At 39.9% G+C, this 144,179-nt stretch overlaps 1 protein-coding gene across 1 annotated transcript; it reads right to left on the reverse strand.

Annotated features, from left to right (window-relative positions):
* Positions 1-18,478: 18,478 nt before the first annotated feature.
* On the reverse strand, positions 18,479-89,639 carry cdon (cell adhesion associated, oncogene regulated). The gene is made up of 19 exons (XM_061877852.1): positions 89,179-89,639; positions 60,724-60,862; positions 58,062-58,340; positions 57,697-57,843; positions 55,787-55,930; positions 55,427-55,714; positions 55,087-55,356; positions 47,824-48,074; positions 45,674-45,848; positions 41,508-41,624; positions 41,068-41,271; positions 36,006-36,187; positions 35,819-35,924; positions 32,113-32,235; positions 30,947-31,138; positions 28,627-28,916; positions 28,483-28,559; positions 23,380-23,632; positions 18,479-18,960 (listed from the first exon to the last, which is right to left on the reverse strand). Exons 2-19 carry the CDS (start codon positions 60,794-60,796, stop codon positions 18,850-18,852), a joined length of 3,282 nt encoding a protein of 1,093 aa, XP_061733836.1. The 5' UTR covers positions 60,797-60,862; positions 89,179-89,639; the 3' UTR covers positions 18,479-18,849.
* Between the last annotated feature and the right edge of the window lie 54,540 nt (positions 89,640-144,179).

Here is a 144,179-nt window from a genome sequence, read left to right on the forward strand (position 1 = left end):
TCTGTTTAACTTGCTTTGCCTCTTATTTACCTTATTTCATCTTATTGTTACTTTCTTTTACATTCTATTTAACTTCCCTTACCTCTTATTTACCCTGTTTTATCTTTTTTTTAACTAATTTTAGCTTTTATTTTACTCGCTTTACCTGCTTTTACCTTATATTTACCACTCTTTACAGTATTTTACCGTTTCGTCCCCCTTCTTTTACCTTTTATTTACCTTTCGTTTACCTTCAGTCTTTACAGTTTGTACATTTAGCTATATCTAACCTACTATTTCATTTGGTTTACTTTTGCTGAACTTTTTTATGCAGAATATCATTCAAAGTTATTTCTAATTGAATTAGGACGCGTGCATCATGTCCAGGTGGTCATGTGACGCTCAAGGCCAGCCAGGAGAGCGTCTTAAAGGAAGGCTACAAGGTGGGCAGGGGGCGTGGCTTAGTCCTCATCAGCAAACACTGTCCTCGTTAGGGTGGTTAAGGGAGTGGGAGCCCACTATTAGTGAGATGGAGGAAGGAGACGTTTCAAACCACCTTGTCTTTTTCCCGCTGCTCCCACAATGCACTGCAGCGAGGCTGGCCGGCAGATGTTTCCACATGAAGGGTGACTTGCGGCCTGGGGCGAGGGAGGGGGAGGGGCTTGTAAAGAGCTGGAAATTAGACTTGGCACCAAACCATGAAGGTGTGACATTAAAGCCTGCACTGATCCAGCCTGGTCACATGACCCAGCAGCACATCTGGAGACGCCACAAGCCAGCTCGTTAAATGTGCGGCGAGGAGGGGGCGGACCCTTTATGAGGATACCCCTCTACATAATAAATATAGAGTCTCTCTCTCTCTCTCTCTCTCTCTCTCTCTCTCTCTCTCTATATATATATATATATATATATATATATATATATATATATATATATATATGTACATATGCATGTAGATCATAGATACAGATTATATATACAGGTATGTGTGTAGATAATAGATATAGATTATCTTTATATACGTGTAGATAATATAAAGACTATATGCGTATAGATAATACATATAGACTCTATATGCATGTAGATAATAGATAAAGACTCTCTATTTGCGTGTAAATAATAAATATAGACCCTATATGCGTGTAGATAATAGATAAAGACTCTATATGCGTGTAGATAATAGATAAAGAATCTCTCTATATACGTGTAGATAATAGATAAAGACTCTCTATATACTTGGATATAATAGATGAAGATTACCTCTATATGCATGTAGATAATAGATACAGACTCTCTCTGTATCATGTAGATAATAGATACAGACTTTCTCTATATCATGTAGATAATAGATAAAGACTCTCTATATGCGTGTAGATAATAGATAAATACTCTATATGTGTGTAGATAATGTAGACTCTCTCTATATGCGTGTAGATAATAGATAAAGAATCTCTCTATATGCATGTAGATAATAGACTCTATTTGCGTGTAGATAATAGATATAGAATCTCTCAATATGCGTGTAGATAATAGATACTCTATATGTGAGTAGATAATAAAGACTCTATATGCATATAGATAATAGATATAGACTCTCTATATGCGTGTAGATAATAGATATAGACTCTCTATATGCATGTAGATAATAGATATAGACTCTATATGCGTGTAGATAATAGATATAGACTCTCTATATGCGTGTAGATAATAGGTAAAGACTCTCCCTATATGCATGTTGATAATAGTTTCGACTCTCTCTATATGCGTGTAGATAATAAAGACTCTATATGCATATAGATAATAGATATAGACTCTCTATATGCGTGTAGATAATAGATATAGACTCTCTATATGCATGTAGATAATAGATATAGACTATATGCGTGTAGATAATAGATATAGACTCCCTCTGTATGTATGTAGATAATATAGACTCTCTATATGCGTGTAGATAATAGATATAGACTCTCTATATGCATGTAGATAATAGATATAGACTCTATATGCGTGTAGATAATAGATATAGACTCCCTCTGTATGTATGTAGATAATATAGACTCTATATGCGTGTAGATAATAGATAAATAATCTCTATGCGTGTAGATAATAGATAAACTCTATATGCATGTAGGTAATAGATAAATACTCTATATGCGTGTAGATAATATAGACTCTATATGCGTGTAGATAATAGATATAGACTCTCTATGTGCGTTTAGATAATAGATAAAGACTCTATATGCGTGTAGATAATAGATACAGACTCTATATGCGTGTAGATAATAGATATAGACTCTGTATATGCGTGTAGATAATAGATAAACACTCTATATGCGTGTAGATAATAGATAAAGACCCTCCCTTTATGCGTGTTGATAATAGTTTCGACTCTCTCTATATGCGTGTAAATAATAAAGACTCTATATGCATATAAATAATAGATATAGACTCTCTATATGCGTCTAGATAATAGATATAGACTCTTTATATGCATGTAGATAATAGATATAAACTCTCTATATGCGTGTAGATAATAGTTATACTCTCTATATGCGTGTAGATAATAAATATAGACTCTCTCTAGATGCGTGTAGATAATAGATATAGACTCTCTCTATATGCGTGTGGATAATAGATATAGACTCTCTCTATATGCGTGTAGATAATAGATATAGACTCTCTCTATATGCGTGTGGATAATAGATATAGACTCTCTCTATATGCGTGTAGATAATAGATATAGACTCTCTCTATATGCATGTGGATAATAGATATAGACTCTCTCTATATGCGTGTAGATAATAGATATAGACTCTCTCTCTTCTCCTTTGAATTGGTCCCAGACTGGACTTTGGACTTGCCCTGAGTCTCATATTGTATCTTCTCGACTTGATCTTCCACACCTGCACTCCTGCCAAATGCTGACAGAGCAAAGACAACTCTTTAACTCACTTTTGTTTGACAGAAAATTGCAAAATGTTTTTAAGTCCAAAACACTGGCAGCGGAAAAAAAACAACGACATTACACGACCGCAAGTGTGTTCAACTCCACGATATCACAGCAAACTACTGCAGCCATCTTAGAATCATGGACTATATTACACTCCACTTTTCGATCCAGAGTAGTCTGGAAATTGGACACAGTGTATGCTAATATTAGAATATATTTTTAGAATGTGACGTGAGCTGTGAAAAGGATTCACTGCGGGCCACAAATGGCCCCCGGGCTGCACTTTGGACTAGAAGTGACAGTTAAGGACGTTAAGGAGTGTCTAAACCACACCATGAAGCTGAAATGATGGCCACAGTTTGACCCTGGAACGGATGAATGATATAATCGGGTGTTCTGGTGTTTGAGAGGCCGTAAAGGTTGGTATGTTTGGGATGTTCCCACGGTGGGAGGGACCCTTGAAGGCACCACGACTAATACGGCAGATAGAGGTGAAGAAAGTGAAAAGGTGAGCGAATGGCAGAGAGCTGAGGGAAGATGAAGAGCAGAGTGATGCATGCTGGGTAACATTCCAATTCTGCACCGCCATCTTGCTGTCATTCTGATCTCTCCTGGGCTGTCAGGAGCACAGAACCCTCTCCTGGGACCACATGGACCACCTGGAAGATCTTACAGACCCCCCAAACACAACCCTTCTCTTTTCTGGAGAAGTCCATCTGGAGATTTCAATTAGTTTTTGATTCACTTACACAAATAGAGTGGAACACAAACTTTTCCACTTTGGAAGAAACATCAAATAGTCTGTTCCAATGTCAAAGTGTGCACATCATAAACACCTTTTTAAGTCTTATTGTAACGTTTCTGAGTCACACCAGGAGGAGGTCCCGATCCAATACAGATATCACATATCGCTACCGTATCAGAGAAAGTATCGACTTGCGTCTAAATGTTCCCATTTCATGTGCGATACAAGCGGTCCTACAGCGTGTGTACTTGTGTGTGATATGTGCAAAGCAAGCTGTCCTGCAGCGATTATACTTGTGTGCGATATCATGTGTGATAAAAGCGGGCCTAAAGCATGTTTACTTGTGTGCGATATCATGTGCGATATCATGTGCGATATCATGTGCGATACAAGCGCTCCTGCAACATGTTTACTTGTGTGTGATACAAGTGGTCCTAAAGCATGTTTACTTGTGTGCAATATCATGTGCGATGTCATGTGCGATACAAGTGGTCCCGCAGCGTGTTTACTTATGTGAGATATCATGTGCGATACAAGCGTTCCTGCAGCATGTTTACTTGTGTGCAATATCCTGTGCAATACAAGCGGTCCTGCAGCGTGTTTACTTGTATGTGAAATTATGTGCAATACAAGTCATCCTGCAGCGTATTTACTTGTGTGTGATGTCATGTGCAATACAAGCAGCCCAGCAGAGTCTTTACTTGTGTGCAATATCATGTGCGATGTCATGTGCGATACAAGTGGTCCCGCAACGTGTTTACTTATGTGAGATATCATGTGCGATACAAGCGTACCTGCAGCATGTTTACTTGTGTGCAATATCCTGTGCAATACAGGCGGTCCTGCAGCGTGTTTACTTGTGTGTGATATCATGTGCAATACAAGTGGTCCTGCAGCGTCTTTACTTGTGTGGGATGTCATGCCCAATACAAGCAGCCCAGTAGAGTTTTTACTTGTGTGTGATATTGAGTGCGATACTAGCAGTCCTGCAGCGTGTTTACTTGTATGTGATATCATGTGTGATACATGCGGTCCTGCAGCGTCTTTACTTGTGTGGGATGTCATGCCCAATACAAGCAGCCCAGTAGAGTTTTTACTTGTGTGTGATATTGAGTGCGATACTAGCAGTCCTGCAGCGTGTTTACTTGTATGTGATATCATGTGTGATACATGCGGTCCTGCAGCGTGTTTACTTGTATGTGATATAATGTGCGATACAAGCGGTCCTGCAGCATGTTTACTTGTGTGCGATATCATGTGCGATGCAAGCAGCCCTACAGCGTGTTTACTTGTGTGTGATATGTCTAATACAAGCAGTCCTGTGGCATGCTTACTCGAGTGCGATACAAGCGGTCCTGCAGATTATTTACGTATGTGCAATATCATGTGCGATACAAGCCGCCCTGCCGCATGTTTACTTCTGTGTGATATCATGTGCAATACAAGCAGTCCTGCAGTGTGTTTACTTGTGTGCATTTCCTTATGTGCGATACAAACAGCTCTGCGGTGTGTTTACTTCTGTGTAATATCATGTGCGGTGCAAACTGACCTGCGGCAAGTTTATTTGTGTGCGATAACATGTGCGATGCAAGGAATCCTGCAGCGGGTTTACTTGTGTGCGATATCATGTGCGATACAAGCGGTTCTGCACCGTGACTACTTGTGTGTGATATCATGTGGGATGCAAGCAATCCTGCAGCGTGTTTACTTGTGTGGGATATCATGTGTATCGCACATGAATTATATATATATATATATATATATATATATATATATATAAATACATACATACACACATATATATACATATACATATATATATACATATATACATATATATATATATATATATATATATATAAATACATACATACACACATATATATATACATATACATATATATATACATATATACATATATATATACATCCGATGACCATGGATGAAGTACTGACTGTCCAGAGTCGAGACCCAGGATGGACCGCTCGTCGGGACCCAGGATGGACCGCTCGCCTGTATCGGTTGGGGACATCTCTACGCTGCTGATCCGCTTGAGATGGTTTCCTGTGGACGGGACTCTCACTGCTGTCTTGGAGCCACTATGGATTGAACTTTCACAGTATCATGTTAGACCCGCTCGACATCCATTGCTTTCGGTCCCCTAGAGGGGGGGGGGGGGGGGTTGCCCACATCTGAGGTCCTCTCCAAGGTTTCTCATAGTCAGCATTGTCACTGGCGTCCCACTGAATGTGAATTCTCCCTGCCCACTGGGTGTGAGTTTTCCTTGCCCTTTTGTGGGTTCTTCCGAGGATGTTGTAGTCGTAATGATTTGTGCAGTCCTTTGAGACATTTGTGATTTGGGGCTATATAAATAAACATTGATTGATAAACATTGATTGATATATATATATATATATATATATATATATATATATATATATATATATATATATGTATATATATATATATATACATACATACATACATGCATATACAGTAATATATATATATGTAAATAAAAAAAATCTCCTTCTCACCCCGGCGGGGTGGTGTCTGTGTCATCCTCAAGCTCGGGTCCTCTAACAGAGGCCTGGGAGTTTGAGGGTTCTGCAAAGTATCTTGGCTGTTCTTTGGGCTGCGCTCTTCTGGATTGAGGTGTCAGATGTTGTTGCTGGGATCTGTTAGAACCACTTTCCAGGTTTGGGGGTTACTGCACCCCCACTACCATGGGGACCACACTAGCCTTGACCTTCCACATCCGTTCCAGCTGCTCTTTAAACCCTTGGTACTTCTCAAGTGTCTCGTGTTCCTTCTTCCTGATGTTGGCGTCAGCTGGGATTGCCACATCTATCACCACCACCACCCTTTTCTGCTCTTTGTCCACCACCACTATGTCAGGTTGGTTGGCCAGAAGCTGTTTGTCAGTCTAGTAGCTGAAGTCCCAGAGAACCTTGACCCTGTTGTTCTCAGCCACCTTCTGTGGTATGGCCCTTTGGGATTTGGGTACTTCATTTCCATACTGGTTGCAGATGTTACTGTATACTATCCCAGCCACTTGGTTGTACTTCTCCATGTACGCTGATCCAGCTAGCATCTTACAGCCTGCTACTTTGTGCCGGACTGTCTCAGAGGCTTCTTCGCACAGTCTGCATCTTGGGTCTGATCTACTCTGGTAGATACTGGCCTCTATGGCTCTTGTGCTGCCATGATTAGTGCCTCTGTGCTGCCTGCCAGTCCTGCAGTTTCCAGCCACTGGTAGGATTTCTTGATATCAGCCACTTCCTCGATCTGATTTTGGTACATGCCATGTAGGGGCTTGTCCGTCCAGGTTGTCTGCGCTTCCTCCTCTGCACTCTCATCCGGGTTCTGCTGCCTGAGACATCCACTTAGCAGTTTATCCTTCGGGGGCATTTTTTTGATGTATTCTCAAATTTTCAATGTTTCATCCTGGCCTGTGGCCTTGACGCTCACTAGCCCTCGGCCTCCCTCTTTCCACTTAGTGTTTAGCCTCAGGGTGCTGGACTTAGGCTGGAATCCTCCGTGCATGGTAAGGAGCTTTCTTGTCTTGATTTCTGTGGCTTCTATCTCATCCTTTGGCCAGCTTATGATACCAGAGGGGTATCTGATGACTGGTAGTGCGTACATGTTGATGGCTCAGACTTTGTTCTTACCATTCAGCTGACGTTTCTGGAACTGCCTTGCTCTCTGGAGGTATTTGGCTGTGGTTGACTTCCTTGTTGCCTCTTCATGGTTTCCATTAGCCTGTGGGATGCCAAGGTACTTGTAATTGTCCTGGATATCACCTGTTTCCCTCTGTTAGGTCAATCCCCTCAGTCCTGATCATCTTGCCTCTATGAGACCATCCGACCACACTTGTCCAAGCTGAATGACATCTCTATGTCATCGCTGTAGAGCCTGGGGGTGTGGATCAGTGAGTCTATTTCTCGCTCGCTCCTTGCATACAATTTGACGTCATCCATGTAGATCAGGTGGCTGATTGTTGCCCCACTACGGAATTAGTACCCGTAGCCGCTCTTCGTGACAATCTGACTGAGGGGGTTCAGGCCTATGCAGAACAGCAATGGTGATCCCGCATCTCCTTGGTGTATGCTACAATCGGCTTTGATTTGGCCTCTGGGGTTGTCTTCCACATTTCCATCGAGTTCTGGATGAAGGCCCTTAGGTTACTGTTGATCTTACACAGTTCCAGACATTCCAGTATCCATGTGTGCGGCATTGAGTCGTAGACTTTCTTCTAGTCAATCCAGGCAGTGCACAGTTTGGTCTGTCTCTTGTTACAGTCTCGGGCCACTGTTTTTTCAACCAGTAGCTGGTGCTTGGCTCCTCTGGTATTACTGCCAATTCCTTCCTGATCCTCACTCATGTATCGAGCCACATGCTTACTCATTTTTGCCGCAATGATGCCTGACAGGGCCTTCCATGTTGCGCAGAGACAGGTAATTGGCCGGTAGTTGGATGGGATTGGTGCCCTCTGGGGGTCCTTTAAGGTTAGGACTGTCTTGCCCTGGGTTAGCCATCCCTCAGCAGCTGGTTCATCTGTACTGCTTTACATCTGTGCTGCGTTCATGGAGTGCATTTAATTTCTTCAGCCAGTACGTATGGATCATATAGGGGCCTGGTGCTGTCCAGCTCTTCATCTTTGACACCCTCTCTTGGATGACTGCCATTGAGATGGTTACTGGCTCTTGTTCTGGGAGGATGCTCTGGTCAGCTCTCAGGGCCACAAACCATTGGGACTTGGTGTTGTGTGATACCTCTCTTTCCAGTATTTTCCCACCTCAGTTCTTTGTGAGTTTGTGCGTTTGTTGTTTCCCTGCCACTGACTGTACACCTTGGCTGGTTCAGTGGGGAACAGCTTGTTTATTCTCCTAACCTCTCCCTCTTTGTGGCCTACAGGTGGCCAGAGCTGTTAGTCGTTGCTTGGCAGTTTTGAGTGTCTCTGGTATGGAGAGTAATTTGTTCTTCCTTGGTTCCCCTTTATTCACCATCTTCCCTTTCTGTAGTTCTGCTAGCTGGCTAACTTCTCTCCGGGCTGCCTTTATTTTGGCCTCTAACCATCTCTTGTTATGTCCCGAGCCCACCTTGTACCCAAGCATCACCATGATTATCGTTTGTCTCCGTGATTGTTCCCGTGGAGATTGTCTTCAGAGTAGCATTCACATCCACGAGTAGATCGTCAGAAGGTACTTGGCAATTCAGCTTTGGTATTCGTCGAGGGCTCCAGATTTCTAGTTGGGTCACGATCTTCCTTCTCAGGTCAGCAGATCTTGTGTTGAGGCTGTTGGTATTTGTTGGGGCTTGGTACCCAATCTTTGGATGTGGGGATGATGATGATGACATCTCCCCACTGACCTGGCATCCTGACTCCTCCTTGCCGTAGCATCGTGGTTGTATTTCATTAATTTCTAGTAGTGACAGTAGAATTCGATTACGGATGTTGGAACACTGGGCGAACAACTGTTTCTTTGTTAACCTTGATTATGGGTTTCGAGATATCCAATGATCCCACATTCGCTGCATGTAGCCCCTTTCTCTAGGATTGCTTCTATTGTAGCATTCCAGCATCTCCGTATGTTTTGTCTTCATCCATCTGTGTTTTGTTCAGGTAGCCCATTTCTCATCAGTTTGGCCTGGTTCCCTAGCAACTGACGCAGACTTTGTTGACCCGGGCAACGTCTGAGGCGGTATGACCCTAATTTTTGGGTTTTCACTCATCCTGAAGTAGGCGGGTGTATCTTGAGGGGCCTTGCCTAAAGAAACATACTGGATGATGTTTTTGTCCCAACCAGGATTCGAACCCCAGTCTCGTGTGTTGAAGTCACTGGTTGAAGTCATCAAGACGATATAGATATATATATATATATATATATATATATATATATATATTGCCAAAAGTATTTGGCCACCCATCCAAATGATGAGAATCAGGTGTCCTAATCAAGCACATAGGCATGGAGACTGTTTCTACAAACATGTGTGAAAGAATGGGCCGCTCTCAGTGATTTCCAGCGTGGGACTGTCATAGGATGCCACCTTTGCAACAAATCCAGTCGTGAAATGTCCTTGCTCCTAAATATTCCAAAGTCAACGTTATTATAAGAAAACGGAAGAGTTTTGGAACAACAGCAACCAAGTGGTAGAGCACGTAAACTGACGGAGAGGGGTCAGCAGATGCTGAAGCGCATAGTGCAAAGATTTTCTGCACGGTCAGTCGCTACAGAGCTCCAAACTTCCTGTGACCTTCCAATTAGCCCACGTACAGTACGTAGAGAGCTTCATTGAATGGGTTTCCACGGCCGATCAGCTGCATCTAAGCCCTATGTCACCAAGTCCAATGCAAAGCTTGGGATGCAGTGGTGTAAAGCACGGTGCCACTGGACTCTAGAGCAGTGGAGACGCCTTCTCTGGAGTGATGACTCACGCTTTTCCATCTGGCAATCCGATGGACCAGTTAAAACCCTTCTGAAAACCCATTTTTATTCACTGGCTTTTAACCCAGCATGAGTCTTTAAACTGTTTTTAACTTTTTTACTGCTTTTTATCTAACACGTTGTTCTTAGGGTAATTTGTATTTGCTATTTCAATGGGTTTTTTACTTCTGTTTTAAATGTTTTTTTGTTTTTTTTTAGTCTGTCCTTTGCCTTTATTTCTTTGTGGTGTACAGCCCTTTGTTCTTCAACTGTGGTTGTTTTTAAAGGGCTTCATGAATAAAGTTGGTATGGTATGGTATGGTTTGGAGGTTGCCAGGAGAACGCTACCTTTCGGACTGCATTGTGCCGAGTGTGAAATTTGGTGTGGGGTTGTTCTTCAGGACTTGGGCTTGGCCCCTCAGTTCCAGGGAAAGGAACTTTGAATGCTCCAGGATACCAAAACCTTTTGGACAATTCCATAGGACGGCACTTCAAGTTCATACGTGAACATCGGTATCAATTTTTTGTTGTGTTTTGGGGGAGAAAAAAAGAAACATCTGACGTACTTGTGAAGTTGTTTCTGCTTTGAAGCGCAAACAAAAGTTCCAAATAAAAGCTGTTAATACACATTATTATTATTATTATTTAAAAAGGATTATAAAAATCTACCTTCCCTTATTTATTAATATAGACTAGACATCTACAAGTCAACATGAATTCATAGTTTAAAAAAAAAAAGTGGCGGTCCAAACAAAGTTTGTTTCCCAGCCTGTGAATAAAAGCAGGCGTGTGGACACCTGAGCCTACTAAATATTTCAGTGGGGACTTGGAGACGTCCTCCTGCTTCACTGCGAGAGTGGCAGGAAGAAAAGCGGAGGTTTCCAGCATGTTTCTTCACGCAGGTTGGATTGTCGTCTGCCTGCTGATTCCTCCTCTCCTCGGTAAGTCTCCTTCTGCTCACCTTGACCTTTTGCTGACCTTGACAAACCACCGCTAGGCATGCTGGGAAACATTACACCACATTGAACTGCTGTAAATGTATGTGCGAGTGCATGTTGCTCAACATCTCTGATGCCTGACAGTTCACGCTAGACATCGAGTAGACGGCTGGGGGCTTTTAGCTCTATGTCTAGCGAGACCTGGCCGTTTATAAGCCCAAGGTCTCTCAGCAAATATGTGAATTATTTGTATTTTACGCTAACAGCTTGTTTATATGAAACACATCCATCCATCCATTTTCTACCGCTTGTCCTTTTCGGGGTCACGGAAGGCGGCGTACACCTTGGACAAGTCGCCACCTCATTGCAGGGCCGACACAGATAGACCGACAACATTCACACTCACATTTCACATTAAAATATAATCTTAGGTAACAATACTGAAATCAACAGGAGTGAGGTTTTATCTTAGAATTAGAAAATTATATGAATGGTGGCCGCATGACGCTTTCGGGGTCGCCTATCTCAGCTGCATTTGGGCGAAAGGCGGGGTACACCCTGGACAAGTCACTACCTCATCGCAGGGCCGACACAGATAGACCGACAACATTCACACTCACATTTCACATTAAAACATAATTTTGGGTAACAATACTGAAAGCAACAGGAGTGAGGTTTTATCTTAGAATTAGAAAATTATATGAATGGTGGCCGCATGACGCTTTCGGGGTCGCCTATCTCAGCTGCATTTGGGCGAAAGGCGGGGTACACCCTGGACAAGTCACTACCTCATCGCAGGGCCGACACAGATAGACCGACAACATTCACACTCACATTTCACATTAAAATATAATTTTGGGTAACAATACTGAAAGCAACAGGAGTGAGGTTTTATCTTAGAATTAGAAAATTATATGAATGGTGGCCGCATGACGCTTTCGGGGTCGCCTATCTCAGCTGCATTCGGGCGAAAGGCGGGGTACACCCTGGACAAGTCGCCACCTCATCACAGTGAAAGTAACAGGACTGAGTTTTTAGCAAAGAATTAAAAATTATATAAATGATAGCCGCATGAGGATTATACTAACATGCAACACATTCAAATGTAATTTTAGGTAACAGCACTGAAAGTAGCAGGAGCGAGTTTTTAAGCATAGAATTAGCAATGACATAAAACACGACATTTATGCTAACAGCATGTTGATACCAAAAATGTTACCGTTGATCAACATATGAAATCAAAATATAATTTTAGGTAAGTAACAGGAGTGAGGTTTTTTTTTTTTGTTGCTTAGATTTAACAATTATATTATTATAGAATAGTTACATTTATGCTAACTTGTTGACACCAAACACATTACAATACCATATTAGGTAACAGGACTGAGTTTTTAGCAGAAAGTTAGCATGACATAAAACATGGCCACATGACATTTATGCTAACAGCATGTTGATATCAAAAACATTACCGTTGATCAACAAATGACATTAACACATGAGTTAAGGTAACCGAACTGAAAGTGAAAGTAACAGGAGTGACTTTTTAGCACAGAATTAGAAAATTATATGAATTATGGCCGCATGATGATTATGCTAACATGAAACACGTTAAAATGTAATTTTAGGTAACAACACTGAAAGTAACAGGAGTGAGTTTTAAAGCATATAATTAGCAATGACATAAAAACACGACATTTATGCTAAGAGCATGTTGATACCAAAATTGTTACCGTTGATCAACATATGACATCAAAATATAATTTTAGGTAAGTAACAGGAGTGAGGTGTTTTTTGTTTTTTTTTAGCTTAGATTTAACAATTATATTATTATAGAATAGTTACATTTATGCTAACATGTTGACATTAAACACATTACAATACCATTTTAGGTAACAGGAGTGAGTTTTTAGCATAAAATCAGCATGACAAAACACATGGCCACATGACATTTATGCTAACAGCATGTTGATATCAAAAACATTACCGTTGATCAACAAATGACATTAACATATGAGTTAAGGTAACAGAACTGAAAGTAACAGGAGTGAGTCTTTAGCATAGAATTCAGAAATGTATTAAATATAGCCACATGTATTTTACGCTAACAGCTTGTTGATATTAAACACATCCATCCATCCATTTCCTACCGCTTTTCCTTTACGGAAACATAGAAGGCGGGGTGCACTCTGGACAAGTCGCCACCTCATCACAGATAGACGGACAACATTCACACTCACATTTCACATTAAAATATCATTTTAGTTAATTATACTGAAAGTAACAGGAGTGAGTTTTTAGAATAGAATTTGAACATTATATGCATGATGGCCGCATGACGTTTATGCTAACAACATGTGGACACCAAACACATTGAAATGTAATTCTAGGTAATAGTACTGAAAGTAAAAGGAGTGAGTCTTTAGCATAGGATGAGCAAATGTATGAAATATAACCACATTGTATTTTACGCTAACTGCTTGTTGATGTTAAACTTCCATCCATCCATTTTCTACCGCTTGTCCTTTTTGGAGTCGAGGAAGGCGGTGCACACCTTGGACAAGTGGCCATCTCATCGCAGGGCCGACACAGATAGACAGAAAACATTAACACTCAAATTTTACATTAAAATATAATTTTAGGTAACAATACTGAAAGTAACAGGAGTGAGGTTTTAGCTTAGAATTAGAAAATTATATGAATGGTGGCCGCATGATGCTTTTGGGGTCGTCTATCTCAGCTGCATTCGGTGGAAGGCGGTGTACACCCTGGACAAGTCGCACCTCATCACAGTGAAAGTAACAGGAGTGAGTTTTTAGCATAGAATTAGAAAATTATATGAATGATGGCTGCATGACGTTTATGCTAACATCAAACACATTAAATTGTAATTTTAGGTAACAGCACGGAAAGTAACAGAAGTGAGTTTTTAGCATCAAATTAGAAATGACATTTATGCTAACAGCATGTTGATACAAAATTTTTTACCGTCAATCAACAAATCAAAACCTCACCAGCAGGTCAACTGTGGCGCCCTCTTGTGGTCACTCGGACATTCTTCTATTCTTGTCAAATTGACATGATTTCTTTTTAGCGCTACCGGACGTGGAGGAGGTGGAGGAGGTGGAGTACCGCGGCGCCAACGCCACGGCGAGCGTGGGAGACTCGGTCCGCCTGGACTGCGGCGCCACGCCGCCCTCGGTCTTCATCTGGGGCTTCACGCAGTCCGGCTCGGACAACAACGTGGCGCTGGTCTACGCGGACGCGCACGGCGCCAAACTGCAGGCCCAGCACTGGGGGCCCGGCCGCGTCCACGTGCCCGCCGACACGTGCGCGCTGGTCATAGAGGGCGTGTGCGAGGAGGCGGCGGGCACGTACACCTGCCAGGCCCTGTACCATGTGGGGGGAGGGGCCAGGGTGGTCTTCTACTCCACGCGGCTGGGTGTCCGCCAATCAGAACGCAGATAAAAACGCCGCGGTGACGTCAGCAGACGAGAAGCGGAAAATAAAATCGTTTCCTTCTGAAGTGTTTCAATATTGACTTTTTTTTTAACCGAGCGGATGCTAACGGCTAGCATGAGAATTAAGTAGTAAAGCTTGTCAAGAGACAAGCTTTACTACTTAAAGGCCTACTGAAATGAGATATTCTTATTTAAACAGGGATAGCAGGTCCATTCTATTTGATCATTTCGCGATATTTCCATATTTTTGCTGAAAGGATTTAGTAGAGAACATCCACGATAAAGTTTGCAACTTTTGCTTGCTAACAGAAAAGCCCTGCCTCTACCAGAAGTCGCAGACGATGACGTCACATGTTGATGGCTCCTCACATATTCACATTGTTTTTAATGGGAGCCTCCAACAAAAAGTGCTATTCGGACCGAGAAAACGACAATTTCCCCATTAATTTGAGCGAGGATGAAAGATTTGTGTTTGAGGGTATTGATAGCGGCGGACTAGAAAAAAAAGTTAAAAAAAAAAAGAACGCGATTGCATTGCGACGGATTCCGATGATTTTAGAGACATTTACTAGGTTAATTCTGGGAAATCCCTTATCTTTCTATTGTGTTGCTAGGGTTTTAGTGAGTGTAACAGTACCTGATAGTCGGAAGTGTACGTCCTTGGCCGGGTGTTGACGCGCAGTGTCTCAGGGAAGTCGACGGCAGCTGTATGGACGACACAAGCTCAGCTTTTCTCCGGTAAAAAGAGACTTTTTAACCACAATTTTCTCACCGAAACCTGCTGGGTGACATTCAGTCGGGATCCATGTCCGCTCTGATCCATAGGAAAGTTTCACCTCCGTGAATTTTAAACAAGGAATCACCGTGTGTTTGTGTGGCTAAAGCTTCTCACCTCCATCTTTCTACTGTGACTTCTCCAATATTAATTGAACAAATTGCAAAAGGTTCATCAACACAGATCTCCAAAATACTGTGTAATTATGCAGTTAAAGCAGACGACTTTTAGCTGTGTGTGTGTGCAGCGCTCATACTTCCTAAAAACCTGTGACGTCTTGCGTACACGTCATCATTACACAACGTTTCCAGGACGAAACTCCCAGGAAATTTAAAATTGTAATTTAGTAAACTAAAAAGGCCGTATAGGCATGTGTTGCAATGTTAATATTTCATCATTGATATATAAACTATCAGACTGCATGGTGGGTAGTAGTGGGTTTCAGTAGGCCTTTAATCAGGTACTGTCGCTTTAACACTTTGTGATGTTTATTATTATTATTATGGGAAATTTGTTTTGAAAGAACTCCCCAATCACTTCCACCTTTGAATGCACTGGTATGACAGCAGTGAAATATTGCAATACAAATATTTACCAGACTTTGAATCAGTGGTTCTCAACCTTTTTTCAGTGATGTACCCCCCGTGAATTTTTTTTTAAATTCAAGTACCTCCTAATCAGAGCAAAGCATTTTTGGTTGAAAAACAGAGATAAAGTAGTAAAATACAGCACTATGTCATCAGTTTCTGATTCATTAAATTGTATAACAGTGCAAAATATTGCTCATTTGTAGTGGTCTTTCTTGAACCATTTGGAAAAAAAGATATAAAAATAACTAAAAACTTGTTGAAAAATAAACAAGTGATTCACTCAAATATAAAGATTTCTACACATAGAAGTAATCATCAACTTAAAGTGCCCTCTTTGGGGATTGTAATAGAGATCCATCTGGATTCATCAACTTAATTCTAAACATTTCTTCACAAAAAAAGACATCGTTAACATCAATATTTATGGAACGTGTCCACCAAAAAATATTGCCGTCAACACTGAATATTGCATTGTTGTATTTCTTTTCACAGTTTATGAACTTACATTCATATTTTGTTTAGGTATTATTCAATAAATATATTTATAAAGGATTTTAGTATTGTTGCTATTTTTAGAATATTTTTTAAAAATCTCACGTACCCCTTGGCATACCTTCAAGTACCCCCAGGGGTACGCGTACCCCCATTTGAGAACCACTGCCTTAAATTATATTAGAAATATTTTAGTGAGGGGTGTTTCTGTATTATTTTTAAACGCTTTGCAGTGTTTTGTGGTGACTAATATTTGAATATGTTTGTTTTCTAAATTAAATAGGAAACTAATTGTAAACAAATTGTCATTTAATATTCATTCAATAAGTAAACATGTTTTTTGGCCTTACAAAGAACAAAAATGTCAAGCATCTTAATTAATACCTTGTAAAAGAAAATACTTCCTAACACTTATCTCTATAAAGAGACTTTTTTATGTGTATTATTTCATTTAGTGCAGTGAACATTAAGTCAAGTACAATTAAAGGCCTACCGACCACGCAGTCTGATAGTTTATACATCAATGATGAAATATTAACATTGCAACACATGCCAATACGGCCTTTTTAGTTTACTAAATTACAATTTTAAATTTCCCGCGAAGTATCCTGTTGAAAACGTCGCGGAATGATGACGCTTATGTTGACGCGGGCTTGTGACGTTATTGGTTGGAGTGGACATTTTATCCCAGTACCGCTCACGGCTAAAAGTTGTCCAATTTAATCGCATAATTACACAGTATTTTGGACATCTGTGTTGCTGAATCTTTTGCAATTTGTTCAATTAATAATGGAGACTATAAAGAAGAATGCTGTTGGTGGAAAGCGGTGTATTTCGGCCGGCTGTAGCAACACAAACACAACCGGTGCTTCTTTGTTTGTTGTGAAGCTTTACTATGGAACAGAGCGGTCAAGCGAACATGTTTCTTTACCACATGTCAACCGGCAGGTTTCGGTGAGAAAATTGTGGTAATAAGTTGGCTCTTACCGTAAACATGAGCAGAACTTGTCGTTCCTCCTGCAGCTGTCAAAGAGGCAGCTTTGATTTTCTTGGCTCCTCCATGGCTTCACTCAGAGACACTGGCGATCACCACACCCCTCCGACTTTCAGCTTTGACTATATAATCTCACTAAAACACTAGTAACACAATTATCAGATAAGGGATTTTCCAGAATGATCGTAGTAAATGTGTCTAATAACATCTGAATCGCTCCCACTGCCCTCGTCTTTTTTTTTTTTCTTCAAGTCCTTCACTCTCACTTTCCTCATCAAAGAAATTTCATCCTCGCTCCAATTAATGGGGAAATTTGCGCTTACTCGGTCAGAATCGCACATGCTGCTGGTGTAATCAATGTGCGGATGTGAGGAGCTCTACAACCAGTGACGTCACGCGCACATCGTCTGCTACTTCCGGTACAGGCAAGGCTTTTTTATCAACACCAAAAGTTGCAAACTTTATCGTCGATGTTCTCTACTAAATCCTTTCAGCAAAAATATGGCAATATCGCGAATTGATCAAGTATGACACATAGAATGGACCTGCTATCCCCGTTTAAATAAGAAAATCTCATTTCAGTAGGCCTTTAAACGTGTTTTGTGGTGACTAATATTTGAATATGTTTGTTTTCTAAATTAAATAGGAAATTGATTGTAACAAAATGTCATTTAATATTCATTCAATAAGTAAAAATGTTTTTGCCCTTACAAAGAAAAAAAATGTCAAGCATCATAATTAATACCTTGTAAAAAGAAAATACTTCCCAACACTTATCTCTATAAAGAGACTTTTTATGTGTATTATTTCATTTAGTGCAGTGAACATTAAGTCAAGTTCAATTAAATATTATCTTTGAATCCTTTAAAAATGTAAATGATTTGTTTTACATATCATTTCAAATTGAATGTAATACTTTATGAAATTAAATGTAATGAAAATTAACATTTTTATTCAATAAAATTATTAGAAAAAAATTGTTAATTGTAAAAAAAAAAAATACTTCGACTATACCGCACGCGCGCACACACACACACACACACACACACACACACACACACACACACACACACACACACACACACACACACACACACACAAACACACACACAAAATACACAAGACTTTCTATAAAAAGGAAAAAGCGTGTTTACTCTTCCATATCTTCTCTTTATATTATTACAAAACTTTACATCGCTAAAAGCCAGAAAGCCAAAAAAATAATAAAAATAAAAGCATAAATAATATAAAAGAGCAACTTTGTTCTCAGAAAGATACATTCATATGAAATAAGATTTGACTACCACCAAAAAAATAAATAAGTCATGTCAAGTCTTTTTTTCATGTCCAGCGTCAGACTTTCAGGTCCTCTTAGTTCCTGTTTGTGACGTCACCACGTTAGCTCCGCCCCTTCCTTCCAAAGAGTTTTTTTTTAAAAAAGGTGGCGTGCCATAGCATATGGCCCCGCCTTCACACCTCCTGGATCAGCTCCCCAGTCAGACCAGCAGAGATCCAGCCGGGTTTTTCGTCACAGTCCAAGTCTGGCAGAGCCAAAAAGTCCCAAACCAGAACCGAGTCATCCTGGTCTGTAAGATCCACGTGGTCACCTATCAAGGACATAACCACCCTGTTGTCACCTTTTTCTATTCATAAAATCAATATTGATCTGATCACATGGACAAATGCTTACATATAATAATCAATTAATCAGCCCGAAATCACTAATTCCATAAATAATAATACAGATAATAATTAGGTTATAATTACCTCCTCCAGGGACAAAAAACGTTTCTATTTTTTATATAAAGGAATATTTTCACGCATATTTTTCTATTCAAATATGTATCCTGTACTTTAATTAGTTTATTTCTGATGATATATTGATATTTCAATTCAAATTATTATATTTGATTTCATGTAGAGCACATTCAATTATATTCAATCACAAATTGTGATGTATCCTAACATAATTATACATAATTTATTTAAACTATATCATTGAGAAATATATGATTATTTAGAACTCTAATATCATAAAAAATAATTCATTTCATACCAAATACTATTTTATTACAAAATAGATTTAATGTTTATTCAAATATTTTTTTAAATTACATGTTTTAAATGTATTCATTGTAAAATATATTAAATTATTTTCAAATAATACATTTTTTAATTACATAATATCATTTTATATTCTATGTATCCATCCATCCATTTACTTCCGCTTATCCAAGGTCAGGTCCGGGGGCAGCAGCCTAAACAGATAAACCCAGACTTCTGTCTCCCCAGACACTTCCTCCAGCTCTTCCTGGGGGATCCCGAGGTGTTCCCAGGCCAGCTGGGAGCCATAGTGCCCCCAACGTGTCCTGGGTCTTCCCTGTGGCCTCCTACCAGTCGGATGGGCCATAAACACCTCCCCAGGGAGGCGTTCTGGTGGCATCCTGACCAGATGCCCGAACCACCTCATCTGGCTCCTCTCGATGTGGAGGAGCAGCGGCTTTACTTTGAGCTTCTCTCCTTATCTCTAAGGGAGAGAGCTCCACCACCCAACGGAGGAAACTCATTTCGACTGCTTATAACCCTGATCTTGTCCTTACGGTCATAACCCAAAGCTTGCGACCATAGGTGAGGATGGGAACCCCTCAACGCCCTGACTGCGCCGAGAAATTCTGTCCATAAAAGTTATGAACAGAATCGGTGACAAAGGGCAGCCTTGGCGGATTCCAACCCTCACTGGAAACGTGTCCGACTTACTGCTGGCAATGTGGACCAAGCTCTGACACTTGGTCCACATTGCCAGCGGGCCGCCACAATCAGGCGGTACGATACTCCATACTCTCTGAGCACTCCCCACAGGACTTCCCGAGGGACACGGTCGAATGCCTTCTCCAAGTCCACAAAGCACATGTAGACTGGTTGGGCAAACTCCCATGCACCCTCAAGGACCCTGCCGAGAGTATAGAGGCGGTCCACAGTTCCACGACCAGGACGAAACTCACACTGTTCCTGCTGAATCCGAGGTTCGACTAGCCGGCGTAGCCTCCTCTCCAGTACACCTGAATAGACCTTACCAGGAAGACTTAGGAGTCTGATCCCACAGTAGCTGGAACACACCCACTGGTTCCCCTTCTTACATAGCGGAACCACCACACCAGTCTGCTAATCCAAAAGGTACCGCCCCTGATGTCCACACAATGTTGCAGAGTCTTATCAACCAAGACAGCCCCACAGCATCCAGAGCCTTTCCACGGGGCCTTGCCACCGAGGAGCTTTTTAACTACCTCAGCAACCTCAGCCCCAGAAATAGGAGAGTCCACCACAAATTCCCCAGGCACTGCTTCCTCATAGGAAGACGTCTTGGTGGGATTGAGGAGATCTTCGAAGTATTCCTTACACAGATCCTTAACATCCGCTGTCGAGGTCAGCAGCACACACCATACACAGTGTTGATAGTGCACTGCTTTCTCTTCCTGAGGCGGCGGATGGTGGTCCAGAATCGATTAGAAGCCATCCGGAAGTCGTTTTCCATGGCTTCCCCGAACTCCTCCCATGTCCGAGTTTTTGCCTCCGCGACCGCTGAAGCTGCACACCGCTTGGCCTGTCGGTACATGTTTGCTGCCTCCGGAGTCCTATGAGCCAAAAGAACCCAATAGGACTTTTCTTCAGTTTGACGGCATCCCTCACCACCGGTGTCCACCAACGGGTTCTCGGATTACCGCCACGACAGGCCCCAACCACCTTCTGGCCACAGCCCCAATCGACCGGCTCGACAATAGAGGTGCGGAACATGGTTCACTCGGACTCAATGTCCAGCACCTCCCTCGTGACATGTTCGAAGTTCTTCCGGAGATGGGAATTGAAACTTTGTCTGACAGGAGACTCTGCCAGACGTTCCCAGCAGACCCTCACAATGCGTTTGGGCCTGCCAGGTCTGTCCGGCATCCTCCCCCACCATCGCAGCCAACTCACCACCAGGTGGTGATCGGTAGAAAGCTCCGCTCCTCTCTTCACCCGAGTGTCCAAAACATGAGGCCGCAAATCCGATGACACAACTACAAAGTCGATCATGGAACTGCGGCCTAGGGTGTCCTGGTGCCAAGTGCACATATGGACACCCTTATGTTTGAACATGGTGTTTGTTTTGGACAATCTGTGACGAGCACAAAAATCCAATAACAAAACACTACTCGGGTTCAGATCTGGGCTGCCATTCTTCCCAATCACGCCTCTCCAGGTTTCACTGTCGTTGTCAACATGAGCGTTGAAGTCTCCCAGTAGGACAAGGGAATCACCCGGGGGAGCACTTTCCAGTACTCCCTCGAGTGAATCCAAAAAGTGTGGGTACTCTGAACTGCTGTTTGGTGCGTAAGCACAAACAACAGTCAGGACCCGTCCCCCCACCCGAAGGTGGAGGGAAGCTACCATCTCATCCACTGGGTTGAACTCCAATGGGTAAGCTTTGAGCCGGGGGGGCAACAAGAATTGCTACGAGAGAACTGGTTCCAGAGCCCTTGCTGCGCGTCGAAGTGAGTCCGACTATATCCAGCCAGAACTTCTCCACCTCGTGCATCAATTAAGGCTCCTTTCCCTCCAACGAGGTGACTTTCCACGTCCCAAGAGCTAGCTTATGTAGCTGAGGATCAGACCGGCAAGTGCCCTGCCTTCGGCTGCCGCCCAGCTCACATCGCACGCCGACCTCTATGGCCCCTCCCATGAGTGGTGAGCTCAACGGAGGGGGGACCCACGTTGCCTGTCGGGCTGTGCCTGACCGGGCCCAATGGGGACAGGCCTGGCCACCAGGCACTCACCATTGTGCCCCACCTACGGGCCTGGCTCCAGACGGGGGCCCCGGTGACCCGCGTCCAGGCGAGGGAAATCTGGGTCCTCGTTTTGTCTTTTTCATCGAGGTCTTCCAGCTGCTCTTTGTCTGATTCCTCACCTACTATGTATTTATACATTATTATTTCATAATCATGACATACTATATTGTACTTATTTTAATACAATAAAAACATTTTTCATGATATTTTATTTGTAAAAATAATTTGGGATAATTTTATAAATTTTTTTAACATTATATGTAATTTTAAAAACAATTTCAAATATATTATTTACTATTCTATTTTTCTTAAAATCACAATTTCATTTTTTTAAAAAAATCTAAAATTGATTTCAAAATGTATTTATTTACATTTGATTTTCTAAATTAATTTGGAGTTCAAGTACCTAGGAGTCTTGTTCACGAGTGAGGGAAGAGTGGATCGTGAGATCGACGGGCGGATCGGTGCGGCGTCTTCAGTAATGCGGACGCTGTATCGATCCGTTGTGGTGAAGAAGGAGCTGAGCCGGAAGGCAAAGCTCTCAATTTACCGGTCGATCTACGTTCGCATCCTCACCTATGGTCATGAGCTTTGGGTCATAACCGAAAGGACAAGATCACGGGTACAAGCAGCCAAAATGAGTTTCCTCCGCCGGGTGGCGGGGCTCTCCCTTAGAGATAGGGTGAGAAGCTCTGCCATCCGGGAGGAACTCAAAGTAAAGCTGCTGCTCCTTCACATCGAGAGGAGCCAGATGAGGTGGTTCGGGCATCTGGTCAGGATGCCACCCGAACGCCTCCCTAGGGAGGTGTTTAGGGCACGTCCAACCGGTTGGAGGCCACGGGGAAGACCCAGGACACGTTGGGAAGACTATGTCTCCCGGCTGGCCTGGGAACGCCTCGGGATCCCCCGGGAAGAGCTGGACGAAGTTGCTGGGGAGAGGGAAGCCTGGGCTTCCCTGCTTAGGCTGCTGCCCCCGCGACCTGACCTCGGATAAGCGTAAGAAGATGGATGAATGGATGGAATATCATCTTTATTTAAATTTAATTTCATTTAAAAAAAAGTAATTCAATTGAAAATAAAATAAAATTTATATTTTTTTCGGCTGCTATTTTTCTTCTCTTCATATTTCAGTAAACGTTAGCATGTAGTTGCATTATTTCTCCACTAGAGGTCACATTATTCTGATGCATTGTTTTGTCCCACCTGTGTCATGACATTGTCTGTCGTCCCCCGACCAGACAACACGAATGTGGCGGAGGCGACGACTCTTTGTGCTCGTTGGGCGGGCGGCTGCGTGGCGTCGCCTTCACACTCGTCGGCGCGGCGCCGGGGGCAGTGGCGACGATGGCGTCCGTCCGAGAGGGACCATCTCCAGGCCGTCCTGCTGAGGGCAAGGCGCGTCGCTCGATGCGTGAGGGCGCCGCCACAGAGGGCGCCGTTGGTCTTGTTGTAACACCTGCACGGACACCAGGATGTCAGAAGTGTGTGTGTGTGTGTGTGTTGTGGTCGGACTTGTTTCAAAGATGCAATCTGGCATGTAAACACATAGATTCTAAAAGCTGCATCAGGTTTCTGTCGCTCTTCCCGCTATACACGACTCCCACGCCACCACCAGCTGGGACGTAAACAAACAGGAAGCTCGTTAGCAGGACTCGCACGACTGAGAGCATGCCGAGTAAACCGTGTCGCCGACCGCTCTTCAGCACACATACAGGATCCCGGTGACAAAGTGGTCACACAATGCACGACAACAACACAAGTGGACTCTTCTTTGTTGAACACCATCGTGCTGTTTGAAAGTGAGGTACGTCGCCGCCGCCATATTGGATAGGACGGCGTACATAAATATTAAAATCTGAATTTGTTGCATTAGTAAACATCTATGGCCATGTTTTCTTTAGAGGAAAATAGGTGTGTTGTTTTCTATGATAACAAATAGCACCAAGGTGTTCCTCAAGGCTCTATTCTAGAACTATTAGTCTCCGCCATTTTGGATAGGACATTGTTTGTACATAAACAAATTAAAAAAAGTCTAATTTTGTTGCATTAGCAAACATTCGCGGTCATGTTTTCTTCAAAATAAAAGAGGTTTGTTTTCTATAATAACAAATAGCACGAAGGTGTTCCTCAGGGCTCTATAATGGAACCGTTACTGTTTGCCAAATAGAATAGGACATTGTTTTTAAATAAACAAATAAAAAACTCCAAATTTGTTGCATTGGCAAACATTTGCGTTTGTTTTGTTAAAAAAAAAAAAAAAAGGTGTGTTTTCTATGGTAAAAAACAGCACCAAGGTGTTCCTCAAGGTGTTATTCTAGAACTATTAGTCTCCGCCATTTTGGATAGGACATTGCTTGTACATAAACAAATAAAAAAAGTCAAATTTTGTTGCATTAGCAAAATAATTCGCGGTCATGTTTTCTTTAAAATAAAAGAGGTTTGTTTTCTATAATAACAAATAGCACGAAGGTGTTCCTCAGGGCTCTATAATGGAACCGTTACTGTTTGCCAAATAGAATAGGACATTGTTTTTAAATAAACAACTAAAAAACTCCAAATTTGTTGCATTGGCAAACATTTGCGTTTGTTTTGCTTAAAAAAAAAAGGTGTGTTGTTTTCTATGGTAAAAAACAGCACCAAGGTGTTCCTCAAGGCAGTGTTTTTCAACCTTTTTTAAAGCAAGGCACATTTTTCTCATTAAAAAATACGGAGGCACACCACTCGCAGAAAACATTAAAAAATTCAACTCCACCAGGTTGTCGTGCCTTATTTTGAAGTTTGTTTTCCTGTGTGTAGTGCTTTAGTTCTTGTCTTGCGCTGGTATTTTGGTGGCCCTTCCCTGGTTTGTTGGTGTTTTCCTGCAGTAGTTTCATGTCTTCCTTTAAACGCTATTCCCCACACCTGATTTGTTTTAGCATGCAAGTCTATTTAAGTTGTGCGGATGCGATCCTTCTTGGTGTGGACATTGTTGATTGACATGTCATGTACGGATGTACTTTGTGGACGCCGTAAGTTTTTGCTGTTGTCCAGCATTTTGTTTCCATTTACTTTGTAGCCAGTTCAGTTTTACTTTCCTTTTGCATTGTCATTGCCTTTTCCTGTCCCTTTTGTTCATTTTTGGTTTAAGCATTACATACCTTTTACCTGCACACTGCCTCCCGCTGTGGTCTGCATGTTGGGATCACAACAAACCATCCTCGTCTCACTCGACACATTCCGACTTTTACAAAGCAATTAACTACCTGCTGCCACATACTGACATGGAGTATTACGTGGGTACCCTGCAGAGTTCTACACAGCACAGACACTAAGCAACGGCACATCATTTGCAGATTATATTTTTTGGACCAATTAGGTGAAGTTGCATAACATCTCACGGCACATGTGGCATGGCACAGAGGGTTGAAAAACACTACCTCAAGGCTCTATTCTAGAACTAGTACTCTCCGCCATATTGAACAGGACATTGTTTTGTAAATAAACAAAAAAAAGGTCCCACATTTGTTGCATTAACAAACATTTGTGTTTGTTTTGTTTAAAAAAAAGAGATGTGTTGTTTTCTACGGTAAAAGGGTGTTCCTCAAGGCTCTATTCTAGAACTATTACTCTCTGCCATATTGGATAGGACATTTTATACAAACAAATAAAAAGTCTATATTTGTTGCCTTGGCAAACATTCGTGGTCATGTTTTGTTTAGTAGAAAATAGGTTGTTTTCTATAATAACAAATAGCACTGAGGTATTCCTCAAGGCTCTATTCTAGAACCATTACTGGCCACCATATTGGATAGGACATTGTACATAAACAAATAAAGAATACATTTGTTGCATTTGCAAAAAATTGTGTTTGTTTTGTCTAATAGAAAAGAGGAATGTTCTTTTCTATAATAACAAATTGCACCGAGGTGTTCCTCAAGGCTCTATTCTAGAACCTTTACCTGCTGATATATGGATAGGACATTGTTTGTATATAAACAAATAAAAGGTCTAAATGTGTTGCATTAGCAAACATTCATGGTCATGTTTTGTTGAAAAGAAAAGAGGTGGTTTTCTATAATAACAAATAACAAAAATAGGACTTTGTATGTACAGAAATAATAACGTCTAAAATTGCAAGCACCAATGTGTTCCTCAGGCTCTATTCTAGAACTATTACTCTCCGTCATATAGGATAGGACATTGTTTGTACAGAAATAATAAAGTATACAATTGTTGCATTAGCAAACATCTGTGTTTGTTTTGTTTAAAAACAAAGGTGTCATTTTCGATAGCAAAAAACAGCACCAAGATGTTCCTCAAGGTTCTATTCTAGAACCATTACTGTTTGCCATATTGAATAGGACATTGTTTATACAGAAATAATTAAGTAAACAATTGTTGCATTTGCAAACATCTGCGTTTGTTTTGTTTAAAAAACAAGAGGTGTTTCATTTTCTATAGCAAAAACAGCACCTCAAGGTTCTATTCTAGAACTATTACTCTCCGCCATATTGAATAGGACATTGTTTGTAAATAAACAAAAAAAAGTTCCACATTTGTTGCATGTTTAAAAAAAAAAGAGATGTGTTGTTTTCTACGGTAAAAAGGTGTTCCTCAAGGCTCTATTCTAGAACTATTACTCTCCACCTTATTGGATAGGACATTTTATACAAACAAATAAAAAAGTCGATATTTGTTGCATTAGCAAACATTTGCGGTCATGTTTTGTTTAGTAGAAAATAGGTTGTTTTCTATAATAACAAATAGCACTGAGGTATTCCTCAAGGCTTTATTCTAGAACCATTACTGGCCACCATATTGGATAAGACATTGTACATCAACAAATAAAGAATACATTTGTTGCATTTGCAAAAAATTGTGTTTGTTTTGTCTAATAGAAGAGTGTTCTTTTTTATAATAACAAATTGCAAGGTGTTCCTCAAGGCTCTATTCTAGAACCTTTACCTGCTGATATATTGGATAGGACATTGTTTGTATATAAACAAATAAAAGGTCTAAATTTGTTGCATTAGCAAACATTCATGGTCATGTTTTGTTGAAATGAAAAGCGGTGGTTTTCTATAATAACAAATAACACAAATAGGACTTTGTATGTACAGAAATAAAAACGTCTAAAATGGCAAGCACCAACGTGTTCCTCGAGGCTCTATTCTAGAACTATTACTCTCCGCCATATAGGATAGGACATTGTTTGTACAGAAATAATAAAGTATACAATTGTTGCATTAGCAAACATCTACGTTTGTTTTGTTTAAAAACAAAAGTGTCATTTTCTATAGCAAAAAAACAGCACCAAGATGTTCCTCAAGGTTCTATTCTAGAACCATTACTGTTTGCCATATTGAATAGGACATTGTTTATACAGAAATAATTAAGTAAACAATTGTTGCATTTGCAAACATCTGCGTTTGTTATGTTTAAAAACAAAAGGTGTGTCATTTTCTATAGCAAAAACAGCACCTCAAGGTACTATTCTAGAACTATTAGTCTCCGCCATATTGGGCAGGACATAGTTTGTACAGTAATAATAAAGTCTGAATTTATTGCATAAGCAAACATCTGCAATCACCAATCAATTTTCTACCACTTGTCCCGGTCATGTTTTGTTAAAAAGAAAAGAGGTGTGTTGTTTTTTGTAGCAACAAACTGTAAAAAGGTGTTCCTCAGAGCTCCATTCTAGAACCTTTACTGTTTGCCATATTAAATAGAACATTGTTTGTACAGAAAAAAACAAGTTTGAATTTATTGCATTAGCACACGTCTGCAGTCATGTTTTTTTAATATACTGTAGGTGTGTTGTTTTCTATTGCAACAAATAGCACCAAGGGGTTCCTAAAGGCTCTATTCTAGAGCCATTACTCTCCGCCATATTGAATAGGACAAAGTTTGTACATAAATAATAAAGTCAGAATTGATTGCTTTGGCAAATATTAGCGGCCATGTTTTGTTGTTTGTTTTCTATAGCAAAAAAGAGCGCAAGGGTGTACCTCAAGGCTCTATTCTAGAACCACTTCTGTTTGATTTACATAAAAAATGTATGTATAAATATGAATATGAGTTGAAAATCATCATACAAATAAGGTGAGGCATGTTTTCCTCACTTAATGAAGGTTAAGGACTGGTTTTAAAATCCCAAGACAATTAACTAGAGAGCTTAGTGGTGGTTACCTGTGCCAGTTCAAGCACTTGGAGTCATGTGTTTCCTTCATAAAAACATTCACTTAAATAAAGTCTAATATGTAACTTTGTACATAGGAAACAATTGGCAAATGAGTGACTGAAGATGAATAAGGTTCTTGCTAGTACCTGTTGTTGTTGCACAAATTCTGACAACTCATGCAGTCAGAAGACTCGGACTGAGGGAGAGCCGTGTAGACGCCGCCCTGGAAAGAAAAACTGCATTCAGACCAGCGAGTTCTTCAGGACCCCAGAGGCCAGGTCCGGACTCACGTTGTGGTGGTGGTGGTGAGCGTGCGGGTGCTCGCAGTCCCCCCCGCTGTGAGGCAAGGTGCCGTCAAGGCCGTGCTGGAAGAGTCCTCCGTTGCCGTTGAGCAGCGCCAGGCCGTTGGGGTGTTTATGGTGCAGGTGGTGGCAGCCTGCCGGCAAAATGGCACCCCCCTGCCCGTAGCTCCCGTGCCCGTAGCCCCCGTGGACGCCGCCGGTGCCGGACAACGTGGTGTACTCCAGAATGTGTCCGTTTACGTCCGTAGGTTGGTACAGGTAACCTGGAGGGTCGTATTCTAGAGCAGGAAACACAAGGTGTGCCACAAGGCTCAATGTCAGGTCCTGTCACTATTTATTTTATTCAAATAAAACTACAATAACAAAATACATATTTAAATAAGACAAAATATATTTTTATTTATTTATACAAAAAAAAAATTAGAATTTAATTTAATAAATTAAATATTTTTTACTATGTATTTTAGTGTACTAAAACAACACTAATAATATACATATTTAATTATGAATGTGGTCATAAAATGTATATAGAATAAATATAATACAAAATATTTATTTATTTATTTATACGAAATACAAACAAATAAGAATCTAATTCAGTTAATAAATAACATATTTTTAAAATGTATTTCAGTCCACTAAAACAATACGAATACAATACATATTTAAATAAGGATGTGGTCATTATATTTATATAGAAGAAACATAATACAACACTTTTTAAACATATATTTATACAAAACAAAAACAACTAAAATATATATATATATTTCTAATCACTAATATACTAAATATTTTATCCACTAAAACAACACTAATAAAATACTGTACATATTTAAATAAAAAATGTGGTCATTATATTTATAAAGAATAAATATTATACATCAGATCTTTTAATTTATTTATACAAAATACTTTTTTTTCAAAGTAATTAAGTTAATAACGTTTTTTTTTCCTACTAAAAACACTAAAAATACATATTTAAATAAGAATGTGGTCATAATATTTATATTTAAGAAATATAACAAAACATATATATTTTTTATTCATACAAATTACAAAAAATCCGAACTTAATTAATTAATAACTAACTTAATTAATATTATTCTAATCATTAATATAGAAAATATTTTTGCTATTTGTTTTATTTTTAGTAAAACAACAATAAAATACATGTTTAAATAAGAATGTGGTCATAATTTATATATGATATACACAATCATTTTTTATCTATTTATACAAAACACAAAAATATAAGAATTTCATTAAGTTAGTATATAAAATATAATTACTATTTCTTTTATTTGTCTATAACAACACTAATAAAATACATATTTAAACAAAAATGTGGTCATAATAATAATATAAAATAAATATAACAAAAAATGTAAATGTATTTATACAACATACACAAAATATTAATAATTTAATTAAGTTAATATAATTGTTATCATTAAAATATAAACATGTTTACTATTTATTTTAGTCTCCTAAAACAAGACTAATTAAATACACATTTAAATAAGAATGCGGACATAACATTTATATAAAATAAATATAATACAACATATATTTCTTTTATTTATACAAAAAAATAGGAATGTAATTAAGTTAATTTATAAAATATTTTATTATTTATTTTATCACATTAAATACATATATATTTAAATCAGAATGTGGTCATAATATTTATACAGAAGAAATATAGTAAAACACTTTTTTATTTATTCATTCAAATGACAAAGAAATTAAGAACTTAAGTTAATATTATTCTAATAATTAATATATAAAGTATTTTTACTACTTGTTTTGTTCTACTAAAACAACACTAATAAAATGCATATTTAATTAAGAATGTGGTCATAATATTTATATAGTATAATACATGATCATTTTTTATCCATGCAAAATAAAAAACAACTAAGAAAATAATGAAGATATTTTGATTGTAATCATTAATAAATAACATATTTTTACTCTTTGCTTTATTCTACTAAAACAACATTGGTAAATTATATTGAATATAAATAAGAGTATTAGTATAATATTTACATAGAATAATCAAAACACAACATAAATAATTTATTTCAATTTAAATGAAGTTTTTAAGTCATATTGATTAAGATATAAATATATCTATTTCATATATTTTTTACTGTTCATTCTATAATTATTATTTTTAATTAGCTTTTTTAAGGCAACATTTATAAATAAATTAAAAAAAAATATATAGAACTGCAGAATTTTCTTTTTCAATTGCAGCCCATAAATTAGAATGCAAGCAGTAAATGTTGCAGTAGAAACTGACTGTGCATGTTGTTGTGCTGGCGGTTCCTCCACAGACACATGGCGATGAAGGCCAGCAGGATGATGACCATCACGCCCAGCACGCAGCCCACGATCAAGTACAGCAACCCCCCGGGCGCGGTGGGTGGCTCCTGGGGGTGGTGCCAGGGCGGGGTGAAGGGTCGTTGGCTGGGGGCGCCCGGAAACTGACGAGCTGCGGAGAAGAGGAAGGAGGAGTTTTTCAGTGACAACAACAACAACCCCCTTCACAATGCATGGTGTCGTGGTCACGCCGGGGTAGGGATGGGTACAGAAGTCACTACTTTTATAGGCACCGAATGATTCCGATTGACGTAAAATCAAACGGTGCCTTACTTTGTTACACTTGACGTAACGTCCGGTTTCAGACTAAACACTCAGCACTCAAGGTGGACGCAGCCAAACTCTCTCAAAGTAATGTTGCAAAAAACCGATAGAAAACGCTTGAACATAAAGCAAGGCTCCACTCTTCTAAAATGTGCTAGCTTGACGCTAAATTACATTAGATTTGCCATAGACTGGCTACTATTAGCATAAGCAATTTTACATGGCGATTTAAACACCTCTAAATATGGTAATGAAAACTACAACTAAGATGAATGTTGCAAACAAACAACTGTTGTCTAATAGGTACAATACTTACAGTACAAACCCTTTTAGCGCGCAACACAACACATTTAACTTCCTGGTTGGACAACATAGCCTGTAAGTACTGCCATGTGCAAATGCATTGCGGTTAGACTCAAATGTGACAAAAAAAAGAAGTTATCATAATCAGCCCTCTTTTAAATGTTACATAAAAAATAAAACTTTATAATCAAACAATTGACATTTATTAACACACACAAAAGTACTGAAAATTGGTACTATCGAGTACCCAGGTACCGGGTATTGGTGCGCCGTTGATGTGCGTTGTAGCCATCCCTAGGTTTGGGTTAACTATTCATTTGTTTTTGGATCGTTTATTTAATTGTGATTTTGTGTTGCATGTGCTAATCATGGCTGGATGTTTGTTCTTTCCTGGCCTCAAAAGGATTCTCACACTATCAATATTGTCTTCACGCTGGTGTGGCGCGTCACGTTGAAATGTGACTTCCTGTTGTGTTGACGCCAAGGCCGCAGTTTGACCCTGTAACGGACTACACTCACCCCTGGTCTCACAGATCATCACGTTGCTGTACTCGCTCTCGCCGCCCCCGTTGAAGCACTGCATTTTGATGTCGTACGACGTCTCCGCCTGCAGGTGTCCAATCATGTGGCGGTCTTTCACACCTGAATGGGGGGAGGAGGAGGGGTGGGGGCGACAGGTGAGCCATGACTTCCTCACAAAATACGCCGTTGATGTTTGCCGCACTTAATCTCGGGTAATCACACACCCTCATTATTTTTTCCAGCACGCTGAGGTCATGTTCTTTCATGCTCGCGCACACGCACGCACGCACGCGCACACGCACGCACGCACGCACGCACGCACGCACGCACGCACGCACGCACGCACGCACGCACGCACGCACGCACGCACGCACGCACGCACGCACGCACGCACGCACGCACGCACGCACGCACGCACGCACACACACACACACACACACACACACACACACACACACACACACACACACACACACACACACACACACACACACACACACACACACACACACACACACACACACACACACACACACACACACACACACACACACACACACACACACCCTCCTCTGGTTTCCTTGCCTTGGTTTCCTAGGTCGAGCCACTGTGCTCTAAGATTATGTTCTTCTTATATTGGGAGGCGGGCGAGCAGATGATGCCTGGTGGGATACATGGTGGTCGTCTACGATGGTGTCTTTTCATTGTTCTGGTTTCCATAACAACTTAGCATTTGGTAAATAGGCAGTAATTGTTCTTACAGCTGAGAGTTTTGCCCCGGATGGTTAGACGTAGTGGTTTTTTTTAATCAGGTTGTTGTCTCGCCGAAGTGTGTGTATGTACGTGTGTATGTACTTGTGTGCATGCATTTGTGTGTGTGTGTGTATGCCTGTGTTAAGACTGGAGGACAGCCAGCACAAACATGAGCTGCCATATATGGAGCTGCATTTGAGTAAAGCAACTGTGTGATCACTCTCGGGACTGACCAGAGAGGATTTTGTGTGTGTGTGTGTGTGTGTGTGTGTGTGTGTCTGTGAGCGGGTGTGTTTTTTTGATGTGTGTGTGTGTGTAAAGTGTGCCTTTTTTTATATGAATGTGTAAATGTGTTAAAACACGTGTGTGGAGAGGTGGAGCTGGCGAACGAGCAGCGGGGCAGGGCACGCTGGAGCCCGGCCCAAGATGGCGACAAGGAGGCAGAGAATGCGAGCGAGCGAGCGGCGAGGCGGGGCGTGCCGGGAGCGATGCCGCAGTCAAGTTCAGGTGCGTGGATCGCGCAGCGGTACACAATTAACATTTCTCCTCACGATGTATAAAAGGGGAGAAGGAGGAGAGATCGGAGTAGAAGGAGTTGGAGAACCTGCAGCAACGGATAAAGAGCGGAAGCAAGAGAGAGCAGGACGGCAACGACGAAGACGCGGCCGACTAAAGAGTGAGACGGAGGAGCGAGCAGTGGGAGCGACGATGGCACAAAATACTTTATTTATTTGAAAAAATAAACAAGAGTCAAACCTGCTCGAAAGCAATGTCCTTCCTTGGTGGCCGGTGGAACCCGCACGACAGTGAGGTAATGTCACAACTTGTTTCTTAATGTGTGTGTGTGTGTGTGTGTGTAAAGTGTGCGTTTTTTGATATGAATGTGTAAATGTGTTAAAACATGTGTTTCTTAATGTGTGCTTGTGGGTGTGTGTGTGTGCGTGTAAATGTGTGTTTTGTGTGCGTGTGCGTGAAAATAGGTAAAAAAAAGTGATATTAATGTGTGCATATGTGTGTAAATGTGTGATTTTGTGTGTGTGTGTGTGTGTGTGTCTGTAAATGTGTAAAAAAATGTGTTTCTTGATGTGTGTGTAAATGTGTTTATGTGTGTGTGTGTTTATAAATGTTTTTTATGATCGTGTGTGTGTGTAAATATTAAAAAATGTGTTTCTTGATGTGTGCTAGTGTATGTGTAAATGTGTTTTCTAATGTGTGTGTTTGTAAATGTGTAAACGATTCGTTTTTTGATGTGTGTGTGAGTGTGTATGTGTGTTTTTTGATGTGTGTGTGTGTGCTTACTGCTCAGTAGCATTTGATTTGAAGTACTGTGAGACATTAAGTACGATTCAAAATGATGAAAATGTGTTTATTGTTGTCATTATATTTATTTTGGTATGTGTTGTTTTGATAGGTTTGTGTGTTCATACTTTGTGCAGTTTAGTATTCATGTATTTGTGTTAAAATATGCAAATACTGATAGTTTTTATTGAATATTCATGTATTTGTGTTACAATATACAAATACTAATACTTTTTACCTAATTGATTTCCAGTATTTTAATAGCTTTGCATGTATTTACTTGTCTAAAAGTGTACATTTATAACTAAAGGGGTCCCGATACAACCTTTTCACTTCCGATACAAGACTGATATCAGAGTCTTGATTATTGGCAGACAGCAATATTGATCTGATACGATATCAGTAGGAATCATGCTTGTATCATTGAGTAATGTGGAATGTTAGAAAAGGTTTGATCAAGTGAAATGAGTACAACAGAACAATTGTAGTTATGAAAAACCCTAACATATTTATTATTACCCATCTGCAATGGATTTATGCGGTCTTAAGTTGAATGGTATTTTTTTGTGACGATAATTCATGAGGTTAATCTCATGTCACAGTAAATTGAATGATGCGGACACATTTTTTACTGGATACTTTCTAATACGCCTTGCGAGTGTAAGTAATATGCAATTATAAACATTTGATATTTGTTTATATTTTACACTGCAATATTATTTAATGATTAGTACATATGTCTAGCTTGTGTGCTATTGTGTGCTTGGCTGTTATGTAGCTGCTAGCTCCTAGTAGCAGCACGTTTACCTTTTGTAAATGACTTCAGTAAAAGAGAAGAAATTGAGTGCTTATTGGAGGACATTTAAATGTTAACTGTCTGTCCAGCTTTACACAAGTAAACACGTTGCAGGGCTGCTTGTATCACACATGATATCACACACAAGTAAACACGCTGCAGGACTGCTTGTATCACACATGATATCAAACACAAGTAAACACGCTGCAGGACTGTTGTATAGCACACAATGTCACACAAGTAAATACAGTGCTGGACTGCTTGCATTGCACATGATATCACACACAAGTAAACATGTTACAGGACTGCTTGTATCGCACATGATATCACTTACAAGTAAGCATGCTCCAGGACTGATTATATCGCACATGATAAATCACAGACAAGTAAACACTGCAAGACTGCTTGTATCACACATATCACACAAAAGTAAACACACAGCTGGACTGCTTGTATCGCACATGATATCACAGAAAGTAAAAACGCTGCAGGACACATGTATCACACACAAGTAAATACCCTACTCAAGGACTGCTTATATCTCACATGACAAATTACAGACAAGTATACATGCTGCAGGACTGCGTGTATCGCACATGATATCACACACAAATAAAAAGGCTCTAAGACTGCTTGTATCGCACATGATATCACACACAAGTAAAAATGCTGCAGGACTGCTTGTATCGCACACAAGTCAAAATGCACCAGGACCGCTTGTATCGCACATGATATGACACACTTTACATGGATGACGTAAAGTGTGTCATATTTTTTTGCTGATATCAGGTAAGAAGAGCCCTACTTGTAATACTCAGTAGTTTGACAGTATCGGTCTAAGTAAAGAAGACGCACCTTCAACCAGGTCCCGCTTGTAGTCGCTGTCGTTGTCGCTGTCAGTGGGGCGGTAGTAGATGTAGAAGCCCTGGATGGGGGTGTTGTTGTTACTGGAGGGACTGTACTGTGAGGAAACAAGGTGACTCACGTTAGAGCGCCAACCTCAGGCAAAAGAGAGTTCTGGCTAAGCAGCAGACCAACTCACATTCCAGCGCAGCAGGATCTGCGTGTCGCTGATGGCGTCGGTGGCGGTGATGTGCGGTCCCACCACGGGCCGGTCGGCCGTACGAGGGCTGGCCTGGGGCACCTGGTAGGGTCTGGAGGGGACGCTGTGAGGACTCTCCCCGTACAAGTTGATGGCCGCAACACGGAACCTGTAGGTGGAGCCTGGAACCAACGTCAGCCAGGTCAAGTCAATGATAGGATATCGGCAGCGTAAACGTATCGCACGACGGAACCTTTACAATGTATTACATCACAGGTGTCCAAAGTGAGGATTGGGGGCTATTTGTGACCCGCAGTTCGTTCTAAAAATAATATTACAAAAAAATTATAAAAAGTGGAATAAAAGAGCAAACAGGTGTAATGTGACGAGAAAAAGTTACAATATTGACTTTAATAACACAAATACGCCATTTAAGATGTTTTGTCTTTAAAACTGTCAGTGCTGTAAAATAATAATGAATCTAAATCATTGTTATGAATTATTGACCTGTTTACATCAAATATTCCACTTGAAAAAATATTTCTGCCATATGAATTAACAAAAAAACATAAGAAAACATAGTGATCAAAAACTTAAAATCACTAAAATCATTATATATGTATAAATCTCTTACAATAACTTTGTGAATATATAATAACTCACAAAGTTATTGTAAGATATATATATATATATATATATATATATATATATATATATATACATATATATATATATATATATCTCTCTTACAATAACTTTGTGAATTATTATATATTCACAAAGTTATTGTAAGAGATTTATATATATATCCATCCATCCATTTTCTACCGCTTATTCCCTTTTTTTTTGGGGTCGCAGTGGGCGCTGGCGCCTATCTCAGCTACAATCGGGCGGAAGGCGGGGTACACCCTGGAAAAGTCGCCACCTCATCGCAGGGCCAACACAGATAGACAGACAACATTCACACTCACATTCACACACTAGGGCCAATTTAGTGTTGCCAATCAACCTATCCCCAGGTGCATGTCTTTGGAAGTGGGAGGAAGCCGGAGTACCCGGAGGGAACCCACGCATTCACGGGGAGAACATGCAAACTCCACACAGAAAGTTCCCGAGCCTGGATTTGAACCCAGGACTGCAGGAACTTTGTATTGTGAGGCAGACGCACTAACCCCTCTGCCGCCGTGAAGCCCTTATATATATATATATATATATATATATATATATATATATATATATATATATATATATATATATATATATATATATATATATATATATATATATATATATATATATATATACAGGGTTTCCCACACATTCATTTATTTGTGGCGAAAGAATTACGGCCACCACAAATAGAAAAATAAATTAAAAAAACTAACAAAAAAAAATTAATAAAAAAAATATATATATATATACATATATATATATATATATACACATTTTTTTTTCCGGCTTTTGACTCGCTCGCCCTCTCATAAAAGCAATGGGACTCTGTCTGTGAATGGAGCTTGTAGTTACATATTATATAAATATGTAAATATTATATAAATATGTATATAAATATGTACATAGTGTTGTATTTATATTCCAACTCCGCGTTCTTCTTGATCATCGCCGCCACTTTAGTCATATTTTGGTCAAAAAATAATAATGAATCAAAGTCAATGATGTACCTATTGAAGTCGGTAAATAGGTCTTTCACATCATGTCTTTCAATGTTGGTCTCCGACATGACTTACACACCGCCGCCATTTTCCAAATTGTACAACTCTGACAAAGAAATAGACCTAATACAGAAGTCCACTGCAGTGGACATTTGTGTTTTGCACAACAGAGTTATTTTTTTTGTCTGAAATGTGTCATTCTGACAGAAGAAAGAGACGAAAAACAAAAGTCCACTGAAATGGACATTTGTGTTTAGCACAACGCCACTGTTTCCCTGAAATTTGTAGCTAATCCTTTTTCTAAATTGTACATTTCTAAAAAAATACACAAAAAACAAAAGTCCACTGCAGTGGATGTTGGTTTTTGCATATCATGGCTATTTTTTAAACACATTTCTTATCTCTCACAAAATAATTAGATCAAAAACAAAAGTCCATTGAAATCGACACTTGTGTTTTCCATATCACGGCCATTTAATTTTTTTTTTATATATTTATCTCTGACAAAAAAAATCGACCAAAAACCAAAGTCCACTGCAGTGGACATTTGTGTTTTCATAAAAGGGTTATTTTTCCTCCAAAATGTGTATCTCTCACAAAAGAATTAGACCAAAAACAAAAGTCCATTGTAGTGGACACTTATGTTTTGCATATCACGGCTAGTAAATTTTTATTTTATTTGTATCTCTGACAATAGAAAATTGACGAAAAACTAAAGTCCACTGTAGTGAACATTTGTGTTTTTCATGATGGGGCTATTTTTCCCCCCCAAATTGTATCTCTGACAAAAGAAATCGACCAAAACTATAAACACTTATATTTTTCAGGACATGGCTATTTTTTTTAAACTATATTTGTATCTCTGACAAAAGAAATCGACCAAAAACCGATGTCCACTGGAGTGGACATTTATGTTTTGTACATCATGGCTATTTTTTTTTTAAACTATTTTCGTAGCTCTGACGAAATAAATCGACCAAAAACAAATTTGTGTTCTTCATAACATGGCTATTTTTTAACTAATCGTGTATCTCTGAAATGGACATTTGTGTTTTGCAGAATGGGGCTATTTTCCATGAAATGTGTACCTATTCTTTTTTCCAAATTGCACATCTCTAAAAAAAAATAGACGAAAAACAAAAGTCCACTGTATGGCTATTTTTTTTAAACAAGATTTGTACCTCTCACAAAATAATTAGATCAAAAACAAAAGTCCACTGTCGTGGAAACTTGTGTTTTGCATATCACGGCTATTTAAAAAAAAAAGTATTTTATATCTCTGACAATCGAAATAGACAAAAATTAAATGTCCACTGCAGTGAACATTTAAGTTTTTCACTGAGGGGCTATTTTCCACCCAAAAATTGTATCTCTGACAAAAGAAATCGACCAAAACTAAAAGTCACCCGGAGTGGACACTTATGTTTTTCATAACATGGTTACTTTTTTTAAACTGATTGTGTATCTCTGACAAAAGAAATCGACCAAAAATAATAGTCCACTGCGGTGGACACCTGTGTTTTCCACAAGAGGGCTATTTTTTAACAAAATTTGCATCCCTGACAAATAAATACACTAAAAACAAATGTCCACTGAAAGGGACATTTGTGTTTTGCACAACATGGCTATTTGACCTAAAATAAGTACTTCCTTTCCCGTCCAAATTGTACATCTCTTTAAAAAATAGACAAAAAACAAAAGTCCACTGCAATGGACGATTGTGTTTTGCACAGCACAGCTATTTTTTTTAACAAAATGTGCACCTCAGACATTACAAGAACAAAAGTCCACTGCAGTGGACGTTTGTGTTTTACATATCACAGCTATTTCTTTAACAAAATGTGTATCTCTGATCATAGAAATTGACAAAAAACAAAAGACAACTGGAGTGGACATTTGTGTTTCTCATAAAAGGGCTTTTTTTCCTTCTAATTGTGTATCTCTGACAAAACAAATAGACAAAAGAGGACATGTGTGTTTCGCATAACAGGGTGTTTCTCAAAATGTTTACATGCAACAAAAGTCAACTGCAGAGGACACGAGTTGAGGATATGACACTGTAGCATCACATCCATAAAGTTAAAGTACCAATGATTGTCACACACATACTAGATGTGGCAAAATTATTCTCTGCATTTGACCCATCACCCTTGATCACCCCTGGGTGAGGGGAGCACTCCCGTCCAAAGGCAAAACCCAGTAACTCAATTTTGGTCAAAACTGAGCTGATAATAATTTTGGAGTTCCTAGGTGATATGCTTTACATTAGTGTATGTGATATTGTAATTTGTTCTGTAAGTAAGCTGTTACGCGCATCGCAGGACCTAGCAACTACCACATAACCGCGTAGATACAACAGAAACACCTAGTATCTCAAGGGACCAATCGGAGCTTCTTTGTCAGTCGCCTTATTGTCTTTAATGAGACATTTGCACGAATGGGGGCCGGCGGTCAACCTGATTATGTGATATTATGGCACGAGGGGATATTTGGAAGATTGGCCCAGGACGTTGCAAGCACCTTCATTAAATGTATTGTTCTTGATTCTTCCTCTTGCATACTCTTTTGGGAAGATAACTCTGGAGGTCAAAATAAAAACTGGACGCTGTACACGACTCTTGCCCAATGTGCAAACGCAGAATGGGGCCCACCCGAGATTTTGATAAAATATCTGGAGAAAGGGCACACGTTCATGAGAGCAGATTCAATCCATGGCTCAATCGGCAAGAAAATGAAAGCTCAAGAAAACATCTATACGTTAGATCAGTGGTCCCCAACCACTGAATGTACCGATTGGTACCGGGCCGCAGAAGAATTTTTTATTAAAAAAAATATATATATAATAATTTTTATTTATTTATTAAATCAACATAAAAAACACAATATACACTTACAAATAGTGCACCAACTACAAAAAACTCCCTTTTTCATGACAAAAACGTCCCTTTTTCATGACAAAGAAGAAAAAAAGAAAAAGAAAAAAAAAAGGACACCCCCCCGGTCCGCGGATACAAAAAGGTTGGGGACCACTGCGTTAGATGACTTTGTAGATCTTTGTAAGACAGCATCAAGATAGATTGGTTTTCCTTTGTTTTCTCAAAATTAGCTAGAAGTGAGTTACTAGGTTTTGTCTTTGGACAGTAGAGCTTCGGTCAGCAGCGGTGCCGCGCCCAGGAATCATTTATGGTGATTTAACCCCCAATTCCAACCCTTAATGCTGAGTGCCAAGCAGGGAGGTAATGGGTACCATTTTTATAGTCTTTGGTATAACTCGACCGGGATTTGAACTCACGACCTACCGATCTCAGGGCGGACCCTCTAACCACTAGGCCACTGAGTAGGTTAAACTAAGCCACTGAGTAACGTGCGGAAGAGTCATGATCTTGGCTCACCAGGCTCCAGATTGCGAACCTCCACCGACAACTTGAGTGGCGAGATCTTATCGGCCGCCACGCCCCACTCGGGGCCGCGACCCCGCTTGTACTCCACGCGGAAGGCGGTGACGGGAGAGCCGCCGTTGGCTCGGGGAATCCAGGTGACGTAGACGGAGCTTTCGGTCGCCATAGAGATGGTGGGCCTGTCGGGGGCTTCCGGCACTGGAGGAGAGAGAGAGAGAGAGAGAGAGAGAGAGAGAGAGAGAGAGAGAGAGAGAGACAGAAGGTGAGGTCTTGAAGGAGGCGTGGCCGTGTCACGACTCGGAGGGATGGACGACACGAGAGGGGGAGGAGCAGAGGAAGATGTACTCACTTGGTAGCTGACATTAGACAGGCGGCAGAGTAAGACGGAGAGAAGGTTAGAAGAAGGCGTGTGTATTTGACAGTTCCACACTGACCTCTGTCGTGGATCACCACTCCAAAGTGGGTGTTGACCGTCTTGTCCTCCGGAGCTTTGGGCGGCATCAAGACCACGGGGGGCTTGGAGGGCTTCTTGCTTGTCGAGACGCTCTTTTCTGCGGGAGAGGCGGCTGTCAGCCAGGTGTTCGCAGGTGTGTTAACCCCACACAAACCCCCCCAACATGATTTGCTGATTCTGCCTCTGCGGTCTACTCTCTCACGTTTGATCGTAAAGGAGACTTGAAGAAGGAGAGGAACATCAATCTTCCTGATGAAGTGTAATAAAAGAATAACCACGCTCTTTTGTTGACAATATTTCCCTGAGAGGAGGCGTACAATTTGAGATAAAAACACTGAGCCGTGTCGTCCAATCCCATCGCTGCTTACTGGAACCTTGCAGCTCACCATTATTCTTGGCTGCACCACCTTTGTGGTTGTTCTTATTTCCTTTTGATCCAAAAACCTCAGAACACTTTTCATCACTGTAAGTATACACGCTGGATGCTTATTTACAACGCATTTTATTGACCGTATTTTCCGGACTATAAGGCGCACTTAAAATCCTTCTTTTTCCTCAAAACTCGACAGTGCGCCCTATAACCCGGTGCGCCTAATGTAAGGAATAATTCTGGTTTTGCTTACAGACCTCAAAGCTATTTTATTTGGTACATGGTGTAATAAGTGTGGCCAGTAGATGGCAGTCAAACATAAGAGATATGTGTAGACTGCAATATGATGTCAATATGACTCAAGCAAACAATACAAACATTTTATATGTCCATCCATCCATCCATCTATTTTCTACAGCTTGTCCCTTTTGGGGTGGCTGAGGTCGCTGGAGCCTATCTCAGCTGCACTCGGGCGGAAGGCGGTGTACACCCCAGGCAGGTCGCCACCTCATCACAGGGCACACATTTGATATGTTCCATTAAAAATATAGAACATTAGAAACGGCGCCCAAAATTCTATCAAAATGTTTTAGTAGGACTTAGGTAAACTCTGAAGCCGCACCGCTCTATGGATTGTCGGCGCATTAAACAAAGGTGTATTATTATGGTGTGTGTATAAGGTATGACATTAGCTGGTGTTTTGTTTCGCAATATTAGAACTTTTCTTACCTTCTGGTACCTGCTGATCCGTATTTGGGATCTGCATTAATCCTAAAAAAATTGCACGTGTCCGCCTTTGTAGTCTGTGACAACATCGTAGTCGATAAGTTTCTTTTTTTTAATCTACCTTCTTGTTATGGGACATTCATCTTCCGCTGTTGCCATTTCTAATATAAAGTAGTGTTAAGTTCTTACTTACATCAGTCAGTAAACTCGCCATGAAAGTGTTAAAACATTTTACATTATTCACCCAAGGAACTTTAGTTATTAGAGAGTTCCGGTCAGACGGTTTTTCACAGGACCCCAAAAGGGATAAGCGGTAGAAAATGGAAGGATGGGCATTTCCACTGTTGTTGTTTCGGACTAGAAGATGCTGCTCCGTTATTGATTGAAGAAAAGTCTGAATGTCATTAAAACAGTTAGTTCCATCTTTTGACACTTTTTCCACTCCCGTCCTTGCACGCTACACCGCTACAACAAAGATGACGGGGAGAAGACGCTGTCGAAGGTGAGCCACGTAAATAAGACCGCCCACAAAATGGCACATGCTGATGTGACCATCAGAAAGAGGCTTGAAGATGATCTGTAAAACATAATCCATGCAATATTTTGACCAAAGAACCACCGTTACATGTTATGTAGACCACAAGGAAGTATTTTACATTTAAAAAAAAATATATAATAAATATGACTCCTTTAATGCGTCCTATAATCCGGTGCATCTTATATATGAAAAATGATCAAAAATAGACCATGCAGCAGCAGTGCGCCTTATAATCCGGTGCGCCCTATGGTCCGGAAAATACGGTAACATGACCTCAGTGTTTTTGTTCAAAAAGTACTTTATAAGTTGTATACAGTCTTCAGTATGCAAATTACCATATATTGTTTATTGAAGGACTTTTGCTTTATCATTGTCATACAATTAAAACATTTGTAACATTCCACCCATCCATCCTTTTTCTACCGCTTGTCCCAATCAACAAAATTAAATAATCAGATCTTGAAGAAAAAACTATTTTAGAACACTAGTATGCTAATGACATGTCCTGATGTACGTAATACACAGTGTACTGTGAATTATTCATAACTTTTTACAAAAGTTAGGTCATTTAAAATACTGTAAATACAATGTTCAAAGTTTCCATCTAATAATTAATTTTACAATTTAAGTATTGAATAATCCAAAAATTTAAATATCAAATATTTATTAAAATAGTGATAAATACATTTGAAAAAATATATAAAAAATAATTAATATTATGAATAAAAATAAATGCATTTTCTAATTAAATTTATAAATAACGAAGTATTTAATTACATTTACTTATTTATATCGTATACAATATATTATAAAATTATTTATACTATAGGGTGTCCCAAAAGTCTGGAAATTCTGGACATGTAATATACTGTAAATACATTATATAAAAAAGTTACAATTTTATAATCAATTTTTAATGTATTTTTGGAGTAATTAAATAATTTACATATTTAATACTTTAAAACTACTTATAAATAAATGAATGTGAAAAAATATATAAAAACATTAATTGAATACTATATTAAAATGGATACTTTACAAATAAATACATCTTTTAATTACATTGATATATTATTTTAAGTAAAAGACAAAAACATTTATTCATGTTTATATATTTACATCATATAACATATACTACAAAATTATCTTTTACTCATTTATAATACAGGGTGTCCCTAAAGTCTGCACACATAATACACTGTGCATACATTATACAAAAATGTTTTACATTTTACAATTATTTTTTGAGTAAACCATTTACATACATAATACTTTAAAAATAGTTACAAATAAATACATTTGAAAAAAATAAATAAATGATTATATTAAAATGTACACATTACAAATAAAAACCTGTCTTGATTGCATTAATTAATTATTTTAAGTAAAAAACAAAAATATTTATTCACGTTCATATATTTACATAGTATACACTATACTGTATGATAATGTTTTAGTCATTTATATTACAGGTTGTCCCTAAAGTCTGTAGATATAATATACTGTACATAAATTATACAAAAAAGTTACATTTTACAATGCATTTTTTTTATAAACAATTTACATATTTAATAATTCAAAAATACTTATAAATACATTTAAAATAAAATATATAAAAAATAATTAATAGAATATTATATTAAAATGTTTACATTGCAAACAAGTACATTCTTGATTACATTATTAAATTATTTTAAGTAATAAGACAAACATTTTTATTCACGTTTACTTTGTATACAATGAACTACAGCATTATTTTTTTAACTTATTTATAAAGTCTGCACATACAGTATATACGTATAATATTCAAAAATCTTACGAAAAAGTATAATAATTCATAACTAAATTAGGAGTATGCATGTATATAATAATAATAATAATATACTTATATAATAGAACTAATAAAATACCATTATAAAAACTATGACTATACATACTATTAAATTCGAATATATTAATTAAAACTTAATATATTGATTACATTTATTAATAATTAAAAGGGAAGAAAATATTTATCTGACACATTTATTTATATCATATACAATTTACTCAGTTTTTTTGTGTTTTTGTAAACACAATGAGCTTTTATTATTGTATAATATATACATTTTTTGCCTGTGTCCTTTAAGGACATAACAGCATTTGTAATAACTATAATTCCTAATATTCAAGTTTCAGGTGTGTTATTTTCAATAGAAAAGGTGGTATTTTCCATAGAAAAGGTGACATATGAATGGCTCATGGCTAAATTAGCCAGCAGGCGTCAGCTGTCAGTCGACCGTTTGGCTGCCGAACATGGAAATGATGACCAAGGAAGAAGTCAACAAGTTGGGCTGAATGCGAGCAGTGTTCTTGCACGCAAATAATCATCATGAACCATGAATCTAATGTCCAAATACGTATTTCTTCCCCCCGCGGAATTTTTCCACGAAGCGTGACGACAAAACTTGACATCTAAGGGCAAGGTTTTGCCGGCTAACACTAATCGCTGTGGACATGGGCGCGTACGCACCTTTGCCGGTGCGGAAGGTGAGCATGGCGGGCTGGCCCTCACCCGCCGAGCTGCGCGCCACCATCAGAACTTCGTACAGGCTGGACGCCTCCAACTCGGAAAGGCGCAGGGAGCGCTCGCTGCCCGGCACGCGCACCGTGTACCACTTTTCCATGGCCGTGGCCGTCTCGTCCACCTGAGGCACAGAGCGGAGGAAAGGTCAGAAGCGGGAAATGAAGTTGGACTTCTGCTGCCAACGAGCTTCAAATCCCTTTTACAGTCGGAGCTTGTTAGGCAAAACAGAAAATGGGAAACACAGTTAATTTCAATTTTATTGTAACACAAACAAGCCATGAACACTTGCAATTTTTTTATGAAGTAGACAAAATCTTAGCATGAACGTCACTGAGGACCAACATTTACATCAGAGGTTTCAAACTGAGGGCCTCATGGCAGTTATGGCTGCCCTATAAGGGCCGCTTGTCACAGGAACTAATTCATGAATATACCGGGCATCTGGAAAGTATTTTCGGTGCTTCACTTTTTCCACCTTTTGTTTTGTTAAATAATTATTTTGTTATGTTACAGCTTTATTTTGTTATGTTACAGCCCTATTTTGTTATGTTACGGTCCTATTTTGTTATGTTACAGCCTTATTTTGTTATGTCACAGCCTTATTTTATGTTACAACTTTATTTTATTATGTTGCAGACCTATTTTGTTATGTTAAAGCCTTATTTTGTTATGCTACAGCCTTATTTAGGTATGTTACAGCCCTATTTTGTTATGTTACAGCATGATTTTGTTATGTTACAGCCCTACTTCGGTATGTTACAGCCTTATTTTGTTATGTTACAGCCTTATTTGTTATGTTACAGCCTTAATTTGTGACATTACGTTATAACCTTATTTTGTTATGTTACAGCCTTATTATGTTATGTTACAGACTGATTTTGTTATGTTACAGCCTGATTTTGTTATGTTATAGCCTGATTTTGTTATGGTACAGCCTGATTCCAATATGGGAAGAAAAAAAAATTGTTGTCCTCAAAATTGTACACATGCTATGTTTCGCCCAAATCTGTGTCTCTGATAAAAGCAATAGACCAAAAACAAAAGTCCACTGGAGGGGACATTTTTGTTTTGTACAAAAGGGCTATGTTCATTTTCTCGAAATGTTTACAAAAAAAAGAAAGAAAAAAAGAAAAATAGACCAAAAGCAAATTTCCACTTGTTCAGGATATTATAATTTAGCATTATTTCAGCAACAAACTTTTATCACATCCATAAAAGTGCTGAAGAGTGATCAGTCAGTCTCACCAGGCTGATTTTAGAAGACTAATATACTAATGACATGTAATAATATACATATTATACATTCACAATGTGCTACTATAAATAAGCCATATCTCCTTTCCCAGTCTGGTCATTTAAAATAATGTATACACATTATACAAATAATTTATGATTGAAATATTGAATAATAAAAAATACTGAAAAATACATTTGTAAAAAATATATAAACATAAATAATATTATATGAATTATTGTAATGAATATTTATTCTAAATGTATAAATTAAAACTTAATTGATGTAAAATAATTTGTACCGCCACAGATATATTTGACACGACCTGATTTCCCTCGCTCATAAACACACTATAATGCACCTGGTCTGCCAGAGAATAAGAAGACATAGCAAAGAGGAGCAGTGTTGCCAACTCAGCAACTTTGTGGTTGTATGTGACTAGTAACCAGAATCTAAATACGTTTTAAAAAAACAAAAAAACATTAGCAATAAAACTACTTTTCAGAAATTCTGAACCGAAGCGCATACCGCTTTTCTCAACGAGCACTAAGTCCTGCTGTAGGCTCATACCTCAGGTGACATAAAAAAAATAATTAGCAATATAAGAAAGCTTGCACTTCTAATCATGCTTTGTACTCACTTTCTGCAAAAGCCTAATGGTTAACTATGCCATGGTTACCCTACAACCCAGAACTGCCACAAGAAGATTCACCCTGACATCACATTCTTTGAAGTCAGAGGGAAAACATTTTTAAGTCACTTAATACATGACCTGCGACATTGTCTGTGTAGTTGATGAAAAATGGTAATAGTTTGACCCTGGAGCAGATGATTGTTATTTCTATGACTGAATTTGACATACCTTACGGTATTTGACAAAATATGCGTTGATGGGGCTCCCTCCGTCGGGGCCCGCTCTCCACTCCAGGTCGTACACGTCAGGTTTGTGCGTCTGAGGCGGGCTGATGATGATGGGAGCATCTGGCGTGAGGCGGTCGCCGCCGCTGTCGACCTCGTCTTCGTCCTCCGCCAGTAAGCGCTCGCGGCCTTCATCGCTCTGCATGGGCGGGAGCGACGAAGGAACATCAGGAGCGGCGACTCCCAAGCGCAGCTCTAAAAAAGTTTAAGAAGATAAAGATGAATTAATAAATACATACCGTACTTTCGTACATATAGAAATATATATATAATTGTTTTTATTTCATATTTTATTAAAAATGGTATCAATAAATATACATGTATATATACACATTCACAGCAATTAGCTATATACACACACATATATATATATATATATACATTCATAAACACACACGTATATATATATATATATATATATATATATATATATATACACATATATGTACATAAATATATATACTTATATATACATATCCACACACATATATATATAAATATATATATATACAGTATATATATACATATATCTATACATACATATATACAGTATATACATATAAATACATACATATATATATATATATATACACACACATATATAAATACAGACATATATATATACACATATATAAATACATACATATGTATATATATATATATATATACACATATATAAATACATACATATATATATACACATATATATATATACACATATATATATATACATAAATATATATACGTATATACATATATACATACACATATACATATATGTATACATATATATGTATATGGGGACGGCGTGGCGCAGTGATAGAGTGGCCGTGCGCAACCCGAGGGTCCCTTGCTCAATCCCCACCTAGTACCAATCTCGTCACGTCCTTTGTGTCCTGAGCAAGACACTTCACCCTTTGCTTCTGATGGGTGCTGGTTAGCGCCTTGCATGGCAGCTCCCTCCATCAGTGTGTGAATGTGTGTGTGAATGGGTAAATGTGGAAGTAGTGTCAAAGCGCTTTGAGTACCTTGAAGGTAGAAAAGCGCTATACAAGTACAGCCCATTTATCATTTTATCATGTATATATACATATATACACATGTATGTATATATATATATATATATATATATATATATATATATATATATATATATATAAATATATATATATTTATATATATATATATATATACATACATATATACACATACACATATATACACACATATATATACACATGCATATATATACACATACATATATATACATATCTATACATACATATATATATATATATATATATATATATATATATATATATATATATATACACCAATACATATATATACACATACATACACATACATATATATACATATCTATATATGCATACATATATATGTATGTATGTATATGTAGATATGTATGTATATATATACACACACACACACATATATATACATATATATATATATATATATATACATATACATATATATATATATATATATATATATATATATATATACACAAACCCCGTTTCCATATGAGTTGGGAAATTGTGTTAGATGTAAATATAAATGGAATACAATGGAATACAGTGTTTTGTGTCGGTTGGTATCATTATTGATATTTTTTAGGACCTAGGCAATATAGGGAGCAGGAGAAAATAGAAAATGATATATTTTATTTGAAATGTAACCTTCCTCTGATTAAGGCAGACAGGAAACGTCAACACAAGCATGGAAAACATTGTAAACAAAATATTAAAATCACATTAAACACTTAACAATAATCTCTTAAAATGAAAGTGAGAAAATGTAAGAAATCTTTCATAAAGAATAGGAAAATAGTGCAAAGTGTGAAAATGTAAACGTAGAGAAATCGGAAAATAACTATTTTCTGCAGGTTGAGTGCCAGGAAGTAACAGCTGTGATCTAAAGGGTAAGCGCGGCGAAGGTAGTTTGGTATTAGCGGTCTTGCCATTCATCATTTCCAGACTACATTGGTCACATTACGACGGTCCATTTGAAAACTTAAAAAAAAAGTGCCATACTCTCCAGGTGATTTTTTTTTCTTTTCTCCGTTTTTACTTTCCCTTCCCACACCATGCAAAGAATCAACCGCCAGACAACAAGATGCCACGACCAAACTGGATCGTTGATAATGTCACCTGATTGGCTGTTAGTGTACCACTCCCACGGCTCAGTGATCACTTTCTGCATTGCTCGGTTACCAAAGAGCAGGTCCAACTGTTCATGCAACCTACCATGCTGTGCAACTTCCGGTTTCCTTCGACATAAAAGGTAAAAAAATATATATACTGTATATATATCGAACGTGTTTATTTATCTTGATAACGTATGTGTCTGTTGCGATATATATTGACATTGTTTCATCACCCGGCCCTAGTTTTGATACAGCTAGCGAGTGTGCCACACACTCACGGCCCCAAACACATGCAGGAAGAGGTCAGAGTAGAGAGGTTTACCACAAGGACATATTGCAATGTTTTGTTCCGGCGTGTGTGTGTGTGTGTGTGTGTGTGTGTGTGTGTGTGTGTGTGTTAGCATGGCGCTGCAGGCTGGTAACACTAAACCTGATCCTGGGAGCGCGGCCAGCTGCCGCACATTCCACACGCCAGCCATTAAAATGCCAGAGAGACTCTACGCGCAGTCCTCTTGACTCGTGGCTGCAGAGGACGCCGCGGAGGAAGCGCTGCCTTACACGGCAAAACAAAATAAACCATCTCGGGTGTAAGAACGTGATGAATATTCCCAAAACACATTGCTCGAAGAATCATTACTATGATACCGACACGCAAAAACGCATTTATTCAAGAATCAAACATGAGCGGTCACGACATTGTTCCAGCGAGAGTGTAGGTCCGCCACCACAAGCCCAGGGAGTGTGCATCAAGTCAACCTTGATGGCGTCCATAAGTGGTAAGAAAACACTCGTCTGTCGCTTGGCAACACTTTGAACACCACTGCTTTAAATTGCTGAACGCACCTCTTTTTTATGGTACATTGCAGAAATGAGATGAACAAAACTAGATATTCATCAAAATAAAGCAACAAAATGTGTAATGTGATGATAAAAAGGCTGAAATGTTGACACAAAGATGTGTCTTTAAAAATATTTTTTATGAGCCTATTTTATTACATAACGATGTCACACTTCCACCAAATTGAAATAATATTAATAACAATATAGTGTTTTTATACACTTGAAGGCTCCACACCATTGCTGTTCTTTTTACAAGGTAAAACACTGTTGTTGTCATTTATGATCACATTTAGTAGCACAGTATTGTTTTGATGTACTTAGTGGTTATAGAACATGTGTTCATTTTCACCTCTTGCCAGATGATACCAATATTTAAATTATGTTGTTGCACACTGAGCTAAAATACTGGACACTTTAAAGCACAATTCAATTAAGCAGTATTTTTAAAAGTACATCAGTTCAGTTTTATCATCACACTATGAAAATGATGGAGAATGGACATTCAAAGCCACACGTTTAGTACATATCTGACATTTGTGTTACCCAAACACAGGTGTGAAATTTAAGGACATTTTATGAGTTCGCCACATCTATTTATGAGGTTCGCTACATATTTTTTTTGGTCCGCCAAATCATTTTTTATTGTCCACCATTTCATTTTTTGACGTCTACCACACCATTTTATGACGTCCACCACATCATTTTATGTGGTTCGCCACATCATTTAATCTGGTCCGCCAAGTCTATTTACTGTATGACGTCCACCACATCATTTTATGTGGTTCGCCACATCTATTTATGTGGTCCACCACATCATTTTATCTGGTCCGCCAAGTCTATTTATGACGTCCACCACATCATTTTAAGTGGTTTGCCACATTTATTTATGTGGTCCACCACATCATTTTATCTGGTCCGCCAAGTCTATTTATGACTTCCACCACATCATTTTATGTGGTTTGCCACATTTATTTATGTGGTCCGCCACATCATTTTATCTGGTCCGCCAAGTCTATTTATAAGGTCCTCCACACCATTTTATGAAATCCGCAACATAATTTTATGAGGTCTGCCACATAACTTTTTGTTGTCTGCCACATCATTTTATGTGGTCCGCCACATCTATTTATGAGGTCCGCCACATGTTTTTTTTTGTCCGCCACATCATTTTTTATTGTCCACCATTTAATTTTTTGACGTCCACCACATCATTTTATGACGTCCACCACATCATTTATGTGGTTCGCCACATCTATTTATGTGGTCCACCACAGCATTTTATCTAGTCCGCCACACCATTTTATGCAATCCGCAACATAATTTTATGAAGTCTGCTACATCATTTTTTATTGTCTGACACATCATTTTATGTGGTCCGCCACATATATTTATGAGGTTCGCCACATCAATTTATGAGTTCCGCCACATCATTTTATGAGACCCGCCAAATAATTTAGAAGAGGTCCACCAGATCATTTTATGTGGGCCGACACATCATTTAAATGTGACCTGCTGCATAATTTAAATTGGCCTGCCAAAATCATGTTTAAGTGGTCCGCCACATCATTTTATGTGGTCCGCCACATAAATTTATGAGGTTCGCCACATCAATTTATGAGTTCCGCCACATAATTTTTTGAGACCCGCCAAATAATTTAGAAGAGGTCCACCAGATCATTTTATGTGGGCCGACACATCATTTAAATGTGACCTGCTGCATAATTTAAAATGGCCTGCCAAAATCATGTTTAAGTGGTCCGCCACATCATTTTATGTAGGCCGACACATTATTGAAATGGCCCGACACGTCATGTCATGTGGTCCGCCACACCATTTAAAGCGGTCTGCTACATCATTTAATGTGGACCGGCAGATCATTTATGTGCGCCAAGCTGCAAATAATAAAGCAGTTTTTGGCTAAATGTATATGTAATTGACATTTTAACAAATTGCATATGTTCTACACTTCAATAACTGTTCCTGCAGAAAGATGTATTATTATTTTGGTTATCAAAAATAAACATCTTCTGACTTCAGTTAAAACACATAATAATGAAAATAAGTTGCAAATAGTGTAACAAGGCTATTATGCATTTATATTCATGCATCTTATCTGTTACATGCGGCCCCTGGAGGGCCACAAAGATTGCAATGCGGCCCTTAATGAAAACGAGTTTTACAGCCCTGCTTCTAAGCATCTGTGGTCGGGTACCAAATGGGTGTAGCTACAGACACTGCAGCCCACTGAGTGGTCGACAACAAACGATCAACATGGACACAAAGTTCACCAGACTTTAAAAGTCAACATCTCTCAGATGATGACCCTCCTCCATATTACAAGGAAACAAGCACATGCCAAACTACCACACGACAGCATCTCACGTTGCCATGGCGAGGGAGACAACACCACCAAGCAGACAACGTCTGCGTTCTGTCCGAGGTGAGTAACAATAACAGACTTCCCGAGATCAGCTCGCCGGCTGGTACCTTCAAGCACAAACTGACCGCCGGTTTCTCTGTTGTCGGCCTCGTGTTTGGTGTTTCACGTGTGGTGATAGGAGAGGAGGGGGTGATGGCGGGGGAGTACGCAGGGAGTGGGTGGGTGTTGTGGTACCTCCATAAATGAAAGGCAGTTGTGTACGAGGTTGACAGCCATGTGGTCTGCTCCTAACCCTTCACCGCTACTCCTCACATTCCAGCGTCCGGGGACTTATCCCCGACGGCGTGCACAAAGCTCACTCTCACGCGCGGGCGGCTCAAGGAAGGAGGGCGGCCTTGGCCTTCGACGGAGAACACTCAAACAGCGACTCCCCTTAACCCTTTCATCTGTTGCACCAGGTACTACTTTTACTGTGTGACTGTAAAAGTCAACACGGGTTGCTAGCACTTAAGGGGAGGCGGAACCCATAAAGAACTAGTTCTTCCAAAGCCATTTATCAACAACATCCAGAAACACCGCCGACTTCTCTGGGCCCGAGATCATCTAAGATGGACTGATGCAAAGTGGAAAAGTGTTCTGTGGTCTGACGAGTCCACATTTCAAATTTTTGGGGGAAATATTTGACATCGTGTCATCCGGACCAAAGGGGAAGCGAACCATCCAGACTGTTATTGACGCAAAGTTCAAAAGCCAGCATCTGTGATGGTATGGGGGTGCATTAGTGCCCAAGGCATGGGTAACTTACACATCTGTGAAGACATCATTAATACTGAAAGGTACATACAGATTTTGGAACAACATATGCTGCCATCTAATCGCTGTTTTTTTTTCATCTTGCTTATTTCAGCAAGACAATGCCAAGCCACATTCAGCACGTTTTACAACAGCGTGGCTTCGTAAAAAGGGAGTGAAGGTACTTTCCTGGCCCGCCTGCAGTCCAGACCTGTCTCCCATCGAAAGTGTGTGGCGCATTATGAAACGTAAAATACGACATCGGAGACCCCGGACTGTTGAACGACTGAAGCTCTACATAAAACAAGAATGGGAAAGAATTCCACTTTCAAAGCTTCAACAATTAGTTTCCTCAGTTCCCAAACGTTTATTGAGTGTTGTTAAAAGAAAAGGTGATGTAACACAGTGGTGAACATGCCCTTTCCCAACTACTTTGGCACGTGCTGCAGCCATTAAATTCCAAGTTAATCATTATTTGCAAAAAAAAATAAAGTTTAGGAGCTTGAACATCAAATATCTTGTCTTTGTAGTGCATTCAATTGAATATGGGTTGAAAAAGATTTGCAAATCATTGTATTCCGTTTATATTTACATCTAACACAATTTCCCAACTCATATGGAAACGGGGTTTGTACATGTATACCTACATATACACATATATACATGTATATATACACATGTATATATATATATATACATATATATACATGTATATATATATATATACACATATACATACATATACACGTACATATATCTACATATGTACACATGTATATATACACATAAGTATATATGTATATATATATATATATACATATATATACATACACACACGTATACATATATACATTCATATACATACATATACGTCTACACGCACGCACACACACACACACACGCACACACACGCACACACACACACACACACACAAATACATATATACAAACAATTAAGTTTGTGAATGGAAGTTTCACTCTATATTTAATGAGAAAATGGGCTGACATGGCCGATGTTTACATACCTGACTGCACTGTCAGCAGGCCTGACGACTGTGCCGACCAGACATCGTTGTCCACCACGCACTGATACACGCCCTCGTCCTGCGGAGCGACGGCCGTGATGACGAGGGAGTTCCCCGAGATCCGAACGTGACTCGACGTGGCGACGGGTTCGGCATTGAACAGCCAGGTGACGTTGGGGGTGGGGTTTCCTGCCGCCGCGCAGGTAAAACGAGCGGCGGACCCAGGAAAGGCGCGTTGGTCGGTGAGGCCCGCCGTGATGGATGCCGGTTCTGCGATGGGCCAGATTCCTGTCAGACTTTCCAAAGAACAGATAACAGACACTGGGAGTCGCTCCCTCACCGAGAACTTTGACGGTGTAGTTGGCGCTGACGGCCACGCCCCGCTCGCTCTCAGCGGTGCAGGCGTACACTCCTTCATCGTCCCTCGTCACGGCAACAAAGTCCAAATTGCTGTGCCGTCGTCGCAGCGATGGCCCCGGTGGGACCTCCTTCCCGTCCTTCAGCCACGTGGACGGCGGCGCGGGACTACCGGACACGACGCACTCCAGCGTGTACGGCTGGGACTGCTGCAGCACCACCATGACGGGGGAGGCGGGGTACACAATCCGCACAGGGGTGGAGGCGGAGTCTAAGCAAACCGTACAAAATGTCAGAAGCTGCAAGTAAAAAACTCAAAGAACAGCGGAGGTTGCCGACTTACGCCTGACAGTGACTTTGGTACCGTGAGTCTGCGTGACGCTTTCGCCCGTGACAGGATTGTACGAGCCGCACTTGTAAACGCCCTGATGGCGAGCGGAGGCGGAGACAATCTGGAGGTTCCCAGACGGGAGAACTAAGTAGTCGTCTAAAAAAGAGACACAAAGGCTGTGAAAACCAATCACTCTTTTTCATACATTCAATCATTCGTAGCGCCACGAATAGATTTGGTGCTTCTTGTTCGCCCTCGCTCATGAACACATTATCATGGGACTGTCTGTGAATGCAGCTTGGCGTGGCATCGTAACTCTGACTGGTAACACCGCTCATAAACCCCTGCTCTGCCAGAGAATAAGAAAATGTAGCATCAGGTATCAGCATACTTGCCAACCTTGAGACCTCCGATTTCGGGAGGTGGAGGTGGGGGGCGTGGTCGGGGGTGGGGCGGAGGCGTGGTTGGGGCGGGGGCCGTGGTTAAGAGGGGTGGCGTATAATTCGCCAACTCGAGAATTTCATATATATTTCATGCATATATATATATATATATATATATATATATATATATATATATATATATATATATATATATATATATATATATATATGTCTTGATTGGATTATCCGGAGAATAGTGCTCGATACCGTGGTAGAGCGCAATATGTAGGTGTGGGAAAAAATCACAAGACTACTTCAGATGAAGTAGTCTTGTGATTTTTTCCCACACCTACATATATATATATATATATATACACACACACACACATGTATGAAATACTTGAGTTTCAGTGAATTCTAGCTATATATATGTATTTCATTATATGTATATAAATAAAAGAAATAGTTGAATTTTAGACGGCACCTATCAAATACACAGTTATTCTACTAACTGCACTGTGCTTGCTGGTTACTAAAAAACAACAACAACACTTACCTTTCACTATTTGAGTAACCTTTGTTCTGCCATTTGCGTACTAGCGAGGGATCTCCGAATCCGGGAAAATCCTTCACGGTGTTGTTGAAGACATCCGCTAAGGAGAACGGGATGTTGTTTCCAGCTATCAGCATAGCCATCTTTGTCTTGGCATAAGATACACCATCGGGTCTCCATTTCGCGAGGTGGGCCATAATACTGGGTTGTGAACGATGCCGCGCTGCGGACGCTTTGTGCTTCGCTGACCATTCATGGCTGAGTATATCCGTTCGGCCGCCGTGTTCAATGGAGAAGTCTGTTCTACAAAACCCTTCTCCTCTGAACTCTCCTGGATAAACTGAAATTCTTGTTTCCTATCGTTCTGGAACTTGCAAGCGTATTTCTTCATTTTGCTCGTCGACGTTGTAATATATTGGGTTGGAGTCAATAACCAGGCGACGTGATGAAGTTATGTCTTTACTGTGGGCTTCAGAACAGATATTCTATTTTATTGTCCTGTTTAAGAGGGTCACATCACAACATTGAGTCAAGTTCTCATGGAGCTGGAGTGGGTGTGGCCTCCAGCTCCGTCTGAATTTCGGGAGAGAATTTGTCCCGGGAGGTTTTCGAGAGAGGCACTGAATTTCGGGAGTCACCCGGAAAATCCGGGAGGGTTGGCAAGTATGGGTATCAGTGATGCCAAACCTATGTTTGTAGAGTATTCAGACCCCTTTCGATCAGGGGTTACCGGTAATTATTATTATTATTTTTAAATCTGTCCTTTGTAATCCATTTTCTACTGCTTGTTACTCTTGATGTCGCCTAGCCGCTCAGGTAAATCATATCCCATTGATAAAATGACGTCATCTGATGGCCCACTCCGACACCAAACAGGGACGGGCTCGCCCACACAGCCCAAGTGCTTTGCTGAGTTGCAATTTTTTCAGGCACATGCAAGACGAAAAGGAGCCACCACTTTCTGAAGAAAAAATCTGCCAGCCTACCTGAGGACGTGTCCACAATCTCCCCTCGCACTCGCAGCCTTGGTAACGCCGGGGGTGCGCTGTGAGGAAGGGGACACTCGATGAGGGCGCTGCTGCCTTCCTGCACCGACAGCGATCGCCTGCGGGTGTCTTGGTATTGTGAGATGTCTGCGGACAGGAAGAAGTTTGGACAATATGCTGACTGGGAGAAGAAAACTCAGCTCATTAAGACAAAGATGGAAGGGCGCCGAGTAAAAACTACGACGGCTTCCTTCCCGACGCCACTCGGCGGCTGACAACAGGCGTCCTCCCTCAGCACCCGCTTCCCTTTCTAAAAGCTACTTCCTGTCCGGCCCCTGCTTTAATGAGAGTGAAAGTTTGCATACCTGCTAAAGTCACGCGCACATAGCGGCTGGCGACGGCCGGCCCGCCTCGCAAGCGTGCCACACACTGATAGACGCCCACGTGGGCCGCCCCCAGGGAGGAGATGGTGAGGGACCCGTTGCTCAGCTCCACGCCGGGCAGGGTGTCGGCCTGCAGGGGGGCCCCTCTGAAGCGCCAGAAAACAGCCGCCGATGGAGGGCGGACAGAGCAGCGCAAGCGAGCCACAGAGCCAGGACTCTGAAGCAGGGAGGCGGGCTCAGAGCGGAAAGACGGGAATTGAACTGAGGAGGGGAAAAAAAAAACATGAAATAGATGATGAATGTAGAGAATATGACAGTTTTTACTAAGTGGTCCGCGTTTATTGCAGTTGTGTGTAGCAGTGACATCATCATGGCGTGGCCACTGGAAAAACAAAGTAAGGCATCATTCTTCTTATTTTGGTCTTCTCGCCATTCAGGAAGTGACCATTCTACGTCCACCAATCAACACGCTTCACACCGGTGCTTCTCAAATGAAGGGGTGGGATCACTGAAACTACTTTATTAAATGTTTGGGTAGAATTTTATTAAACAAAACCAGTTTTATTTTAGAGAGGAACTGCACTTTTTTGGGAATTTTGCCTTTCGTTCACAATCATTATGAGAGACAAGAACACACACTTCTTTTTATTTTTTAAAATTTTTTTTTAAGGTTTATAAGGATGATGAAAAACGCTCTGAAAGTTAAAGTTAAAGCAATGATTGTCACACACACACTTGGTGTGGTGAAATTTGTCCTCTGCATTTGAACCATCCCCTTGATCACCCCCTGGGAAGTAAGATGCGGCCAATAGGAGTCTTCAAAGCCTCTAAAACAACTTCAAAACCCTCCATCAACATTTTATATACACACTGCAAGTATATATACAATGTAGTAACAGACACTTTCATAACAAAATATGCAATAAGTTTTATATGCACACTGCAAGTAGATGTTTAATGTAGTAACAGACACCATCATAACAATATATAATATGTACAATATACACACTGCAAGTATATATATAATGTAGTAACAGACCACTTCATAACAGTATGTAGTATGTTTTATAAACACACCGCAAGTATATTTATAATGTAGTAACAGACACCCTCATAACAATATGCAATATGTAAAATATACCAGTACACACTGCAAGTATATATATAATGTAACAGAAACCTTCATAACAATATGTCATATGTCCAATATACACACTACAAGTGCATAGATATCTATCTATCTATAAAATGTAGCAACAGACAGCTTCATAACAATATGTAATATGTACAATATACACACTGCAAGTATATAAAAATTGTATAACCAGACACCTTCATATAAATATATACAGTATACACACTGCAAGTATATGTATATAATGTAGTAACAGACACCTTCATAACAATATGTAATGTTTTGTATACACACTGCAAGTATATATATAAAATGTAGTAACAGACACTTTCATAACAATATATAATATGTACAATATACACACTGCAAGTATATATATAATGTAGTAACAGACACCTTCATAACAATATGTAATATGTACAATATACACACTGCAAGTGTATAAAAATTGTAAAACCAGACACCTTCATATAAATATAGACAATATACACACTGTAAGTGTATATATATATAATGTAGTAACAGACACCTTCATAACAATATGTAATGTTTTATATACACACTGCAAGTATATATATAATGTAGTAACAGACACTTTCATAACAATATGTAATATGTACAATATACACACTACAAGTATATATATAATGTAGTAACAAACACCTTCATAACAATATGTCATATGTACAATACACACACTGCAAGTATATATATAATGTAGTAACGGACACCTTCATAACAATATGTAATATGTACAATATACACACTGCAAGTATATTTATAATGTAGTAACGGACACCTTCATAACAATATGTAATACGTACAATATACACACTGCAAGTATATATATAATGTAGTAACAGACACTTTCATAACAATATGTAATATGTACAATATACACAATGCAACTTCTGCAAGTATATAAATAATGTAGGAACAGACACCTTCATAACAATATGTAATATATACAATATTTACTGTAATTTGATCATTACTAATCAATTCCGGGACTGACTTCTTCCTCGTAAAAAAAAATAATTGAGACGCGCTGATAGAAGAGATTTGGTGCTCCCCGATACTCTCGCTCATTAACACTTTATAACGGGACTGTCTGTGGAAGTAACTTGTGGTTATAGTAAAACCAGTGGCAGGCCGTGCGTTTCCCACTTAGGCCTAAATACTGCTGTGGCCCATACGAACCACAGCTGAGAAACAGATATTTTGGGCAGCCCTATGGTTAAGAAACACTGCTGTATAGCACTTCATCTTGTGTTCAAAGTGTACAAAAGGGACTTTTGTCAAGGCTGGAACCCATTATTCAGATTAACATTGTTCCTTATGGACAAATGCGCTTCACTCTACAAACTTTTCCATTTACAAAACCTTTTCAAGAACCAATTAAGTTTGTGAATCAAAGTTCCGTAGTATGACTTTTTTAAAATAATAAATATGTCACATGAACGACCCCGATTGGGCGTGTTTGACCTTGGCGGAGGTACAGTAACTCACGTGTGCAGCCGACGAGCAGGGACTGGCTGAAACACAGCACAGTGGACAGGAGGACCCTAAGGCCACTGTCCATGGTGCCCTTTGACCCCTGCCAGCAGCCGTGTTGCCCGCCGTTCAAGCTCTCTTCTGATTGGCCAACCTGGGAGAAGAAGAAAAAAAAACAAAGTCAGATGGGAGCTTGTCGTCACGGCGACAGGAGACACAGGAGGACATCTGTAATCTTCCCGTCACACCACTTGACCCCCTCTTCTCACACGCTGGTCTCCACGGATACCGGAATGCGCCCCCCCACCCCCACCCCTACCCCAGGACTCATGGAGTGTCCTCTTCATATCACTCTCATGTCACAGCGCGCTGCTTCCTCATAGGCTCACTGTAGCCTGACGTCCCGACCCGGACCGGACCGGAGGACATCGGAAAGGCAGCAGGTAATTAGGAGCATTCCTGCATCCTTTTCAAGCACTTCCTTCTGTGTTGGGGGTAATCCCACCGGCCTTTGATCCCGGGGGTCCTGCTCGGTAGCCAGGGTTTGGGACGGAGCGCGGCGGGACAATGGCCGCCCAGCTGGGATATTGATGAGGGAGACGGGCCCACTGGTGTCTCAAATTAAACAAAAACTGTGTTTTTGCCAGCTGAGCGAGTGGTCACCTTGGCAACAGCCTCTTTATTACCAACTACAATAGCATCTTTTTTTTTTTTTAAATATATTTTTGTAGCTCGATAATGCTATCAAAAGCAATTTGTTATTTATTATTTTTTAAATAATTCATAATATTTTTTTATTTAATTAATTATATTTTGCTGTTGATAGCATCATCAAGCTAAAAAAAATACATTAAGAAAAAGATGCTATAAAAATATTTGTCTCATTATGATTGATGATATAAATAAATGATATTCACTGAATGAAGACTGAACAAAAAAGGCGATCTTTACGACTGACTTGAAAGGACAAAGATGGAAAAAAAATCAATCGTTACTCTGGACAATGCGGCAACAGAACATGTCAACGGAATGTGGCGACAAGAAGCGATGACAAGTAGAATAATAACGTCTGGCGAGCCAGTGAAAAGATGGAGCGCATTAAGACTTAAAAATAACCCGTTAAAAAAACACTGCCAGTAAAAGAAATTAAAGACACGGTAAGAAAAAATTGGTAATTATTTGTTGCATCTCCTAATTGTTCTACAGGACATCAACAAAAAGAAGATACTTTTTTTGTTTAATAACTTATTAAAATACTTTGGAGCAAATTATTTTTGTGACATTTCCATCATTATTTAATCATATTATAGCATCAGAATATTACTTGATTCCATTTTTTGGTCAGAGAGTAAAAATGATGGTGGTTCTACTGTTAGATAATGTAAAGAGTCAGGATCATGTGACTCTTACAACCTACGATTCAATGTTAAACAAGTAATTATTTTTAGTTACTTTTCCAAGCAAGTAATTGAAATACTAACATAATTACTCTTTAATAAATGTAATTATTACTAGGGAAAATAATTCATGCGTTACTTAAAACCCCCCCGAAAAAAACATTCAAATCTATGCAGTTGAGACGTTTCATGACAGCAGTGTGTGCCTTTAAAAGATGGTGTCTGTTGTGAAGTGTGACATGTGATGTCAGAAAGAGAAGTGTTTTGGCTTAGCTGTGTTTGTTAGCTCAGCAGCGGAAGTTTGTATAGTACACTAATGTACATTGCAGCTTTGTTGAATCTTTTCACTGGATTGTGTTAGCGCTGGTTAATAAAGAGATTGTGCTTCAATGGCTGTAGTCTCCTTGTCCACAAACGGGGGAATTATAAGATTGCTAGCTTGTCACTTTAAGTGTTGATTTGTTGTTTATTATTACCTCGTAGTAGTATTAGGAGTGTGTGTTAATGTGCATGTGGCTTACTCACACGTTTGTGTGTTGTTTGCTGTGTGATGTTGCCTCTTCTTATTTTTGTGGTGCTGGTTTTCCTTAGTAAAATATACTTCCTGCATTGAACTTGCTGTGCTTCTGATGCTGCACGTTGACATGGAACCACATCAAAAGTAGCGTGACATCAAACGTATCGGTAAAGGTGTTGTAACATACGTAGAAATAATTAACTAGATTACTCGTTCCTAGTGAATGTAACACTGTTTTCCCAACACCGATGTATTATCATGACACCTTTTCAAGAAAAAGTACATGTTACAAAAACTATTTTACGTGCATAGACTAAAACGCAGTGATGACCTCAAAATAAATTGCATTTTTAAAAACTGATTCTTGAAAATCTTGATTTGATTCGGAATTGTGATGAATAAGAATCGCGTTTTGGTAGTAAATGACCTTTCTGGGACCCCAAAGGACAGCACTGAACAATATAATAAAGGGTTAAGTCACTGTTGTAAACAAATATACTTATATATATATATATATATATATATATATATATATATACATACAGTATATATATATACACACACACATATATATATATATACATACAGTATATATATATATACACACACACACATATATATATATATATATATATATTTATACAAATATTTATATATAAATGTATGTATGTGTATGTATATATATATACACATACACACACACATACATACATATATTTATATATAAATGAATGTATGTATGTATATAAATATATATCTATATATATACAGTGGTTCCCGGCCGCGGCCCGGTACCGGGCCATGGCCCGATTGGTACCGGGCCGTGGCCCGATTGGTACCGGGCCGCAGAATAATTTTTTTATTCATTTTGTATTTAAAAAAAAAAAAAAAATTATAACAATAATAATTCCCGGACCGCGGGATAAATTATTAAGCGTTGACCGGTCCGGGGATACAAAAAGGTTGGGGACCAATGTATATATATATACACATACATATTAAGCTAAAGTTAAAGTACCCATGAATGTGTTCCGAAATTATTCTCTGCATTTGACTCATCACCCTTGAGATATATGTGTGTGTGTGTATATATATATATATATATATATATATATATATATATATATATATACACACACACATGTATATATGCATATACACACACATATATATATGTCTAAAATGTATTTACATTTAGAATATGTTTTTCATATATATGTAGTATGGATCTATCTGTATATACCAGGGATGTACAAATTTTTTCCACTCAGGGCCGCACACAGAAAAAGTAAAGCATGCGGGGGCCATTTTGATATTTTTCATTTTCAAACCATAACAAAATATATGGATTTATTTTTTTTATTTTTTTTACCTTTAGGGCTGCCAAGGACCATAGAGGGTCTAATGTTAAAAACAAGTCAAATTATCATTATTTTTTTAATTATTTAAGGCTTATAGTATATATCTACAGTATATGAACTTCTGGTTGATATAAAGTTTAAAAAAACAAAAAGGTTTTATGCCTTTTCTGTCATAGACAACTTTGTTTTTTACAATAACACTGAAATATGCAGTATTTCCCCCACCGCCCAAAACATTCAGAAAGCAATGTTTGATGTGAAGTAATTGGTGTTATGATCCGCTGCCCGGATCATATTTTGATTTAGATTTTTGAGTTTTTTTGTGTTTTCTGTTTGTTTTGGACTCATTCGGTTCCGGTTTGTTTCCATGGTTGCTCATTGTTTTCACCTGCCGCTTGCTCCTGACGCGCACCTGTGTGTTGATTACTGTCATTATTTAGCCTGCCTTCTCCCGTCAGTCTGCTTTGCTTCCTAATTTGCCATACGCAACAAGTGACAACGTTTGTTCTCAGTTCTGTTTATCCTAGCTTCCACGCTAAGGCCCTTTAGTGTTTCCTAGCTCCCATGCTAATTCTTTTGGTTTCGTCTAAGTCTGTTTTATTCTAAAATAAATAATTTCCTACCTGCACGCTGGGTCCTTGGGAGAACGCAACCAGCATCACCATGCGACCCCGGTCGTCACAAATTAGAGCCTTAAAAAGATCAATAATGCAGGACACTGTTGATTTTAATTTAAATTTTTTAGTAATCGCAGTGAAAATATAAATAAAATCCCAATAAATATATTTGGGATCCAAAAGGTGCTCCACTCATAAAGTGATACACTTTATTATTATTGTTTTTTAAGTTTCAACACTTAAGTTACGAAATCAACTTCAGATATATCTGTCGATTTTACGTTTGAACTATTATTTTGTTTGTTTAATGCTCTTTTGTCAAAGAAAATGTTTATGTTTTTGTATGGCAACCACACAAAATATGCAATATTTTCAATATTAAAACCTTTTAAAGTGAAATACTTGTAGCCTTGAATAGGTCAATAATTCATTATAACATTGATTTTTTTTTTTTGGAGCAATGGAAAAAAAAAGAAAAATAAAGATAGACAAAAGAAAAAAAAACAGCCTGCATGGCAGTTTTGTGTCAACATTGCAACTTGTTCTAGTCAGATTTCACCTCATTCCACTTTTTAATTTTTTTTTAATTTATTTTTGCAGTAGCATTTCCAGAATGTGTGGTGGGCTGGTAAACAATTTGTGGTGGGCCACAAATGGCCCCCGGGTCACACTTTGGACACCCCTGGTATATACAGACACCGTATATATGTACATATCTATATATCCACAGTATATGTATATATATATATATATATATATATATATATATATATATATATATATGTATATAAGTATACATGCATATATATGTACATGTATACATACAGTTCATATATCTATACATTGTATATAAATATATATTATCGGTGTGGGGATAAAAAATCGATTCGAATACGAATCAAATCAAATACGTTTTGCGATTCAGAATCGATTCTCATTTTTAAAAAATCGATTTTTATTTTTATTTATTTTTTAAATCAATCCAACAAACCACTACACAGCAATACCATAACAATGCAATCCAATTCCAAAACCAAACCTGACCCAGCAACAGTCAGAACTCCAATAAACAGAGCAATTGAGAAGACAAACACGACACAGAACAAACCAAAAGTAGTGAAACACACATGAATATTATCAACAACAGTATCAATATTAGTTATAAACCCTCATTGACATTATAATTAGAAATTTATAAAAATAAAAAATAAGAACATTTGTGTCACAGTGGCTTACACTTGCATCGCATCTCATAAACTTGACAACAGACTGTGTCCAATGTTTTCACAAAGATAAAATAAGTCATATTTTTGGTTCGTTTAATAGTTAAAACTAATTTACATTATTGCAATCAGTTGATAAAACATTGTCCTTTACAACTATAAAAGCTTTTTTTTTTTTTAAATCTACTACTCTGCTTGCATGTCAGCAGACTGGGGTAGATCCTGCTGAAATCCTATGTATTGAATGAATACAGAATCCTTTTGAATCGGAAAAATATTGTTTTTGAATCGAGAATCGAATCGAAAAAAATAGATATGATAGCGAATCGTGACCCCAAGAATCGATATTGAATCGAATGGTGGGACACCCAAAGATTTGCAGCCCTAATATATATATATATATATACGTACATATATACACACGTCTATACATATACACATATATACATATATATACACACACACATATCGATATCTATCTTTAAATAGTCTGGTAAATACATCGTAGTTAAGCGATATAGTCAAAAGTTAAGGAAGCAAAGCTAAACATGCTAATAGCGAACAGAACTACATATGTTATACCTTGCTAAAATGTATCTATCACTTTTAAGAGTGGATGATAATGTAATTTTATCTAAAAATATACATTGCCTTCTCAGCTTGTCTTAAAGTTTGTGTAAGTGCTGTTTGTGTAAGTTCTGTTTCTACAAGTACGAACTTTTAGCGTTAGCATCCGTGCTAATGCTAACACAGTTACTGGCAACCACCAGCCAGCGTAGCATCATCATCGTTGCAGTCTAATTGTTGCTAGCTTGACACAACTCTTATTGAGACTTTCCCCAACACAAGAGGCGGCGAGAGGAGACAGGAAACAATCAACTCCCCAAGCTGCTAGCTTTCACCCCGCGTCTCAGCCCGGGGTGAAAGGTCAGGTAAGAGTAGCAAGAGGGTGACCCAGCGGCTGCCTGCTGGTCCTCCAGCAGCCCTCGGAGGTTCCTTCAACTCACACATTCCTGGGCAAACAGGTGTAAATGTGCTTAAAGAAACAATAAAGGGTGGTTTGCTTCTGTGTGATCTGACTACAAGTGCACTCACATCGAACCTCACAGGCCCCGCCATGCCTGAATCCTGGGATTTAATTACAATCATACACGCCAGCCTATAAAGCATGGCCGCCATGTCCAACCCGTAAACGCCATCCTTCTATACGCTGGTGACCGGGCGCCCTTGTATAAACAAACACACACACACGCACGCACGCACGCACGCACGCACGCACACACACACACACACACACACACACACACACACACACACACACACACACACACACACACACACACACACACACACACACACACACACACACACACACACACACACACACACACACACACACACACACACACACACACACACACAGCTGCCCATCGCTCATCTGGGCATCCATCTTCTCTCTTATCTCTTTGCCTTTTCCCTGACATCCGCCACCATGGAGACACAGTGCGAGGTATCTGGTGTCGCCCCCAAAATCCCATTAGCAAATCATGCTGGCGCCGCCGCGAAAGATGGCGCAGAAGGCTCACCAACTCAGTTGCATTTTGCGAAATATAAAGTCTGCAAATATTAAGTACGAATAAGCATGAAGGGTAAAAGTAAACAAACATTTCACACGACTCCGAGCAATTCTAATACTAACACGATACAAGAGTTTTTGACATCCTCCTCCATCGTTAATGCTACAACAATAAATCAATTAATTCCATTAAAAACAACTTCTATACATATTCTGCTACTTTGATTAAGTATTTCATAAATGTAAAAAATCTGCACCGCAAAACAAGTTGAATAGAAGGTTGTAGGTGGTAAAAGAAGATAAATAGGAGTTAACAGAAGTGAATTATGAATAAAAGAATGTAAAAAACTAAAGGTAAAAGGAAAGTAAAACAATGGTAAAAGAAGATAAATTGAAGGTAAAAGAAGAAACATTGAACTTAAAAAGTTACAAAAATGTAAATAAAAGTAAAACAGGTAAATATAAAGGTAACACAAAGTAAATACAAATAAGAGATGACAAGTAGAAGGTATAACAAGATAAATAGAAGGTTAAAAAGAGTTACAAGAAGGAAATAGAAGGTAAACAAAAATTAAAAGAAGATAGGTAAAAGGTAAATACAAGTTAAAAAGGAAAATGGAAGGAACAAAATGAAATGTAGAAGGTAAAGTAAGTGAGTTAAAAGAAGGTGAAACAAAGGTGCAAGTAAGGTCAAACAGTTAAAGAAAGGTAAACTAAGGTAAATAGATGGTAAAAGAAGAAACATTGAAGGAAAAAAAGTAACAAAAAGGCAAATGAAAGTAAAACAGGTAAATAGAAGGAAGGCAACAAGGTAAATATAAGATAAAAGAAGACAAATAGAAGGGTTAACAAAGTAAATAGAAGGTAAATTAAAGTTAAGAGAAGGAACATAAAAGGTAAAAAAAAGTAAAAGAAGATTAGTAAAAAGTAAATTGAAGGTAAATTGGAAATGTAGAAGGTAATAGAAGTGAATTATTGGTAAAAGAAGGTGACACAAAGGTAAAATGTCGGTAAAAAAAGGTAATAGAAAAGTAAAATGAGGTAAAAAGAATGTAAAAAGTTACACAGAAGGTAAAAGAAGATCAATTAAAGGTAAACAAGGTAAATGGAATGTAAAACAACGTCATTTAAAGGTAAAATAAGGTAATTAAAGGTTAAAATAAGGCAAATAAAAAAGGTATAACAAGATAAAAAGCAACTCAATAAAAATTAAAAGGAAAATAGAAGGTTAATAAAAGTTAAAACAAAGTAAATCAAAGGTAAACAAAAATTAAAAAAGGTAAGTATAAGGTAAAAAAGAAAATAGAAGATAATAGAAGTGAATTATAGATATAAGAAGGTGAAACAAAAGGAAAATAAAATAAGTTAAAAGAAGCTAAATATAAGTTAAAAGAAGGAAACGAATGGTAAAAGAAGGTAAAATAAGATAAAAGAAAAACAAAAAGATTAAAAAATATAAGATAAATAAAAGGTAAAACAAGGTAAATAAGTAAATAAAAGGTAAAATATGAAACAAGGTAAAATAAGTTAAATAGAAGATAAAATAAAGTATATAAAGGGATTAAAGGAATGCAGAAGATAATACGAGGTAAAAACCAATCATAGGCAGTATATAGAAGGTAAATAAAAAGCAAAATAGGAACATAGAAGGCCAAATAAGAAAAAAGACGGTCAGAGAACGTAAATAGAAGGTAAATGTCATGTCAAGTACATAAATCCCGTTTATTTCAACTATTTTCCCTAAAACACATGAGGCTATGTTTAATCCGATTAGTCGATTAATCCAAAAAACTCATCAATAGATTATTTGATAGCTAAAATGATTGATAGCTGCAGCCCTAATAATCATACAACGATATTACGAGTTTAAGTACAATTAAAATCCATGATTTAAAGCTAAAAGCACTACACCCAATTTTGAAAAAACAAACTAAACAATCAACGGTAATGCCAACACAAAACACAACACAACAGATGTCCAGGCTGGTCCATGAACACTACGATACAAAAATACCTGAAGTTGGACCTTTTATTCATCTATAATTCAAAAGTACTGTCAATGCTGCCAAACCAAATTCCAACATTCAGCAATGGCAGAATAATTTATGTAAATAAAGCAGGGGTGTACAAAGTGCAGTAGTAATACAAACAGCCGCATCACTTGAAAAATACAGCAAAACCATACTATGCAACAGGAAAAATTATGTTGATACTCAAATTAACGTCTTTGAATAAATGTACAACACTTGTTTAGCCTTTAAACAAAAAAGGAGTGTGGCCAATTAAGGTGCGATGACGTCATTTTGACACATGCTACATAACATCCATCCATCCATCCATTTTCTACCGCTTATTCCCTTTGGGGTCGCGGGGGGCGCTGGTGCCTATCTCAGCTACAACCGGGCGGAAGGCGGCGTACACCCTGGACAAGTCGCCACCTCATCGCAGGTCGTACAATATGTATTATCTAAATGTTAGTTTTTATTTTTGAAATTCATGTTACATGTTAAACTTGTGTTGTACCATCCATCCATCCATTTTCTTGACACCCTGGACAAGTCGCCACCTCATCGCAGGCTCAGGACCTTCGTATTGTGAAGCAGACGCACTTGCCCCTCTGCCACCGTGAAGCCCTGCTACATAACAATATATTAATAATAAATATCAGTGTTTATCTGCAAATAACAATTTATAACGAACAAATGTCAGTGTTTATCTGTAAATAACAATGTATAATGAACAAATGTCAGTGTTTATCTGTAAATACAATATATAAATAACACGTCAATTTTTATCTGTAAATGACAATATATCAATAGTAAATGTGAGTGTTAATCTGTAAATAACTATATATCATTAATAAATGTCCGTGTTTATCTGTAATTAAAAATATATAAATAATGAATACATGTCAGTGTTTGTCTGTAAATAACATATAAATAATAAATGGCAGTTTATCTGCAAATAACAATATATAAATAATACATATCAGTGTTTATCTGTAAATAGCAATATATATAAAATAATAAATGTCAGTGTTTATCTGTAAATAATATATGAATAATGTTAGTGTTTATCAGTAAATAACAATATATATATAATAAATGTCAGTTTTTATCTGTAAATAATAGTAGGTAATGAATAAAGGTCAGTGTTTATCTGTAAATAACAATATATATAAAATAATAATTGTCAGTGATTATCTGTAAATAATACATAAATAATAAATGTCAGTGTGTATCTGTAAAAACAATATATAGATGATAAATATCAGTTTTTATCTGTAAATAATAACATATAATAAATAAAGGTCAGTGTTTATCTGGTAATAATAATAATGAACACGTCAGTGTTTATCCGTAAATAATATATAAAATAATAATTGTCAGTGTTTATCTGTAAATAATATATAAATAATAAATGTCAGTGTGTATCTGTAAAAAACAATATATAGATGATAAATGTCAGTTTTTATCTGAAGATAATAACATATAATAAATAAAGGTCAGTGTTTATCTGTAAATAATAATAATGAATACATGTCAGTGTTTATCCGTAAATAATATTTACAATAATACATGTCATTGTTTATCTGTAATCATACAAATAATAAATGCCAGTGTTATCTGTAAATAATATATAAATGTCAGTGTTGATCTGTAAATAACAATATATAAAAATAAATGTCAGTGTTTATCTATAAATAATAATATATAATGAATAAAGGTCAGTGTTTATCTGTAAATAATCATGAAGAATACATGTCAGTGTTTATCTGTAAATAACAATATATACAATAATACATGTCAGTATTTATCTGTAAATAACAATATACAAACAATAAATGTCAGTGTTTACCTGTAAACAACAATACACATATAATAAATGTCAGTGTTTATCTGTTAATAATAATATACAATGAATAAAGGTCAGTGTTTATCTGTAAATAATAATAAATAATGGATACATGTCAGTTTTTATCTGTAAATAACAATATAGAAATAATGTCAGTGTTTATCTGTAAACATATAAATAATAAATGTCGGTGTTTATCTGTAAATAATTATATATAATGAATACATGTCAGTGTTTATCTGTAAATAATATACAAGTAATAAATGTCAGTGTTTATCTGTAAATAACATTACATAAATAATAAATGTCAGTGTTTATCTGTAAATAATAATATATAATGAATAAAGGTCAGTATTTATCTGTAAATAACATGATATCAATAATAAATGTCAGTGTGTATCTGTAACTAATATACAAATAATAAATGTCAATGTTTATTTCACGCCGACAACACAAGCACATTGACTTTAGCGTTAGCTCGTGCATTAAATTCTGTTCACTGGGGTTGAGGCTAATAACTACACAAATGGAGTGTCACTGACTTCTTTTACAACGTGTAATAAAGTAAATAGGTAATATTTGATGTTATTTACCTTCGTCCCACTTGTGTGCTGCCTCCTTTATTTCATATTCATCCAACAAAGTAAACAGCTAAGATCATTGCTTCGAGTCCGGCTTCATACTCCGTAAATACGTCTAAACAAGTATGTCCACTTCTCGTAGCTTCTCGTAACGAAATTAAGTTCTTTAGAAAATAATACACAACAATAAACTACAGTTTAAAGACTATGGCTGAGTAAACTCTTTAAGATAGTTCCACTGATCAGCATTCTTGAGTTGTCAAGTTTGTCGTAATGGAAATACGCAAGAAGTAAGAAAAACAAATGGCTGCACACATTCTGATGGCAGTGGTGTGTCTGAAAAATAAGTTTTAGGTACACCCCAAACTGTGTTAAACCAATTGGCGCTCGACAGTCCCAGCTTGTTAGGAAGAAGTCCGAAAGGTTCCTTAAGCAATAAATCTACCCGGGTGGTTTTGATGGATTTACCCGGGTAAATGCCAAAGTCTGGAAAAGGGCCTATTGTTAGGTCAGTTTGGCCCTACACCAATCAAGGTCTGTCATTAGCATAGCTCACAGGGATAGTGGGATCTGTCCTTCATTCCTTCCCCAAACCTCCTGGCTGCTATGCAGAGTCCACATTTACACCTCCTTTCGCAGCCATCTGTGTTTATATGTTGTACGTGCGTCGTGCGGGTCAAGCAGCTGAACGTGGACAGAATGCCGCTATACATGCGCTCCGATTTACTGAAATAAACGAGGTGTCAGGGAATTCATGTGGAAAGCTCCTTTTTTTAGAGAGGAGGACTGGAAGGGGTTGACTGAGCAATGTATGTTTAAGAAATGTTTGACTGGCACCTGGCTTAGGTGCTTGCAGGCGAGTGAACGCAGGCAACATCCCTCACATACTAAATCTAACATCTATCTTCAGTGTTAGCGTTGCCAAATAAATCCTAGCGGCATCGTCTATCCAAGTCGGGAATGCTGCAGGAATAGAACTATCCGGCCCTCCCTTCATACAGGACAAGAGGGATGAGAGGTCTTGACACAGGAGAAAATAAACACACTGACAGGTTGCCCTGGGGGGGTTCAAGTCTGGGAGGTTTGGAGCACCTGCAGGAACTACTTAAAGCCCCATCGGCCCCCATGTGGGCCAGACCCTTATCCCCGTCGTATTGGGTAAACAGGGACAATAAAAGCGATGCGGCAGAGCATCAAAAGACCCGGAAGGCAGAGGCAGAACAGGTCGCAACTGGCACTCCCGACTCGGCTTCAGAAGGCTGCACAGCTGAGTGAAAGCAATGAGAAACATTGCGAGGCAGCGGGGAACCAGATCAAATCTCCTTCCCAAAGTGACACCAATTGGGAAAAGTCTGATTTATGTGTACAACGTGAGAGTCAAAACCTCAGGGGACGATGCTTCCCAGAATGCGGGAATGCAGGAGGAGGTCACTTGTGGTACGATGGTCTAATCTGACCTGCCAGCAGAACGCATGCTATACCCCGAACCTGCCCGCACTCGCCCCTCGGCTCCCTGACAAGAGGATCCAGGGAGCAGAGAGCACACATTCCTCAGCTCAGTACAGACACTAGCCTGGTGAAAAAGAAAGACGTGCGCACTCACACTCAGTGATGGGAGATAAATGCAAAACAAGAAGACGGGAAGCGAGGCAGAGGGGGGGAAAAAGATGATGAGGGTACAAAGAGGTGAAAAGTTGCCAAGCCTAGTCTCATTCCACCTCCTCCCCCTCTTTATTTGCATCTCAGACAGAGATAATAGCTGAGCTTGCATCCACGTCTGCCAAAAAACTGAATGAGAATTCAGTCCAACTACTTTCAGCTTGGTCTCTCCTGAGAGGAGAGACGTCAGGGGTCCATTATTGGTCTGGAAGCACCCACCGCTGCGGCCCAGGGCCACAGAGGAAACTAATGACTCTGTCTGCTTCAATGGCAATGCGGAGACGAGGAGGAAACAACTAAAAGAGAGAAGAGGCGTGAGCTGGAATGAGTGAGGGGAATTATGTGCTGAAAAAAAGAGGGGGAATCATTTAAAGTGTGTGAGTGCGTAGGCGGAGAAATAAGACACATCCTCATGCGTAGTCTCGCAGAAGGACAGAGCATCAACAGTTGAGGCGGCGCCGGGTGACGGCAAGGCCAAACGGGTCTCAGAGCCTAAAGACGCCGTGGCCGTGACGGCATGGCTGCACTTTGAGATCAGGAATGAAAGGGGAGGCCCCAGGGGATCAGACAGTCACATCCCACAAAGCCCTGTTTACCAAGGACACACATTCCCCCTTCCTTCACCTCCTATCCCCCTCAGCTCACCAAAGCCCGACCCTCCTAAAGTGCCAGGGCTGGAGACTCGGGAGACAACGCTAATTCCGCCCTGAGGCTTTTTGGCCCGGGCTGCAAACAGAGAGCGGGGAAGCGAAGGAAGGGGAGGAGGCTGGCGGGACAGAGGCTGAATGGTACAGTATGTAGGCTCGTCTTAATTGGAGATTGTTCTGCAACGTCTTGTTTCTCCTGGGAATCTGCGAAAGGGAGGACCAGGGGCCGGTGGGAGGTGCGCTTGTTTCCCAAGGTCCTCGAAGAGCCGGATTAGCCGACAGTGACGAAACTCAATAAGGGCCTCGGACAAGGGAAACAGATCCCAGGGTATAACCACCATACAAGGCCACCTCCAGACCTTTTGCAAAGTAACTAACAACCCAGCGCTTTTGTGAGAGCGCTCGGGGTCCTTCCAGCTGACTTCACAGGCCTTTCAGCCCTCGGCGGGATGCCTGCTCCGAGCAAAAGGTAATTCCGATGGAAAGGAGGAATGCCCAAGGGGGCCCTGCAGCCCGCAGGGAGTGTTATAATACTCCAACATGTGCCAAGAGTATGATTCACTGCGCCAGGTGAGACATTCCTGAAAGTCAGCCTTGGCTCTAGAGATGATGGGAAAAGGCGTTGATGCAGGGGGAGGATCAAGTTTGCCAAAAGGTCCACCTTCGCCGGGGGGAGTCAGGATCTGTTGTGCGGGGCATTCGGTGATCTGATCCAGCTGCCCCCGACCGGGCCAAACCCCCTCCCTCCTGGATTCCATCACTGCACATGTCTCCACAGCAACAAGCAGCGTACAACAGTTTCTGGTCAGTCTCCTCCTGATAGAGCCATGGCGACCGCCCAAAACCCTTTAAACAACGATTATTAATGTTTTTACTTTATTTTATAAAAGCAGAAGGAAAACAGGCTTGGTGTCACTTGAAAGGCACGATGGAGAAACTCTTGAAAATGATAAATGGACTTTGGTGAATTAAGGGAAGGTTGGAGGGCGGGCAGGGGAAGATTTACAGGATGGAGAACCTGGTCTGCAACCGCTCCAGTCAGCCGCCAGAACAAAAACAAACATTTGTAAAGAGGATAAATATAATTAGTATACTTCCACCGATGCACAAATCCACTGCAAAACTCAAACAAACTCGCCGGCCCGGAGTCGCCTTCCCCAAACAGAGTACACAAAGTCTTTTTATAGTTTGTCTAAATGTTTATTCCACCGGCCACTTGTTGCGCACCAATCAGGAGATCACAAAACAAACTCGCTGGAGTCAATAAACAGACGCATCATCCGAGACCCGGCTTCTGGGCCTCGTACAGAAACTCCAACATGCTGCAGCATCGGAGCTGCGAGGAGGATCTGGCACACCATTTCGTCCGACGGCGCCAAGAAAAACACGAATTCATGACAACAGCGAAGCATAACAATAATAGAGAACGCATGGCCTCGGGTTGCCGGTGCCATCTTTTGCTACTGTAGAAAAAAGAGCACCACAAGGACAGTGATTGATTGTTGCAGCTCGCGCAACAGTCGGCAGACATTCCCACACGATGCCAACAAAGTCTTGTTCCATCAGGCTTATTAGTCCCGATGGGACCACAGCTCATCCAGACGCCCAGAGGCCACAGCAACACTCTGAAGGGATGTTTTTGTCCCAGATCAAACCGGTCGCCTGTTTGTCAGCCATGAGGCGAGCGCCGTCCGCTGTTTTTTTTTTCCCCTTAATATAGCCCTGCTGGTTCTCGCCGCCTTTGCAGCGCTGCACACATTCTGGGCCGCAGAAAACCAAAGTCAGATGTGACTTGTTGGCGTCGACATTTGAAATAGAACGCTGCGGTCTCTTAAAAAGCAAAAAAAAAAAAAAAAAAAAAAAAAGTTAGCTCTGGCCCAGGGAACAAAGTCGGGCGTATATAGTCAGGTCACTTCACAAACAGGGAAACGCTGAGGATGCAAGTCCAGAACTGTAAAGGCAAAGTCACGGAGAACATGAGACACAATGGCTGAGCGTTTACGTGAAGATAATGACATAGTCCTTTGGTCCGCGGGCAAGTTTTGCGTCAAAGGGTGTTGGGTACATGTGGCGCGGTGCAACATGTTGAATGCACATACGGCGTGTATTACGGCGCCGTGAGCCAAGAGGCGCTCCCTCAGATGGTTCCAAGCGCATAATAAAGAGTATTTATAGAGACTTCAAATAGCATGGCTTAAGGAGGCGGCTTCACGCAGCTCAGACTTGCTTGCAGCCAATGTGCGTCTTTTAAGATGACCTGACTTGACGTGTTCTCATGGTTTACATCCCCTTATCATACTGGCTGTATATTTAGATGAGGTCTGTATTCCTACGACACCAACAACCGACTTCAGATGAGAAGCAGACGTCCGAGTCGGGCTCGGGTCCAGCCGGTACCGCCTTCCAGCGGCGGTCTGGGACATCTGTTTTATGCTGCTTGTTTGTCTCCACAATCATCCGCCCGTGTTCCCGCTTTCATTTCGGCAATCTCTCGAAAGCCATTATCCCCTTTCAGGTCCCTTCCAGGGTCCCGGGGTTTCTGAAACCCGAACCCAGCGCCTGTTGAAAGCCAGCGCCGAGCTTCCGTGCCTTCACCTTTTGACATTTCAGGAGGATCGCCTGTGGAACCTCCTGTAGTAACATTACTCGCATAGCGTAGCATAGTATGCTAAGGCATATCGTAGTCAGCTCATGTGTCGGAGTCGGGGGAAGCTGGGCCCGGTTAAAAATTAGACGTCCTGTTCATGGCAGCGCTGCATAAACACCACCGACACCTTCGGCTACTGAATGATTGCTCAATTCCACAACGAGGAACTCGCAATGAACATCCTAGAAGCGACACCACTTATAAACTTAAAGGGGAACAGCATGATGCAAGTGTATGTATATATATATATATATATATATATATATATATATATACATACATACATATATATATATATAAATATATATATATATACACACACACACACACACATGTATATAATGAAGTAACAGACACCTTCATAACAAAATGTGATATGTAGAATATACACACTTCAAGTATATATATATAATGTAGTAACAGACACCTACATAACACTGTAATAAATGTACAATAAACACAATGCTATTATATATATAAAATGTAGTAACAGACACCTTCAAAATAATATGTATCATGTATCATGCTGTAGGCAGGAGCTCTGTGCTCTTGTGTCATCCTTTTGTGTTTCCCTCTTGTTTTCATGTGTTATTATATTTTTTTGCATGTTGGTCCGGGACCCTTTGGGACTGTGTGACAAGGGGTGGCACTTTCGTGACCTCTGTGGTGCTTTTTTTGTGGACTTCTGGATCTGCCTCCCGGGAGCCTTTTGGCCATGGAGACCAGCTGCTGGGTCTCTGCTACACCAGAGTCTGTTTGGAGGGACTGGAGGAGATGCGGATGAGGGGACGGGGCTGCGGAGCTAGCACTGAGCGCTGGGACGGAGAGGCTCCGCGGTGTCTTGGCTGGGTGAGCAGGTGTCGGACACCTCAGTCACCTTGGACGTATCCTCGCTCATCCATGCGGACTGGACATTGGCCGAGAGTGGAGTTGGCTGTCTTGGTTGCTTTGTTGGGTCTGCTCCTGTCTCTGGCCATGCTCCCTCCTCCCCAGCGGACGATGACGTGGAACACCGCAGAGGCCACCACAGTGGATATGTTTCTTTTACTTTTTATTCATAGCTGTATGTAGAAGTGTCTGGTTGTATCTGCTGCTTTAATGTCTTTAATGTACTCTGTGTTCTTTGATGTTTGATGTTTCCCTCTTACACACATGTAAGAGGGGTGTGTACTATGGCTATGAGTTGTTTTTTTCCCTTGGCCTCAGTCTGCACCCCCACTCCAGGGCCTAGGTTAAGACCGATTTTTTATTTTATTTTAATCTTCTATTCTGTCTCCCTGTAATGTTTGTCTGATCTTGAATGGGATTGTGCTGAAAATTGTAATTTTCCTGAAGGAACTCTCCTGACGGAATAAATAAAGTACTATCTAATCTAATCTAATCTAATCATCAACACTTACCCGACTGGATGAAGTCCTTGGGCTTAAATACTAATGTGGCCTCAATAGCCCTGCTGTAATGTGTAGCATGCTGGGAGTTATCTGTGCATGTGTGGAGGAATGCAGAGTCCAGGGTTGAAATTCTACTGAATTTGTATTAAATCAGGTTCTTTTAGCTAATAAACATGCTGCAAGATCGAGCATGTTGCATTCAATGTGTATTACCATTAATTCCCGTTAATTCCCATGGAAAGTTTCCAACTTTGAATATTCCCGGAATTTTGCAACCCTAGTTAGAATGCGAAAAAAAACAAAAAACCCTTTTGTCTTCTTGTCTCATAATGATCGTGAACAACAGGCAAAATTGCAAAGAAGGGAAGTTCCCCTTTTGAGAAAAGAAACAGAAGAAAGTATTTTGCTGTGGTCCAATCCAAACAGGACGTCAACAGCAAGAGAACAAACTTACGAATGGATTTTTACTAGATTTTGAGTCTGTAAAAACGACACCATTATGAATGGAGTAAGGCTCCACAGGCTGACAAAGTTACCGCGCGTAACGGACGCTAGCTCGTAAACTGGTAAACCTCACCTAGACATCAGGTTGACAGCTCAGGTTTTTATCTCGATGCCTAGTACTCTAGCCCAGTGGTTCTCAAAAGGGGGTACGCGTACCCCTGGGGGTACTTGAAGGTATGCCAAGGGGTACGTAAGATTTTTATAAAATATTCTAAAAATAGCAACAATTCAAACATCTTTTATAAATATATTTATTGAATAATACTTAAACAAAATATGAATGTAAGTTCATAAACTGAGAAAACAAACGCAAAAATGCAATATTCAGTGTTAAAAGCTAGATTTTTTGTGGACATGTTCCATAAATATTGATGTTAAAGATGTATTTTTTTGTGAAGAAATGTCTAGAATAAAGTTGATGAATCCAGATGGATCTCTATTACAATCTCCAAAGAGGGCACTTTAAGTTGATGATTACTTCTATGTGTAGAAATCTTTATTTATAATTGAATCACTTGTTTATTTTTCAACAAGTTTTTAGTTATTTTTGTATTTTTGAACTATTTTCCGAACAGTTCAAGAAAGACCACAACAAATGAGCAATATTTTGCACTCTTATACAATTTAATAAATCAAAAACTGATGACATAGTGCTGTATTTTACTTCTTTATCTCTTTTTTTCAACCAAAAATGCTTTGCTCTGATTAGGGGGTGCTTGAATTAAAGAAATGTTCACAGGGGGTACATCACTGAAAAAAGGTTGAAAACCACTGCTCTAGCCCGTGGTACTACTACGAAGACTGAGGTTTTTACGTTTTAACGTCAAAATCGAGTTAGCGTGTGTAATGCATGCAAGCCAGTTGCATCATGAATGCTATATAAAATGTATTCCACAGAAGAAGCTCGTAGGCGTGAAGAGGTCTTCCTTTTTTGGGGCTTACAGCCGAGTGCATGTCCTCCAGGACTCGAACTTGTGACTTGAAACTCACCCCGCGTCCTTCACGTCCGCCCTCAGCCCTCCCCGCCTGCTGGCTGTTGTCAATCAGCACCCGGAGGCTCCCTGATCATGGGGGCTCTTTGGCACGTCGCCCACTACTCCCCCGTGTCCGCCTGCTGGGGCCCGGGCTGAGGGTACGTCCTTGGCCAACGGCGTGCAGGAGAAACTACTTTTGAATCATCGTTTGGGATTTAGATTTCCAGGGCAAGTCATTACAAACGTCAAAACATTTTGACCATGATTGGGAGGCGAAGACGAGGGGGACTTCTATCATCTTTTTATGACTCTCCGGAGCAGAGTTCAGCGCAGCGGAGCAGAAATATGGCGGACTGAAGTGCAAGCTCAAATAAACAAGCTGGCCGCACTGTGATTCAGGCCACTTGTGCTCTCCTCAGGGGCCGCAAACCGAGCTTCGCCGTCTGGCCTAACGTCGCACACCCGGACCCAGTAAAGTAATTTACGTGACAAGCAGGTGACGTGATTTGCTAGCTTGGGAGCATAACTAGCTAGCATGCCGAGGATGACTCGCGAGGAACGCATTTAGCTCACATATTGCAAGACATGTCATGGCTGTCTTGGGTTTCCAATAATTTCTACAACTCTTCTTTTTTTGGCGATAGAGTGATTGGAGCACATACTTGTTGGTCACAAAAAACATTCATGAAGTTTGGTTCTTTTATGAATTTATTTTGGTTCTACTGAAAATGTGAGCAAATCTGCTGGGTCAAAAGTATACATACAGCAATGCTAATATTTTGTTACATGTTCCTTGGCATGTTTCACTGCAATAAGGCGCTTTGGGAGCCATCCACAAGCTTCTGGTTGATTTTTTTGACCACAAAATTGGTGCAGTTCAGCTAAATTTGCTAGTTTTCTGACATAGACTTGTTTCTTCAGCATTGTCCACACGTTTAAGTCAGGACTTTGGGAAGGCTATTCTAAAACCTTCATTCTAGTCTGATTTAGCCATTCCTTTGCCACTTTTGATGTGTTTTTGGTGTCATTGTTCTGTTAGAAGACTCAATTGCGCCCAAGACCCAACCTCCGGGCTGATGATTTTAGGTTGTCCTGAAAAATTTGGAGGTAATGTTGGGATGTCGCATGGCTGCAGTTGTGTGACCTCAAGTATGCAAAAATCCAGGAGAGCAGAAAACAGGTAAGATGATTTTAATTTCATCAAAGTAAAAGATATAAACAGAAAGCAGTCTTGCATGGAGATGTTCCCAACATAGTTTTAACTTCGAGCACTGAGGAGTGCTCGAGTGAAACATAAATAGACCTATGTTGATTGACAGCAGCTGAGGACCGCTGCCAATCAACGGCGAGTGTGACAAAAACAGTGCTCAGCGGAGTAAACAGGAAGTATGACAAAATAAGAGCACTGAACAGGAAATAAAGTACAAAACACGAAAAACTATCAGAAAGTAAGTGACAGATCGTTACAGGACCTCCCCCTCAAGGAACAGATACCAGATGTTCCCTGGAAAAGAAAAATGGAAACAAATGTCCACAAAGTAAGGGAGGATGGAAGGAGGATTTGGTGGAAGGTCGCCAAACCTCGTGTCCCCGCAGCCAGCGAGGGAAAGTCAGGTGGCGACGGCGCGTAGAGCGCCGCTGGAACTGGCGGGGCGGGCGGCCACGGAACAGCCACATCATTGGCCGAAAAAGAGACGAGTGCATCCCGCGAGGAGGACGCCCAGGGCACGGCCACATCCGCGGCTGACGTGGAGGCGGGCGCGCTGAAGCAGGCCCGGAGACAGCAGACAAAGCGGCGGGGGCTGCAGCCAAAACAGATACCTCTGCAGGAGGCGGCTGAGGAGCCGATGTTGGTGCCGGCGTGGAAGCGGAAGACGTCATCAACGGCGTGGAAGCGGAAGACGTCATCGGCGGCGTCGAAGCGGCAGACGTCATCGGCGGCGTCGAAGCGGCAGACGTCATCGGCGGCGTGAAAGCGGCAGACGTCATCGGCGGCGTGAAAGCGGCAGACGTCATCGGCGGCGTGAAAGCGGCAGACGTCATCGGCGGCGTGAAGGCGGCAGACGTCATCGGCGGCGTGAAAGCGGCAGACGTCATCGGCGGCGTGAAAGCGGCAGACGTCATCGGCGGCGTGAAAGCGGCAGACGTCATCGGCGGCGTGAAAGCGGCAGACGTCATCGGCGGCGTGAAAGCGGCAGACGTCATCGGCGGCGTGAAAGCGGCAGACGTCATCAACGGCGTGATTGTTGCAGATGTCATCGGCGGCGTGAAAGCGGCAGATGACGCCGGGCGAGGAGCAGCAAATGCTGGCCGAGGAATAGCGGATGCCGGCGGTGACGAAGCCCGGCGTGGTGCTGCTCTTGGCGGCGTTGGAACCGTGCGTGGAGCCGGCGTTGGGGCTCGGCGTGGAGCCGGCGTTGGGGCTCGGCGTGGAGCCGGCGTTGGGGCTCGGCGTGGAGCCGGCGTTGGGGCTCGGCGTGGAGCCGGCGTTGGAGCTGTGCGAAAGCCCGCTAGGGACGTAGATGTCTCCGTGGAAGGAGACGCTGGCGGGGATGACAGCGGTGTGTGCCTGGCTGCACCGCAGTGTATAGTGGGCCCCCCTCCACTAGGTGGCTGCCAGACACCGTTCACACATGCGGGAAAACGTGCCTGCTCGTCGGAGTCCCCCGGTGCGAAAACCAGGGACGGGCGGGAGGGGACCAGGAGGAGGGACGAAGACACGTCCCGTGCAGAGTCCCAGCAGGAGGACAAAAGCGACCTCACTGTGGGCTCCACTGGAGCTCTCGGCGAACCAAAAAAGAGAGCGGGAGCTGGCAAAAAGAGCAGCCGGGGAGCAGCCGCTGGAAGCTGCGTAGGAGCAGGGAGAAGCAGCTCAGCAGACGACGGGAAGGATGGCGGCGGCGGACGTGCCGGTCGGAGAGCCGCAGTCGGCGACGGAGCCGCAGGAGCCGCGAGACGTGAAGGAGGAGGCGGGCGCGCCGGTCGGTGAGCCGTAGCCGGCAGCGTTGCCGAGAGGAAGGATGGCGGCGGAGGACGCGCCGGTCGGAGAGCCGTAGCCGGTAGCGTTGCCGCGGGAGCCGCGAGGCATGCAGGAAGTGGCGGACGTGCTGGTCGGAGAGCCGTAGCCAGCCGTTGAGCCGAGAGGAAAGATGGCGGCGGGGGACGCGCCGGTCGGAGAGCCGAAGCCGGTGGCGTTGCCGCGGGGAGAGGGTCCGCGTCTGTAGGCTGGGACCGCACAAACCTGGCCTTCAAGTCCTCCAGGAATTGTGCGGTCCAGAACGTCGGCTGAGGATTGCCGACAGGGATTCTCGCGAGGTCACAATTTTCTGGCTCGAAGTTACTGTTGGGATGTCGCATGGCTGCAGTTGTGTGACCTCAAGTATGCAAAAATCCAGGAGAGCAGAAAACAGGTAAGATGATTTTAATTTCATCAAAGTAAAAGATATAAACAGAAAGCAGTCTTGCATGGAGATGTTCCCAACATAGTTTTAACTTCGAGCACTGAGGAGTGCTCGAGTGAAACATAAATAGACCTATGTTGATTGACAGCAGCTGAGGACCGCTGCCAATCAACGGCGAGTGTGACAAAAACAGTGCTCAGCGGAGTAAACAGGAAGTATGACAAAATAAGAGCACTGAACAGGAAATAAAGTACAAAACACGAAAAACTATCAGAAAGTAAGTGACAGATCGTTACAGGTAATCCTCCTTTTTCATTGTCCCATTTACTCGCTGTAAAGCACCAGTTCCACTGGCAGCAAAACAGGCCCAGAGCATAATACTACTACCATCAAGCTTGATGGTAGTAGTATTCCTGGGATTAAAGGCCTCACCTTTTTCCCTCCAAACTGTGGCCAAACAGCTCAATTTTGGTTTAATTTGACCACAGAACTTTCCTCCAGAAGGTCTCATATTTGTCCATGTGATCAACAGCAAACTTTAGACGAGCCTTAAGGTGTGGCTTCTGGAGCAAGACCTTCCTTCTTGCATGGTAGCCTCTCAGTCCATGGCGATGCAAAACACGCTTGACAGTGGACACAGACACCTGTGTTCCAGCAGCTTCCAATTAATTGCAGACCTGCTTTTTGGTGGTTCTCAGTTTACTCTTGATCATCTTGACCAATTTTCTCTCAGCAGCAGGTGATAGCTTGCGTTTTCTTCCTGATCGTGGCAGTGACAAAACTGTGCCATGCACTTTATACTTATGAACAATTGTTCGCACAGGTGCTCTCGGGACCTTAAGCTGCTTTGAAATGGCTCCAAGTGACTTTCCTGACTTGTTCAAGTCAATGATTTGTTTTTCCGATCTGTGCTGAGTTCCTTTGATTTTCCCATTGCCGCGTTTGTAACCGGGTCTAATGACTGTATCACATGAGCCCTAATTAAATGGGCTCAGACAAGTCAACAGGTGTTGTCAAACATAATTACTCACATGAAGTTAAGAGGTCATGCCATGAAGCTACTTTGATTTGATTGTAACTTTTCTACATCACCAAAATCGTTGCTGTATGTATACTTTTGACCCAGTAGATTTGGTCACATTTTCAGTAGACCCAAAATAAACTCACAAAAGAAGAAAACTTCATGAATGTTTTTCGTGACCAACAAGTATGAACGCCAATCACTCTATCAAAAAAAAAGAGAGTTGTATAAATTATTGGAAACACTAGACAGCCATTACAGTATGTTCTCTATAAGTGTATGTAAACTTTTGACCACGACTGGATATTACAAAACAACAATCTGTTGGCCAAAAACAGGCTGCCATGATTAGCAGCAACAATTGAATAGCATACTAAAATAGGCTAATGACGTCCTAGCATGTAGCTTAGCTAACATGATTAACAATGGGTAACATAAAAGCAATACAATATTTTTATTGTTACTTTTTGTACGCATCATAATTATTTAGGTCGATTTATCAGTTAACAAATTTGCTTTGCCTAATTTTCCCCAAATAAAAAGTTTATCCCCAGAGAATGCCAACACAAATAATACATGAAGAAATAATGGAAACTGCGACAAGAAACAGCAAAAATTATATTTTTATGTTTGGTTTGATATTGCGTGTGGATTATTCATCTTGTCATTACACCAATCAATTAAAACTTATTTTAATGGCACATGACGCGACTTCCTGAGTACCTGCACTCGCCCCGGTCGCTAAGGAGACCGGCGAAGTGCCTCAACGTCCATTAGCCTCAGCAACTTGAAAAGGTTCTTGTGTGGTTCTAAGCGGAGGCGGGCTGACTGGTACCATTACACGCTCCCATTCAAATTGCCCACTTAACATAGCTGGGCCACAGCAACATGTGTTTGTGGTTAGCGGGCAAGCTAATAGTCACAAAGTTGATGGGAGCGCCCTTAATGGCGGCGTTGTGCTTTGTTCCAGGCCCGTCCGATAAGAGACGGGCCGCTAATGGCTTATTAATTCCCCCGCGAGACGCGAGGAAAGGGAACATAGACGCTCAATTCTGCGTGTTAGCATCTGGGTGCAAAAACACAACATTATGTTGAGTTTTTTTGGACAAATATTCCGTGTATAGAATGAAAAACTAAATTTTCTTTGTCGTAAACATCAGGTTCCAAAGAAAACATGGTATCGGTCAAAAAAATGTGTGGGCAGAAAACAGGCTATCATGATTAGCAGCAAAAATTGAATAGCATACTAAAATAGGATAGTAATGTCCTAGCATGTAGCATAGCTAACATCATTATCAATAGGTAGCATATAACAAAACAACAATTTGCAGACCAAAAACAGGCTGGCATGATTAGCAACAACAACTGAATAGGATACTAAAAATGGCTAATGACGTCCTAGCATGTAGCATAGCTAACATGATAATCATCCGGGTGAAAAAAACAACAGCTTTTTGAGTTTCATCAGACAAATATTCCATTTATAGACTGAAAAACTGAAAGTCTTTAGTCGTAAACATCAGCTTCCAAAAAAACGAGGTGTCGGTAAAAAAATCTGTTCACATCCGAATCGCGATTCTTGTTTATTACGATTTTAAATTGATTCTTCATTTTCAATAATCCTTCTAAAAGAGATATTTCTAGGGCAATCTCAAGAGTTGTAAGAACCCTGTGAGAAAAAAAAAGGAAAATTAATGAAAAAAAAGAGGAAAATGGTATAAAATGTTGATAATCAAGACTACAATTCCTGCTATTTCCTCTTGTTGACACGTACATGTCCCACTTAATGTAACACAGGTTTTGGTTTTTTAAGGGATCATTTACTAACACTATCACCTTTGGCAAAACTCTAACCCTGGGCTAATGTACTTCCGGTGTCGTGACCTCTGTTTACATCCGTCACTTTCTCGCTGGCGACTAATAAATAATTTAGAAGAGTAATTCTCAAAGTTTTTTCACCAAGTGCAATCACTTGGCTCTCTGAGTTCCACCATAATGACAAACATTATAATACAGTAGCGTAGTAGGCCTAAGTATTTATTAAAAACAAGTCCGCGGTTTTATTTCTAAAAAGTACTATAAATTCCGGACTATAAACCACTACATTTTTATTACGTGTTGAACCCTGCCCTGCGGCAGTCATGCAAACAGTTAAAAAACAAAAAACAAAAAAACAGGCAAAAACATTTAATAGGTGTGTTATTGTTTGTGCTATGGCGCCATCTTTTGGACGGGCCCCCTCACTGCAGGTGCTTCTGTTTGGATGTACAAAGGCAGTTCTGTCTTCTGGCAGTCCATAGCGTTCTACTTGTATGGATTCTTCATTCGTCACGCCAAGCATTGTTTGTAAGTTTTACAATACGACTAAAACAATTCTTACTAACTAAACTGTGCCATGTGTAACGTCTGTAGGAGTGTTTCCATGCATATTTGTATGTGCTATTGCAACGTAAACAAGCTAGCGTCATTAGCATGAGCTAATATGCTAACACGTCAGCATTATTAACTTACAATGGCATTCTTTTTGTATTGTTTGACTTCGGTAAATTCACTAAAACGTAACGTGGAGATATTGTGTCTGTTTAGCTGATTAGAGAGCTAGCTTGCGCAGCTAGCGGTTCAATGACGATGACTTCTGTTTTGTTTGATCGTCCGTTTTACTGCTGTGTTACAGACAATTAAGATATGTAACTACATATTTATGTGTAAATAACTCATCTCACAACGTATTTATCTACGTTTTACTGCTGTGTTACAGACAATTAAGATATGTAACTACATATTTATGTGTAAATAACTCATCTCACAACGTATTTATCTACGACTTACAGTCCGGTGCGACTAATATATGGACAAAAATGTTTCTTCTAAAATTTTGTGGGTGTGGCTTATATAGCGGTGCGCTCAATCGTCCAAAAACTATGGTATGTTTAATATTTTGCCCATGACACACATTTTGAACAGTGACACTGTGTTTAAAAATTTAATTCTTTGGGGCACCACTAGAGGGAGCCCGCGTACCACTAACGTTTGTGAATCACTGCTCTAGAACCACAACTGGTTCGGAACCCACAGTTTTCGGATTGTAATCACCCGGCGAGCTGAAAGGAGGCGACGACAAGTAAGCTAGCTCGATGGTTCGCTAACTAGCAAGCTTGCTTCCGGTCTACCGAGCCTTCAACACATTTTGTTTACATTTTATTGATATTTTATTTTTAAAACGCGGAAGTCATATTTTGACGTGAAAAAAAAAAAACACGGAACATGCCTAGCGTATACATAAATGTTTTTATTTGAATTTATATACCCAATAATATGTTGCGAGAATCAGTTTGAAATCGGGTTTGAGTTGAATCTGAATTGTTCATGAAAACAGACGTAAGGTCCCTCTTTGAGGTCGGTGACCACACTGAAAGGAGTCAACTTAAAAAAAAAAAAAGTCTGATTTTTAAGTAAGTCGGTGTCACAAAGAGCGACATGTTCACAAGCCGGATGATATCAGGGATCCCTGAAAAGGACCTGAAAGGCGTCGGAAGTGTCTCCTTGTCCCCCATTGATGCCACAATGCGTTTGAACTGCCAGGCAGTTTTATGCGCGGGCAGCCATGTGTGTCTCACTCGCCTCGGTGTCATGCGCTCCGCTCCCATCCCCGCTCTTTGTTGTCTCTCGCTTTTGGAGCTGACAAAACCCGGACCACGGTGCAACAATCGGTCAATTAGTCCGACACAAGGCTGAACTACGTCAGCCATGATCTGATCATGACGTATACGTGTCCCGTCAGGCCAGGAAAAGTACAAACCTACAAAGAACATCACAGAAAGAAAAGTTGTGGAAATGCATCAAGTAAACAAACAGAATGCCAGCGTAAAACTCTATTTCACCGCTTTGTGTTTTGGTCTTTGGAGCGGACCACGTCACACGCTGGACCTCCAACGAGAAAAGTTCTTTGACTTCATGTTTCGACTCCCAAGTTTAATGTAGCGGAAATATGGCTCCCAAAAGTGTAAGTCCGACTTTCTTTGCTGCGAGTTCACCAAACTGTACTTCACGTTTGGATGTTTTCAACAAGGCAATGACAAGTCAACCGAGGACATGATGGACAGTTCCAGTTCCATGTCTGACCGAAGCCTGGCAAGACCATGGTCAACATGGACTGTAAGTCATAGCATGACTTGCATCTGCATTTAAAACATTTATATTCGTACAAAAAATGCAACCGATAAAACGTGAGTTAATATTGTGATTTGTTGGATCATTGCAATTCTTTCATTTTGCTCATAATTCCAATTTTGATTTGTCCACTCCATTATTTCAGCCTATTTTCCTCCATCAAAAGGTAAACATTTGTGAAAAAATGACTAAAAAAAGCAACAATGCTAAAAACTTGTTGATGAAATATTATATATATATATTTATATATCTAAAAAAGCCACATAACATAAAAAACACACCGAGCCTCTGACGAGCCCCTTCCTCGGCTACCTCAGCTACCATTCTCCGGTGGCTCCCCCGACCTCGCTCTGAACTCCTCCCCGGGCTCAGTGAGCATTCTTCGGCTACTCCGAGAGCACTCACACGGGCCCTCTCAACAAACATTTTGCTCATAAATCAAATTTTGAAATGTCCAATTCATTATTTCAGACTATTTTTCTCCATCAAAATGTTAAAATTTGTAAAAAACGAACAAAAAAAAACAACATATATATTTAAAAAGCAACAATACTAAACGTGTCAATGAAATAAAATATATATATATTTAAACAAGCCACATAACATAAAAACACCCCGAGCTTCCGACTAGCCCCTGCCCGGGCCTCAGTGAACCGTCCTCGGCTACCTCAGCTACCATTCTCCGGTAGCTTCCCCGACCTCTTTCTGAACTCCTCCCCGGGCTCAGCGAGCATTCTTCGGCTACTCCGCGAGCATTCACACGGGCCCTCTAAACAAACTTTCCCCGGCTATGAGTGAACCTCAGCAAACATTCACCGGTTCTAAGTCGAGCCTTTTTCTCCCCTCCTTCGAACTTCCCCCGGCCGCTAGCCGAGCCCAGCAGCCCGGCAGAGACTTCCACATGCCCCCGGAGAGACCGCCTTCCTTACCTCTGGTCCAGGAGCGCTGGTTGCCGGGGACCGGATCAGCAACAAAACGCATTCTCCCGGTGGAAAATCCAAACGAAGCCCTCCATTCCACGGGAGGAAACCACCGCACCAGGACCGTGGAGCCTCTTCGCCTCCCCGCGGAAGACTCGCAGGCTTCGGGGCCAAAGTGCGACTATCTCCGTGCGGTCAGTTCCAAGCCGGAGGTAAGCTGCTATAACGGCGGTGAAGCAACTTCACAGGTGTGGAGGTTTTTTCCCTTTTTTGTAGTTGTTTTCCCCTCCGAAAAAAATCCCGCTGTGTTGCTTGCACAAGCGCGCTGTCAGGAGCCGTGGAGGGGAAGTGGTCTTCGGCTGCAACACTCGCACCTCTGCAGCCTGGATGGACTTGCTGTGCGGATCATGGCAGCGGCGTCCTGGCTGGAATGTTGTAGCCCCGCATGGTGCTCCCACTGGAGGGAGGAGGGAGGAGGAGGAGGAGGAGGAGGAGGAGGAGGAGGAGGAGGAGGGGGGGCTGGAAGAGAGAGAGAGAGGCGAGGAGGGGGGAGTTAGTCCCTGCAAACATTGTGTGCATTATGGAGTAAAATGACTGCAGGCCAAAACTCTACTAACATGTTTTGAACTCACGACCAACGATTCTGAAAAAAAAAAAATATATATATTGAATAAAAAAAAGGGAAGTTAAAAAAACAAAAAACAATTTTAGTCAGTATCAATTATGAAAACAATTTTCTGCAAATAAAAAGTAAAAGTTAAAAAAAAACAAAAAACTGTTTTCTCCAAATAAGGATCAAGTACATCCACCAATTTTCTACTGCTTGTCCCTTTCGAGTCATATAAGAACTATTTTCTTCAATTAATGAAACGATTCACACACTTGCGCTCAGAGAACCTGTGATTGGCACTCAGCAATAACAGGTGATGATTCAGGGTCGTCAGAGCTACTGTTATTTGCGCATGGCGCCGTCCGCCCAAAATAACAAAGAAGAAGAAGAAGCAGGGTAGGGAATAAAATGGCGGACAGAAGACACATGTAGGTTAGCTGTAAGTACCACTACGTTTTTACGTACTGGTATAGCTCGGTGGTAGAGCAGCCGTGGCAGCAACTTGACGGTTGCAGGTTCAATCCCCGCTTCTGCCATCCTAGTCACTGCCGTTGTGTCATTGGGCAAGACACTTTACCCACCTGCTCCCAGTGCCACCCACACTGGTTTAAAACTTTAGATAGTGGGTTTCACTATGTAAAGCACTTTGAGTCAATAGAGAAAAGCACTATATAAATATAATTCACTTCACACTTTACTACGTTTTTAACTCACGCCTAACAATTCTTAAGTAAAAAAAAAAACAATTGGGAAGTAAAAATGAATAGAAATAATTATTGAATTAAAAGTACAAGTATCAAGTATAAAAACAATTTTTGGAAAGTAAAAAATGATTTTGAAAGTACAATTTTTTTCATCAATCAAAAAACAATAGGCAAATTAAAAAAACAAGTCCCTCCATCTATTTTCTACTGCTTGTCCCTCACGGGTTATATAAAACAATTTTCTCAATTAAAGAAACAATTAGCCAAAAAATACATTAAAAAAAATACAGTAATACCTTATCCTGCCCAATCCAAACACTTGCGCTAAAAGAACCTGTGATTGGCACTCTGCAACAACAGGTGGTGGTGCTGAGTCGATTCAAGGTCGTCAGAGCTACTGTTATTTGCGCATGGTGCCGTCCGCCCAAACTAACAAAGAAGAAGAAGGAGGGTGGGGAGGAAAATGGCTGACAGAAGAGACCAGTAAGTTAGCTGTAAGTACCTATAAGTTTTCCCTCTCTTCTTTCCGTTATTTTACTCCCTGCTTCTTCTTTTTTGTTATTTTGGGCGGACGGCGCCATGCGAAAATAACAGTAGCTCTGACAAGCTCTTTTTTTACTTGTGGATCTTTTTTTTTACCGCAGAAAACTATTAAGTTTGTTTACTTGCAAATCAAATTTCTAGCGGAGTAATATAGATGGGTGTATCCATCCATTTTCTACCGCTTTTCCATATATATATATATATATATATATATATATATATATATATATATATATATATATATATTAGGGCTGGGCGACATGGCTTTTATTTTAATATCTCGATATTTTTAGGCCATATCGCTATACAAGATATATATCTTGATATTTTGCCTTAGCCTTAAATGAACACTTGATGCATATAATCACAGCAGTATGATGATTCTATGTGTCTACTATAAAACATTCTTCTTCATACTGCATTAATATATGCTCATTTTAAACTTTCATGCAGAGAAAGAAATCACAACTAAGTCAATTGACCAAAAGTGTATTTATTAAACAGTTATTAAGCAGTGGCACAAACATCCATGTCGTTTCCAAAACAGAAAGTGCAAGATTGTCAGGGATATTTTTAAGTCTCAAATAAAAATTAGCTGCATAATAGGAAATCAAATAGTATTCCTCCTTCGCTATGTGTTAGGTTACTACGGATGTTTTTAAATTCTGTTGTTTACTATTTTTTTCCTACGGTGTTGATCTGGAAATGTTTGCTTCGGCATTTTGATGGTGTGCGCGTGTGGCACCAAATGGAGATGTTGACATGCAAAGTTTCAAACACTTCATTCTCTAGCAGGTGACTTTTCAAATGATGCTACATATTAGCAGTGATGCTACTTTGTATAGCAACGCACCAGCACCACACTTGACGAATAAAGGTTGTCTATTAGACATATTCCCGCTTGAAGCCGAACTACCGCCAGACGATGGACTCCCTGCTGTTTTTCTTGGGAATTAATTATTCCTTCATTTGCACCTTCTTTCTCTCGTATTACCACTCGCACGGCTCTGCTAGCATCACAGCTAACGTTACCCATGCTGCTACCTCTCTGCTAGGCAAGGGTGTATACGTATGTGACGTACGACGTGACAGAATGTGACGTATGTAAGAAGGTGTGCTTGTCTGTGAGAAGGAGAGACAGGAAAGAGCGAGGAGAGCCTGTCATGTAATGCCCGCAGTCAAAAGCAACTGCGTGAGAACGTATACTCGAATATCACGATATAGTCATTTTCTATATCGCACAGAGACAAACCCGCGATACATTGTGTATATCGATATATCGCCCAGCCCTAAAAAAAAATGCATAAATATACATATATACACATGCATACATATATAAATATACATATATACATATAGATAGATAGATAGATAGATAGATAGATAGATAGATAGATAGATAGATAGATAGATAGATAGATAGATAGATAGATAGATAGATAGATAGATAGATAGATAGATAGATAGATGGATAGATAGATGGATGGATAGTACTTTATTGATTCCTTCAGGAGAGTTCCTTCAGGAAAATTAAATTCCAGCAGCAGTGTACAGAGTTGAGATCAATTTAAAAAGTAAATAATGGGGGTTTAAATGGAAACAAAATAGACAAATATTACAATAAGAATACAAATAAAAAGCAACAATTGGGATAAAAATATAACAGTAAAATAAGAATATAACAAGAGAAACTAGGCAGTAGTGACCATGTTATGAAAAATTATTGTACTGTTAATGTTTTGCATCCCCTGTCATCCTAGTACCCCCCGGACCCCGCCCCAGAGAGAAGTTGTACAGTCTAATGGCGTGTCGGACAAAGGAGTTTTTGAGTCTATAAGTCCTGCACTTGGGATGAAGCAGTCTAGACCTGAACAGGCTCCTCTGGCTACTGATAACGCTATGCAGAGGGTGACTGGCATCATCCAGGATGCTCACTAGTTTGTCAACAGTCCTCTTCTCTGCCACCGTCACCAGTGAGTCCAGTTTCATTCCGATTGTAGAACCGGACCGCCTGATCAATTTCTCCAGTCTGAAGATGTCCTTCTTAGATGTACTGCCCCACCCAGCACACTACCATGTAGAACAGAACACTGGCAACCACAGACTGGTAGTACATCCACAGGAGTTTTCTACAAATGTTGAAGGAGTGCAGTCTCCTGAGGAAGTACAGCCTGCTCTGTCCTTTCTTGTACATGTGGTCCGTGTTGACAGTCCAGTCCAGCTTATTGTCCACCCAAACCCCGAAAGTACTTGAATGAGTCCACAGTCTGTACCTCGACTGTATATATATATACATGTGTATATATATATATACATACATACACATATATATATATACACATATGTATATATATATATACATATGTATATATATACATACTGTATATATATATTATATATGTATATATATACATATATATATGTATATACAAGCATATATACATATATAAGTATATATACATATATATATATACAAGTATATGAACATATATATATATGTACATATATACAAGTATATGTACATATATATAAGTATATATATACATATGTATATATATACATATATATTTTACATATAAGTATATATGTATATATATATACATATATATATGTATATACAATCATATATACATATATAAGTATATATACATATATATATAAAAGTATATAAACATATATATATGTACATATATACAAGTATATGTACATATATACAGTATATATATATATACACACATATGTATACATATATATATATATATATACATATATGTATAAACATACATATATACATATATATATATATATATATATGGGGCGGCATAGCTCGGTTGGTAGAGTGGCTGTGCCTGCAACTTGAGGGTTGCAGGTTCGATTCCCGCTTGTGCCATCCTAGTCACTGCCGTTGTGTCCTTGGCAAGACACTTTACCCACCTGCTCCCAGTGCCACCCACACGTGTTTAAATGTAACTTAGATATTGGGTGTCACTATGTAAAGCGCTTTGAGTCACTTGAGAAAAGCGCTATACAAATATAATTCACTTCACTTATATATATATATATATATATATATATATATATATATATATATATACATTCATATATATATATATATATACATTCATATATACATACATACATACATATACATATATATATATAAGCTATCATCCTTTTGGAGAATGCACACCATGGTGATTGTCCTGCACATCATTAATTTCTATTCTAAATATAAAAAATAACAAAACTTGAAAGAAAACATACTTACGTACATTTAAGATAATACCTAAAAAAACAAACAAAGTACATGATTGACTGTAATTTGTTACCTTGAACAATTTGATGATGATAATTATTGTACAAGTAAATACAGTTCAGCTAAAAGGGGAGTTAGTGTGTAAAAGTCAGTAAAAGCACACAAACAAAAACAATAGTGTTCTTGACTAAGCTCATTTTGTGGGCGGGGCATGTTTGGCATTGACTTAGTGTTGATTGGCTTAGGCTTCTTCCTCATCACAAAGGTGGGGGCTGTAGTGTGTGTGTGTGACACACCCTGGTGTTGTTGGCATTGCCGTGAGTCAACAACGCCATCCTCTCTGAGGCGCTCATCACGCCTGGCGGTCGGTGGCGGCCAGCCCACCCTGGAAGTGCAGGTGCAGCCTCACGTCATGTGATCCAGTCCTCCACCGGGCCAAAGACAACAAATGTGTGACAGCAACAAGGAACACAGCGGCAACACCTCCATTTCCACAATGATGTCATCGGCCCGTTACTATGGCAACACAGCGACACAGGATTATGTCCACTTCCAAACAACCGTTGACCGTGTCGGAACGACCAGAGACACTCGAACTTGGTTTTGAAAGACATTCACATCTAGGTTTGGGTTTAAACTTAGGTCAAGGGTCATTCAGAACCCTACTACAATCTTTAAACATCTGCAAGAATGTGCGCAAGAAAGCTATTGATTTTGAATCTGGTGTTTTACAGGGTGGTTGGACTACCTGAGGTCAGAGGTCAAGGTTAAAACACCTATTCTCCTGTCACTGCTCCATGACCTTGACCTGTATCAAAGCAAGACACCTATTGATTTTGACAGACATCCATCAGAATAGAAACAGACTGGTTTATATACACAGAACTGTATGAGGTCAGAAGTCATAGTTCAACATTTAACCGTCGATTTAAAATGGTGAATTTTTATCTCATTCTGATCCATCCATCCATCCATCCATTTTCTACCGCTTATTCCCTTTCGGGGTCGCGGGGGGCGCTGGCGCCTATCTCAGCTACAATCGGGCGGAAGGCAGGGTACACCCTGGACAAGTCGCCACCTCATCGCAGGGCCAACACAGATAGACAGACAACCTTCACACTCACATTCACACACTAGGGCCAATTTAGTGTTGCCAATCAACCTATCCCCAGGTGCATGTCTTTGGAAATGGGAGGAAGCCGGAGTACCCGGAGGGAACCCACGCATTCACGGTGAGAACATGCAAACTCCACACAGAAAGATCCCGAGCCTGGATTTGAACCCAGGACTGCAGGAACTTCGTATTGTGAGGGAGACGCACTAACCCCTCTTCCACCGTGAAGCCCATTTTGATATTTCATTTCATAATCATGATTTTTTTTTTAACTCACATTTCGATCTTTTATCTTGTTTTTAGATGTTTTATCTCATATTTTCCACTTTCTAGCTCATGATCATGATTGCATGTAATGATTTTGACTTTTACCTCATAATTGCAACTTTTTTAATCAAATATATATGGACTTTTTTTTTAACTTTTTATCTCATAATTAGGATATTTTATCTCATATTTTTTACATTTTATCTCATAGTTTCAACTTCTCTATCATAACTCTGGCTTTCTTTTGTAATTTCGACATTTTATTAAATATTTATGACTTCATATGTAATTATTTTGACTTTTCATCTCATACTTTTAACTTTTTTATTATAATCTCGACTTTATTTTGTAATTTCGACATTTTATCAAGTATTTGACTTCATATGTAATTATTTTGAGTTTCTATCTCATATTTTTTTACTTTTATCTCATATATTTACATTTTTATCTCATGATCATTATTTTATGTCATGATTTTTACTTTTACTTCATATTTGCCACTTTTTATGAATAATTTATGTCTTTATATGTAAGTATTTTGACTTTTTATCTCATATTGTTGATTTTTTATGTCATATTTTTGACTTTTTTATCTCACACTTTTGAGTTTTTTAATCATAATTTCGACTGTTTATTTTGTTATTTTGAACATTTTATTAAATATTTATGACTTTAAATGTATTTATTTGCAGTTTTTATATCATCATTTTGTCTTTTTATTTTGTCATTTCGAAATTTTATCTCATGGGCATGATTTTATTTGCCTATCTCATAATTTTGACGCAAAATCTCATAATTTTGACGCTAAATCTCATTATTTTGACTTTTTGTCTCTTAATGTTGACTTTTTACAAGATCATTTCGTATTTTTATCTCATAATTATGATTATTTTATGTCATATTGACAATTTTTTTTACCTCATAATGTGGACTTTTTAAAATGGTAAATGGGTTAAACTTGTATAGCGCTTTTCTACTTTCAAGGGACTCAAAGCGCTTTGACACTATTTCCAGATTCACCCATTCACACACACATTCACACACTGATGGCAGGAGCAGCCATGCGAGGCCCTAACCACGACCCATCAGGAGCAAGGGTGAAGTGTCTTGATCAAGGACACAACAGACGTTACGAGGTAGGTAGAAGGTGGGGTATTGAACAGGGAACCCTCAGGTCGCTGGCACGGCCACTCTCCCAACCTCGCCACACCGTCCCCAAATGTTTAGGACTTTTTATCTAATGATTCTCCTGTCACTGCTCCATGACCTTGACCTTGACCAAAGCAAGACACCTATTGACTTTGACGGACATCCATCAGAATGGAAACAGACTGGTTTATATACACATATTTGTATGAGGCCAGAGGTCATAGTTCAACCTTTATTGTGCGTGGATTTAAAACGGTGAATTTTAATCTCATCATTTTGACATTTAATTTCATGATCATGATTTTTTTAACTCACAATTTTGACCTTTTATCTAATTTTTTTAACTTTTTGTCTCATATTTTAGACTTTTTATCTCATGATCATGATTTTATGTCATGATTTTGACTTTTTACTTCATAATTGTGACTTTTTATCGAAAATGTATGACTTTGTGTGTAATTATTTTGACTTATTATCTCTTATTGTCGACTTTTAATTTTTTTAATTTTGACATATCAAATATTTATGAATTTAAATGTAATTATTGACTTTTTATGTCATATTTTTGCCGATTTATCTCATACTTTCGATTATTTTAAATCATAATTTTGACTTTTTATTTTGTAATTTTAACATTTTATCAAATATTTATGACTTTAGATGCACATATTTAGACTTTTTAATCTCTTAATTTTTATTTTATAATTTCGACAATTCTATCTCATAAGCATGATTTTAGAATGTTTTTTCTATCTCAAAATTTCGACACTAAATCTCATTGTTTTGACCTTTTATCTCTTAATGTTGATTTTTTATCTGATCTTTTATAATTATGATAATTTTATGTCATGATATTGAGTATTTTTTACCTCGTAATGTAAACTTTTTGAAACCAAATATTTATGACTTTTATCAAAAGATTGTCTTTTCACTGCTCTATGACCTTGACCTGTATCAATGCAAGACACCTATTGATTTTGAGAGACATCCACATCAGGGTTGGTCTTCAAGCGTAGGTCAAATATTAAGGGTCAAACCAGTCTGTTACTTTCCAGAACTGTAGTACCATATGCAAGAAGTCAGTTGATACAAGAAGCCTATTGATTTTAAATGACGTTCGTTGTGTCCTTGAGCAAGACACTCCACCCTTGCTCCTGATGTGTCCTGGTTAGCGCCTTGCATGGCAGCTCCCACCATCAGTCTGTGAATGTGTGTGTGAATGGGTGAATGTGGAAATAAGGTCAAAGCGCTTTGGGTCCTTAAAAAGGCAGAAAAGCGCCATAAAGACCCATTTACCATTTAAATGATAAAGCTGCAAAACATGTTTCAAATACCTGAGGTCAAAGTTCAAGGTTCAAACCAGTACATGTTACTGTTTCAATGCTCTATTGATCTTGTCTGGTATATATTTTCTAGTGATTGTCTTGTATTAAAGCAAGACATCTGTTGATTTTTGAATGGTGATGCTATACAACAGGCGTGTCCAAAGTGCGGCCATTTGCGGCCTGCAGAACATTCTAAAAATATTATTAAAAAAAAAAAACATTTAGTAAAAAGTGGAATAAAAGAGCAAACAGGTGAAATGTAACGAGAAAAATGTTGCAAAGTTGACACTACTACCACAAAACTGCCGTGCAAGCTGTTTTTACTTTAAAACTGTCATTACTCAAACTATAATATAAACGTATAATTAAGAAATGGATCTGAAGTTGATATAAAGATTTAAGTGTTTAAAGTAAACATGATACATATTGATATATGACTTCTTTTTAACACTTTACTGAGTGGGGAACTTTTGGATCCCCAAGACCTTTCGTCTAATTTTCTGTAAAAAAAATTGTTCAAAAAATAATAATTAATCAAAGGCAAGTTATTACGAAATATTTACCTATTTAAGGCTCCAATTACCTCACATCAAATATTACATTTAGAAAATGTTTAGAGGAATATATTGAATATTTTGTTTCTTTTTTACTGGGAAATACAGTAAAACAAAACAAACAACTTTATGACAACAGATAGATTTGAAGTCGATTTATAAATATTTAAGTGTTGAAAGTAAAACAATATTAATATTTGTCCGATTTTTAACACTTTAATGACTTGAGATCCTTTCGGGTCCCTGGGACCTTTAGTGTGATTTTCTTTACAATGTTAATTGTTAAAAAACTAACAATGAATCAAAAGCAATGTTATTATGAAATATTTATATATTTAAAACTCCAATTACCACACATCAAATATTGTATTAAGGAAAATGCATATTTTGTGTTCTTTCCATTAAAAACATGGTTTTCTTTGGGGTAAAAGGGCATTCAGTAAAACAAACAAAACATACTTTATGGAAACTGATACATCTGTTGTTGATCTAAAAATATTTAAGTGTTAAAAGTAAAAAAATATAAATTTGACTGATTCTTAACACTAATGACTGAGACCCTTTTAGGTCCCCAGGATCTTAACTGTGATTTTCTTTAAAACAGTCAATGTTGAAAAAGTAATAATGAATCAAAGGCAATGTTATTATTTAAATATATTTAATGCTCTATTTGAGGCCTATTTAAGGCTCCAATTACCTCACATCAAATATTACATTTAGAAAATGTTTAGAGGAATATATTGAATATTTTGTTTATTTTCTACTATACAAGGAAATACGGTTAAACAAAACAAAAAACTTTATGGCAACAGATAGATTTGAAGTTGATATATAAATATTTAAGTGTTGAAAGTAAAACAATATTAATATTTGTCAGATTTTTAACACTTTAATGACTTAAGACCCTTTTGGGTCCCTGGGACCTTTGGTGTGATTTTCTTTAAAATGTTGTTTAAAAAATAATAATGAATCAAAAGCAATGTTATTATGAAATATTTATATATTTAAGACTCTAATTACCACACATCAAATATTGTATTCAGAAAAATGCATATTTTCTGTTCTTTCCATTAAAAAACATGGTTTTCTTTGGGGTAAAAGGGCATTCAGTAAAACAAACAAAACATACTTTATGGAAACTGATACATCTGTTGTTGATCTAAAACTATTTAAGTGTTAAAAGTAAAAAAATATATATTTTACTGATTTTTAACACTAATGACTGAGACCCTTTTGGGTCCCCAGGATCTTAACTGTGATTTTCTTTAAAACAGTCAGTGTTGAAAAAATAATAATGAAGCAAAGGCAATGTTATTATTTAAATATATTTAATGCTCAATTTAAGGCCTATTTAAGGCTCCAATTACCTCACATCAAATATTACATTTAGAAAATGTTTAAAGGAAAATATTGCATATTGTGGGGGTTTTCTATCAAACAGGGAAAAAAGGCAAACAGTAAAACAAAAAAACAAAAAAACTTTATGGCAACGGCTAGATCTGATGTTGATCTATAGATAATTAAGCGTTGAAAGTTAAAATAAAAAAAAAAGACTGATTTTTAGCACTTTTAATGACAGACACCCTTTTGGTCCCTGGGACCTTTAGTGTGATTTTCTATAAAATGGTAATTGTTTAAAAAATAATAATGCAATAAAGCAATGTTATTATTAAATATTTATATATTTAAGACTCCAATTACCTTACATCCAATATTCCATTTAGATCAAATGTTCAGAGGAAAATATAGTGTATTTTGTGTATATTTTTCCCATTAAAAAAAAAGTTTGCTTTGGACAAAAGAAAAATAAAACTTTGTCAACAGATAGTTCTGAAGTTGATTTATATATATTTAAGTGTTGAAAGTTAAATAATATTTGACTGAATTTTAACACTTTAATGATTGAGACCCTTTTGAACTTTAACGTTCACCAAACTGAGAGGAGTCCTAATGGTTACAGTAAATATTGTATTAGGTTTGAAAATGAAAAATATCAAAATACCCCCCGCATGCGTTGCATTTTTCAGGGTGTGGCCCTCAGTGTCCATGGGGTCATAGTTCACTTAGGTACGGCCTTGCAGTCTCACGAAGGTGAATTTCGCGTCCGCCTTGTTTGCATTGGGGCTGTTGAAGGAAGGTTCCGGTAGAACTGAACGGCCATTATCAGCTAGTTTGTGAAGCCCGGCAAGGAGGGGGGTTTATGACAGCCTCATCTTTTCTCACTGATCATAGCTGCCCCCCTACCTCTGACGGTGAGGAGCTGGTGGGAGATGGCGGAGTGTGTGTGTGTGTGGGGGGGGAGGTGATTGGACACAGTCGCATGTGAAAGGCCAGAGAGTCCACGGGGAGCGCTCTCCGCACACAAAGGGGCCGGGGAGGGGCCAGGCGCCAATGCAAGAGGGGCCACGCTGGGAACCAAAGCTGACAGTCGTCCCCCTCCAAACGCGGTCTTTCCTCGCGTACATGTGCAGGGCCGCAGAGGTGGACTTTGACCCACATTGTCCACTGATGCTTTGATGCCGCCTTCAAAAAGGTGGGAAATATCAACACTCGGCGCTGACGAGGGCCCATCAAGCCATATTTGGAACCTAGTCGACAAACAAAAATGGTCGACGACAGTGCTTCGATATTTTCGGGAAACAATTCGATTCAGAATCGATTCTCGATTCAAAGCAATTCTCAAAATATTATTGTTGTCAGTATATCACATGTCACCAGCAAAGGTGGAACAACTGGACTCGTATTTTGTTAACCATGTCAACATTTTTGGCCCCATTTGGGGTTCATTGCCCAATTTGAAATCGCCATGTAAAATCGCTAATGCTAATCTTTAGCATGTCTATGGCAGAGCCAATGTAAATTAGCATCAAGCTAGAAAATTTGGAAATGTGGAACCTTTAAAGCTGTGAATCTTTGGGCAGCACTTGATTCGATTTGATTCTTTGGGGGAATGATTTGATTCAGAATTTATTCTCGATTCAAAGCGATTCTCAAAATTTTTATTGTTATAAATATATCACGTCACCAGCAAAGGTTGAACAAGGCAACTGGACTCGTATTTAGTTAATCATGTCAACGTTTTTGGCCTCATTTGGGGTTCATTGCCCAATTTGAAATCGCAAAGTAAAATTGCTAATGCTAATATTTAACATTTTTATGGCAAAGCCAATTTAAATTAGCATCAAGCAGAATGTTTTGAAATTTGGAACCTTTAAAGCTGTGAATATTGGGGCAGCACATGAACCGATTTGATTCTTTGGAAAAATGATTTGATTCAGAATTGATTCTCGATTCACAGCGATTCTCAAAATTGTTATTGTTATCAGTATATCAAATGTCACCAGCAATCGTTGAACAAGGCCACTGGACTTGTATTTTGTTAACCATGTCAACATTTTCGCCTCCTTTGGGGTTCATTGCCTAATTTGAAGGTGTTGAAATTGCCATGTAAAATCGCTAATGCTAATCTTTAGCATGTCTATGGCAGAGCCAATGTAAATTAGCATCAAGCTAGAAAATTTGGAAATGTGGAACCTTTAAAGCTGTGAATCTTTGGGCAGCACTTGATTCGATTTGATTCTTTGGGGGAATGATTTGATTCAGAATTTATTCTCGATTCAAAGCGATTCTCAAAATTTTTATTGTTATCAATATATCACGTCACCAGCAAAGGTTGAACAAGGCAACTGGACTCGTATTTAGTTAATCATGTCAACGTTTTTGGCCTCATTTGGGGTTCATTGCCCAATTTGAAATCGCAAAGTAAAATTGCTAATGCTAATATTTAGCATTTTTATGGCAAAGCCAATTTAAATTAGCATCAAGCAGAATGTTTTGAAATTTGGAACCTTTAAAGCTGTGAATATTGGGGCAGCACATGAACCGATTTGATTCTTTGGAAAAATGATTTGATTCAGAATTGATTCTCGATTCACAGCGATTCTCAAAATTGTTATTGTTATCAGTATATCAAATGTCACCAGCAATCGTTGAACAAGGCCACTGGACTTGTATTTTGTTAACCATGTCAACATTTTGGCCTCCTTTGGGGTTCATTGCCTAATTTGAAGGTGTTGAAATTGCCATGTAAAATCGCTAATGCTAATCTTTAGCATTTCTATGGCAAATCCAATGTAAATTTGCGTTAAGATAGCATATTTTCAAATGGGGAGCCTAACTAGGGATATGAATCTTTGAGCAGCACTTGATTTGATTCAGAAACGCGTCTCGATTCAAAACGATTCTTCAAATATTATTGTTATCAGTATATCACGTCTTTAGCAAAGGCTGAACAAGGAAACTGGACTCGTATTTTGTTATATCAACATTTTTGGCCTCATTTGGGGTTCATTGCCCAATTTGAAGGTGTTGAAATCGCCATGTAAAATCGCTAATGCTAATCTATAGCATGTCTATGGCAAATCAAATGTAAATTAGCATCAAGCTCACACATTTTGATGTATGGAGCCTTTAGGCTGTGAATCTTTGGGCAGTACATGATTCGATTTGATTATTTGGGGAAACGATTCGATTCAGAAATGATTCTCGATTCACAGAAATTCTCAAAATATTATTGTTGTCAGTAAATCACATGTCACCAGCAAGGGTTGAACAACTGGATTCATATTTTGTTAACCAAGTCAACATTTTTGGCCCCATTTGGGGTTCATTCCCCAATTTGAAATCGCCATGTAAAATCACTAATGCTAATCTTTAGCATGTCTATGGCAAAGCCAACTTAAATTAACCTCAAGCTAGCACCTTTTGAAATGTGGGGCCTTATTAAGGATGTGAATCTTTGGCCAGCACATGATTCGATTCAATTAGATTCTTTGGGGAAATGATTTGATTCAGAATTGATTCTCAATTCAAAGCGATTCTCAAAATTGTTATTGTTATCAGTATATCACGTCACCAGCAAAAGTGAACAAGGCAACTGGACTCGTATTTTGTTAATCATGTCAACATTTTTGGCCTCATTTTGGGTTCATTGCCCAATTCGAAGGCGTTGATATCGCCATATCAAATCGCTAATGCTAATCTTTAGCATGTCTATGGCAAATCCAATGTAAATTAGAATCAAGATATGATATTTTGAAATGGGGAGACTTACTAGCAATGTAAATTTTTGGGCAGCACATGATTCGATTTGATTCTTTGGGGAAACGATTCAATTCAGAAACAAGTCTCGATTCAAAACAATTCTTAAAACATCATTGTTATCCGTATATCACATGTCACCAGCAAAGGCTGAAAAAAGGCAAATGGACTCGTATTTTGTTAACTATGTCAACATTTTTGGCCTCACTTGGGGTTCATTGCCCAATTTGAAGGTGTCGAAATTACCATGTAAAATCGCTAATGCTAATCTTTTGCATGTCTATGGCAAATCCAATGTAAATTAGCACCAAGCTAGCACATTTTGAAATGTGGAGGCTTACCAGGGATGTGAATCTTTTGGCAGCACATGATTCGATTCGATTCTTTGGGTGAAATTAGTAGATTCAGAAACAAGTCTCGATTAAAAAAAGATTCTTGAAATATTATTTTTATCAGTATATCACATGTCACCAGCAAGGCTTAACAAGGAAACTGGACTCGTATTTTGTTAACCATGTCAACATTTTTGGCCTCATTTGGGGTTTATTGCCCAATTTTAAGGTGTTAAAATTGCTGTGTAAAACCGTTAATGCTAATCTTTAGCATGTCTATGGCAAATCCAATGTAAATTAGCATCACGCTCACACATTTTGATGTATGGAACCTTTAAGGCTGTGAATCTTTAGGCAGTACATGATTCAATTTGATTATTTGGGGAAACAATTCGATTCAGAATTGATTCTCAATTCAAAGCGATTCTCAAAATATTGTGATCAGTATATCATATGTCACCAGCAAATGTTGAACAGGGTAACTGGACTCGTATTTTGTCAACCATGTCAACATTTGTGGCCCCATTTGGGGTTCATTTCCCAATTTGGAGCTGTTTAAATCACCATGTAAAATCGCTAATGCTAATATTTAGCATATCTAAGGCAAATCCAATGTAAGTTAGCATCAAGCTAGCACATTTTGAAAAGTGGAGGATTACAAGGGCTGTGAATATTTGGGCAGCAAATGATTCGATTCGATTCAATTCGATGACTCAGCAACTTTCACAGCAAACCTGACATGTGACAGTTTGATGTCACATATGATCTGATTTAAAGTTGAAGAGAAAACTTGAGAGTTTGATTTTTTCGTTCAATCCAGGAGGAGACTGAGGGCAGCAGGAAAAAAAGGAGACAAAGAGTAGACTGTGGCAACACTGCAGACATGACTGTGTGTGTGATTGCAGACGTGGACTGATGTTGCTGCAGCCTGATCACGATGAAGATCAGGAGCTTTCAATGACTGACAAAAAATGTTTACCAGCTGCCAGGCGGCACTTGCCTGCTGTTGACTGTGACAGCAAGGACCTGGATGGAGGACTTGTGGGGAAGGGGCATGTAGGACTCTGCAGTGTTTTTTTTAAAAACTTGAAGATAACAGGGGCCCCAACGTAGCACCACTTTAGCATCACCTTAGCACCGCCTTAAACGTCACCTTAGCACTGCCTTTAACGTCACCTTAGCACCGCCTTAGCACCACCTTAGCATCACCTTAGCACTGTCGTAGCACCACCATAGTGTCACCCTAGCGCCACCTTAGTATCACTTTAGCACTTCCCTAGCACTGCTAAGGTGCATCACCTTACCTGCACCTTAGCGTCACGTTAGCGCCACCGTAGCATTACCCTACCTTCTCTTTAGCGTCACCTTACCTCCACGTTAGCACGACTTTACCTCCATTTTAACTTCACCTTAGCACCACGTTACCTCCACATTAACATCACCTTAGCACCACTTTAGCATCACCCAAGCACCGCCTTATCACCACTTTAGCGTCACCATAGCACTGCCCTAGCACCAATATAGCGTCACCCTAGCGCCATCATAGCATCACCTTAGCACCAACTTAGCACCACCTTAGCACCACCTTAGCGTCACCTTAGCACTGCCATGGCACCACCATAGCGTCACCCTAGCGCCACCTTAGTATCACCTTAGCACCACCTTAGCGTCACATTAGCACTGCCTTAGAACCGCCTTAGTGTCACCTTAGCATCACCTTACCTGCACCTTAGCGTCACTTTGGAGTCACCTTAGCGCCACCTTAGCACCACATTACCATCACCTTATCGTCACCTTAGCGTCACCTTAGCACCACCTTACCTCCACATAAACATAGGTTTAGCGCCACCTTAGCACCACATTAACATCACCTTAGCGTCACCTTGGCGTCACCTTGGCGTCACCTTAGCACTGCCATGGCACCACCATAGCGTCACCCTAGCGCCACCTTAGTATCACCTTGGCACCACCTTAGCGTCACATTAGCACTGCCTTAGAACCACCTTAGTGTCACCTTAGCATCACCTTACCTGCACCTTAGCGTCACCTTAGCGCCACCTTAGCACCACATTACCATCACCTTATCGTCACCTTAGCGTCACCTTAGCACCACCTTACCTCCACATAAACATAGGTTTAGCGCCACCTTAGCACCACATTACCATCACCTTATCGTCACCTTAGCGTCACCTTAGCGTCACCTTAGCGTCACCTTAGCGTCACCTTAGCGTCACCTTACCTCCACATAAACATAAGTTTAGCGCCACCTTAGCACCACATTACCATCACCTTATCGTCACCTTAGCGTCACCTTAGCACCACCTTACCTCCACATAAACATAAGTTTAGCGTCACCTTGGCACCACATTAACATCACCTTAGCGTCACCTTAGCATCACCTTACCTCCACATTAGCATCACCTTAGTGTCACCTTAGCATCACCTTACTTCCACCTTAGCACCACCTTACCTCCACATTAACATCACTTTAGCGTCACCTTGGCACCACATTAACATCACCTTAGCGTCACCTTACCTCCACATTGACATCACCTTAGCGTCACCTTACCTTCACCTTGGCGTCACCTTAGCACCACCTTACCTCCACATAAGCATCACTTTAGCGTCACCTTACCTTCACCTTGGCGTAACCTTAGCACCATTTTACCTCCACATAAACATCACTTTAGCGTCACCTTGGCACCACATTAACATCACCTTAGTGTACACTTACCTCCACCTTAGCGTCACCTTAGCACCACCTTACCTCCACATTAACACCACCTTAGTGTACACTTACCTCCACCTTAGCGTCACCTTAGCACCACCTTACCTCCACATTAACATCACCTTAGTGTACACTTACCTCCACCTTAGCGTCACCTTAGCACCACCTTACCTCCACATTAACATCACCTTAGTGTACACTTACCTCCACCTTAGCGTCACCTTAGCACCACCTTACCTCCACATTAACATCACCTTAGTATACACTTACCTCAACCTTAGCGTCACCTTAGCACCACCTTACCTCCACATTAACATCACCTTCGCGTACACTTACCTCCCCCTTAGCGTCACCTTAGCACCACCTTATCTCCACATTAACATCACTTTAGCGTCACCTTCGCACCACATTAACATCACCTTAGCGTCACCTTAGTACCACCTTACCTCCACATTGACATCACCTTAGCGTACACTTACCTCCACCTTAGCATCACCTTAGCACCACCTTACCTCCACATTAACATCACCTTAGCGTACACTTACCTCCACCTTAGCACCACCTTACCTCCACATTAACATCACCTTAACGTCACCTTACCTCCACATTGACATCACCTTAGCGTACACTTACCTCCAACTTAGCGTCACTTTGGCACCACCTTACCTCCACATTAACATCACCTTAACGTCACCTTACCTCCACCTTAGCGTCATCTTATCACCACCTTACCTCCACATTAACATCACCTTAGCGTCACCTTACCTCCACCTTAGCGTCACCTTAGCACCGCCTTACCTCCACATAAACATAACTTTAGTGTCACCTTGGCACCACATTAACATCACCTTAGCGTCACCTCAGCATCACCTTATCTCCACATTAACATCACCTTAGCGTCACCTTACCTCCACCTTAGCGTCACCTTAGCACCACCTTACCTCCACATAAACATAACTTTAGCGTCACCTTGGCACCACATTAACATCACCTTAGCATCACCTCAGCATCACCTTACCTCCACATTAGCATCACCTTAGTGTCACCTTAGCAGCACCTTACTTCCACCCCAGCGTCACCTTAGCACCACCTTACCTCAAAATTAACATCACTTTAGCGTCACCTTGGCACCACATTAACATCACCTTAGCGTCAACTCAGCATCAACTTACCTCCACATTAGCATCACCTTAGCGTCACCTTACCTCCACCTTAGCGTCACCTTAGCACCACCTTACCTCCACATTAACATCACCTTAGCGTCACCTTATCTCCACATTAACACCACCTTTGCGTACACTTACATCCACCTTCGCACCACCTTACCTCCACATTAACATCACCTTTGCGTCACCTTACCTCCACCTTAGCGTCCCCTTAGCACCACTTTACCTCCACATAAACATAACTTTAGCGTCACCTTGGCACCACACTAACATCACCTCAGCATCACCTTACCTCCACATTAGCATCACCTTAGTGTCACCTTAGCCAGCACCTTACTTCCACCTTAGCACCACCTTAGCTCCACATTAACATCAACTTTATAAATGTTTATCCATTTATAAACACTAAAATGATTTGAATGCAGATATGTTTTAAAATTAACATATTTGTTCATATAAATTAATTATAAAATTAATTGTACCAAATAAATATTAACGATAAACATTGAAATTAGTGGATATTTGTTTAAATGTATTCATGAATACAAAACAAAGATGCATTTATGCATTAAATATATATAATTATAAAAAATAAATACAAATAATATAATGTGTTGCACTTATAAACCTTAATAATAAAAATGCAAATTAGCGGAAATGTGTTTAAATGTGTTTATAAACACAAATTAACAATTAGAACATAGATATGTATCAGAATTACAAATTTTTATTCAAATAAAAAAAATTATACAATTACTCATACAAAATAAACAACATAAATTGAAATTAGAATACTTTTTTAAAAATGCATTTATGAATACAATTTTTTAAATAAAAGTATTTATTAAAAATAAGTAACAATAAAATGTATTACACTAAATAAACATTAATAATAAATACTGAAATGAGCAGAAATTTGTTTAAAGGTATTTATAAACACTAGCACAATTCAAACGTAGATATGTGTTAAAATAGACCTATTTAATCAAATTAATTAATTTGACCACATAAACATTAATAATAAGTATTGAAATGAGTGGATTTAAATGTGTTCATAAATCCCAAAAAATAAAATAAAATATAAATATCTGTTAAAATAGACATCAATATTAAGATAAATACCGGTAACATAATGTATTGTACAAAATAAAATTTAAAAATAAATATAATTTGTGTAACCTGTTTTTTCATTTTTATTTTTATTATTGTTTTTTATCATGGTGCTATTTTGCTGACGTCTGTATTGTTTTAGTGTATAATGTGTATTACAATTGTTTGAATGTATTCATAGGTACAACAATAGATTAAAATATATGTTATGAAATACACATTTTCATTAAAATGAATGATAATATTACAATTTATTATACAAAATTAACATTAATGATGGAAATAGTAAGACACGGAAATGTGTCAAAAGCATTCATTATTACAAAATATAAATATCCATCTATCCATCCATTTTTCAACCGCTTATTCCTTTTGGGGTAACGGGGGGCGCTGGTGCCTATCTCAGCTACAATCGGGCGGAAGGCGGCGTACACTCTGGACAAGTCACCACCTCATCGCAGGGCCAACACAGATAGACAGACAACAGTCACACTCACATTCACACACTAGGGCCAATTTAGTGTTGCCAATCAACCTATCCCCAGGTGCATGTCTTTGGAAGTGGGAGGAAGCCGGAGTACCCGGAGGGAACCAACGCATTCACGGGGAGAACATGCAAACTCCACACAGAAAGATCCCGAGCCCGGGATTGAACCCCAGACTACTCAGGACCTTCGTATTGTGAGGCAGACGCACTAACCCCTCTTCCACTGTGAAGCCCTAAATAATAATACAATTTATCATACTAAATGAATATTAATATTGGATACAGAAATAGGCGAAATGTTTAAAAGTATTCATAAATACAAATAAAAAAATAATTGTATGAATTAAAATAAACATCCATCCATTTCCCACCGCTTGTCCCATTCAGGGTCACGGGGGGTCACTGGAGCCTATCTTAGCTAGTACATTTAATTAATTAAATAACCAACGATAATAAATATTGAATATGTTTAAAAGTAGTCATAAATCCAAATCCAAAAAATAAATATATGAATAAAAATAAAAACATATTTATTCAAATAATAGTACAATTAATTAACTAAATAACCAACAATGACAAATATTTTATACGCTCAAATGTATTTATAAATACTCAAAAAATAATATGAAGATTTGTATAAAAATAGAGTAACAATATTAAAGTAAAACATACCATTTTAGAATAATAAAATTAATAAATATTATATAATTTTAACATTAAAAGTGGAAATTAACCAAAACTTATTGATAGCAATATACACAATTTCATACTATTGATAAATATTCTAATAATTTCAAAGTGTTTTTCATTCTATTACAAGACATTGTTTTATTTATCATGAAGACATGAAGAGTGTGAAAGTCTCTTTTTACTGCCGACAGTGAAGGGCCCCATGGGGGCCACAATATACATACAGTGGATATAAAAATCATGTATGTATTTATACACAGGACCTATTCATCATGTGGCGAGTAAGAGTGGCGTGCTCGCCATCTGCTTTCCACATCTGTGTGATCACATGACCCGTCTCTGCTAACGTCATCACGCGGGAGTTGGAACTTGTCTTCAACCTACGTCCTCCTATTCTATCACACATTTAAAAACTAAATTCAATCTGTCTTTCATTTCCATTGACCGCTCAAGATGAGCTGGGAAAAACGGCGGCGGAGCATAAAAGCTGATTGGTCACAAAATGCAGACTTGAAAGTTTCAATAAAGTGATGAAGAAAACGAGAAAGGGGGGTGGGGAGGGGTCGCCATGGCAACAGGAGGCGAGAGCCAGGCCTCCAAGATGGCTGCCGGCTGGTGAATGGACACATTCCTGTGTGCCCGGGATAGCGGGGGTGTTTGGTCCCAAGGGGTCCATGTAATGTTTGCCCCCGAGGGGTCGGTCTAAATAGTGGCTGCTGCTGTTTTAAAGACTTCCATCAGGAACTCTTTAGTCAACAGTCCTCGAAGGTCTCACATGTGCTCTTTTGAAACCCCTCATGGAGCTGATACAGGTCACCACACTCTCTTTCACTTGCAGCGCGCGCACACACACACACACACACACACACACACACACACACACACACACACACACACACACACACACACACACACACACACACACACACACACACACACACACACACACACACACACACACACACACTTCACAGCACAATACAGCGTGTGTTGTCCATTCACCTGCACTAACTCCTTTTTGACGATTGGTCCATTTAGTAAACAGGCGTCAAACTCAAAGATCTACCAAATCTTTTAGGGTGGCCTACTACACAATTTATGTGGTTCACCTTCCACAACATCATTTAATAAATTACATTTCATAAAATCCAACACATTATTCAATGTTGCCCGCTACATCCTTTATAGTGGCTTACCACGTCATTTTATTTGGTCCACCTTTTAAAACAAAATTTAATGTGATCTTCCATAACATTTAAAGTGGCCCGCCATGTCATTTTATGAGGTCCCCCAATTCATTCATTGTTGCCTGCTACATCCTCAGATGTGGCCTACAACATAATTTTATGTGGTTCACCTTTCTAAAGATAATTTAAAATGCCCCTCCCAACATCTTTTTTTTAATGTCGCCCGCCAAGTCATTTTATGAGGTCCGTCACATTATTTAAAATGGCCTGAAACATAATTTTATGTGGTCTACCTTTCTAAAGATAATGTAAAATGCACCCCCCCCCCACATCCTTTTTTTGTGATCTTCCATGACATTAATGTGGCCCGCCATATCATTTTATGTAGTCCACCTTTTAAAATATAAATTAATGATAATTTTTATGTGATCTTCCATGCCATTTAAAGTGGCCCACTACACCATTCATTGTTGCCCGCTACATCCTTTAACGTGGTCTATCACATAATTTTATGTGGTCCACGTTTCTAATTATAATTCAATGTGGCCCACCAAATAACGTTTATGTGATCTCCCATGCAATTTAAAGTGGCCCACCAAACCATTCATTGTTGCCCACTACATTCTTTAAAGTGGTCTATCACATAGTTTTATGTGGTCCACCTTTCTAAACATAATTCAACGTGGCCCACCACATAATGTTTATGTGATCTCCCATGCAATTTAAAATGGCCCACCACGCCATTCATTGTTGCCCGCTACATCCTTTAACGTGGTATATCACATAATTTTATGTGGTCCACCTTTCTAATTATAATTCAATGTGGCCCACCAAATAACGTTTATGTGATCTCCTATGCTATTTAAAGTGGCCCACCACACCATTCATTGTTGCCCGCTACATCCTTTAACGTGGTCTATCACATAATTTTATGTGGTCCACCTTTCTAATTATAATTCAATGTGGCCCACCAAATAACGTTTATGTGATCTCCTATGCTATTTAAAGTGGCCCACCACACCATTCATTGTTGCCCACTACATTCTTTAATGTGGTCTATCACATAGTTTTATGTGGTCCACCTTTCTAATTATAATTCAATGTGGCCCACCAAATAACGTTTATGTGATCTCCTATGCCATTTAAAGTGGCCCACCACACCATTCATTGTTGCCCGCTACATCCTTTAACGTGGTATATCACATAATTTTATGTGGTCCACCTTTCTAATTATAATTCAATGTGGCCCACCAAATAACGTTTATGTGATCTCCTATGCCATTTAAAGTGGCCCACCACACCATTCATTGTTGCCCGCTACATCCTTTAACGTGGTCTATCACATAATTTTATGTGGTCCACCTTTCTAAACATAATTCAACGTGGCCCACCAAATAACGTTTATGTGATCTCCTATGCCATTTAAAGTGGCCCACCACGCCATTCATTGTGCTGAAAATTTTAATTTTCCTGAAGGAACTCTCCTGACGGAATAAATAAAGTACTATCTAATCTAATTGTTGCCCACTACATCCTTTAACGTGGTCTATCACATAATTTTATGTGGTCCACCTTTCTAAACATAATTCAAAGTGGCCCACCACATAACGTTTATATGATCTCCCATGCTATTTAAAGTGGCCCACCACATCATTCATTGTTGCCCACTACATCCTTTAACGTGGTCTATCACATAGTTTTACGTGGTCCACCTTTCTAAACATAATTCAATGTGGCCCACCACATAACGTTTATATGATCTCCTATGCTATTTAAATTGGCCCACCACGCCATTCATTGTTGCCCACTACATCCTTTAAGGTGGTCTATCACAATGTGGCCCACCACATAACGTTTATATGATCTCCCATGCTATTTAAAGTGGCCCACCACACCATTCATTGTTGCCCACTACATCCTTTAATGTGGTCTATCACATAATCTTATGTGGTCCACCTTTCAAAACATAATTTGCATTGGCCCGCCACATAATTTTTATGTGATCTTCCACATCATTTATTGTTGCCCACTACATCCTTTAAGTGGCCTACCACCTAATTTTATGTGGTCCACCTTACAAAGTATAAATGAATGTAGCCCGCGACATTTTTTTTGTGATCTTCCATGCCATTTAATGTGGTCCACCACGACATTTATTGATGCCCAATACATCCTTTGATGTGGCCTACCACCTAATTTTATGTGGTCCACCTATCCATCCATCCATTTTCTACCGCTTATTCCCTTTCGGAGTCGCGGGGGGTGCTGGCGCCTATCTCAGCTAAAAAAGCATAAATTAATGTAGCCCGTGACATTAAGTTTTTTGTGATCTTGCATTCCATTTAAGGTGGCCTTTAACGTGGACCACCATATCATTGTTGCCCGCTACATCCTATAAAATGGCCCACCTTGCCATTTATTGTTGACTAGTACATCTTTTTATGTGGCCTACCACGTAATATCATGTGGTCTACCTTTCAAAACATAATTTAATATGGCCCTCCACATGATTTTCACGTGATCTTCCATGCCATTTAATGTGACCCACAACGCCATTCATGGTTGCAGGCTACATCCTTTAATTATGTGGCCTACCAAGGAATTTTACGTGGTACACCTTTCAAAACATAAATTAATGTAACCCGCTACCTATTTTTTATCTGATCTTCCATGCCATCTAAAGTGGCCTTTAAAGGCCTACTGAAATGAGATTTTTTTATTTTAACGGGGATAGCAGGTCCATTCTGTGTCATACTTGATCATTTTGCGGTATGGCCATATGTTTGCTGAAAGGATTTAGTAGAGAACATCCACGATAAAGTTCGCAACCTTTGGTCGCTATTACAAAAGCCTTGCCTTTACCGGAAGTAGCAGACGATGTGCGCGTGACGTCACTGGTTTTGGAGCTCCTCACATCCTCACATTGTTTACAATCATGGCCACCAGCAGCGAGAGCGATTCGGACCGAGAAAGCGACGATTTCCCCATTAATTAGAGCAGGGATGAAAGATTCGTGAATGAGGAAAGTGAGAGTGAAGGACTAGAAAAAAAAAAGAGGAAGGTAGTGGGAGCGATTCAGATGTTATTAGACACATTTACTAGGATAATTCTGGAAAATCCCTTATCTGATAATTGTGTTACTAGTGTTTTAGTGAGATTATATGGTCGTACCTGAAAGTCGGAGTGGTGTGGCCACGGGTGTGGTGACTGCCAGTGTCTTCGATGGAAGCCACGTTTCTCGAGAAGGCTAGGCAACCGGGCAGAGATTTTTTTCCCCCCTCCTCCACGGTGTAAGCATCCGACGGTCGGGGGCGGCCGGTGGGAGGAGGCAAGAGATTCCGCAGCTGTAGGAGGCACGACGCAAGCTCTACTCTCATAACTACAGTAAGAGCCGACTTAATACCACCATTTTCTCACTGAAACCTGCCGGTTGACGTGGTAGGGAACCATGTTCGCTTGACCGCTCTGTTCCATAGTAAAGCTTCACTGTCAGCTTTCGGGAATGTAAACAAGGAGAGAAGGAAACACCGGCTGTGTTTGTGTTGCTAAAGGCGGCCGCAATACACCGCTTCCCACCTACATATTTCTTCTTTGACGTCTCCATTATTAATTAAACAAATTGCAAAAGATTCAGCAACACAGATGTCCATAATACTGTGTAATTATGCGATTAAAGCAGACGACTTATAGCTGGGATCGGGGCTGGATCAAAATGTCTGCTACAATCCTTGACGTCACGCGCACACATCATGATACCGCGACGTTTTCAACAGGATACGGCGCGCAAAATTTAAAATTGCAATTTAGTAAACTAACCCGGCCGTATTGGCATGTGTTGCAATGTTAATATTTCATCATTGATATATAAATTATCAGACTGCGTGGTGGGTAGTAGTGGGTTTCAGTAGGCCTTTAATGTGGACTGACATGTCATTTTATGAGGTCTGCCACATCATTCATTGCTGCCTCCTACATCCTTTGGCCTATCACGTAATTTTATGTATTCCACCTTTTAAAACATAATTTAATGTAGCCCGCTACATAATTTTTATGGGATCTGCCACACCATTTAATGTGGCCCGCCATTTCATTTCATGAAGTCCACCAAGTGATTAAAAATGGCCTACCACGTAAGTTTACGTGGTCCACCTTTCAACAACCATTTACATGGCCCGCAACATCATTTTTATGTGATCTTCCACGCCACTTACGATTTTAATTGGTTCCGTGACTCAGCTCATACCTTGGAAAACATTATATATGTTGCGAAAACAACGACTTCATTAAAATCTCTTTAATTGGTACTGAGGCTCCCCTAACAACATAAGTTTATCATGTAACATGAATTTCAAAAATGAAAACTAACAGATAATACATATTGTACGACATGTACTACAAAACAAGAACAGTATTTTTAGGAAGTGATGCAATAATAAAGTACAGTATTTACCATGGAGAGTGGACTTCTACCGTACCTTCATCCAGCTATTTCTCAGTCAAACACACCATCAGCAGCTTCTCTTAATTTTCATGCACAAATGTTTACCTTTTAGAAATTATTCTAACGTTTTTGGTTCAGTGCAATGCAGATTATCAGTGCTACACTCCAACTGCTGCGCCGAGTTAGCGAGCTAGCACGCTCTCTCATGTTTCTGATGATTTCTGATGGGGCGGTATAGCTCGGTCGGTAGAGTGGCCGTGCCAGCAACTTGGGGGTTGCAGGTTCAATTCCCGCTTCCGCCATCCTAGTCACTGCCGTTGTGTCCTTGGGCAAGATGCTTTACCCACCTGCTCCCTGTGCCACCCACACTGGTTTAAATGTAATTTAGATATTGGGTTTCACTATGTAAAGCGTTTTGAGTCACTAGAGAAAAAGCGCTATATAAGATTCACTTCACATTTCTTTCCTTAATCCAATAAATATCATCCACTTTCCTCCTTCCAGTGCTGGAAAGAACAAAGCGATGTCTTTCTCTGGCTACGAGCTAAAGTTTTGGAGGGTTAACTGTGAAGTTCACTACGCCATCTAGTGGTGGGGAGGCTCATAACACTGATTTGAGCTTGCAACCCTGAGGCGCAACAACAGAGAGGCAGCTCTTATTTTGAAAAAACGTGTTCTGATGTACTCCTGCTGAGGCAGCGACTAACAAAAAGTGAAAAAGTGCGACAAAGTGCTACAAGTTAACAGGAATCCCAGCCGCAGAACAGGAATAAAAACATTGAAGATATATTTTCGTCATAAAGTTGCTGCAGAATGTGCCGGGGTCTTGAGAACGCATCTGCAGCGTCGAGGTCGCAGGCAAGGACGGACCAGGAGGAACGGAAAGAAACACAATCTACTAATCTAATACACACACACACACACACACACACAAAGATAGTCCAGCTGGCTGAATGGAGAAGGACATCATCCATCACGACACGACCATGAAGTTGTCAGCGTGTCTTCCAGTAAACATCTCCACTAACCCTCTGCCCATTTTCACCTCTTCATCCCCAGCACACGCCCAAAATGTCTGCCAGTAGAATCTCAGTGCAAAGCGACGCGCACACACATACACACACACACACACACACACACACACACACACACACACACACACACACACACACACACACACATTGAGAGTGCAATTGTTTCATGCCATGAATTTAATGCACAGGTGTCAAACTTAAAGTACGCCACATAATTTTCAAGTCAACCATCCCCTCATTTTATGTGGTCCACATTCCACAGCATGAATTTAACGTGGCCCCAACACAATTTTTATGTGGTCCGCAAGACCTTCAAGGTGGCCCCCCATGTTCCTCTATGTCAGGGGTGTCAAACTCAAATACAGAGTGGGCCAAAATTTTAAAGGGAACAAAGCCGCGGGCCAAGGTTGAACAAATTAACCTTTTAATAGGGACCCAAACAAGTTTTGCATTAAATATTGAACAATCAAGGCTTATATAACTTTAGTGACATGCAAAATCCAGTTTCAAATAATAATAATAATAACAATTAAAAGAATATCAATGGCATCTCAAATAAAATTAAAAAAAAAAATGTATGTCTTTTTTTTTTATTTGCAATCTTCTGAGGTAAATATCACATTTTTTCCACAGGCTAATAATAAATGTTAAAATAAAATAACAATAATTAATGAACTAAACATTCAAGCCTTGAAGTAGCAAGAGAAAATGCATGAATAAAACGTTAATTATTGGTCAGTTTGCTGGAAGCTTGCTGGAAGAGTTAGTGCTGCAAGGGTTTCTGGGTATTTGTTCTGTTGTGTTACGGTGCGGATGTTCACCCTAAATGTGTTTGTCATTCTTGTTTGGTGTGGGTTAACAGTGTGGCGCATATTTGTAACAGTGCTAAAGTTGTTTATACGGCCACCCTCAGTTTGACTTGTATGGCTGTTGACCAAGTATGCTTGCATTCACTTGTGCGTGTGTGTGTGTGTGTGTGTGTGTGTGTCTAAAAGCCACAAATATTATGTGACACGCTGTTAGTATGGAGGAAAAGCGGACGTGACGACAGATTGTAAAGAACGCTAAAGGCAGTGCCTTAAATGCACGCCCCCAATATAGTTGTCCAGGTGGAAATCGGTAGAAATTCGGGAGAATGGTTGCCCCGGGAGATTTTCAGGAGGGGCACTGCACTTCAGGAGTCTACCGGGAAAATTAGGAGGGTAGGCAAGTATGAGTATTAGCGGTGAATGCGGTGTTACAGCGGCACCGACGCTGTATAACACCGGCGGGCCAGCTCTAATGCTGAATTGATATTGCCTCAAGGGCCAAAGTAAATTACACGGCGGGCCAAATTTTGCCCGCGGGCCAGAGTTTGACACCCATGCTCTATGTCATAATACGATGGCCGGACACATCCTTTTATGTGGTCCACCTTCCAAAACATAATGTAAAGTGACCTGCCACATAATATTTATTTGGTCCGCAGGGCCTTTAATGTTTCCCGCCACTTCATTTCATGAGGTCCACCACGTCTTTTCATGTGTTATGCCCCATCATTTCATGTGGTCCGTCACACTATTTTATGGTGGCCCGACACATCCTTTGATGTGGTCGACCTTCCACAACTATTTAAACGTGTCCCGCTTTACACAATTTTCAGCTGGTCAGCAGGGCCTTTAAATGGCCCACACTGTGGCCCACATCGTTTGATTTGTTCTGCCACATCATTGTATGTGGTCCACCTTCCACAACATAATTTAAAGTGACCTGCCACGTAATTTTTACATAGACAGCATGGCCTTCAATGTGGTCCGCCACATCATTATATGATGCCCCTCTATGGCATTATATGATGGCCGGACACATCCTTTTATGTGGTCCACCTTCCACAACATAATTTAAAGTGACCTGCCACACAATATTTTTTTGGTCCGCAGGGCCTTTAATATTTCCCGCCACTTCATTTCATGAGGTCCACCACATCTTTTCATGTGTTATGCCCCATCATTTCATGTGGTCCGTCACACTATTTTATGGTGGCCCGACACATCCTTTGATGTGGTCGACCTTCCACAACTATTTAAAAGTGTCCAGCTATACACAATTTTCAGCTGGTCAGCAGGGCCTTTAAGTGGCCCACACTGTGGCCCACATCGTTTGATTTGTTCTGCCACATCATTGTATGTGGTCCACCTTCCACAACATAATTTAAAGTGACCTGCCACGTAATTTTTACATAGACATCCTGGCCTTCAATGTGGTCCGCCACATCATTATATGATGCCCCTCTATGGCATTATATGATGGCCGGACACATCCTTTTATGTGGTCCACCTTCCACAACATAATTTAAAGTGACCTGCCACACAATATTTTTTTGGTCCGCAGGGCCTTTAATATTTCCCGCCACTTCATTTCATGAGGTCCACCACATCTTTTCATGTGTTATGCCCCATCATTTCATGTGGTCCGTCACACTATTTTATTGTGGCCCGACACATCCTTTGATGTGGTCGACCTTCCACAACTATTTAAAAGTGTCACGCTATACACAATTTTCAGCTGGTCAGCAGGGCCTTTAAGTGGCCCACACTGTGGCCCACATCGTTTGATTTGTTCTGCCACATCATTGTATGTGGTCCACCTTCCACAACATATTTTAAAGTGACCTGCCACGTAATTTTTACATAGACATCATGGCCTTTAATGTGGCCCGCCGTATCATTTTATGTGGTCCGCCACATCATTATATGATGCCCCTCTGTGGCATTATATGATGTCCGGACACATCCTTTTATGTGGTCCACCTTCCACAACATAATTTAAAGTGACCTTCCCCATGATTTTCACATGGTCCGCAGGGCCTTTAATGTCATTTTATGAAGTCCGACACATCTTTTGATGTGTTCTGCCACATCGTTTTATGTAATCCGCAGGGCCTTTGAAGTGGCTCGCCATATGAGGTCAGCCAAATTATTTAATGTGGACTGCCACATCATTTTAAGTGGTTCACCCTTCACAACATAATTTTACGTGGCCTGCCACATCCTTTTATGTGGCCTGCCACATCCTTTTATGTGGCCTACCTTACACAACATTCTATGTGGCCTGCCACATTATTGTATTTGGTCCACCTTCCACGACATAAATAACGTGGCCTGCAGCGTACAAACCCCATTTCCATATGAGTTGGGAAATTGTGTTAGATGTAAATATAAACGGAATACAATGATTTGCAAATTATTTTCAACCCATATTCAGTTGAATATGCTACAAAGACAACTTATTGGATGTTCTGATAAAATCTTTTTTTTTTTGCAAATAATCATTAACTTTAGAATTTAATGCCAGCAACACATGACAAAGAAGTTGGGAAAGGTGGCAATAAATACTAATAAAGTTGAGGAATGCTCATCAAACACTTATTTGGAACATCCCACAGGTGTGCAGGCTAATTAGGAACAGGTGGGTTCCATGATTGGGTATGAAAACAGCTTCCCATGAAAGGATGGGGCGAGGTACACCCCTTTGTCCACAACTGCGTGAGCAAATAGTCAAACAGTTTAAGAACAAAGTTTCTCAAAGTGCAGTTGCAAGAAATGTAGGGATTTCAACATCTACGGTCCATAAAATCATCAAAAGGTTCAGATAATCTGGAGAAATCACTGCACGTAAGCGGCATGGCCGGAACCCAACATTGAATGACCGTGACCTTCGATCCCTCAGACGGCACTGTATAAAAAACCGACATCAATCTCTAAAGGATATCACCACATGGGCTCAGGAACACTCTAGAAAACCACTGTCACTAAATACAGTTTGTCGCTACATCTGTAAGTGCAAGTTAAAGCTCTACTATGCAAAGCGAAAGCCATTTATCAACAACATCCAGAAACGCCGCCGGCTTCTCTGGGCCCGAGATCATCTAAGATGGACTGATGCAAAGTGGAAACGTGTTCTGTGGTCTGACAGGTCCACATTTCAAATTGTTTTTGGAACTATTCGACATTGTGTCATCCGGACCAAAGGGGAAGTGAACCATCCAGACGCAAAGTTCAAAAGCCAGCATCTGTGATGGTATGGGGGTGCATTAGTGCCCAAGGCATGGGTAACTTACACATCTGTAAAGGCACCATTAATGCTGAAAGGCACATACAGGTTTTGGAACAACATATGCTGCCATCCAAGCACCATCTTTTTCATGGACGCCCCTGCTTATTTCAGCAAGACAATGCCAAGCCCCATTCAGTGCATGTTACAACAACGAGGCTTCGTAAAAAAAGAGTGTGGGTACTTTCCTGGCCTGCCTGCAGTCCAGACCTGTCTCCCATCGAAAATGTGTGGCGCATTATGAAGCGTAAAATACGACAGCGGAGACCCCAGACTGTTGAAGGACTGAAGCTCTACATAAAACAATAATGGGAAAGAATTCCACTTTCAAAGCTTCAACAATTAGTTTCCTCAGTTCCCAAATGTTTATTGAGTGTTATTAAAATAAAAGGGGATGTAACACAGTGGTGAACATGCCCTTTCCCAACTACTTTGGCACGTGTTGCAGCCATGAAATTCTAAGTTAATTATTATTTGCAAAAAAATAAAAGTTTATGAGTTTGAACATCAAATATCTTGTCTTTGTAGTGCATTCAACTGAATATGGGTTGAAAAGGATTTGCAAATCACTGTATTCCGTTTATATTTACATCTAACACAATTTCCCAACTCATATGGAAACAAGGTTCGTAATATTTACGTGGTCCGCAAGGCCAGCTAAAATGATGAAGCGAGCCAAAAGCGACACATCCTTTTATGTGGTCCACCTTCCACAACATAATTTATTGTGGACCCCAACACAATTTTTATGTGGTCCGCAAAACCTTTAACGCGGCCCACCCTGTCATTATATGAAGTCCGCCACATAGTTTGAGTTGTACACCACATCATTGAATGTGGTCCACCTTCCACGGCATAATTTAAGGTGGACCGCCATGCCACATAATATATATGTTGTCCGCAGGGCCTTTAATGTAGCTCGCCATATGAGGTCAGCCAAATCATTCAACGTGGACTGCCACATCATTTTATGTGGTCCACCTTTCACGACATAATTTTATGAGGTCAGCCAAATCATTCAACGTCATTTTGTGAGGTCTGCCACGTCTTTTCATTAATTCTGCCATATCAGTGTATGTTGTCCACCTTCCACAACATAATTTAATGTGGCCCGCCACTCAATTTTTATGTGGTCCACAGGATGTTTTATGTGGCCCGTCACATCATTTAAATTGGCTCGCTTCATGATTTCACGTGGCCCTGAGGACCACATAAATATTATATGGCAGGCCACACAATTTTATTTTGGCCCGACACATCCTTTTATGTTGTCCACCTTCCACAACATAATTTTATGTGGTCCGCCGCACAATTTTTACCTGGGCCATGTGACCTTTAAAGTGGCCCGCCACGTCATTTTATGAGATCCGCCACATCTTTTGATGTGTTCTGCCACATCATTTTATGTGGTCCACAGGGTCTTCAATGTGTTCCGCCATATCATTTTACGTAGTCCGATACGTTAATTAATTTGACCCAACACATCAATTAAATGTGGTCCACCACTTCAATTTATGTGTTTTTTCACATCATTTATTGTGGCCTGCATAGAGCCAAATGTAATAATATAATAAAGCACTTTCTCGCTAAATAGATTTCTTCTTTAGATTTGGACATATGGTATATATATATATGTTCCACCCTTTAATAATATTTGATCATGTAAATTCACTGTTACAATCGGCCCTCAGAGGGCCACTATAATTGTAATGTGGCTCTCAATGAAAACAAGTCTGACAGGCCTGATCTATTGAAATATTCACGGCATGGACAAAAGTAATGGGACAAAAACAGGAAGTGGAAAGTAAAGACTTTTCTTCCACTTTTCTGGGAAAACTCTACAAGATTTATACTGTTACAAACGAAGTGCCACAGTACTAATGAGAATGAGTTAAAAATGGTACTATACTGCCTTTGAAAAAAATGGGTTTGGGGGCCACATAGGGTTGAAAGAGGCTCTCTATTTGTATATTAGGCGACCCCCCGTGTCCCCAAAAGGGACAAGCAGTAGAAAATGGATGGATGGATGTGTATATATATATATGTATGTGTGTGTATATATATATATATATATATATATATATATATATATATATATATATATATATATATATATATATATATATATATATATATATATATATATATATATATGTCCATTTTATGTCAGATGAAACGAACAAGAGCTGTTTGGCAACAATACCGAGCAATAGGTTTGGAGGAGAAAAGGTGAGGCCTTTAATCCCAGGAACAACATCCCTACCGTCAAGCATGGTGGTGGTAGTATTATGCTCTGGGCCTGTTTTGCTGCCAATGGAACTGGTGCTTTACAGAGAATAAATGGGACCATGAAAAAGGAAGGTAACCTCCAAATTCTTCAGGACAACTTGAAATCATCAGCACATAGGTTGGGTCTTGGGTGCAGTTGGGTGTTCCAACAGGACAATGACCCCAAAAACACGTCAAAAGTGGTAAAGGAATGGCTAAATCAGGCTAGAATGAAGGTTTTAGAATGGCCTCTCAAAGTCCTGACTTAAATGTGTGGACAATGCTGAAGAAACAAGTCAATGTCAGAAAACCAACCAATTTAGCTGAATTGCACACATTTTGTCAAGAAGAGTGTTCAAAAATTCAAGAAGAAGCTTGCCAGAAGCATGTGGATGGCTACCAAAAGTGCCTTATTGCAGCAAAACTTGCCAAGGGACATGTAACCAAATAATAACATTGCTGTACGTATACTTTTGACCCGGCAGATTTGGTCACATTTTAGGTAGACCCATAATAAATTCATAAAACAACCAAACATTAGGAATGTTTTTTTTTTTTTTGTGACCAACAAGTATGTGCTCCAATCACTCTATCACAAAAAAGCAAGAGTTGTAGAAATTATTGGAAACTCATGACAGCCATGACGTTATATTCTTTACAAGTATATGTAAACTTTTGATTGTGACTGTATAACCATCCATCCATCTTCTTCAGCTTATCCGAGGTCGGGTCGCGGGGGCAGCAGCCTAAGCAGGGAAGCCCAGACTTTCCTCTCCCCAGCAGCTTCGTCCAGCTCTTCCCGGGAGATCCCGAAGCGTTCCCAGGCCAGCCCGGAGACATAGTCTTCCCAACGTGTCCTGGGTCTTCCCCGTGGCTTCCTACAGGTTGGAGGTTCCTACTGGTTGGACGTGCCCTAAACACCTCCCTAGGGAGGCGTTCGGGTGGCATCTTAACCAGATGCCCGGACCACCTCATCTGGCTTCTCTCAATGTGGAGGAGCAGCGGCTTTACTTTGACTTCCTCCCGGATGACAGAGCTTCTCACTCTATCTCTAAGGGAGAGCCCCGCCACCTGGCGGAGGTAACTAATTTCGGCCGCTTGTACCCGTGTTCTTATCCTTTCGGTCATGACCCAAAGCTCATGACCATAGGTGAGGATGGGAACGTAGATCGACCGGTAAATTGAGAGCTTTGCCTTCTGGCTCAGGTCCTTCTTCACCACAACGGATCGATACAGCGTCCGCATTACTGAAGACGCCGCACCGATCCGCCTGTCGATCTCACGATCCACTCTTCCCTCACTCGTGAACAAGACTCCGAGGTACTTGAACTCCTCCACTTGGGGCAGGGTCTCCTCCCCAAACCGGAGATGGCATTCCGCCCTTTTCCGGGCGAGAACCATGGACTCGGACATGGAGGTGCTGATTCTCATTCCTGTCGCTTCACACCCGGCTTCGAACCGGTCCAGTGAAAGCTGAAGATCCCCGCCAGATGAAGTCATCAGGACCACATCGTCTGCAAAAAGCAGAGACCTAATCCTGCGGTTACCAAACCGGAACCCCTCAACGCCTTGACTGCGCCTAGAAATTCTGTCCATAAAAGTTATGAACAGAATCGGTAACAAAGGGCAGCCTTGGCGGAGTCCAACCCTCACTGGAAACATGTCCGACTTACTGCCAGCAATGCGGACCAAGCTCTGACACTGATCATACAGGGAGCGGACTGCCACAATAAGACAGTCCAGTACCCCATACTCTCTGAGCACTCCCCACAGGACTTCCCGAGGGACACGGTCGAAGGCCTTCTCCAAGTCCACAAAGCACATGTAGACTGGTTGGGCAAACTCCCATGCACCCTCAAGAACCCTGTCGAGAGTATAGAGCTGGTCCACAGTTCCACGACCAGGACGAAAACCACACTGTTCCTCCTGAATCCGAGGTTCGACTATCCGGTGTAGCCTCCCCTCCAGTACACCTGAATAAACCTTACCGGGAAGGCTGTATATATATATATATATATATATATATATATATATATATATATATATATATATATATATATATATATATATATATATATATATATATATATATATATATATATGTATATATATATACACACACACACATGCATTCTCAACATACGAGGCTCTCACACAAGTGAGTCCGTCCGCCATGTTCCAGCTGGCCCGAGCAACAATTTATGGCGGCCGGAGTTATAGGCGAGGCCTGCTGGATTACGCCGATTGTTCACGCGGATAATTTGTCGTCTCAGTGGCACACAGGTGGGGGTGGGGGGGGGGGTTGGGGTCTCCAGACATGATGATGATGAAGATGATGATGATGAAGACATCAACGTCTGCCAGACATCTTCAAATCCTGGTGGGAATCACACCTCAGGGATTAGACGTCCTGCAGCATGGACTTTGTGTCAATGTGCTGCTCAGACAAAACACCGCACTTTATACAAGGCTGCTAAAACACTCGCTTTCTTTGTTGACGTTTTCCTGCGGCGCCTTGATATCGTCTGCCCTCATGAACCACACACACACACTGTAGGACACTGCTATGAACACCCTACTGTTATACAACATATGTGTTGGAACTATGAACACTACTATTACATAACAAATGTAAACAAACTATGAACACCATACTGCTATACAACAAATGTGAACATACGGGGAACACCCTGCTATTATATTACAAATGTAGTGTTACTACAAACACTGTACTGTCATACAACAAATGCTGTGCACCTGTGAACACCCTACTATTATACAACAAATTTGTTGCAACTATGAACAACCTATAACTAATCAACAAATGTAGTGTTACTATAAACACCCTACTATTATACAACAAATGCTGTATATCTATGAACACTACTATTATACAACAAATGTGGTGCAACTATGAACACCTGACTATTATACAACAAAGGTGAACAAACTTTGAACACCCTACTATTGTACAACAAAAGTGAACAAACTATGAACACCATATTATACAAAAACTAATGCCTCTATGAACATCCCACTATTATACAAAGAAGTGGTGCAACTTTGAACACCCCACTAATATACAACAAAAGTGGTGCAACTTTTAACACCCCACTATTATATAACAAAAGTGAACAAACTGTGAACACCCCACTTTTACACAGCTAAAGTGAACAAACAATGATCACCCCACTATTATACAACTAAAGTGAACAAACAATGAACACCCCACAATTATAAAACAAGTGAACAAACTGTGAACACTCCATTATTATACATCAAAAGTGAACAAACTGTGAACACCCCACTATTATGGAACTAAAGTGAACAAATGGGGAACAATCCATTAGAATACAACAAAACTGAAAAAACTATGAACACCCCACTATTATACAACTAAAGTGAACAAACTGTGAACACTTGACTATTACACAACTAAAGTGAACAAACATGAACACCCCACTATTATACAACTAAAGTGAACAATTTATGAACACCCCACTATTATCCAACAAAGGTGAACAAACGGTGAACACCCCACTATTATACAACTACAGTGAACAAATTATGAACAACACCACTATTGTACAACAAAAGTGAACAAACTGAACAACCCACTATTATACAACTAAAGTGAACAAACTGAACACCACAGTATTATACAACTAAAATGAACAAACGGTGAACACTCCACTATTATACAACAAAAGTGAACAAACTGAACAACCCACTATTATACAACTAAAGTGAACAAACTGAACACCACAGTATTATACAACTAAAATGAACAAGCGGTGAACAACCCACTATTATACATCAAAAGTGAACAAACTGTGAACACCCCACTATTATACAACAAAAGTAAACAAACTGAAAAACCCACTATAATACAACTAAAGTGAACAAACTGAACACCACAGTATTATACAACTAAAATTAACAAACGGTGAACACCCCACTATTATACAACAAAAGTGAACAAACTATGAACACCCCACTATTATACAACAAAAGTGAACAAACTATGAACACCCCACTATTATACAACAAAAGTGAACAAACTAAACAACCCACTATTATACAACTAAAGTGAACAAACTGAACACCACAGTATTTTACAACTAAAATGAACAAACGGTGAACACCCCACTATTATACAACAAAAGTGAACAAACTATGAACACCCCACTATTACAGAACAAAAGTGAACAAACTAAACAACCAACTATTATACAACTAAAGTGAACAAACTGAACACCACAGTATTATACAACTAAAATGAACAAACGGTGAACACGCCACTATTATACAACTACAGTGAACAAACTATGAACACCCCACTATTATACAACAAAAGTGAACAAACTGAACAACCCACTATTATACAACTAAAGTGAACAAACTGAACACCACAGTGTTATACAACTAAAATGAACAAATGGTGAACAACCACTATTATACATCAAAAGTGAACAAACTATGAACACCCCACTATTATACAACAAAAGTGAACAAACTGAACAATTCACTATTATACAACTAAAGTGAACAAACTGAACACCACAGTATTATACAATTAAAATGAACAAATGGTGAACAACCCACTATTATACATCAAAAGTGAACAAACTATGAACACCCCACTATTATACAACTAAAATTAGGTAACATAGGCTTCGCTACAAACTTTAAAATGCAGCCTGGAGCTCTGTCAACGATGCGTCAATCAATCAGTTACAGATGTAGAAAATGATGATGCTGTCGTATTCTTCAGCTAACATGCTAAACAAGCACAAGGTTACTATGTACTGTTAGCATGTAGCTAGTGTCGCTAACGTCTTGATCCGCTCACCGCTAGCATGCTGACCACGCGTTATAACTTCAAATACAGCTAACGTCCATTTTGTTAAAAAGGACATCAGGAGGTTGCCTACAGCCACATCTGTTGACTATACCTAATTGACTTATCCCACATGGTTGAAGATCCAGCCTTCCCTGAGAGTCTGAAGAAGACGGCTGTTGTCGGGACGACGGTTAATCTTTCCTGAGCTCATGTTTCAAAGTCGTCTGACATCCCATAATAATAAAAGCAGAAAGGCGCTCTGTGAGAGGAGAATTACGACCAGCAATTAGCTCCGCCCCCTTCGAGGGAAGCGCTGCAGTGTCCATTGTAGCCGAGTCAGGTTTTTTTTAAGGAGCGGCGCTGTACTGAGACGTTGGTTAACACCCCATCTCGCCTTTTCCTCCTCGTCCGTCATTAGCCCAGGGTGACGGGCTGGTCTTATTAGGCTGACAGCTCGCTTCCCCGCACATGTTCTTTAACGAGCCCGCCGCACCGTCAGGCTGATTTACGTCGTCTTCGGTCCGGATCAGAGGTGACGGGGGCGGGGCCTTGTCGCTGTTGCCTGTGATGCCGCCGGACTTCACCCCCGCCCCGCCCGGCTAGCGGCGGGGACGCAGCTGGGCCCAACGTGGCGAGAGGTGTGAAGCCGCCGCGCTTAACGAGGCCGCGGCGCAGGCGGATTACACGCTGGGTCAGAGGTGACGGGATGGCGGCCAGAGAGGCTGTTCCTAATAGCCATGAGCCAGATTAAAATAGATTAAGTGTGTGTCGGCCATGAGAATTCCTCCGCTGCGCCCGGAATGAGCTAACAAGCTGAGTTCCGACACGGACATACATGACCGCTAATCTTTGCAACTTCCTTCCACGGGAACTTCCACGCTCCAACGCACTCCACTTTACTCTCCCGTAGTAAAATAAACATCACAAAAATAGTTTCTTTTTTTGTTTAAAAATATCTTGATTACCATCAAGTGATTTATGTGGAAGCTGTAAATTCCATTTGTGTACATTCCCTAAAAGTTTGATAGTTGTTTTTTTATCCAGCAAATATGCTAACCTAGCATGGTTTTAAAATGTAATATTAGCATGTTGCTAACAAATATGTCCATTCCCTAACAGTTTGATATTAGTGTTTGTATTCAGTGAACATGCTAACCTAGCATGGTTTTAAAATGTAACATTAGCATGTTGCTAACATTTATGTCCATTCCCTAACAGTTTGAAATTAGTGTTTGTATTCAGTAAACATGCTAACCTGGTATGGTGTTAAAATGTAATGTTAGCATGTTGCTAACATTTATGTCCACTCCCTAAAAGTTTGATGGTTGTGTTTTTCTTCAGTAAACATGCTAACCTACCATAGTTTTAAAATGTAATATTAACATTTTGCCAGCATTTATGCCCTCTCCCTTAAAGTTTGATGGATGTATTTTTCTTCAGCAAACATGTTAACTGGGCATATTGTTAAAATGTAATGTTAGCATGTGGCTAAAATGTATGTCCGCTCCCTAACTGATTGATAGTCGTATTTTTCTTTTGTAAAAATGCTAATCTAGCATTGTGTTAAAATGTAGTGTTAGTATGTTGTGAACATTTGTGTCCATGCCCTAAAAGTTTGATAGTTGTGGGGTTTTTTTCAGTAAACATGCTAACCTGGCATGGTGTTAAAACGTGATGTTAGCATATTTACATTTATGTCCACTCCCTAAAAGTTTGATATTTGTGTCTTTATTCAGCAAATATGGTTTTAAAATGTAATGTTAGCATATCGCTCACTTTGCTATGCTAGAGTTGCTACCTATGGTGTCCGCACACTAAAAGTTTCATAGTTGCATTTTTATTTAATATAAATGCTAACCTAGCATGGTGTTAAAATGTAATGTTAACATGTTGCTAACATTTATGTCCACTCACTAAAATTTTGATGGTTGTGTTTTTCTTCAGCAAATATGCTAACCTAGCATGGTTTTAAAATGTAATGTTAGCATCTCGCTCACATAGCTATGCTAGAATTACTAACGTTTGTGTCCACTCTCTAAAAGTTTTATAGTTGTGTTTATCTTCAGTAAACATGCTAACCTGGCATGGTGTTAAAATGTAATGTTAACATGTTTCCAACATTTATGTCCATTCCCTAAAAGTTTGATAGTTGTGATTTTTTTTTTCAGGTAACATGCTTACCTAGCATGGTGTTAAAATGTGATGTTAGCATGTTAACATTTATGTCCACTCCCTAAAAGTTTCATAGTTGCATTTTTATTTAGTAAATATGCAAACCTGGCATGGTGTTAAAATGTAATGTTAGAATGTTGCTAACATTTATGTCCACTCCCTAAAAGATTGATGGTTGTGTTTTTCTTCAGTGAACATGCTCACCTTAGTTTTAAAATGTAATGTTAGCATGTTGCCAACATTTATGCCTCCTCCCTAAAAGTTTGATGGATGTATTTTTCTTCAGCAAACATGTTAACTGGGCATATTGTTAAAATGTAATGTTAAAATTTAGCTAAAATGTATGTCCGCTCCCTAACTGATTGATAGTTGTGTTTTTCTTTTGTAAAAATGCTAATCTAGCATTGTGTTAAAATGTAATGTTAAAATTTAGCTAAAATGTATGTCCGCTCCCTAACTGATTGATAGTTGTGTTTTTCTTTTGTAAAAATGCTAATCTAGCATTGTGTTAAAATGTAATGTTAGCATGTTGTGAACATTTGTGTCCACGCCCTAAAAGTTTGTGTTCTTCAGTAAATATTCGGACATAGCATGTTGTTAAAATTTAATAAAATGTTGCCCACATAGCTATGTTAGAATTGCTAACATTTGTGTCCACTCCATAAAACTTTGATAATTGCGTTTTTCTTCAGTAAATATGCTAACCTAGCATGGTTTTTAAAATGTAATGTTAGCATCTCGCTCACAAAGCTATGCTAGAGTTGCTGACGTTTGTGTCCACTCCCTAAAAGTTTGATGGTTGTGTTTTTCATCAGTAAGTATGCTAAGCTGGCAAGGTGTTAAAATGTAATGTTAGCATGTTGCCAATATTTATGTCCACTCCCTAAAATTCTGATGGTTGTGTTTTTCTTCAGTAAACATGCTAATCTGGCATGGTGTTAAAATGTAATGTTAGCATGTTGCCAATATTTATGTCCACTCCCTAAAATTCTGATGGTTGTATTTTTCTTCAGCAAATATGCTAACCTAGCATTGTTTTAAAATTTAATGTTAGCATCTCGCTCACATAGCTATGCTAGAGTTGCTAACGTTTGTGTCCACTTCATAAAAGTTCAATAGTTGCATTTTTATTTAGTAAATATGCTAACCTGGCATGGTGTTAAAATAAAATGTTAGCATGTTGCTAACATTTACGTCCACTCCCTAAAAGTATGATAGTTGTGTTTTTCTTCAGTAAACATGCTAACCTGGCATGGTGTTGAAATGTAATGTTAGCATGTTGCTAACATTTATGTCCATTTCCTAACAGTTTGATATTTGTGTTTGTATTTAGTAAACATGTTACTAATATGCTAACCTAACATGATGTTAAAAATGTAACGTTAGCATCTACCTCACATGACGATGCCAGTGTTGCTAACATTTGTGACCTAATGTCCCACTCTTTAGAAGTTTAATATTTTTTTCAAATCAGGGAATATAAAGTAACGTTAGCATCTAGCTTACATGGCTATGCCCGTGTTGCTAATATTTGTGGTCTTCTGTCCCACTTGCTAGAAGTTTGATCATTTAGTTTTTTTCAGCGAATATGTTAACCTAACATGATGTTAAAAATGTAACGTTAGCATCTAGCTCATATGGCTATGCCAGTGTATCTAACACTTGTGACCGCCAGTCCCACTTTTCTATAAGTTTGATTTTTTAAATCAGTGAATATTTTTAACCTTCAATGATGTTAAACATGTAACGTTAGCATCTAGCTCACATGGCTATGTGGCTATGCTACTGTGGCTAACATTTGTGAACTCCTGGGTCACTCGCTCTAAGTTTGATTATTTTGTGTTTGCAGCTAATATGCTAACCAAGCCTGATGTTAAAATGTAACATTAGCATCTAGCTCACATGGCTATGCCAGTGTTGCTTACATTTGTGACCTCCTCTCCCACTCTCTAGAAGTTTGATCTTTTTTTTTTTTAAATCAGCTAATATGCTGACCAACAATGATGTTAAAATTTAACAAAAGCATCTAGCTTACATGGTTATGCCAATGTTGCTAACAATTTGTGATCGCCTGTCCCACTTGCGAGAAGTTTGAGAATTTTGTTTCTTTTCAGCGAATATGCTAACCTAACATGATGTTAAAGATGTAACGTTAGCATCTAGCTCACATGGCTATGCCAGTGTGGTTAACATTTTTGGCTTCCTGTCCCACTCTCTAGAAGTTTGATCTTTTTTTTAAATCAGCAAATATGCTAACCTACAATGATGTTAAAATGAAACGTTAGCATCTAGCTCACATGGGTATGCCAATGTTGCTAACATTTTTGACCTCCTGTCCCACTCTCTAGAAGTTTGATCATTTTGTTTATTTGAACAAGTATGCTAACCTACAATTATGTTAAAATGCAACGTTAACATCCAGCTCATATGGCTAAGCCAGTGTTGCTAACATTTTTCACTTCTTGTCCCACTCTCTAGAAGTTTGATCATTTTGTTTATTTTAACAAGTATGCTAACCTACAATGATGTTAAAATGCAACGTTAACATCCAGCTCATTTGGCTAAGCCAGTGTTGCTAACATTTTTGACTTCTTGTCCCACTCTCTAGATGTTTGATCATTTTGCTTATTTTAACAAGTATGCTAACCTATCCATCCATCCATCTTCTTCCGCTTATCCGAGGTCGGGTCGCGGGAGCAACAGCCTAAGCAGGGAAACCCAGACTTCCCTTTCCCCAGCCACTTCGTCTAGCTCTTCCCGGGGGATCCCGAGGCGTTCCCAGGCCAGCCGGGAGACAGTCTTCCCAACGTGTCCTGGGTCTTCCCCGTGGCCTCCTACCGGTTGGACGTGCCCTAAACACCTCCCTAGGGAGGAATTCGGGTGGCATCCTGACCAGATGCCCGGACCACCTCATCTGGCTCCTCTCGATGTGGAGGAGCAGCGGCTTTACTTTGAGCTCCTCCCGGATGGCAGAGATTCTCACCCTATCTCTAAGGGAGAGCCCCACCACCCGGCGGAGGGAACTCATTTCGGCCGCTTGTACCCGTGATCTTATCCTTTCGGTCATGACCCAAAGCTCATGACCATATGTGAGGGTGGGAACGTAGATCGACCGGTAAATTGAGAGCTTTGCCTTCCGGCTCAGCTCCTTCTTCACCACAACGGATCGGTACAACGTCCGCATTACTGAAGACGCCGCACCGATCCGCCTGTCGATCTCACGATCCACTCTTCCCCCACTCGTGAAAAAGACTCCTAGGTACTTGAACTCCTCCACTTGGGGCAGGGTCTCCTCCCCAACCCGGAGATGCTAACCTCCAATGATGTTAAAATGCAACGTTAACATCCAGCTCATATGGCTAAGCCAGTGTTGCTAACATTTTTGACTTCCTGTCCCACTCTCTAGAAGTTTGATCATTTATTTTTTTTCAGGGAATATGCTAACCTAGCATGGTGTTAAAATATAATGTTAGCATCTAGCTCACATGGCTATGTTAGTTTTGCTAACATTTGTGACCTCCTGTCCCACTCGTCAGAAGTTTGATAAAAAATTCTGCAAATATGCTAACCATATATATATATATATTTTTTTTTTTTAATTTTTTTTTTTTTGCCATACACTTATTATGGAGGCACCCGTACGGGACCTCGGGGTAAAAAGTGCATCTTTTGAAGGGGGCCTCAAGGGTTAAGCAGGGGGTCGTTAGGTGGGGCGGGAGAGGGGGGGCCCCCTGCTGAGTAGACCCATGAATCCAAGATGTCCGCCAGACACGACTACAACTAAAAGCAGTACAACTAATCCCTAAAAGTGTCCTTTTTCAGGAAGTGGACTCAATCACTCGGCCATTAATATGCATCATCATCATCATCATCATCATCATCATCATCATGAGGGGAAGGAGGAAGAATGAATGGATGGATAGTGACGGCCAGTTGGTTTTCATTACCACCGTTTTTCAACTATTCCGAGACCCCTCCCCTCCCGTCGGCCTCGCTCTCCCTCTGAAGGTCCAAAATTGCTCCTGAAAGTGAAAAAACAAAATGGCCAGAGGCGACGTTCTCCGGTGTATTTTTCTAATATCCTCTTCAGACTGGCCGTCTCCCCCCTTCATGCCTCCTCCCTTTCAAGTGAAAGCCTGTCATCCCGCCCGCGGGGGCTCCGCTGGAATGCCTCTACCAAGAGGAGATGTGGACCCTCGCCACGTGTGTCCGCGTGGGTCTGCGAGCGAGGGAGGGACAGACAGAGGTATGGAGACAAGGTGCTTTGTTTGTTGCAACGTGGACCGCCGCAAACAAGGCACAGATGTGCGTTCCTGGCTGGTCCGGCGCCGGGGTCACACGCTCGGGGGACGACACGTTCCCACGCCACGTCCACTCAGAGAGAAGATGTGTCGGTGCGTGTCAGCTTGTCTCCCTGGTTTGGGGAACTTTACTTCCACTCTTTCTTTTATGAAAGGCTTCCAAACGATGGCTTAGGAACTTGAAATGGCCATTAGCTCATTTTTACACACACAAATATATTTATGGCCTTCCTGAAAACACCTGAACACACCTACTCTGGTCCTGAACATGCCTACTGTGGTCTTGAACACATTTACTGTGGCCCTGAACACAACTAATCTGGTCATTAACATACCTACTCTGATCCTGAACTCAACCACTATGGCCCTGAACACACCTACTGTGGCCCTGAACACACCTATTGTGGTCCTGAACATGCCTACTGTGGTCTTGAAAACATATACTTTAGTCTTGAACACACCTATTGTGGTCCTGAACATGCCTACTGTGGTTTTGAACACATCTACTGTAGTATTGAACACATACTCTGGTCCTGAACATGCCTACTGTGGTCTTGAACACATCTACTTTAGTCTTGAACACACCTATTGTGGTCCTGAACATGCCTACTGTGGTTTTGAACACATCTACTGTAGTATTGAACACATACTCTGGTCCTGAACATGCCTACTGTGGTCTTGAACACATCTACTTTAGTCTTGAACACACCTATTGTGGTCCTGAACATGCCTACTGTGGTCTTGAACACATCTACTGTAGTCTTGAACACATACTCTGGTCCTGAACATGCCTACTGTGGTCTTGAACATATGTAATGTAGTCTTGAGCACACATACTGTGGTCCTGAATATGTCTACTGTGGTCTTGAACACACATACTCTGGTCCTGAACATGCCTACTGTGGCCCTGAACACAACTACTATGGTCCTGAACACACCTACTCTGGTCCTGAACGCAACCACTATGGCCCTGAACACACCTACTGTGGCCCTGAACACACCTATTGTGGTCCTGAACATGCCTACTGTGGTCTTGAACACATCTACTTTAGTCTTGAACACACCTATTGTGGTCCTGAACATGCCTACTGTGGTTTTGAACACATCTACTGTAGTATTGAACACATACTCTGGTCCTGAACATGCCTACTGTGGTCTTGAACACATCTACTTTAGTCTTGAACACACCTATTGTGGTCCTGAACATGCCTACTGTGGTCTTGAACACATCTACTGTAGTCTTGAACACATACTCTGGTCCTGAACATGCCTACTGTGGTCTTGAACATATGTAATGTAGTCTTGAGCACACATACTGTGGTCCTGAATATGTCTACTGTGGTCTTGAACACACATACTCTGGTCCTGAACATGCCTACTGTGGCCCTGAACACAACTACTATGGTCCTGAACACACCTACTCTGGTCCTGAACGCAACCACTATGGCCCTGAACACACCTACTGTGGCCCTGAACACACCTATTGTGGTCCTGAACATACCTACTGTGGTCTTGAACACATCTACTTTAGTCTTGAACACACCTATTGTGGTCCTGAACATGCCTACTGTGGTTTTGAACACATCTAATGTAGTATTGAACACATACTCTGGTCCTGAACATGCCTACTGTGGTCTTGAACACATCTAATGTGGTCTTAATCACACCTTAACACGCGTACGGTGGTTCTGAACACACCTACTGTGGTCCTGAACACACCTACTGTGGTTCTGAACACACCTACTGTGGTCTTGAAGACATCCACTGTAGTATTGAACACGCCTACTGTGAAAACACCTTAACACACGTATGGTGGTCCTGAACACAACTGAAAATGAATACTGTGGTCTTGAACATGCCTAGAGTGGTCCTGAACATATCTACTGTGGTTCTGAACACACCTCAACATACCTACTGTGAGCTTGAATACAACTACAGTGTTTCCGAAAACACCTCAACACACATACTTTGGTCTTGGACACAACTATAGTGTCCCTGAAAAAACCTGAACATGCCTATACTGGTTCTGAACACACATACTGGGGTCCTGAACACACCTGAACAATAAAATGCACATACTGTGGTTCTGAACGCAACTACTGTGGTTCTGAACATGCCTAGATATGGTGTCGAACAGGCCTACTTCGGTCTTAAATATGCCTACTTATGTCTTGAACACAACCTACTCTGGTCCTGAACACGCCTACTTTGGTCCAAAATGCACCTACTGTAGTCCTGTAGGCACCTACTGTGGTTCTGAACGCACCTAGATGTGGTCTTGAACGCGCATAGTGTGGTCTTGAACACAACTCTGCGGTCTTGAACACACCTACTGTAGTCCTGAAAACATCTACTGTGGTCCTGAACACACCTATTCTGGTCCTGAACACGCCTACTGTGGTCTAGAATGCACCTACTGTGGTACTGAACGCACCTACTGTGCTTCTGACTCTGCCTACTGTGGTCTTGAACACGCCTACTGTGAAAACACCTTAACACGCGTATGGTGGTCCTGAACACAACTGAAAATGAATACTGTGGTCTTGAACATGCCTAGAGTGGTCCTGAACATATCTACTGTGGTTCTGAACACACCTCAACATACCTACTGTGAGCTTGAATACAACTACAGTGTTTCCGAAAACACCTCAACACACCTACTTTGGTCTTGGACACAACTATAGTGTCCCTGAAAAAACCTGAACATGCCTATACTGGTTCTGAACACACATACTGGGGTCCTGAACACACCTGAACAATAAAATGCACATACTGTGGTTCTGAACGCAACTACTGTGGTTCTGAACATGCCTAGATATGGTGTCGAACAGGCCTACTTCGGTCTTAAATATGCCTACTTATGTCTTGAACACAACCTACTCTGGTCCTGAACACGCCTACTGTGGTCCAAAATGCACCTACTGTAGTCCTGTAGGCACCTACTGTGGTTCTGAACGCACCTAGATGTGGTCTTGAACGCGCATAGTGTGGTCTTGAACACAACTCTGCGGTCTTGAACACACCTACTGTAGTCCTGAAAACATCTACTGTGGTCCTGAACACACCTATTCTGGTCCTGAACACGCCTACTGTGGTCTAGAATGCACCTACTGTGGTACTGAACGCACCTACTGTGCTTCTGACTCTGCCTACTGTGGTCTTGAACACGCCTACTGTGGTCTTGAACACGCTTATTGTGGTCTTGAACACAGCTACTGTGGTCATAAACACACATTAAAATGCCTACAGTGGTCCTGAACACATCTACTCTGGTCCTGAACACGTCTACTATGATCCAGAATCAACCTAATTTGGTCCTGAATGCACCTACTCTGGTCCTGAACACGCCTACTGTGGTCCAGAATGCACCTACTGTGGTCCTGAACACGCCTACTGTGGTCCTGAACACGCCTACTGTGGTCCAGAATGCACCTACTGTGGTCTTGAACACAACTTTTGTGGTTTTGAACACAGCGATTGTGGTCGTAAACACACAAAAACACGCCTACTGTGGTCTTGAACACATCTACTGTGGTCCTGAACACACCTAATCTGGTCCTGAACACTCCAACTGTGATCCTGATCGCACCTATTGTGGTTCTGAACGTGCCTACTGTGGTCTTGAACACATCTATTGTGGTCCTAAACACAAATTAACATGCCTACTTTGGTCCTGAACACGCCTATTGTGGTCTTGAACACATCTACTGTGGTCTTGACCACATCTACCGTGGTCTTGAACAAATCTACTGTGGTCTTGAACAAATCTACTGTGGTCCTCAACAGACATGAGCATGCCTAAATGTCTTCTTCTGCTGTCCCGCCTTCCTCTTATTGGCCAGTTAAGTCCCCGCCTTCTCTGGGTTCCGTATAAAGCGGAAGTGTCTTGCTGCCAATAAGACTATTGTAAGGATCAAGGTGTGAACAATGTTAATATGAATATCTTAAAAATGTTCATGTGGTATTTCCCTTGGTGTGGGTGTGAGGAAGTCTGCATAGGACTTCAATGCACACATAAAACACTCGTCTCAAGAAGCGCTGCCCTTTGACCCCCCCGCCTTGGACGCAGGGAGTGTTGATTATTTCAGCACATCACACATTCCTTCATGTGGCTGCTTTACATCACACGCCTCAGCAGCGTCACAAGCAGGCAGACGTTTCATGGAAACACTGGAGAAAGTCACACAGATGGCGAGGGGCAACCAGAGGCTGGTTTTGAACACACCTACAGTGGTCTTGAACACTCTTGAACACACCTGCAGTGGTCTTGAACACACCTATGGTGATCTTGAACACTCCTGAACACATCTACAGTGGTTTTGAACACTCCTGAATACACCAAAGTGCTTTTGAACACTCCTGAACACACCTACATAGTCTTGAACACTCCTAAACATACCTGCAGTGGTCTTAAACACTCCTGAAAACACCAAAGTGCTATTGAACACTCCTGAACACACCTACATAGTCTTGAACACTCCTAAACATACCTACAGTGGTCTTAAACACTCCTGAATACACCCACAGTGGTTTTGAAAACTCCTGAACACACCTACATGGTCTTGAACACTCCTAAACATACCTACAGTGGTCTTAAACACTCCTAAATAGACCCACAGTGGTTTTGAACACTCCTGAACACACCTACATGGTCTTGAACACTCCTGAACAAACCTACAGTGGTCTTGAACACTCCTGAATATACCTACAGTGGTTTTGAACACTCCTGAACACACCTACATGGTCTTGAACACTCCTGAACATACCTACAGTGGTCTTGAACACTCCTGAACACACCTACAGTGGTTTTGAACACTCCCTAACATACCAACTGGGGACTTGAACACTCCTGAACACACCTACAGTGGTCTTGAACACTCCTAAACACACTTACATGGTCTTGAACACTCCTGAACATACTTACAGTGGTCTTGAACACTCCTAAACACACCTACTGTGGTCTTGAACACTCCCCAAGATACTTACAGGGGTTTTGAACACTCCTGAACACACTTACAGGGGTCTTGAACACTCCTGAAAACCCCTAGAGTGGTCTTGAACATTCCTGAACACACCCACAGTGGTCTTGAACACTCCTAAACACACTTACATGGTCTTGAACACTCCTGAACATACCTACAGTGGTCTTGAACATTCCTAAACACACCTACTCTGGTCTTGAACACTCCCCAAGATACTTACAGGGGTCTTGAACACTCCCCAAGATACTGACAGGGGTCTTGAACACTCCTGAACACCCCTACAGTGGTCTTGAATGCTCCCAAACAAACCTACAGATGTCTTGAACACTCCTGAAACACATCTGCAGTGGCCTCGAACACTCCCAAACACACCTCTAGTGGTCTTGAACACTCCGAACATACCTATAGGGGCCTTGAACACTCATGAACACAACTACATGGTCTTGAATACTCCTGAGCACATCTCCAGGGGGCTTGAACACTCCTGAATACACCAACAGTGGTCTTGAACACTCCTAAACATACCTACAGGGGTCTTGAACACACCTAAGATCTGCTTTTGTGGTCTTGAACAGACCAACTGTGGTCCTAAAAATATCTGAGCACACCTACATGGTCTTGAACACTCCTAAACATACCTACAGTGGTCTTGGACACTCCTGAACACACTTACATGGTTTTGAACACTCCTGAACATACCTACAGTGGTCTTGAACACTCCTGAACATACCTACAGTGGTCTTGAACACTCCTGAATATACCTACAGTGGTCTTGAACACTCCTAAAGACACCTACGGTGGTCTTGAACACTCCCCGACATACTTACAGTGGTCTTGAACACTCCCAAACAAACCTACAGGTGTCTTGAACACTCCCAAACACACCTCCAGTGGTTTTGAACACTCCTAACATACCTACAGGGGCCTTGAACACTCATGAACACAACTACATGGTCTTGAACACTTCTGAACACTTCTCCAGGGGGCTTGAACACTCCTGAACACACCTACAGAGGTCTTGAACACACCTGAAATCCCCGTTTGTGGTCTTGAACACAGCAACTGTGGTCCTAAAAATACCTAAACACACTTACAGTGGCCCTGAAAAAAACATACTGTGGTCTTGAACACAACTACAGTGCTCCTGACAACACCTGAACATTCCTACTGTGGTCTTGAACACAACTGTAGTGGTCTTGAACATGCCTACTGTAGTTTTAATCACACGGGAACATGCCCACCCTAGTCTTGAACACATCTACTGGAGTCCATCAAGGCTCTGTCAAGTGGCTCCTCATCTAAAGGTGGCAGCAGGCCAAAGTATGCCTGGAAGTTTCTGCAGCTCACAGGCGCCCCATTTTTCTATAAAACATTTTTTACGAGGACCGACGTGATAAACTTCATCTGGTTTTTGTCTTTTGGACAAAACAAGAGTCAGCAGGACTTAAATCTCTCAGGATGTCAGCCGGAGTCTGACTAGGAATTTCCTATTTCAGTGTTTTCATCTCCCTCCACTACCTACCTACCTCTGCAAATATTAATGTACGTCAATGCCATTTGACCATCCTTTGATCACTAAGCAAAGATGTTTCATGTTTCATTGAGAGTGTGACTCATCACTTTTTGAGTAAAATAAATAGCGTGATTGGTGTGACCCCAGGATGCAGAAGACAGCCAGGAGGTAGCCCAACCAACTCAAACTAAGACATGACCTGTTAAGCAGGTTTTGTTTCATTCGCAGTTCAGCAGTCTGATCCATGCAATGTCTTTCACGTTTAACACTTCAAAATATTATTATTGTTGATAATAATATCGCACTCAATAGTAGGCAGTCGTCCACAAGCCAATGTTGTTTGTTTATACATATGCTAGCATGCTATTTCTGTTTATATGCTAACATGCTACAGATGTTCATATGCTAACATGCTACTTCTGTTTATATGCTAACATGCTACTTCTGTTTATATGCTAACATGCTACAAATGTTCATATGCTAGAATGCTATAAATGTTCATAAGATAGAATGCTACAGATGTTCATATGCTAACATACTACAGATGTTCATATGCTAGCATGCTACCAATGTTCATATGCTAGAATGCTACAAATGTTCATATGCTAGCATACTACAGATGTTCATATGCTAGAATGCTACAAATGTTCATATGCTAGCATACTACAGATGTTCATATGCTAGCATGTTACCAATGTTCATATGCTAGAATGCTACAAATGTTCATATGCTAGAATACTACAGATGTTCAGATGCTAGCATGTTACCAATGTTCATATGCTAGAATGTTACAAATGTTCATAAGATAGAATGCTACAGATGTTCATATGCTAACATACTACAGATGTTCATATGCTAGCATGCTACCAATGTTCATATGCTAGAATGCTACAAATGTTCATATGCTAGCATACTACAGATGTTCATATGCTAGAATGCTACAAATGTTCATATGCTAGCATACTACAGATGTTCATATGCTAGCATGTTACCAATGTTCATATGTTAGGGTACTACAAATGTTCATATGCTAGAATGCTACAAATGTTCATATGCTAGCATACTACAGATGTTCATATGCTAGCATGTTACCAATGTTCATATGCTAGAATGCTACAAATGTTCATATGCTAGAATACTACAGATGTTCAGATGCTAGCATGTTACCAATGTTCATATGCTAGAATGCTACAAATGTTCATATACTAGCGTACTACAGATGTTCATATGCTAGCATGCTACCAATGTTCATATGTTAGGGTACTACAAATGTTCATATGCTAGAATGCTACAGATGATCAAATGCTAGCATACTACATATATTCGTATGCTAGAACGCTACAAATGTTCATATTGTAGCATGCTACAAATGTTTATATGCAAGAGTGCTATAAATGTTCATAAAATAGAATGCTACAGATGTTCATATGCTAACATACTACAGATGTTCATATGCTAGCATGCTACCAATGTTCATATGCTAGAATGCTACAAATGTTCATATGCTAGCATACTACAGATGTTCATATGCTAGAACACTACAAATGTTCGTAGTCTAGCATGCTACAAGTATTTATATGCTAGAATGCAACAAATGTTCATATGCTAGCATACTACAGATATTCACATGCTAGCATGCTACAAATCTTCATATGTTAGGATACACACACAAACATATATACATACATACATACATATACAGTATATATATATTTATATATACTGTACAGCTCCCCTCACTTCCCAGGGGGTGATCAAGGGGATGGGTCAAATGCAGAGGACAAATTTCACCACATCTGGTGTGTATTTGACAATCATTGGTACTTTAACTTTATATGCAATTATGCTACAGATTATGCTACATATGCTAGAATTCTACAGATATTCAGATATTATTCTACGGATATACATTTGTTAGCATGATACATATGTTCATATGCAAACATGCTACTCACGGTCGTCTGCTAGCATGCTACAATTGTTTATATGCTAACATACTACTAGTGGTCATTTGCTAGCTAGCTAATGATGGTCATTCGTTAGTGTACTACAAATGTTCATATGCTAGCATACTACAGATGTTCACATGCTAGCATACTACAGATGGTCATATGCTAGCATACTACAAATTTTAATTTGCTCGAATGCTCCAAATGTTCATATGTTAGGATACTACAAATGTTCATATGCTAGCATACTACAAATGTTCATATGCTTGAATGCTCCAAATGTTCATATGTTAGCATACTACAAATGTTCATATGCTAGCATACTACAGATATTCATATGCTAGCATGCTACCAATGTTCATATCCTAGAATCCTACTAATGTTCATATGTTAGCATACCACAGATGTTCATATGCTAGAATGTTCCAAATGTTCATATGTTAGGATACTACAAATGTTCATATGCTACAGATGTTCATATGCTAGAATGCTACAAATGTTCATACGCTAGAATGCTACAGATGTTCATATGCTAGAATGCTACAAATGTTCATACGCTAGAATGCTACAGATGTTCATATGCTAGCATACTACAGATGTTCATATGCTAGAATGCTACAAATGTTCATATGCTAGAATGCTACAAATATTCATATGATTGCATACTACAGATGTTCATATGCTTGAATGCTACAAATGTTCATATGCTAGAATGCTACAAACGTTCATATGCTAGCATACTACCAATGTTTATATGCTAGAATGCTACAGATGTTCATATGCTAGCATGCTACCAATGTTCATATGCTAGAATGTTACAAATATTCATATGCTAGCATACTACAGATGTTCATATGCTAGAACACTACAAATGTTAATATTCTAGCATGCTACAGATGTTCATATGCTAGCATACTACAGATGTTCATATGCTAGCATGCTACCAATGTTCATATGCTAGAATGCTACAAATGTTTATATGTTAACATACTACAGATGTTCATATGCTAGCATGCTACCAATGTTCATATGCTAGAATGTTACAAATATTCATATGCTAGCATACTACAGATGTTCATATGCTAGAACACTA

This window comes from Nerophis ophidion, linkage group LG18 (assembly GCF_033978795.1).
Source record: "Nerophis ophidion isolate RoL-2023_Sa linkage group LG18, RoL_Noph_v1.0, whole genome shotgun sequence".
In the NCBI taxonomy this organism is placed as follows: Eukaryota; Metazoa; Chordata; class Actinopteri; order Syngnathiformes; family Syngnathidae; genus Nerophis; species Nerophis ophidion.

Bases quoted from the DNA above. Each gene is read 5' to 3' on its own strand.
- cdon (XM_061877852.1), bottom strand. From the start codon at position 60,796: ATGGACAGTGGCCTTAGGGTCCTCCTGTCCACTGTGCTGTGTTTCAGC. The intron at 57,844-58,061 runs GTATGCAAACTT...TCCTGTCCGCAG, and splicing joins TGTGCGCGTGACTTTAGCAG to ACATCTCACAATACCAAGAC. The intron at 48,075-55,086 runs GTATGTAAACAT...AAACTTTTTTAG, and splicing joins CCTGCTGACAGTGCAGTCAG to AGCTGCGCTTGGGAGTCGCC.